Source organism: Panthera leo, chromosome D1 (genome assembly GCF_018350215.1).
Source record: "Panthera leo isolate Ple1 chromosome D1, P.leo_Ple1_pat1.1, whole genome shotgun sequence".
Classification (NCBI taxonomy): domain Eukaryota; kingdom Metazoa; phylum Chordata; class Mammalia; order Carnivora; family Felidae; genus Panthera; species Panthera leo.
This window is the reverse complement of record NC_056688.1, coordinates 101887936-102032114: the sequence shown is the minus strand read 5'-3', so window position 1 is coordinate 102032114 and position 144179 is coordinate 101887936. Positions and strand designations below refer to the sequence as shown.

Genomic DNA, 144179 nt, shown 5'->3' with positions numbered 1-144179 from the left:
TTGTGTTTACAGAGGCATTTAGAAAACCTATGAAGTATGAGCCAAACAGGAGTTGAATGCAGACTCTCTGGGACATGACTATTGGATAGCGGAGTGGATTGCAGATGGCGACATACCGGTCCACTGCCATTGCGGCCAAGATGTAACAGTCAGTCGTTACAAAAGCACCATAGACTAGTAATTGCACCATACACCCTATGAATGAGATGGATTGCTCTGTTTGTACAAAGTTTTGCAGCATTTTGGGAGTGATAGCAGAGGTGTAGCAGAGATCAACAAATGCCAAATGTTGGAGGAAAAAATACATCGGGGTATGAAGGCAAGAATCAATCTTGATGAGTAGGATCATTCCAATATTGCCCACGAGGATGGCCACGTAGATCACTAGAAATACTATGAAGAGAATATGCCAAGACTTGCGTTGACCAGCAAATCCCAGGAGAATGAACTCACTTATTTCAGTGCCATTGTTTTGTTCCATGGCTAGCAAAGATTAAGTATCAGCTGGAAAGGTGTAAAGAAAGAAGAGCAGAGAAAGCTAAGACCTTGTGGTCCTTTAACTAATTTTGGAATTGGCAATGGTATAATATTTGGTTTCACAATGGAGTCAGAGGATATTTTCTATGAGACAATTGACTCACATTTAAAGTCTATAGCTTGACATCTGACTTTAGATAATTTAGATTTATGTTTTGGGAAATTTGCCATGGATCGGTTTCTTTGTTATGAGAGTGAAAACTGACTCTTTAATTATACTAAGAATTTAAGCTTTTGTTAAATATATTTCTTAAATCTATTAATTAGGGGACATATGAAAACATTCTTTTAAAAATTAAGCTTTCTTTTATGCTGTATACATTTTAATTCATAAATCCCATTTTACATAAATTATTATGTATGAAAATCTTGATTTACCCATAAATTTCTATATGATCTTGCTTTAATTTTTTTCTGTATTCTCACCTTACTCTTTCTGTCTCCTTACTAATTCTGCTCCCTCCATTATCATGGACTCATGCCCAAGTAGAGTCTTTTATGGAAGTGTTTATCAAGTTATCTATGGTAAAGGACCATTTTCTTTGTAAAATTTGTTATATGTCATGGATCAATATTGTTGCATATAGCAATAAAAAATTATCAGCATTGTCAAAATTCTGTAATAGTTTTAGATGCTTAATCTCACTTTCAATTCTTATCACATCATTGAGTGGAAACAGAGAGTCCAGGACCTGGGGTGCTGGTCCAGGGACCACACATTGAGTAACATTACTCTATGGTGTCCATCTATCATAATTTGCCTATGTGCTTTCCTAACAATGGGTAGTCGGCCACCTACAACTTGTTTCCACCACAAATAACTCAGTGTTTTTTATTTCCACTGTATGTCCACTACAAATAACTAAATTTTTCTAGGAACAAAAAATGTTGACTCTTAGAGTATGCATGTATTTATTTTGACCAAGTTTTCCAGATCACATTGCATAATGGAGGCACCAGTGTGCATTCCTGCTAATTGTTCATGGGGGTTCCCATATCCTCACTTTTTTGGGAACATTGGTATTTTCTTAATAGTTTTTAGACCAGAAAATACTTGTAAAGTGACATCTCCATTTTAATTTGTTTTATTTTCTAACCAGAAACTAATTTGATCTTTGTATAGTGTATTTTTGTAGAATTTTGGAATCATATTTTTTATCGATATCTCTGTGGGTCAATTTATGGATGGATGCTCTTCCTTTATATAGTTTGAGCACTCTGTTATTGAATTGACAAAAATTTTCTTACATTCTGTTATCTATTATCTTTGTCTATAGTATTCTCCGTAGACCAGAAATCTTTACATTTAAAATAACAATTCCTTATTTTTTCCCCTATTGTTTGTTCTTTTGGGGAAAAAATGGAATAAACTCCATTCCTGCCTTGATTCATTTACCCAGGAAAGTCAAACATAGTAGTAAAACTTACTATCCATTTTATACTTGTTTGCTGCTACATGATGTTTGTTGAATTGTGTTTTATTCCATACATATAATTTGGAAAATTTATTTTGTTTAAAAAAACTTTCTAGGAAAAATGTAGATTAAATGGGTAGTGATAGCAGTTGGAGTGATTGTGTGTGTGTGTGTGTGTGAAATATTTAAATATATTTAAATATTTTAAAACCATTAAATGACTTTACTTGATATTTTAAAGTTTACTCAAACAAACACTTGTCCCCATTGTGTTATAGGAAAGTTCTATCATGCATTTATGGAACAATGAATTCTAATATTACATAAGCTCTTCCTGAAAATCACAATAAAGAACATTTTCCAATTCATGTCAATATTGCATTGGAACCAAAATAAGTAAAATATGAGAAAAGAAAATTAGACCCAACCTCATTTGTGAATTTAGATGCAAACAACTTAAATACACATTCATTTACCAAATCCATTCATGTATTAAACAAACAGTTTCTAGGATATCAAAGAGGCCCTCGTAAATATCTATTCTCTTCCTTTTTGGATTTGAACAAGTTGATAAATAAAAGATAATGTCTGTATGGGGACCATAATATCACCTTTGGACACCTGGGGGGAAATTTTAGGTTTATTTATTTATTTATTTATTTATTTATTTTTGAAAAGATTTTATTTTTAAGTAATCTCTATATCCAACATGGGGCTCATACCCACAACCCCAAGATCAACAGTTGCATATTCCCCCAACTGATCCAGCCAGGCATGCCCCAAATTGTAAGTATATTAGTCAAATTATTTGCTGCCAATGAACACCATAAGTTGATATTTTTCCCACCCAGTCTTAATGGCAGTGATAGGAACATGCCTCTTGCACATGGTGGGAAAGTGCCTCTGGGAGTTCAGGGGAGCGTGGGCTTTAGTAGGTTGACTGATGCTAAGAATTAAGGCAGGGCAAAACATGCCAGATTGTTCTCAGTTTTACTAATCAGACTTGTCATGCCATCTTTTTAGGAACTTAGTGGATAAGATGGGGATAGAGAGTCTGCGATTATACAGACTGAGTTTTCTTGCAGGAAAGAAACATCAGAAGCAGCGAAAAGGTACTTTACCATCAGTAATCAAAACCTATTTGTATTTATCCCAGGAATGAAAGCATTTTTTAACATTGGAAATTTTATTGATATAATTTGCCATATCAATATATTCTTTAAAAAGCCATATGATCTTCTCAATAGATACAGAACAATTGTTTGGTAAAATTCAATAATTTTTCATGATTCAATAGAACAAAAATGAAAACAGAGACTGTTATAACCTGGTAAAAGTTACTTACCACATTGCTGGACTAAACGTAATTACTATTAAATCATGAGACACAGTGCCTATAAAAAATAAGACAAGGATGCTTGTTATGACTGAATCTGTTCAGTATTTTTTCAGAAGCCAGAACGAAATGAAGAAGACATGAAAGGTAAAATGATTATGAGGAAAAACCACAACTGTTATTAGCTTTAGATAATGTAATTGTCTCTATAAAAAATCCTAGAGAATTGGCAGATAAATTTTTAGTGAGCCTAGTAAAGTTATTTAATAATAGTTTAATATAAACAAATCAATTGCATTTCTGTTCACCATAAATCAAAAGTGTTATTAAAAAATTTATTTTATAATAACATCAAAAATAAAGTGTCTAGACATAAATCTGAGAAAGAATGGAGAGGAACTCAATATTATAAACATTACATCCCCCCCATATTAATCTACAAATTCAATGTAATTCTAAGCAAATTTGGAAGAATTTTACATACATCTTGACAAACTTATTCTAAAATTTATGTGGGAGAGAAAATATCTAAAAATAGCAAAGACAATTTTAAAGGAGAAGAGGATGAGAACTTACTCTATCAGAATCAGAACTTCTTAAAAAGTGATAGTAGTAAAGACATTTCGTGTGGAATGGTGTGAGGGTGGACAAATGGATCAATGGAATCCATAAAAAAGAAATAAAAGACAGGCCCATGGGCCTCTGGAAGCTTGATGTATGAAGCCAGGAGCATGTACGTCAGTGAAAAATGGTCCAATACATTGGCGCTATAAATGTTTATACACATGAAAAATAATCTTGTATTCCTACTTTACATTTTATGAAAATAATTTCCAAATGGATTAAAGATTTGAATTGTAAAGCTTTGAGAGTAAAACAAAACAAAATACCCATGACTTAGATATACAGAAAAATACTTAAATAGGACATGAATGCACAAAAAATAAAACATTGAAAATCCAACCATTTTTAAATTAAAAATACCAACATTGTAAAAGAGAAGACGCTAAATACTGACTAGAAATTTACTTAGGTAATTTTTTTTTTGCAACATATATAAATGTCAGGTAATTAGCATCCAGTATATGTAAAGAATTTCTATAAATTATCCCAAGGGAAAACTTTATAAAATATATAATCAGGATATTATAGAAAAGAAACCTAAATGGTCAATAGAAATGTGAAAGTAAACACAACTCACTAGTTATTTGATAATTATATATTAATGCTGCATTGAAAAATAATTTTGTATTCTTCAGTTTAAAATGCAAAGTTTTGGTGAAGATGTGGAATCATATATTTCTGGTAGAAGGTAAATTAGCATAATCATGTTGGGGGCAAATTTGGAAATATTAGTAAAATTAAATATATGCCTTCCTGAATTTCCATTATAGGTACATATTCTAGAGAAATTCTTGACCACATAAGCAAGGATATATATACACATGAATACATGCACGTGTAAGTGTATCCATATAAATATATTTATACACACACAAAAAGCATTGTTGATCACAGAAAAATGTACTATTAAATAAAGTAGTGAAAATTCAGTAAGCTGGAGCCAGAAAATCCATGTGGATAAATTTCTCAAATGGAATGCTGAGCAACAAAAAGCAAGTCGCAGAAGTTAGATGGTGGCTTCATGAATAGTTGTTACATTATCTTAAATATATTTTCATGCACCTTAAATATTATGTAATAACAGAAATCCCTCACAAAGGAAAAGCCATGTCCCCACTATATCAGTAGAAATCTCCTGTACTCATGTCATTAAAGCCAGGCAGAGCTATAGCTCCATAGATGAGATGATCAGTTTTAGCTAAGAAAGTGCATTTAGTGGTGGAGAGTTTAACAAACTGCACCTGTTGTTAATGTTTCCTGGGCAGTCTGGTTTTTTCAAATATCTTGAAGAATAGAGTGGCTTAATTCTGTAGTGATGGAAAAAGAAACAGTGCTCTTCAACATTTAGTGAGGGCTAAGGGTTGAAATAGAGCCCTTTCAAGGAGACTTCTATCCAGTGGGTGAAGGCACTGGTCAGAGGAAGCTAGAATTCTCATGAGTCTACTTGGCTTAGAATCTTGATAGAATACTGACATTTACCATTTCAATGTAATCATCTTGAATTTAAATAAAATGCATGAGATATTGGGGGACGTTTTTTCAAGAACTATGGACAACCAGTAGAAGAGTCAATCCCCCAAGCGTGACTACCCTATACTGAACTCTGGTGCTTCTGAAGCTTCCTTTATATGCAGCACCGTGAGGTGGAAGGGAAAGTGAATAGGCTGACCTGGGTTGGAATTTTGGTCATACCACCTCATAGATTCAAAGGGGGTAACTCCCCTTGACCTCAGGTCTAGTGTCTGTAAAATGGGATCACAGAATTACTTAGAAGGTCATGATGTTTATTGTAACACTGCTTATAAAAGCAAAAATTTGGAAATAGAGTTAAATAAATCAGAAGAGAAACTTATTATGGGATCAACACACTGGCCAAAATGTATGGGATAAATATATGCTCTTATGGAAAGGTGTTCCTGTCTTACTGTCAAATGAGCAAAGAAAGCTGCAGAATAATACATAACGTGTGGACCCTTTAAAAATAACACTTTTATTCACATCCACTCTCTCTTTTTCTCATTTTCTTTATTTATCCACGAAAAAGCTCAAGAAGGAATCACATCAAATGTTTAGTGGTTATCCTTGGGCATGGGAGTGGGGAGAGAGTCTTTAAACTTATAAATTTCATCACCATTTCTTTTTGAAATAGTTTTAATTGTTTTCAAAAGGAAGAGGAAGAGAAAGAGTAAAGGCTGCTTTGTAATGATGTGACAAAGTGAGGTGATTGATGTAAAATTCCCAGCACAGGACCAGGCATTGAATGGCTACTCAGAATTGGTCATAAAAACACATGCAAAACAAAACAAAACAAAACAAAACAAAAAAACCAAACAAAAACACATGCAATAGTATACAAAAAAACGTACTTTTCATTCATTCATTCATTCATTCATTCAATCAGCCTTTCAATCTTTTGTTCATTTGTACCCAGTCCAGTTCAGTTCCCTCCCTCCATTGCTGTTGTATCACCAGGGATGAAAGGCTTCTTCCTGGTTTTGGGTGAAGCATACTGGAACTTTGGTTCTGACCCTTTTGCTCCACCATTTCCAGCACACGCTGGGATGAAAACATGGCTGATTTGAAAAATGGGATTTGCTTTGTTTTACTTACGCCAGAGTTGCCTCCAGATTCTCTTTCTGCAGCAGCGTGGGCTGATTACCACCATCGTCTTTCTGTGCTTCCTTCTAATTGGGGAGTTTGGAGCAGGGGCCTAAGGGAATCAATACTGGTTCCCTCAGGAATCTGAGATTCCAGGAGCTGAGCTGGAATTGGAATAAACAGTGTTGAGTAGTTATTTTCTGATGAATAACATTCAAGCTTTCTACAAAGGATAAATTTAATTCATGTTCCTGTCATTAGGGACTCGTGTGTGTGTGTGTGTGTTGCCTTTTATAAAACAACTCTTCAAAAATATTTTCTTGTGATAAATTATGTTGAACAGTTTTTAATATGTCTGATAATCTGTGTTCAGGTCCAGAAAATTGACCTTGTCACCATAATCAGTAAAAAAACACATGGTTTTCTGAAAAAAAGAAATCAAAGCTAGTCTACATTTAGGAACCTGTGTCCCTAATGTGGCGAATACAGTTACTACTATTTGAACATATTTAAAAAAATTTTTTTATGTATTGAGATTTTTATTTTTTTATTATTTTTAAATATAATTTATTGTCAAATTGGCTAACATACAGTGTGTATAGCATGCTCTTGGTTTTGGAGGTAGATTCCCATGCATGATTCATTGCTTATATAGAAAGACAGATATCATATCTTTTCACTCATGTGGAACTTGATAAATGTAACAGAAGACGATGGGGGAAGGGAAGGGGAAAAATAGTTACAGAGAAGGAGGGATGCAAACCATAAGAGACTCTTAAATATAGAGGACAAACTGAGGGTTGATGGGGGGGTGGGGGAGAGGGGAAACTGAACATATTTTATATTAGCACCTTGATCATTGTTTACTTGAAGAAAAATACTCTTTGTGTCTTCTTTCTTTTGTTTTTCTAAAAAGTATATATTTAAAAAATAAGCCCTGGATAAATATACTCTTTTTTTCCTAATTGCACTTTAGGCCATCAGAATGTTTCAGATAACAGTCTGTGGAATAAGCTATTTTGAGAAGTTTTGGGCTCGAAAGTTGATAGGGTGAAAGCTTTAATCAGTGAGAATAGAAGGCTAGATTCAGTGAGTCTGTAGCTTTTGATTAACAAGCATACCTGAAAAGGAGCGTTACATTCAAAAGGCTGGTGAATCAACATTCAACATTACTTATTGCATGACCAGTGTCTCAGTTAGGAATGTGTCCTACTCCTGGTAGAAAAAACCCAATTTACTTTGGCTCAAAAAAACAGGGACTTATTTTTCTTTTATAACAATAGTTTGGAAGTTTTAACTTGCACTTTGTGATTGACTTAGCCTTTCCCATATGCAGGTTGCCCCACAGTCTAACCTGTCTCCTATAGTGCTAGACATCATATTCCCTTTTCAAAGCAGAAAAAATGATCCAGGAAGGCAGGGTGGCAATATATATATATATATATATATATATTTCATTAGGAAAATGAAAGCTTTCTCCAAATCCAGCAGACTTCCACTCACATCTCACTGGATGGAAATGTATTACATAGATAGCAGAGGTCTCAGTGTCTTGTGTCTCTCTCCTCAGCTACTCCAGTGACTGGTACCTATATAGGTGCTTCTCTGCCTCAAGAATATCTTGACCTTCAAGCAGTGGGGGAGAAGGATTGAATACTTGTCTTGTCCTTCAGAGACTGAGACTGAGTTCCAGTTCCTAGGGTGTATGCCAGCTAAGTTATTCACCCTTTCCTTGCTTCTGTCTTTCTATAGCTCATTCTTCCTGCTCTCTGCTGCTTGGGATCATCCTTTTCAAAAAGCTTAGCAAACACAGTCTGAGGGAACAGTTCCCATAGGACTGATGTCACTTCAGATGCCAAAAATCCAGGGCTCCCTGGAACTCCACCCATTTGTGGTTGGTAACAAATGTGGGGATCTTTCTACAATCACCCTCAGGTTTGATAATTCACTGGAATGACTCACTGAACTCTAGTGATATGGACTGAATATTTGTGCCCCTCCAAATCCTTCTGTTGAAATCGTAACCCAAGGTGCTGGTGTATGGTGGTAAGGGCTTTGGGTCACAGCACTGAAGGTTTTGACTTGCACTTTTGTGATTTTCTTAGCCCTGCACCCACAGCTGAGAGTGCAGCCCTGATGAGTAGGGTTCATGCTTTTATAGAAGAGACCCCAGAAAGTTCTCTAGCTCTTTCTACCACTGAGAACAGAGCAGAGGTTGGCAGTCTGAAGCCTAGAAGGCAGCTCTCACCAGACCCTGACCATGTTGGCACCCTGCTCTCAGACTTCTAACTCTCAGAACTGTGAGAAGTGAGTTTCTGTTGTTTAGAAGATACTCAACCTATGGAAATTTAAATAGAGCCCAAACTGGCGAACACATCAGGAAAACACAATACATACAAATTTTAGTTTTATCATAGTAAAAAGATACACATTGAAAGTGGTTAAAGGAAGTAATACATAAGGCAAGGTTTGTGAGGATCCAAACACAAAATGTCCATGTATTTTGTATATTACACAGGGATGTTTTACCGTTCTGTATGTCAACGTGTGGCCACACATATGGAGTATTGCTGACTTGCGAGGCTCACCCTTAGTATGCTTTAGTATCCAGTTTCTTTGTGGCACTATGTATGACATAATGCTCATGTGGCTGAACTTTCATTCTCAACCTCTCCTGGAGGTTAAGGATAGTATATTTAGTCCCAAGTTGCCCTGGAGTTTGAAAATGATATGGCATGTCTCAAAGCTTCCATCATAAATCACAATGTTAGACTGTCCAGTGGCCAAAAACACTCTTATTAGGAAGGACATGTCAGGGGCCTATAGATCATGCCAGTAGCTGCAGACAAAGATAAGATAGTTCTTTAGGTTAAGGTTCATTCTTCACTCTATGCCACTGGCATACGTTACCTTTACCAAAGGCCTAAGATACACGCCATCGCAACTACAAAAAAAGCTGAGAAGTGCAATATATTTTTTACCTGGCTGCATCACCTTCCACATAAAATAGGAATTCTTTTAGGAAGGAATAAGAGGAGAATGGATGGACAACCAGCTACATTTGGGAGCAGCTAGTGAATACTCATGAGGGATGGTGGGTGGATTCTTTGTCTTTAAGCTTCTATAGGTATTCTCTTCCCCGTGTCATTCTTATTCCAAACTTTTCTGTGTGATGCTATATTTTCTTCCACTTTGGTCTAGACTAATATATTTTTTTATGAATATAATTTATTGTCAAATTGGCTTACATGCAACACCCAGTGCTCATCCCAACACGTGCCCACCTCAATGCCTATCACTCATTTTCTTTCTTCCCCACCCCACCATCCACACTTAGTTTGTTCTCTGTATTTAATAGTCTCTTGTGGCTTTCCTTTCTCCCTCTCTGTTTGTATCTTTTTCCCCCCCTTTCTTTCCCCCATGGTCTTTTGTTCAGTTTCTCAAGATCCACATATGAGTGAAAACATGGTAAGTTAGCCATCTTGCTAATTATCAACTTCAAATTTTGGTCGAAGAACTGAGCCCCTATCATAATGTTTTAGAGGCAATTGCTGGACCCCAAAAGCCCTTATAAACCATGGGGTGCTGATGATTTATGAAACAATAATGTTCACCTGGTAATTTATGAAAGAATTTATGATTATACAACATCTGACTATTAGTACTCTAGATGTCAGTAAGGAAATTTCTCTTTTGGATAATTGCTAACAATCACTATTTATTCCCTGGCGAGAGCCCAGATCAACCATTTCATCCTTCATATAAATTTCAGGGATTTCACTTCTTGTGTATATTTGTCACAGAATTTATTTTTTTTGGGGGTTTCTTTCACCTTGGTATTAAATGAAGAGTAATATGTGACTCTCCATTTTGCACCCTATTTCCAATTTGGCCTCTTAGATTTCTCAACATGTACTAAGTTTTTCTTTGTTTTATCATGTTTCCCCTACATCTTTACTGAGGTAGAATTGACAAAGCTTGTATGTACTTGAGATACACAACTTGATATTTTGACAGGAGTATCCATCATGAAATGATCACCACAAACTGGTTAACAAACCATCACTTTGCATGATTATCATTTTCCTTATTTCTACTCTCTCAACAGATTTCAAATATATGATATGGTATCTTAAAAATAGTCACCATAAAAAAAATAGTCACCATATTTTACATTAGTCTCTGACTTTCCCCTCTAGAGTCTCAGGACATCCTTTGTCTACTTTGCTGATGGCTCTCTAGCAATTGTCCCTAATCCTGGTCTTTGAAGGTTCTTGGACCTTCCCTTTATGGAAGGTGTCATCCTTTATAAAGGTGGAGTCTTTGCTGGGAAGATTCTGGTCATCCCACATTATCTCCATGTTAATTTTTTCTCTTCTCTCAAAATTGAAGCAGGATATCATATTTGAAAAATATATCTTCTCTTGCCCAGTTGTCTTTCTGCTGTTACTTAACATTTTCTGGCCAGATCACTAGTCTGTCTGGTGTTATTTTCATGTGAAACTTGCTTTTTCATGTAGCATGGCCTCTCTAGAGTCATGTGGGGGTTTCCACCACTTAACTTCAATATACCTATTAAAGCTCTCTTGTTAACGGTTTGTCTTTCTGATTCAAAGGGCTCTTGGCCTCCCTTCAACTTCTATTGTTTACTATAGTTTAAAGTTATTTGCCTAGACTAAAATGACTGGTGTGCCTTTCATAAATGAATTATTTAGGTTTTTATATCCTTCTACATTCTAGATTTTCTATTTTTATTGGGGAGGGATATAGGAAATGTTTCCAGAAGTTTCCTTACCTTATACAAGAAAGAAATGGATTCAGAATAAAGAGGATAACTAACGACAAACGTAACATCAAACATGACATCGCATAGAAATTAGTTACTAGAGAATGTAACTAATAAAAGAATATTAAGTAGGAAGTATAGCCAGAGTCAAAAAGTACTTTTCAAAGCAGTGCATTTATTTTACATTCTGGTGTATGCAATAATTAGAACAGAACATACTGTCTCTTTGTAGACAACTTAAGGAAGTCATTTAAGTGAATGGTAATTAATGAACTTCAATTTTAATATTGATTATATGCAAAATTGAGGTTTTCTAGTCTTTAAGAACATATATGAAATCTATTTGAAGCAACTAAATACTTTGTGAAGTCTGTACATAATTTTAATATTTTAAATAATCTCAATAAAATATGGATAGTATGAAACATATTTCTTGAGTTATAATCAGGGGAATATTAGTCTCATGAGATGTTGCTATATTTCTCACATTTTAAGAACTTGTTAAAAGAGGTAACATTGATTTAAGATGTGAACGTGTTTCCAACTTCAGAAACATTCAATAATGGTCAAACATCCTTACTTGATGCTTTGAGGTGCTGAATTTTAATGACTTGGGTCCAACCTAGAAGAACTTTTTCCTCATCACTTTTAGAACCTCTTTCACCTCCTTATTTCTCAAACTATAGATCATGGGGTTCAAAAGAGGAATCACGATGCTATAAAATACAGAGGCCACTTTCATATTCTCCTGGGAATTACTAGCTTGGGGCTGTAAGTACATGTATGACAGGGTTGCATAGAAAACAATGACTGCTGTCAGGTGGGAGGCACATGTGGAGAAGGCTTTTTTCCTCCCTGAAACAGAAGATATCTTCAGGATGGTGGCCATGATATACATGTAGGAAAAGATGACAATCAACACAGTGAATATCAAGTTAAATCCCACAAAGACAACAAGGAGCATGATGTTGATGTCAATGTTGGAGCATGAAAGGGCAAGAATTGGGGGAACATCACAGAAAAAATGATTGATGGTATTGGATTTGCAGAAGTATAGTGAAAATGTAAAACCTGTGTGCACGGAAGCATTTATTGAACCCATGACATATGAACCAGCTACCAGTTGGATGCAGACTCTTTGGGACATGATTATGGGGTAGTGAAGTGGGTTACAGATGGCTACATAACGATCAACTGCCATAGCAGCCAGGAGGTAACAGTCACTGGTTGCAAATGTTGCATAAACCAATAATTGCATTATACAGCCCTCAAAGGATATAGATTTGTTTTTTAATATGAAGTTTTGCAGCATCTTGGGAGTGATAGCGGAGGTATAACAGATATCAACAAAAGCCAAATGTTGTAGGAAAAAGTACATGGGTGTTTGAAGTCTGGAATCTGTCTTGATGAGTAGGATCATTCCAATATTACCCACCATGGAAGTCACATAGATGACCAGAAATACAATGAAGAGGAGGTCTCGAAACTTGTTTTGGGCACCAAACCCCAGAAGAAAAAATTCAGTCACTTCAGTGATATTTTCTTTTGTCATGATTATGGAAGTCTAGAAAGGACCAAGAAGAGGACCAAGAAAAGAAAGAAAATCTTTGTGATTTCTTGAAGGAAAAGGATCTTATATTTCAGTCACCTTTTGTTTTTTTGAATTAGATCCTTATGGAAAACACTCACAAAAGGATTTATTGCTTTCCATATTTCTTCTATTTCCTTGATAAGTAATCACCACATAAAAAATGACATGTGAGTCATGGATTCATTTTCAAACTGAAGGAGATCTCATAGAAGATGATTGACTTCTAATATGTGTGATTCTAAGAAGCATAGGTTAACACATGTTTCCATCATATTAAGCAGGGATCCATATTTGCTGAGAGCAATATTCAAATATGATTTGCAACTTTTCAACATCTGTAGTTTTCCTTAGACATTCATCATTCCAATCCTGGTCAAGCTCCTGAAATTGGTAGCATTAATGAAAGAAATTTTCTGTTCATGGCCCACATATGTTTGAAGACTTCAGAGTGTCTTTCTACAACTCTCTTTAGCATGCAACTCCCATATTTACATGCCATATAGTCCCCTCATTTTATATATACATACATGCATATATATGTGTATAAATAGAAGGAATAGCAACAACATCACCTATGTTGTTTTAATGGCAAAGATTTATTGAACCTAATCATTATGAAGCAACTTGAAAAAGTCCAGATGTTGGGAAATTCTATAATCAACTGGCTTAGACACTTCAAAAATGTCAATTTCATAAAAGACAAACAAAAAACAAAACAGGGAACTATTCCAGATTTAATAAGGCTAGAAAGACATTGCAACTAAATTTAATACATAATCCTTCATTGGTCCCTGAATCTGAAAATACAACATCTACTTAAGATATTGTGGAGACAAGTGGGAAATTAGAATAGTAAGTATATATGTGATAATATAATTTCATCAGTATCAAGTTTCTTTAGTGGGAACAGGTGGTTATCACAGATTTTCTTTGTTTGCAGGAGGTACATGCTGAATATCTCTTATCTGTCCATTTGTCTGTGTAGAGATCCAGCAAAAGGAAAAGAAAAGGTGTTGGTTAATCTAGGTGCAGTGTATCACAGTGCTCACTGCACCATCATTTTAACTTTTATGAAGGTTTTACATTTAAATGAAGAAGTTAATGAAAAGAATGGATAAAATATTTTCATGCAAAAAACACATGGAGGGTTTACCATCAGTAGTTGAGCACTATATATGCTTCTAAAGGCTGTTGTTCAGAAGAGACTAATGTGATCCTTAAAAAAGTCTCAGAAACAAGAAGACATAGTGAACTTAGAAATTAGTAAACAGGTGAGAAAATTGGAAAAAACAGAGGAAGTATAAAATATTAATAATATTTTCCATTGGGAAGTGGTCAAGAAACTGAATATATCAGCTAACACTGAGGTATTAGGTTGGAGTGTTAATTAGACTTAAGGTGCTCTAAAATTTTTGTACTTTTGACTTGAACTTAAAGATATATGTTTTCAAACATTATAAAAGATAAAAGTTGGGTTTTCTTTTAAAATTTGGGGGATTGGCAGGAATTTAAAAATCAACCAATCTAAATAAACATAAGAAAGGAGATAAAAATACTAGAAAAAAATCATGGCAAACAGAAATCACCTGAGAAGGCATAAATAATCTAAATGAATTAGGATAATAAATATAAATGGAATAAATGCATCATTAAAATCCAATGATTGTCAAATTGGATTTTAAAAAGGTAGATCAGGCCATGTGATATAATAGAAAAAGTGTTAAAAAAACAGACAACTAATGATAAAATAAATAATGGTACAAAAAATAATAGAATATTTCCATCACTGAAAATGAATTCACTAGGCCTACATTTCTTTACCCAAATTTTAAAATCATAATGTTGAGGGAAATAGCTTCTTGACTAATTATAATATGACATAATACTGGGGCTTCCATAGTATTGGTGATACTTTATATCCATAGCTATCTGGTGATTACACATATTTGTTGTATATTCTATATGCCTTTTTGTAATTGTTAAATATTTTTAAATGTATTTTATACCCCTTTAATTGACTTTTAAGTACAGGTCCAGACATACTATCTCTAAGCAAGTCAAAATGCTGCCAGTATTTTGTTTTTTTTAAATAAAAGCCACATCTCTTTACAAGACATTGGGAAAACAAGGGTATTATTGTTTTAAGGGTTAAAAGAGGTCAATTCAGTCCAAAGGAAAAATTGAGCATCTCAGTTGTTGAGAGAAATGGTCGGAGACTTAGGGTCTAAAGTGGTGAGTAAGTTACATCTACAGTTGTCAAGTTTAATTTTCATGTTGGTTCTCTGTGACAAAAATGAGAATTAATAGTGTCCAAAAGGAGATACAAACTGCATGCTGTTTGACTTTAGTTTGGCAAATAATCTCATTTTATTAGAGGATATAGAAACCATCCCTAAAATAAGTGGTTTTAAAATTGGTTCTAGAAATGTGTTTGGGATGGTATAAGGTGGAGATCTGTATGGCTAGGGAAGGCAACTCCAAGCAGAGGAAGTATTTGAACAAATGCATGGTGATGTTGCCCCACAAGCTACAGTAGAGACAATAGGAAGTCACATTATATGCAATTAAGGAGAAATTACTCTAATTAGGAGTCATTTCTACATTAAGTTACAGTGGACTTTTTCTGTACCTCTTTCGTAGATATTCTCTCCCCCACTCCAATTTTATTGACACACAAATGACATATAACATTGTGTAAGTTTAAGGTGTGAATGTGTTTATTTGATACACATGTATATTGCAAAATGTTCACGGCCATAAGGTTAGTTAACATATCCTTCACCTAATTATCATGTTGTTGTTACGTTGAGAATATTTAAAATCTACTCTTACAGCAACTTTCACAGTACAGTATTGTTAATTATATATAGTAGCTGTGAGGTACATCAGATCCCAGGAACTTATTCCTTTTATAACTGGAAGTTCATACCCTTTAACATCTCATTTCCCCTACCATCTGGTCCCTGGCAACTACTGTTGTACTCAGAGATATTTTTAAATAAAGTAATGATTTCTTCCATTTCCAAAGTGTTAACTGGTAACCAAGATGGATTAGTTTAGTTATAAAACTTTTACTGAGCACTGAGAGTATTCAAGTGTTTTATGATCTGAATGTTGAAAATGCTCCCAACTCACCCCATCAGTAGATCCTGCTACTCTGTTTCAACTTTCGATTTTATGGGGGAGGATTTTCTGGAGTCTGCAAAGAAGCAGAGATAAAATTCCTGGTGTATTTTTCGATTTCTAGGCTTGGATTTTCCTTCCAGACACTCCAGCAGGTGTGTCCTTAGAAAAACACTTGCTGCAAGGTGGTGTTTTTGCTTTTGCTACAAACGGGGGAGTTATTTTTGAGGGCTGTGGGATTAAGATCTATGTATTCCTATGAGAATCTCAGACACTGGGGACTGAGTTGAGTGTATAGAACTGAACTTCTCAGTTGAGACCATTAACAATTTTCTTTTTTTCAAGTTCCTACCCTTTAGGGAATTTACATCTTGTTTAATTCTATGAGTTTGGGGATCATCTGTTCCAACCTGGGGCTGATCTTGGATCTGGAAAACTGGTTTTGCATTCTGGATCTTTCTCTTACTCTAAACCTCAGTTTCTCCATCTGTCAAATAGGATTAATGATGCCAGATGTGGTTGCCTCCGTAGTTTTGGAAGAGCAAGGAAGGGAATGCTCATGCATATATCTTTTGATCAGCAAAGGGCTTTGCATTGAAGGGGGTTATCAGGATTATCATTGCTAGAAGGCTCCTCCCAATTGGAGTGCCCCTTCCTCTCATTGCTGTGGCTGTCATCATTGTTATTTACCTCAATAGCTCTCCGGGGTCTTATACAGACAGTCAAGATCCTCAACTGAAGCTCTGTCTGCAGCATCAGTGAAGACATTCACATACCCTTTTAACTTGATCATCTCCATGCCTCATTTTATTAGCCCCATGGCATCATTAGAAGAAAAGTTCACAGGTGCTACCCTATAGTTCTAGACCATCTCTTTGGAGAGCTCTTGAGGACTCAAAGAGCTCTTGAGGAGAGCTCTTGAGGAGCTCTTGAGGGTCCAAATCCTGGCCGTATCGATTACTCACTGGGTGAATATGAGCAAGTTACTAAACCTCTTGGGGACTTTGGACTTTAAGTTTCATGGGTTTAAGGACAGTATCATGCATTCAGTTATTTCCATGTTTATTGAAGCTGTCAACAAGTTTGAATCTGTTGTATGATTACCCACCGAGTGGCAGACTGTGTTCTAGTTGTACTTTGATTGACCAAATGCTGACTGTACTAGAAGGATAACCCAGGGAATAAATAAATGAATGGATGCGAATGAAAGAGGCATAATCTCTGATGGAGAAATCTACCCCTTCTACTTTATGGTGGTGACTACTGAAAGCCGAAAACCAACACTGATAGTAGTAACAATGTGTATTTAGTGTTTGCCACTTTGAGGCTTTGGGCTCAGAGGTTTTACATGCATTGTCTTGTTGAATCTGCACACAACCTTATAGCTTAAGAACTGTTATTATCTGCATTTTATAGATAAAGGAACTGCATCTCAGGGATGTGAAGTGAGTCAGCCATGACAAGGGTAATACAATGTGAATATGGAATTCAAATAGGTCAGTGTGAACCCACAATTTTTAAGACCTCAGTCCCCGAGTCTGAGCCAGAACCGAAGTTTCAAAAGAACCCAAATGGCGAAATCCTGTCTTCTTGAGGAAAAACATAAATTCAGTGATTGTATGTGAACTGTTCTATTTCAGTACAATGGATATTATTACACCTACCATATGGCAGGCCCTGCTCCAGGGACTGGGGACACATAGGAAATAGCAGCATATGGATACAACTGTCATGGAGGTTGCACCCCAGTGTGTGGAGAGCAAACACAGAGAAACCCTTTAATAAGCAAGATAATTTCCGACAAGGAGAAATGCTGTAAGGAAAATAAAGTGCTATGAAGTCATGGTGCTTGATAGGAGGGAGAATCTCAGTCAGGAGAGGCCTCCTTCTAGAGATGGCTTAGTGAGAAAGCAGAGCCACCTGTGGGGAAAGATGGTGCACAGTCCCCACAGTGGAAATGGAATGAGCTTGGCCTGTGTATGTGCTCCAAGGACAAGAAAGTGGGCTGGAGGGACTGAAGGGGGACACGTTACACCTGGGGTCAGAGACCTGGGCAGATGCCTTATCACAGAGAGCCCTCAGGAGTTTGAATGTTAGTATGATAAAAAGTTATCCTAGGGTCAGTGGGAGAAGTGACATGGACATATCATTGCATTGGAGAGATTATTCTTGTTGTTGATTGGACTTAGATTATAAAGGGCAAGAATGGAAGTTGGAAGACCATATATGAGGCTCTTATAGTCTTTCATTTGAAAGGTAATAGTGGGTTGAACTAGGGTAGTATAAGGGATAGGGAGACAATGATACTTAATTGCACTGTTTTGAGGAGGTAAAGTTAACAGGAAATTGCTTTTGGTTTGAATGTAGGGAGTGAGAGAAAGGTAGAAATCAAGTTTGACTCCTAGATTGTTGTTCTGATCCATTGTGTGAATGGTGGGGCCATTTAACCGGGATAGAGAAGGGAGAAGGAGTAGGTTTAAAGGAAAATGCAGTTGAAGCAGATAAGGCATTGCCAAAACCCCACAAAAACAACGCTCAGTATAACTGACACATGAAATGGATTTCAAAAGGCTTTGTGAGGGACTTTGTCCCATCTGAAAATGGTGAAAGGCTAACAGGGATCCAGAGGCAGATTCCTTCAGCCCCTTCTTAGAACCTGTCCGTAGCTGAGTCACAGAGTAAATGATCCCCTGGAACAATCCTCAGCAGGTGCATGGTGTGGTTCAGCAGGTTGGTGCAAAAGAAAACAGAGACCAAATAAGCAGAACTCTCCTATAGGCTGACCCCTGAGCTGCTTTAACTACCCAAAGGGAGGCCAGCTGGAGTACATGCAGGTGAGGCCAGCTGAGTCCTTCCTGGCCTCCTGCAGACAGGAGCAGGTACTCCACCCTGAGCCCAAGAGCTTTGAGAGAGAAGTAGCTGGCTTCCAAATCTCTTCCTTTCTGACAGTCTAGTCTGTTATTAAGGCAGCATAAGTAAGACACACTGATCCTTTCCACTTGAAACACCTACTTGTTTATTACCACTCCATCCTGCTATACAAAGGGTGCGAGACTTACCTGGAGGGACACCTGGCTTTGACTCATTTTAGTCACCTTTGTGTCAGCTGATACTATGCTTTGATTCTCAATTCCTAAAACACCTCTTTTTAAAAAATTCTTTTAATGTTTATGTATTTGTGGGAGAGACATAGCACAAGTGGGGGAGTGGCAGAGAGAGAGGGAGACACGGAATCTGAAGCAGGCTCCAGGTTCTGAGCTATCAGCACAGAGCCTGACACAGGGCTTGAACCCATGCACTGCGAGATCGTGACCTGAGCGGATGCCAGAGGCTTAACCAACTGAGCCACCCAGGCATCCCCTAAAACACCTTTTGATAAGGACACTTCCTAGGCGAATAATACCATCATGGCCATCTAAGTAGTTCTACAAACAGGGAAAGGTGAGTTTATAGTGATACCAACTTTATTGAATTGAAACATTTCCAAAATGATTGATGCCTCACGATTTCTATATGACTAAGGGGTTTTGTTACAAAAGGTGGAAGAGCTCAATTTTCAATCATTGAACAGATATTTATTGAGTCTCTGACTTGATTCTCACATAGTTCTCGGCACTGAGGATGTCACAATGAATAAAAGAGAAGTTTGAAACCCTTGGTAACTTCTTACCTGTCAGGAAGTTTACATTCTGGTAGGGGAGAGAGAGGTAGGAAATACTGTTGAAAATTATTAATAAAAATGTTGAGGGCATTTGGGGACCTAGCGGTACATGATGATCCCTCTGGTTATGAAAACTACTGGAATATCAGAGTCATGAAATCTAGCTACCTTTCCATCTCCCTCCTTAGTTTAATTCAGCACAGGAGAAATCCAAGGCACAGAGGCCAAAGCTCAGTAGGCATTGTTGCCGGTAATTTTTTATTCCGGACGACCACACTGACTTCTTAGAGGATTAATTCTTCTTAGAGTATTAATTATTGTTACTGTTAAATTTTTTTTTTTTTTACAAATTGCATGCTGATGGTTTTGTCGATTTCAGATATGAAATTGAGTTATGTTTTTAGAAAGAACTTTATGTTTTACATACATATTGAAATATTTATGGATGAAATGACATGGTACCTAGGAAGTGATTGAAAATAATCAGGTGAGGGAGGGAAATGGAAGAGGTCACAGAAAAGAAGATTGGTTATGAGTTAAGAAGTATGGAGGCAGGGGGCGCTTGGGTGGCTCAGTCTGTTGGGCATCCCACTTTGGCTCAGGTCATGATCTCATGGGTCGGGCTCTGTGCTGACAGGTAAGCCCTCACACCTGCTTCAGATTCTCTGTCTCTCTCTGCCCCACCCATGCTGCTCACTTTCTCTCTCTCTCTCTTTCTCTCTCGAATATAAACAAACATTAAAAACTTTTAAAAATAGAAATAAAAAAAATGAATTACAGAGGCTGAATGTAATCACAGTAGTCCCTTCTGCATTTGAAAAATTTTCAAATAAAAAGTAAATGAATAAAAAGTAGAGCATGAGAATCCCTTGGGTGCAGGTTCCCTGGTTTCTATACCAGCTCCTGGGATTCTTCTCAGGAGCCATCCGCCTGTAGGCTGCTCCTGCAGAAAGGTTGGTGCAGAACCCCCTAAAACAGGGGCCACGCCTCCTCTGGTGGGTTCTTAGCCAAGGACCATGAAAACGAACGAACACCACCTCCTAGAGGTAAAACAGAAAAAGAACATGAGGATGAAGGAGGAATCCCAAAGACGTTTGTCCTGGCAGAGCAGTGGGGATGCCTTCTTTGGGCCAGGGCCTAAGCCGCACTTGGCTACGAAGATAGACTCCTGGGTTCAAGTTCTGCCTCCACTACCCACCAACCATGTGACCTTGGGCAAGTTACTTAACTTCTCTGTGATTCTGTTTCCCCTCCTATCAAACGAAGATAATAGTATCAATTTATTGGTGAGGGTATGTGTAAATGACTGACACAGAGTAAGTGCTAAATAAATGTTAGCTGGTATTATTATTGCCTGAGCCTCCAGGCAAATATAATGTGGGGCAAAGTGCATGTGCGGAGGACGGTGGGGACTCCTTTCCTTCCAGTTCATCCGCAGACACAGAAGGTTCTGGGCCTGGTAGCAGGATTGGCGGGGATGCCATTGTCCAGCAGGAACTCAGCCACGTCCACATAAGCACTCCAAGGGGGAAAAATGTGAACTCAAATGGAAGGTCGTGCATCCTAGATGAGCATCAGGAGGGAAGCCGATTCTGCTGCCCCTGCATCATTTGCCTCCAGCTTTTCCAACTCCTTTTCTCTATTGAGGCACCTCCCACGGGGCTTTCTGGAGCCTGGCAGTCCCTTGCCCCACTGCCCTCCCCCCATACCCCTGTCTGCCTCCTCATAGATACTCCATCTCCCCTCTCCCCACTGCCAGCCTCCCCCCTCTTCTCCCACATCTCTCACCCCAGGCCCATTCTGCAACTTCCCTCACTCAAAGACCCCACCAGCCACTTTCCTCACTGCTCTTGTCCCCTGTCCCCCTTCCCCACATCTCCCCGCTTCCCCATTATCCCCCTTGACTCTTCCCCTTGCATCCTGACAGGCGCAGCTCCTGCATAGGTTCCCAGTGGCACCCCACTACCCACCTCGCCCCGACTATTTCTTTTTTCTTTCTTTTTTTTTAATATATGAAATTTATTGTCAAATTGGTTTCCATAGCTCCGACTATTTCTAACAGCTCTGGGCTGTCTTAATTTTATCTTTCCTTTAAATTGATATTAGTCTTGTCTTCTTTATGAAATTGTCAACTCCTTGGGGGCAGAACAATGGCATGCCCATATTCCATGTGACCGCAGCACCTGGTAACTACAGTACCGGCTGTCCACAGTTATGTGTTGGATTGGATTCAGTTATCTCTGAAGTGGGCATCAGACATCCTTCTCCAAATATTACTCCACTGGATACCGCTGAAGGCTTTGACCTCGGAAATTCCAGCCAGAACCCAACCACACGCCCTCTGCAGGACCACTGTGTGATGTGGTGGGTGGCTTCAAGAGGAAAACAGCAGTCCTTCAAGAAAAGTATTTATCCAGCACCAGCTCTGGGTGCGAGATAGAACAGTGGACAAGTCTGTCAAAAATCTGCTCTCAAGGACCCGGTGTCATTTTCCCATTCTCCTTCCACTTTGTAAATGACAAAGACATACTTAAATGCACTCATTGCTTTGGGAAGCACTCTTCCAGCCTTCTGTATTAAAACTTATTTTCCAGTGAGATGAGATGACCAGTAAATAAGATAATTTCAGATGGTGTAAAGATTATGAAGGAAAGAAAACAGGTTACTGGTTAGGGAATCTAGGCAATGGTGGTGGTGGTGGTGGGGGGGGGGGTGGGGTGGAAAGGCACATGGATTCTCTGCCTAAATTGGAGTGGATAGAAGGTGACCAGAATGATGAATAGGTACCTTTAATGCAAACATCTGGGAGATTCCCGGTAGGTAGGACATCAAGTTCAAAGGTGCTAATGGGAGGAAAAGAAGAAGAAGCAAGGAGAACAGTCAGGAAGCTTAATACAGTGACTCCTGAGAGCTGACCGGTGCCAGTCCTGGTTCTGATCATTTTAACATACGTTGTATTTTTAAAACTACAAATACATTAGTCATTTATGAATAAATCATATAATCTCTAGGAAGGGGCAATCTCATGATCACATGGTTAGTTAGTAGCTGTGTAACTTTTAAGAGAACCCTAGTTTGGGACTCTGGTGACTGTACCCCTCTGGCCAGAAGTCCCCCACTATGGCTTAGGGAAGCCTCACTCCTTCCTCAGATCTACCTGATCATACCCCCAATAAATCATGTGTCAGAACCCTAATTTTTATTTTATTTTTTTTATTTTTTTTTATTTTTTAATATATGAAATTTACTGTCAAATTGGTTTCCATACAACACCCAGTGCTCATCCCAAAAGGTTCCCTCCTCAATACCCATCACCCACCCTGCCCTCCCTCCCACCCCCCATCCTAATTTTTAAATGTAAGTCAATGTTTGTATTTGTCCCCATGAGAAAGGGACCCAAATCGCTCTTGTGCAACTTTTTCCAGTTGCTTGAGCAGAGTTCCAAATTATAGGCTTTAATAATTCCAGGTACTTAGGTATTTTTTGTCCTCATACTGAACAGGAAACACCGGTATGACAGTTGGATTCTGGGCAGTAATTACTAAGAATGTTTGCAATGCTGGCCTTGAGCAGAAAGATCATTTACTGTTTTTGTCACTAGGCAGCAACATTTTGTGGCTTTGGTTGTTCTTGATTGGGAGATTTTGTTGATCACATTGAAATGATCAAGCTCATCACCTGAAGCCTAGAGTTTACATTTTATTTTGGATAAGATATTTCTCTTTTGCAAATAAATTTTTCAGGACATTGGAGAGGGCTTAAAAGGCCTGGAAAATTACTACCCATCCACCCACTCACCCACCTCCATTTGGGGCCAAATGGGGGTGTGTGTGTCCTGGGAGAAGGGGTGGGGCATCAAGGAGAGGGGTTTGGTAGGAGTTAGGTAGAGAGTAGTGGCTGTTTACCAACTGACATGGCAGTGTCCTCAATGTTTTAATAAATGATAAAGGGGCTGTTTCCTATTTCTGTCTGTAGGACTAGCAATGAAATCCAGAAATGCCCCTTGAGGTGGTGTAGACCATAACTTTCCAGCTCATGTGATGGGCATCCTGATTTGTTGAAATGTTGATCCCCTCACCTCTCAGTTCAGATGCATGGAGCCCAGGGTACAGCGTTCCCAGGTGGGTTCTCTTGAGCAATGTGCATCCTATCCACTTACCTTTGTGTTTTAGATGAACATTTTAATTTTGTGTCTGTGCCATTACAGAAAAATCTTTGGGTTTCATGCAAATATAAAATCCTTATGTCTAATTTTTATAAATGTTGACAAACTTGAAACAGCAAAATCTTCCCTTTAGAATACCGTTGAACATGTTCAGGGCCCATTCTTCAGCTTGGATATTTGGTTTCTTGAGATGAGCCAAACTCAACTTTGCAAACAAAACAAAGTTCCATGAAATGAAATGGGCTTCCCCTCTGATGCCTTCTCTGGGTATTGGACTTGTTTTCTAGCTGCTCCCCTAACCTTTCTTCTTTCCCACCCTCTGCCTCTGACATTCCCTTGTATTTCCTGCAAGGACTCAGTGTACATCTTTTATTTATTTATTTATTTATTTATTTATTTATTTATTTATTTATAGGCCCATTTTTCTTCCTCCAACTTAACTGAAAACATCAATAAGGTTCTCTGTCAAATCAAGTCTACCCCTCTGCTCTTTTTCTTGATGATCTCTCTGAGACTATGTCCAAGCTGGTATCTTTTGCCCTTATGCCTCTTCCAAGGTCTAAAAGGGCATTTTTCTACAATTACCTGCTAGCCATTCACACTTAGATTTTCCTCCAATATCATTAACTCAAGATATTTAAAATCAACACTTCACTTTTGCCCCATCTTCTACTTTTCGCCCCTTGGCTAATGTCACCTACAATGCAAACTTTTGCATCTAAAGATGACCTTAATGCTTAATTATGGGCTATGTTTCATGGACCCAGACTTTTACAATGTGTCTCATTTATTCCTTTCCATTTCATTTTTTACACCACCAGCTGAATTCAGGTTCTCAATATCTCCCACTGAGGCTGTTGAATTAGTCACCTTGCTGGTCTCCCCTCCTCTGTGCCACTCATCTTCCAATCTTCCCTTTGTGTGTTTCCAGAAGGGTCCTTCCAGAGCTCAGTTCCAATTAAACTACTCTCCAGCTCAAAGATTCCCTGTGGACCCACATAGTCTACTAAACCAAGCATATATTTTCCAGCCTGACATTTTAGACTTTTTTTCAGTGAGAACTCAATTTAACTTCCCAGGCTTATCTACCATAGCTCTAACTAACTAATTATTCATTAAAATATTTACTGAGCACCCACTCAATGCCAAACAATGGGTGGGTTGGTAATAAAACGATGAGTGACAGCTCCCATGGAGTTTTCAGTGTAGTGGGTGAACAGGAAGGAATAAGTTGTATCAGTGAGGTGCACAGGCATAGGAGCTTATCAAGGGAGACTTTACCTGGTGAGTGAAGTCTGGGAAAATGTCCCAGAGAATACCATACTTGTACAAACAACAGGAAATTATTTTTGGATGTTGTAGAAAAGACAAGGCAAACTAGACTCATGAAGAAATGAAGTGTAAGTGAGAGAAAAAGCTCGGACACTAGTTTGCAGTTCACACACCTCTAACTCTATTCTTTGAATAGAATATTAACTTTGAGTTAATAATTTTGCAGAAAGCTAACTATGTTATATTACCTTATAGCAAATTCCTCTAAAATACCTTTAAAGATGAAACTTCTCCACAATTTACACCAATTCTTTATTGAAGAAGAGAAATATGCTTTTGTGGTTGCATAATCTGAGGCTTATTTTTAAATGCAGGCTTCTGCAGGGACACCTGGGTAGCTCGGTTGACTGAACATCTGACTCTTGATTTCAGCCCAGGTCATGATGTCAGTGTCCTGGGATCGAGCCTCATGTTAGGCTTTGTGCTGGGTGTGGAGCCTGCTTAAGATTCTATCTCTGTCCTTCTGCCTCTCTCCGTGTTTTCTCTCTCTCTTTCAAGAAATTAAATAAAAAAAGTAAAAGTAAGCCCTTGGAAATTCACTTTGAAGCAATACAAAAATCACGCAGATTAATAGACAGATAGGTAGATGGATAAGCATAAAATGAGACATGTTTTCTAAAATACTAATGTTGAATTTAGGTGAAGCTTACTCAGATGTTCACTGTAAGATTCTCTCAACATGCTATCTGCAATTTCCATAAATGCTGCTTGGAAAGAAAAAGTACCTAAATATAGTCTTGCCATCAAGAGGGTTTAAGTTCAGGATGGGGCCAAGATGGCACAGCAGCATGGAAGTTCTCAGCTTCTCTACTCTACTCCCTGAAATGCGGTTAGATCAGCACCAAACCATTTTGCACACCTAGGAAATTGATCTGAGGATTAACACGACAATCTGCATAACTTGAACCACAGAACTCATCAGGTACACAGTGCAGAGAGGTGAAGTGGGGAGAAAGAAGCTGCAGAGGGTAGGAAGCTGTTTTGGGGGAGAGAGGATGGGGCGGGGGATAGTATGTCACATAGGAAGAGTGCAAGAGAAGCACTCCCCCTGAAAGTAGCTGAAGAGAAAGAGTGGAAACACAAGGAACTGAACAAGAAATCTGCTCCCCAAAACCATTGACAGGGATCAAGGAGAAGCTTTCAATACCATTTGGACTCTATAAACAGGAGAGCACAGAGTAGGAAATTCTGGAGATCAATACCTTGCAGTGCTCTGGTGGAGAGGAAGGGGGAATCCCTAGGAGCAGGCAGAGAGGTCTGGGGGGTCCTGGGCCACACGGGAGAAGCAGTTCCCCCACCTGGAAAGCATTTGGTATAGGCCAGATAGCCTCCCCATAGGTACAAGTCCCAGTGGACCCCAGAGAGCAGCCATGTTCACTGGTATTGGAACAGAGCTGCCAAAGTGTGGTGAAACCTGGCCCCAGATCTGTGTTGTGATTTTCCATAATCTCTGAACCTTTGCTGCAGTGTGATTGCAAACTTTTTCTGGGGTAAGCCAGCACCTGGCCATGATCTCTGAACCTCTACCACAGCACAATCACATGAATGTTTGTTGGGGTAAGTGGGCACCTGGTTATTGCTCAGTGAGACCCTCCCTGAGAGAGTTGGAGTGGGTCCAAGCCACAGGGTTCTCAGAAGTGAGGGGTGTGGAAACATAGCCCCATCTGAGATAAAATTTGGGAGGAAGGTACTGCCTGGCAGGCTGATGGCTTGGACACAGACAATGTAGAAGCAGTGAATGGACAGAAGCCTGAGACAAAGGAGGGGTGCTTGATTGGGAGTTGGTGAGAGTGCAGAGTTCCTGTGCCAGAAACCAGGATGCTGTGTGAGCCATTTTCACCTCTCCTGTGCATGTGCAACACACTGATCCACCCCAGTAGGCTAGTCAGTACCACCTAGTGGAGAATGGAGTAATTATACCAAGCCCCACCCAACTGGGCCCTCCAAGCACATGCCTTAGAGGAGGACCACAAATCTCTCCACCTGCTTAGTGTACGGACTATAGAACGCTTCATAGTTTGACTTCTAGGGGAAACTGGATGTAACTTCATTCCATTTTCATTCTGTTTGTTGGTTCATCTATTCATTTTTCTCTATTTCTTTTTCTTTTTTCTTTTTTTACTATTGTTTAAGTTTTTTTTCTCTTTTTCTCTTTTCTTTTTCTTGGATATAGAAAGAAAAAGAATTATTTTTATTTTCCCTTTTTTAAAAAAATAGTTTATAAAAATTCTTTTTACTATGTTTTTTATTCTTTCTGTAATTTTTTAAAAATTCTATTTCAGTTTCTTCATTTCATTTTATTCTATTTTATTGTATACTTTTTTTTAATTTTTAAAACTTTTTCTTGCTGTTTTCTTTTTTCTTTTGTTTCCCTTTTTCCTCTATTCTATCAAGTTTCTTTCAACAACCAAACCAAAATGCACTTAGGATATAGCTTCCTTTATTTTATTTTTTTGTGTAGTTTTTAATTTTTAAGTTTAGTTTTTAATTTTCTTTTGTTAATTCTTTTTCTTCCTCCAAAATGACAAAATGAAGGAATTCACCCCAAAAGATAGAACAGGAAGAAATGACTGCCAGAGGCTTAATCAACACAGATATAAGCAAGATGTTTGGACTAGAATTTAGAACCACAATTATAAGAATACTAGTTGGGGTTGAAAAAAGGTATAGAGTCCCTTTCTGTGGAGATAAAATAAGTAAAATCTAGTCAGGACAAAATTAAAAATGCTATACCTGAGATGCAATCTTGAATGGATGCCACGGTGGCAAGGATGGACAAAGCAGAGTGGGGGATCAATGCTATAGAAGACAAAATAGTGGAGAATAATGAAGCAGAAAAAAAGAGGAAAACTAAGACAAAAGAGCATGATACAAGAATTAGAGAACTCAGTGACTTATTAAAAAGGTAACATCTGAATCATAAGAGTCCCAGGAGATGAAAAGAGAGAAAAAAGGGAAGAAGGTTTATATGAGCAAATCATAGTGGAAAACTTTCCTCATCTGGAGAAAGACACAGACATCAGAATCCAAGAAGTACAAAGAACCCCTATTAGATTCAACCAAAACTAACCATCACCAAGGCATATGATAGTCAAATTCACAAAAAACACAGACAAGGAAAGAATTATGAAAGCATCAAGGGAAAAAAAAATGTCCTTAACCTACAAGGGAAGACAGAACAGGTTTACAGCAGACCTATCCACAGAAACTTGACAGGCCAGAAAGGAGTGGCAGGTTATATTCGGCATGCTGAATCAGAAAAATATGCAGCCAAGAATTCTTTATCCAGCAAGGTTGTCATTCAAAATAGGAGAGATGAAGAGTTTCCCTGACAAACAAAAAGTAAGGGAGTTCATGACCACTAAACCAGCCCTCAAGAAATTTTAAGGGCAGGGGGGACTCTCTGAAGGAAGAAAAGATGAAACAAAACAAAATAGACCAAAAACAACAAAGACTAGAGAGAACAAGAGAACACCATCAGAAACTGCAACTCTACAGGCAACACAATGGCAACTAAACCAGCCCTCAAGAAATTTTAAGGGCAGGGGGGACTCTCTGAAGGAAGAAAAGATGAAACAAAACAAAATAGACCAAAAACAACAAAGACTAGAGAGAACAAGAGAACACCATCAGAAACTGCAACTCTACAGGCAACACAATGGCAATAAATTCATAGTCTTCAGTACTCACTATAAATGTCAATGGACTAAATGCTCCAATAAAAAGACATAGGGTATGAAAATGGATAGGAAAATAAGATACACAAGAGACCCATTTTAGACCTAAAGACACCTTCAGGTTGAAAGTAAGGAGATGGAGAACCATTTATCATGCTAATGGTCGCCAAAAGAAAGTCAGAGTAGCCATACTTATAGTCAGACAAACTAGATTTTAAAATAAGGACTGTAACAAGAGATGAAGAAGGGCATTATATCATAATTAAGGGGTCTAGCCACCAATACCTAACAATTGTAAACATTTATGCCCCCAATTTGAGTGGAAACACCCAAATATATAAATAAGTTAATCACAAACATACAGAAACTAATTGATAATAATACCATAATAGTAGGGGACTTTAACACCCCACTTACAACAGTGGACAGATAATCTAAGCAGAAAATCAATAAGGAAAAATGGTTTTGAATGACACCTGGACCAGACGGACTTAACAGATATATTCAGAACATTTCATCTTAAAGCAGAAGAATTCATATTCTTCTCAAGTGCCCATGGAACATTCTCCAGAATAGATCACATACTGGACATAAATCAGCCTTTGACAGTACAAAAGTTTGAGATCATACTGTGCATATTTTCAGACCACAATGCTATGAAATTCGAAATCAACCACAAGAAAAAATTTGGAAAGACCACAAATTTTTGGAGATTAAAGAACATCCTACTAAATAATGAATGGGTTAACCAAGAAATTAAAGGGGGAATTAAAAAGTATATGGAAGCCAATGAAAATGATAACAGTCTCAAATCTCTGTGATGCAGCAAAGGCAGTCACAAGAGGGAAATATGTAGCAATTCAGGCCTAAAGAAAGAAGAAAGGTCTCAGATACACAACATAAACTTACATCTAAAGAGCTGGAAAAAGAACAGCAAATAAAACCCAAAACCAGCAGAAGACAGGAAAAAATAAATATTGGAGTAGAAATCAATGATATCGAAAACAAACAAATAAACGATAGAGCAGATCAGTGAAACCGGGAGCTGGTTCTTTGAAAGAATTAACAAAATTGATAAGCCACTAGCTAGTTTGATCAAAAAGAAAAAGGAAAGGACCCAAATAAATAAAATCACAGATAGAGAGATCACAACCAACACTGCAGAAATACAAACAATAAAAGAATATTATGAGCAATTATATGCCAATAAATTGGGCAGTCTGGAAGAAATGGACAAATTTCTAGAAACATACAAACTACCAAAACTGAAATAGGAAGAAATAGAAAATTTAAACAGACCCATAACCAGTAAAGAAATCGAATTAGTAATCAAAAATCTCCCAAAACACAAGAGTCCAGGGCCAGATGGCTTTCCAGGGCAATTCTACCAAACATTTATAGAAGAGTTAACACCTATTCTCTTGAAGCTGTTCCAAAAAATAGAAATGGAAAGAAAACTTCCAAACTCATTCTATGAGGCCAGCATTACTTTGATTCCAAAACCAGACAAAGACCCCACTAAAAAGGAGAACTACAGATCAATTTCCATGATGAACATGTATGCAAAAATCCTCAACAAGATATTTGCCAACCAGACCCAACAATATATTAAAAAAACTATTCACCATGATCAAGTGGAATTTAAATCTGGATGCAAGGCTGGTTCAATATCTGCAAATCAATGTGATACACCACATTAATACATGAAAGAATAAGAACATGATCCTCTCAATAGATGCAGAGAAAGCGTTTGACAAAATACAGCATCCTTTTTTTAATAAAAACCTTAAAGAAAGAAAGACCATACCTCAAGATCATAAAAGCCATATATGAAGACCCTCCGGTAATATCATCCTCAATGGGGAAAACCTGAGATCTTTCCCCCTAAGGTCAGGAACACAACAAGGATGTCTACTCTCACCACTGTTATTCAACATAGTGTTTGGAAGTCCAAGCCTCAGCAATCAGACAACACAAAGAAATAAAAGGCATCCAAATCAGCAAGGAGGAAGGCAATCTTTAACTCCTTGCAGACAACATGATACTCTATGTGGAAAACCCAAAGATTCCACCAAAAAAACCAGCTAGAACTGATTCATGGATTCAGCAAAGTCACAGGATACAAAATCAATGCACAGAAATTGGTTGCTTTTCTATACACCAATAACGAAGCAACAGAAAGAGAAATCAAGGAATCAATCCCACTTGCAGTTGCACCAAAACCCATAAAATACCTAGGAATAAATCTAACTAAAGAGGTGAAAAATCTATACACTGAAAACTATAGAAAGCTTATGAAAAAAATGAAATAAGACACAAAAAATGGAAAAATATTCCATGCTCACGGATTGGAAGAAGAAATATTGTTAAAATATCGATACTACCCAAACCAATCTACATATTCATTGCAATCCTTATCAAAATATCACCAGCATTCCTCACAGAGCTTGAAGAAACAGTCCTAAAATTTTTATGGAACCAGAAAAGACCCTGAATAGCCAAAGCAATCCTAAAAAAGAAAACCAGAGCTGGAGGCATCACAATTCCAGACTTCAGGATGTATTACAAAGCTGTAATAATCAAGACAGTATGGTACTGGCACAAAAACAGACAAGTAGGTCAATGGAAGAGAATAGAGAACCCCAAAATAGACCATAAACGTATGGCCCACTCATCTTTGACAAAGCAAGAAAGAATATCCAATGGAATAAAGACAGTCTCTTCAGCAAATGGTGTTTGAAAAACTGGACAGCAACATGCAGACGAATTAACCTAGATGACTTTCTTATACCATACACACAAAAAAACCCCTCAAAATGGATGAAAGACCTAAATGTAAGACAGGAGTCCATCAAAATCATTGAGGAGAAAGCAGAAAAAAAACTCTTTGACCTTGGCTGCAGCAACTTCATCTCCAGAGGCAAGGGAATAAAAGCAAAAATGAACTACTGGGACCTCATTAAAATAAAGAGCTTTTGCACAGCGAAGGAAATAATCAACAAAACCAAAAGGCGACTGATGGAAGGGGAGAAGATATTTTCAAATGACATATCAGATAAAGGGTTAGTATCCAAAAACTATAAAGAACTTATCAAACTCAACACCCCCCCAGAACAAATAATCTAGTGAAGACATGGGCCAAAGACATGAATATACACTTGTCCAAAGAAGACATCCAGAAAACTAATAGACACATGAAAAAAATGTTCAACATCACTCATCATCAGAACCAGATCAAAACCACAATGAGATACCACCTCACACCTGTCAGAATGGCTAACGTTAACAACTCAGGGAACAACAGATGTTGGCAAGGATGCCGAGAAAGTGGAACACTTTTGCGCTGCTCGTGGGAATGCAAACTGGTGCAGCCACTCTGGAAAACAGTATGGAGCTTCCTCAAAAAATTAAAAACAGAGGGGCACCCGCGTGGCTCAGTCGGTTAACTGTCCGGCTTCAGCTCAGGTCATCTCACAGTTCTTGAGTTTGAGCCCTGCGTCAGCTGTGTGCTGACAGATCAGAGAGCCTGGAGCCTACTTTGGATTTTGTGTTTCCCTCTCTTGCTGCCCCTCCCCTGCTTGCACTCTGTCTCTCTCTCTCTCTCAAAAATAAATAAACATTAAACAAAAGAAGACTTTTCCTACTTCAAGGTTATAAATTAATTCTCCTGTAACTGCCTTACAACCCAGCAATTGCACTACTAAGTATTTATCCAAAGGATACAGGTGTGCTGTTTCTAAGGGGCACATGTACCCCAATGATTATAGCAGCACTATCAACAATAGCCGAAGTATGGAAAGAGCCCAAATGTCTATTGACTGATGAATGGATAAAGAAGAGGTGATATACATATACAATGGAATATTACTTGGCAATAAAAAAGAATGAAATCTTGCCATTTGCAACAACATGAATGGAACTAGAGTGTATTATGCTAAGTGAAATTAGAAAAAGACAAATATCATATGAATTCACTCATGTGGAATTTAAGATTCAAAGCAGGTCAACATAAGGGAAGGGAAGCAAGAATAACATAAAAACAGGGTGACAAAACATAAGAGACTCTTAAATACAGAGAACAAACTGAGGCTTGCTGGAGGGGTTTAAGGTGGGGGGGATGGGCTATATGGCAAGGGGGACTAAGGAGGACACTTGTTGGGATGAGCCCTAGGTGTTGTAAGTAGGGGAAGCATCACTGGATTCTTCTCTTGAAATCATTTATTGCACTATATGCTAACTAAATTGGATGTAAATTAAAAAAAAGTTTAAGTTCAATCTTTTATGCTTTCTGTATCTTTGAGGTTGATGATTAGCATGGAAATAGTCAAGAGATTCCTAAATAACATACTGATTAAGCAACAGACAGTATACTTATATTTGGTATGATTTTCAACAGTGAGGATTGTGCTCTCACACGATTAACCATAAATTGGTATAAGTAGAACCTCTGGTTCTCTACTTGCCCTTCAGCCTGAGATCTGGAGATTTCTGCTGGTTCCAGGGGACTTAATACAGCCAGATATGGAAGGTGCCTCAAGGGTGTTACTTGTTGCAACGGGAGAAATCATTTTCTCGCTTGTGACTCATAAGCTTCTCACTTGGTGAAAGGTGCCACTGTCATTATAAAAATGATTGTCTGTCCATCTTGTGTTTCTGTGTGACTGACTCTATGGCCCTCTTGCTTCTGGTGGGTCTGGGATTGGAGGAACCTCATTATAACATAATAGCAATAATAAGCATCAGAATGGGTGTTCTCAGCTTATGAAACTATTCCGTTTGCCTTACTCCTTTATCCCAGTCACGCTATGATATGGACGAGCCAGCTAATACTAGGCACACCTGTTACACAGATTGAGGTAGGAGGGTATAAATGACCTGGCCAATTTCACTGTAGGGTGTTAAGGAGCTGAAATTAGGGTCTGGGTTCTGACTTCTATTCCAGTCACCCTTACTTAATGCCCAACTGACAGTGCGTGCAAGTTCTCACTGCCTCATTTTACCAACAAGAATGGTGCTTTTGAGGAAATAGGGTTTCAGGGAAGACCATATGAAGACAGCCACAGGGAAGACGAATTTTCCTTTGGATGAATTCATGTTAAATCACCACAAAATCTCAAATCCGTTTCTTCATCCTGTTCCTCTACAGTTAATGCAGTATCTGTCATTTCTGAAGGCTTACGTCTCAGCTTGAACACTCCCGAGTGAAATTTTTTATGAGCAGGATACTCCTTTAGGACTGGTGAGTAGAAGTGAGTCAATAGGAATCCTTTCTGAGTTAGTGCTGTTCCTATCATATGCTTCTCCAGCCTTCCCTTCCCCTAGGCACCTGTCCCTGCTGGTGAAAAGATAACTACATTGGGGAGCCTGGGTGGCTCCATTGGTTGAGTGTCTCACTTCGGCTCAGGTCATGATCTTGCATTTCCTGAGTTTGAGCCCCGCATCAGGCTGTGCTGACAGCTCAGAGCCTGGAGCCTGCTTTGGATTCTGTGTCTCCCTCCCTCCCTCTCTCTCTCTGCCCCTCCACCACTTGCACCCTCTCTCTCTCTTTCAAAAATAAATAAACTTAAAAAAATAAATACTGGGTGTATTTATAAAAAAAAGATAACTACCTTAATGCCTATTCCATCAGCTCCTGGCAAGTGATTGAAGTTATTCCAGAAATGCCAACTGCCTGTGTCTATTAATATCACTTAATTTCCTCTTACTTTGAATTCCTTGGCATGGAAATTAATGAGCGTTGACTATGGAGTCAGACATTGCTGGGTCTGAAACTACTCCAGCATTTCCTATCTGTGACATCAGGCAAGTTGTTTGGCCTGCCTAAGCCCCAAGTTTTTCATCTGTAAAGTGATATTAATTATAGGTCTTGCCCCAAGGGGTTATTATGAGGATTAAATAGACTAATGTCTATGAAGGGGGTAGCTCAGTACTTACTGCTTGGTAGATGTTCTTATGTTTTGAAAATAATTTTGATAATTCAGAGTTACAATATAGAAATTATTTTCATATATATGACAAATTTTTCCTTTCTATCAAATTAGAAAGAATTACATTCATATACTTGTTTCCCTCCCCTCCCTCCCTCTCTTCTTCCCTCCCTCCCTTCCACACATCTTTGTTGTCTGCCTCCAACAGATCAGGCAGTTCCTACTCTCATGGATATTGCAGGCTGGGGTAGAAGACAAACAAATTAATGAATCACACAAACGAATGTACAATTTTACCTGTAGTAATTGTTACAGAGTGTATAACAATAGGCCTTGACTTACAATAGGCCTTCAGTGTGGAGGCTGCCCTGAGATCAGCAGGTGAGTGGCAGGTAACCAGGAGAGAAGAAGTGAGGGCAGGGAGGGTGACAGAGGGGTTCAGACACTGGGCTTAGGGGCAAAGACCCTGTAGCAGAGCAAGTATCATGACTGGAAGAAGCCACTGGGGCTGAAGCAGAGGGAACAAGGGCCAGACTGGTACAAGGTAGGGGAGGGTATATGGGGAGGGGCCAATGCAGGCAAAGTCTGTTGGCCATCTGAGGGTTGGCTCTTTATTCCAAGAGCCATGAAAACCCATTGAACAGTTTCAGGTAAGGCTGTAATTCAATTCTCAGGAGTCATTTAGTTTAAAGACGCAGAAGTCTGGCCCGGCTTCATTCAAGCGGCTATAGAGCAGAGAGGACAGAAATGAAATACCCTGAGGACTGACCATCTAGATTCTCCCTCAGTGCTCAGTGTTGTGGGAAGCTGTGAACGTGACAGGCCTTGGTTCTCCTTCTCCAGGAGGCTTGTTGAACAGGTAATAAAATGTAGTCACATTCCTCACCAAGTGCAAATACCTGTCAGCACAGGGTGAGGAAGATAAATTAGTTGAGATAGTTCATGAAAATGACTACTATGCTGACTTGGGACGCCTTAAGCAGGTTAAAGTTTACCCACCATAAATTTTTATTCTTACCTAGCAACTTGCTTGAACTAATTTCACATGTTTTCCCTACAAAATGTGTCAAAATCTCCCAGATGTGTTCAGTCCCACAGTAACCAACTCCATTCAGGCAACTGCCAAGTGGTCCGGTCTCAACACAGAGAGGGATGCCTTTGAGTTACTGAGTCTGTCCAGGGAGAAGTCAACTTGCTATTTCTAGTGACCAGGAGGAGAAACAGGACTTGAGCACCTCTGGGGGTTGAACCAGATGAGGCAGAGAAAACAACCACTGTCCCCCACACCCACTTGCAGCCCTGATTTCCGGCAGGAGAAATCACTTATAGATCCACCAGTAGGTGGAATATGGGTTATGGCCATATCCATTAGGGCTTATATTATAAAGAATCATAAAACCAATAAAGCCTTTCTTCCTTTCTATCCTCTGCTTAACTTCCCTGTTCAATATTATTACCATTTCAATGCTCCTCCTCCCCACCCCCCCCCCCCCCCCCCCCAACCAGTTCTTGCTTTCCTGGCTTTGACATACATGGTTAACTCCCCTGGACCTGTGAGTCACTTCACATACTGTCCTTCATTGCCCCATCTTGTACCTCTCTGGCGCCTGCTCCCTCTGCTTCAGCACCAGTGGCTTCTTTCAAGTCATAACACTCACTTCTGCCACAGGATCTGTGCTCCTGAACCTGGGGATTTAATTAAGAACAAAGAAAAAGAGTATTTTGCAGGGTTTGGAGTGAGGGAATGAAATGCTTCCTGGTAGCATTTCAGACAACAGATAAATCCCTAATGCTGACGTGCCTGGAGCTGCAGATGGAAGTTTATAGTGTTTGCTTTCCCTCCTCACAGCTAGGGTGAGCTCCAACATGACCCCATGAACAGATGAGCAAAAGCACCAAAGCCAGACATCAGTATGGTCTTGAGAGTGTCCACTCATCCTTCTAGCACTGAAACTCTCTTATCTTAAGAAATGCGTAACTTGGTGCTAAGCTTGGGAAATGCCTTGACACAGCCTGGGGCCTACATTACAGAAAACAAATCTCTTTCCTTCGTCAGAGTTACTCAATAGCAAGGCACAGTATTTCCGCTCTTGTGGGTAGGAATTAGGCAAACCAGTCTTATACTCAGGACCAGTTTACGCTTTAGCAGAAGGCCAGTAATGCTAAAATACGGAAGCTTAACTCCTGTGTCAGTGGGCATTGGGCCTGGATGTAGGGAGCTCCTTAAGAGATTTTATAAGTTGGAAGAAAAATACATACACACCATAATTACACATATGCCATTACAATAAGAAGAATCCAAAGTGACGCTTGAAGCATTTAAGGAGACTTTAATGTTAATTATGTTTAATTTTTAGAGAAAAAAGAGGCTCACACATTTAAGTAAGGAATAAGCAAAAATTTGTATGGTCAACAGAAATTTCTTAAATACACCATTCTCTTCTAAGGGCAACCGTGCTGTTTTCCCAAGTGTCCATCAGAGGTCTCTCTTTTGTCCCACTTCTTCTTATACCCAGTTTCTCAGTAAGCCTTTTGCCTGGTTCCCTTGCATATGCCCCAGTGATGGAGATGATCTGATTAGGTCTATTAGTAGGACTAAGTTCAAGATTCTATAGAAGAAATAAAGAAAATTGGCTCCCATTTCCCTTTTGGTACCCTAACCATCTTGTGTTTCCATTGCTTTGCAATTGCAGAGAAAACCTTCAGGGAGGGGGTTATCATGTGCCCTTGGGATTCACACTCCTGGCACCGCAGGTATGCCCATGGCACCAGTGGGTAAGCAGGAAAGAGCTCTTGCACATTGATTAACCCCCTTCAGAGACACAGCTACATGTGTGTCAAGGTTGATGCTCTGCTTCATGTTTCATAGTAAGCATCCATCCAGAGGGCTGCAGATTTCTTCAAGGCCCTGTGGGAGAGGTAAACAAAATCATCAGTAGGTGAGACTTTAATGTAAGAGGAGCTGCTCCATGGAACATGTGCACTTTTGCTTGGTTCAAGGCAATGTTTTCATTTTCAGCTATATCTGAAAGACGTCTTTTCTGTTGTCCAGTGGAGGGAGTCAAAGATACTGCATTGATTTTTAGCAGATGAATTCACCTTTTCTTTAGGGGGGAGGTTGAGTTTTTCTTTCATTTTATTCTCTTTTGTGTCCCAAACCATTAACTATCCTCTTCTCTAGCATAAAAAAAAAAAAAAAAAACTTCTCTGAGTCACTCTATAAGATAATGCATATACCTCTCTAGCAACTCATCCTGTTTTCTACCCACCATCATGCTTTATAATGTGAAAGATGTTTTTCTAGGCTCTGGGGATACAGCAGTGAGTAGGAGAGACATGAGACCGACCTACATGGAGTTCCTGGTTTGGTTTGGGAGACATATATATCTAGATATACATATACACATGTGTATATGTATATCTAGATATATATGTCTCTGTATATGTATATATATATATTTTATTATAATTTATTGTCAAATTTGTTATCATACAATCTGTAAAATGTGCTCTTGGTTTTTGGGGTAGTTTCCTGTGGTTCATTGCTTACATTTAACACCCAGGGTTCATCCCAACAAGTGCCCTCCTCAATGCCCATCACCCATTTTCCCCTCTGGGGAGACATTTATTAAATAATTTATTACCCACAATGTTATTTAATCATGATTGTGATAAAGGTAAAGTGAAGAGAAGCAGGTGCTGCAAGAGCAGGTGACAGATTGAGTCCTGGGGTCAAGGGAAGACCAAGATGAGGAAAAGGCATTTATGAATCTTGGGGAGGGGATGGAAATTGACAAGGTGATGTGAGGGGAGGGGACAGACTGGAGAACATTCTAGGCAAAAGCCAAGGGGCAAAGGACAAAAAATGGCAAGGGGCAGGAAGTTCTGTAGCAACTGAAGAGAGGTTAGGTCTCTGGAGGACAGAAAAGGAAGATGGGAGCGGTGGAGAGTCTGAAGCTGGAGAAACACCCAGGGGCAGATCAGGCCAGATCTGATCTTGTTGGCATCATTCAAGACACTGGTGTTTTTTTTCCTAATTCTAAAAGAAAGAGAAACTTATTAAACCCAGATCATGGGCTGTTGATGTTCTCTAGGGGGCTGTGAATGCACCACGATGAGCACAGATTTTCAGTTCCTGCAGGCTTCTCTGCTCTTGGTCGGTTCCCCTACCCCCCAACCCACACACTTATGTCCCTGGACCCTGTAGGCATCTAAGTTTGCAACTCTGGGCCAGATGATTTGAAAGTCCCTCCCCGCACATAAATTCTAAACCATGTCAAGGTTCTGTGGGGGATTCAGAGACAACACACAGTCCTGGTTTTAAGAAGCTTGAGATTTAGTAGGGTAGTGAGACATTTTCACTAAGAAGTATCTCAAAGGCAGTAGGTAAATGGTAAGAATTATTTATTATCATTGCATTGTTGATGTTTCCTGAAGGGTCTCATGTCCATGCTGGACATACAGATGCCCCTTAACAAAGAGTTGTTGGGTAAATGATTCACAAACCAGTGAATAGTCTGGGGACTAGCAGTGAGAGGGAAATGAGAGCTGTGAGCTGAGAGACTCTGTAATTACCTGACAATATCTCCAAATGCTTCCAACATGGGCTTATTCACATACTGTAATCCATGCTTCGCACACAGTGACCTCACCAGGGGTGCCACCTTGTGATAATTATGGCGTGGCATTGTGGGAAACAGACTAGGGAAACAGAAACAGGAGATATAAAACTTAGATCAAAAGAAGAAGTTTTTGTTCCCCTATTACTAGATAAAACTCTATTAGCAATGTAGACATTGTACAATACTTCTCTAGGAAGCTCAAGTACTCTTGCCAAAGCATTCTAATCTTATCTCTTAACCCTCTGCATGCCCTGTGGGTGGCTAATGTTTGGGAAGACCAAAGAGACTTACCTCTATAAAATATATTTATTCTGAGACAGGTGAAATGAAAGTATGGGGTTTTCTACCATTTTGAATTACCTGGAGAGCTGGAGATAACTTCCCCAACCCCAGTTCTGTCTCTGTCTCTTTCTGTATATACATATATCTCCTGCACAATGAATAGGTGAATATTAGTAAGTTTTCATCAAGGCATATGGGGAAAAGTTCTAGGAGAAAAGTAAGAAGAGAGATGGGTTTTATCCAAGGCTTTCGCTAATTAGCCAGATGAACTTCTTGGGTTTTAACCTTCTCTTTGATGAAATATGAATAATAATCTTTCTTGTTTTGCTGAGATTTTAAAGGACTAATGAGAGAAAGGATAAGAAAATCCCATGAGTAGGTATAAGATCTTTTTCCTTCTCTGCCTATCATAGATTTGGCTTAGATGAAATGAATGTGGAAAGTCTCTTCCTTGAATATTCTGGAGAGATTGACTTTCAAAGTATTATCATTTCCTCTTTCTTTGGTGCCTATCTAACTGCCTATTGGTAAAGTATTTCCAGATATCACTTGGAAATTGCAGTAGGAACTGGATTTCATTGTTGATTATTTTAAACCTCAGCTCCAAAGATGTAGATACAGATTAATATTCAAATTAAATCTTAATTAAGTTTCAACACAACTCGGATACACAAATGTCATGATTTTTCTTGGGTTTTGCCAACAAACCACATGTAAAAAAACAATCACGAGTTCCTAAGTCCTTAGGAATCCAGAAACTGAGTCTTTGGTATTTTTTCAAGATCTTCCTCCATTTACTCACAATTGTTACACCTCCTTTCTTTCTTCCTTTCCTTACCATTGATGCTAATAGAATTGAGAGAATTCTGATTCATTTTTTCCATCAGAAGTCCCGAGTCTAAGGCTTGCTCTGGACTGTATGGGGGGGGGGGTGGGGACTGTTAAAATTACAGCCTTTGCGTTTTATCATGAACTGTTTCCATCACTTACTGGTGCTCGATCTGAAAGTTCAGGTGCCCAGTGAACCAGTCATTGAAAATGGACTGTTCAACATTACAGGTGGTCAAGACCTGCAAAGAAAAAGGTTACATTAGATGTAAGTAAGCCCAAGTGTCAAAGGAGATGTTTATTTATTCCCCAGGTGCCCGGGGGGTTCAGTCGTTAAGCATCTGGCTTTGGCTCAGGTCATGCTCTCACAGTTCATGAGTTGGAATCCCACATTGTGTGAGCTTGAGCCCCACTTCGGGTGAGCATGAGTTCCGCTTGAGTGGCCCCCGTTTCTCTCTCTCTTTCTCTCCCCCTCTCTCTCCTTCTCTTTCTCTCTCTCTGTCTCTCTCCCTCTGCCCCTCCTGGGATTCTGTCTCTTTCTGCCCCTCCCTCACTTGTGACCTCTCTCTCTTTCAAAAAAAATATGTATATTCCCTTAATAAGCTAATTGTTCAACAAGTTCCTATTTTGTGTAAGAAACTAAAAGGGATATAAAAGATACACAGTGCCAGGTCTCAAGGAAATTATAATTTAAAAAGGTGCTAAGATATTTTGCTAAGAAGTTTATACAAAGCAACAAATATAAAGAAGTATGTAGGATTTGAAGGGGCTAAGTCACCATCAGCCCTTGGGTACAGAAGGCTAAAGTGTCATAAATGAGGACTCTGGCAGATGGGAAGTGGGATTATAGGATTTTGGTAGAGATTGTTGGGGTTAGAATACCATTTCCATAGAGTACATATGAAGGACTTCTAAATGGGAAGTGAGGCATTCAATTGTTCCAGCCACAGATTCTGAGCATACAAGTACATTTCAGTTTAAGCAGTTTCCTTTACAATCTAATGTATTTTATTTTATGAACTTAAAACCGTTATCCTGAGAAGGAGTTCATGGGCTTCTCAAGACTTTCAAAATTAAGAACCCTTATGAATATCATTTTGTTCAGTGCCTTTTTTTTTATTATGAAATTTATTGTCAAATTGGTTTCCATACAACATCCAGTGCTCATCCCAACAGGTGCCCTCCTCAATACCCATCACCCCCCCTCCCCTCCCTCCCATCCCTCATCAACCCTCAGTTTGTTCTCAGTTTTTAGGAGTCTCTTATGTTTTGGCTCCCTCCCTCTCTAACCATTTTTTTTTCTTCCTCTCCCCCATGGTCTTCTGTTAAGTTTCTCAGGATCCACATAGGAGTGGAAACATATGGAATCTGTCCTTCTCTGTATGACTTATTTCACTTAGCATAACACTCTCCAGTTCCACCCACGTTGCTGCAAAAGGCCATATTTCATTCTTTCTCATTGCCACGTAGTATTCCATTGTGTATATAAACCACAATTTCTTTATCCATTTGTCAGTTGATGGACATTTATGCTCTTTCCACAATTTGGCTCTTGTTGAGAGGGCTGCTGTAAACATTGGGGTACAAGTGCCCCTATGCATCAGTACTCCTGTATCCCTTGGGTAAATTCCTAGCAGTGCTACTGCTGGGTCACAGGATAGACCTTAATTTTTTGAGGAACCTCCACACTGTTTTCCAGAGCGGCTGCACCAGTTTGCCTTCCCACCAACAGTGCTGGAGGGTTCCTGTTTCTCCACATCCTCTCCAGCATCTATAGTCTCCTGTTTTGTTCATTTTAGCCACTCTGACTGGTGTGAGGTGATATCTGAGTGTGGTTTTGATTTGTATTTCCCTGATGAGGCATGACATTGAGCGTCTTTTCATATGCCTGTTGGCCATCCAGATGTCTCTTTTCTCACTGGGTCTCTGTCTGGTTTAGGAATCAAAGTAATGCTGACTTCATAGAATGAGTCTGGAAGTTTTCCTTCCCTTTCTATTTTTTGGAATAGCTTGAGAAGGATAGGTATTATCTCTGCTTTAAATGTCTGGTAGAATTCCCCAGGGAAGCCATCTGGTCCTGGACTCTTATTTGTTGGGAGATTTTTGATAACCGATTCAATTTCTTCGCTGGTTATGGGTCTGCTCAAGCTTTCTATTTCTTCCTGTTTGAGTTTGGAAGTGTGTGGGTGTTTAGGAATTTGTCTATTTCTTCCAGGTTGTCCAGTTTGTTGGCATATAATTTTTCATAGTATTCCCTGATAGTTGCTTGTATTTCTGAGAGATCGGTTGTAATAATTCCATTTTCATTCATGATTTTATCTATTTGGGTCATCTACCTTTTCTTTTTGAGAAGCCTGGCTAGAGGTTTGTCAATTTTGTTTATTTTTTCAAAAAACCAACTCTTGGTCTCGTTGATCTGCTCTACAGTTTTTTTAGATTCTATATTGTTTATTTCTGCTCTGATCTTTATTATTTCTCTTCTTCTTCTGGATTTGGGGTGTCTTTGCTGTTCTGCTTCTGTTTCCTTTAGGTGTGCTGTTAGATTTTGTATTTGGGATTTTTATCGTTCCTTGAGATAGGCCTGGATTGCAATGTATTTTCCTCTCAGGACTGCCTTTGCTGCATCCCAAAGCATTTGGATTGTTGTATTTTCATTTTTGCTTGTTTCCATATATTTTTAAATTTCTTCTTTAATTGCCTGGTTGACCCATTCATTCTTTAGTAGGGTGTTCTTTAACCTCCATGCTTTTGGAGGTTTTCCAGACTTTTTCCTGTGGTTGATTTCAAGCTTCATCGCATTGTGGTCTGAAAGTATGCATGGTATGATCTCAATTCTTGTATACTTATGAAGGGCTGTTTTGTGACCCAGTATGTGATCTATCTTTGAGAAGGTTCCATGTGCACTCGAGAAGAAAGTATATTCTGTTGCTTTGGGATGCAGAGTTCTAAATATATCTATCAAGTCTGTCTGATCCAGTGCATCATTCAAGGTCCTTGTTTCTTTACTGATCCTGTGTCTAGATGATCTATCCAATGTTGTAAGTGGAGTGTTAAAGACCCTGCAATTACCACATTCTTATCAATAAGGTTGCTTATGTTTGTGAATAATTGTTTTATATATTTGGGGGCTCCCATATTCGGCGCATAGACATTTATAATTGTTAGCTCTTCCTGATGGATAGACCCTGTAATTATTATATAATGCCCTTCTTCATCTCCTGTTACAGCCTTTAATTTAAAGTCTAGTTTGTCTGATATAAGTATGGCTACTCCAGCTTTCTTTTGACTTCCAGTAGCATGATAAATAGTTCTCCATCCCCTCACTTTCAATCTGAAGGTGTCCTTAGGTCTAAACTGAGTCTCTTGTAGACAGCAAATAGATGGGTCTTGTTTTTTTATCCACTCTGATACCCTATGTCTTTTGGTTGGAGCATTTAGTCCATTTACATTCAGTGTTATTATTGAAAGATATGGGTTTAGAGTCATTGTGATGTCTGTAGGTTTCATGCTTGCAATGATGTCTCTGGTACTTTGTCTCACAGGATCCCCCTTAAGATCTCTTGTAGTGCTGGTTTAGTGGTGATGAATTCCTTCAGTTTTTGTTTGTTTGGGAAAACCTTTATCTCTCCTTCTGTTCTAAATGACAGACTTGCTGGATAAAGGATTCTCAGCTGCATATTTTTTTTTTGTTCATCACATTGAAGATTTCCTGCCATTCCTTTCTGGCCTGCCAAGTCTCAGTGGACAGATCCATCACGAGTCTTATAGGTCTCCCTTTATATGTTAGAGCCTGTTTATCCCTAGCTGCTTTCAGAATTCTCTCTTTATCCTTGTATTTTGCCAGTTTCACTATGATATGTTGTGCAGAAGATCAATTCAAGTTATGTCTGCAGGAAGTTCTCTGTGCCTCTTGGATTTCAATGCCTTTTTCCTTCCTCAGATCAGGGAAGTTCTCAGCTATGATTTCTTCCAGTACACCTTCAGCACCTTTCCCTCTCTCTTCCTCCTCTGGAATCCCAATTATACGTACATTATTTCGTTTAATTACGTCACTTAGTTCTCTAAGTCTCCCCTCATACTCTTGGATTTTTTTATTTCTCTTTTTCTCAGCTTCTTCTTTTTCCATGATTTTATCTTCTAATTCACCTATTCTCTCCTCTGCCTCTTCAATCTGATCTGTGTTCGCCACCATTTTATTTTGCAGCTCATTTATTGCATTTTTTAGCTCCTCCTGACTGTTTCTTAGTCCCTTGATCTCTGTAGTAATAGATTCTCTGCTGTCCTCTATACTTTTTTCAGGCCCAGCGATTAATTTTATGACTATTATTTTAAATTCATTTTCTGTTATATTGCTGAAATTGTTTTTGATCAGTTTGTTAGCTGTCGCTACTTCCTGGAGTTTCTTTTGAGGAGAATTCTTCCGTTTCATAATTTTGAATAGTCCCTGGAGTGGCAGGGAACTGCAGAGCTCTTCCTCTGTTCTGTCTGGAGTAACTTGTGTTGGTGGGCAGGGCTGCAGTCAGACCTGATGTTTGCCCCCAGCCCACCGCTGGGGCCACAGTCAGACTGGTGTGTACCTTATCTTCCCCTCTCCCAGGGTCAGGACTCGCTATGGAGTGGTGTGGCCTCTGTCTGGGCTACTTGCACACTGTCAGGCTTGTGGTACTGCTTTGATGGGATCTGGTGTATTAGCTGGGATGGATCTGCAAGGTGCACAGGGGCGGGAGGGGAAGACTCAGCTCGCTTTGCCTTTGGTGGTCCTCTGTGGGAGGGGCCCTGTGGCACCAGGAGGGAGGCAGACCTGTTGGAGGCATGGATCTGTAGAAGCACAGCGTTGGGTGTTTGCGTGGTGCAAGCAAGTTCCATGAGGGGAACTGGTTCCCTTTGGGATTTTGGCTGGGGGATGGGTGAGGGAGACGGCACTTCCCAGTGCCTTTGTTCCCCACCAAGCTGAGCTCTGTCCTCCAGGGCTCAACAACTCTCCCTCCCGCTTTCCATTCTCCGAGCAGAGCTGTTAACTTATAACATTCCAGATGTTAAATCCCACTGGCTGTCCGAACACACTCCGTCCAGCCCCCCTGCTTTTGCAAGCCATACTCGGGGGCTCTGCTTAGCTGGTAGGCTGCCCCTCCACCCTGGCTCCCTCCCGCCAGTCCGCGTAGCGCTCACCATCTCTCCGCCCTTCTTACCCTCTTCCGTGGGCCTCTTGTCTATGCTTGACTCTGGAGAGTCCGTTCTGCTAGTCTTCTGGTGGTTATTGGGGTAAATTAAGCAGATGTGGGTGGAATCTAAGTGATCAGCAGGACGCGGTGAGCCCAGAATCCTCCTACGCCACCATCTTCCTCAGCAATCTATTCAATGTCTTTTTAATGTTTAATTCCAGTTGGGGTTGTTGCCATTTTGAATGTTATTTTCGTGGTTGTTTTATGTCAATGTTTCTCAAAGTGTATTTTGGAGCACCTTACGGTTCTCTAAGATCCTTTCAGGGGATCTGCAAGTCAAAACTATTTCTAAGACAGCATTTGCGTTTTTAATTTCCAATCTCTCAGGCTTGTACACTGGATTTTTTTCCAGAGGCTTCTAAACATGGGATGGCATCATCAGCCTGATGTTTAACATGTATTGGTTTTATTCTTGTTATTTTAGAGTTAATTAATAAATAGGTGTTTTAAAATTCTCAGTTTTAATTTCAAATATAGTAAATATAAATGGATATAACTTACATAGACAAAAGCTCTTTGAGGTTCTCAATAACTCTTAAAAGCATAAGGTGGTTTGTGACCAAAAAGTTTGAGAACCAATACCCTATGCCCTAAGGGAAGGTCCACTGAATTTGGGAATGAGTTTGGAAAAAGTGTATAATGACTGGATTTTCCAGTTAATCATGGCATGGCCACTGGAAGGCTTAGGAAGCAGGGGTATTCTGTACTGATCATAACTCTGCTAATCCTTAATAGCATGTTCATAGAGCATACAATATCTTCTCTCTGGGGCTTTCTAGCTATACAATGAAATGGGGTGAATTTCAGGGTCCTTCTAGGTGTAAACTTAAATGTAATTCTAGGAGCTCAGATTCACTTGAAAGGTTGTGTTCTGTAGGGGACAGGTCAGCAAACATTTCTTATAATGTGATTTTCTCTGATAGTTACTCAGTTTTACTTTTGTAGCATGAAAGCAATCATAGATAATATGTAAATATAAAAGCATGACTGTTTCCAATAATATTTAATTTACAAGAACAAGCAGTGGGCTGGATTTGGCTCTTGGACTATAATTTACTGATTCTTAAATATAAAAAATATTTATTTATTAATTTTGGGAGGGGGGAAGAGAGAGAGAAAGAGAGAGCGAGCGAGCAGGGGAGGGGCATAGAGAGAGGGAGAGAGAGAGTCTTAAGTCCAATGGGGGCTTGATCTCATGAACCATGAGATCATGAACTGAGTCGAAACCAAGAATCATGTGTTCAACTGACTGAGCCACCCAGGAGCCCCTTTACTGACCCTTTAGAGCAAAGCCTCTAAAATCAGACTGCCTAGGTTTAAAACCTGATTTATACCACTTATTAACTGTGATGTCATACAAGTTACTCAACTTCTTCATGCCTTAATTTTATCATCTGTAAAGTGGTAATAATCATAGCACCTGTGTTATGTAGTTATATGCAAAGCAGGGGACAGTGCCTGCCTGCTAGCAAGCATTATGTAAGTATAAATTATTATTATCTGAGGTAGCCAGACTCTAAATCAGTATAGTCTGCAGGATCTTCCCCCAGAAACTCCACCATTACCTGAGCGCTGAGCCAGTCCCGGTTCTCCTCTTTGCTCATTCTCATTGGTATGTGGCTCATCTGGGTAACATATGTTACCCAGGGACTTTCAAGAAACCTTTCAGAGAATAAAAGGAGAAAGTGATGACTTCTTGGGGTGTTTCAGTTCCCAACACTGGGCTGGCACAACTGCTGGAAGATCTGGTTGAGCAACTGAGGAAATGGAAGGGAATCAAAGATTCCGATAAAATGGTGGTCATTTGTTTTCCTCTTTGGAGGCCCTTTATATGTAGAGATGACACAGTAGACTTTTGGTCACATAACCAATCTTGCAGCCTTTTGGAAGCAGTGACCCCCAAGTTTGTTGCAGCATTTGTGCAAGGATCAAAATATACCTAGAGCATATGCAAAGTGATAGACAGCCTCAGCTTTGCCATCAGATAGAACTTGGCTCAAGTTCTGGTGTGGCACTGCCATTGGCCCTTACTTGCTCTATAACTTTGATAAATGATTTAATCTCTCTGAGATTAATGAAGATGATGCTACCTACATTACAGGGAGGTGCAAGGATTAAGTAATAAATAATGTAAGGTAAATAAAGTCAGATAATGCAGGTAAATCCTTTATAAAAGTGCATGATGCATAGTAGCTGTCAATATCCTTGCTATTATGTAGGGTTTAGAATCATAATGTGAAAGAATGGGAGAGGAATAAATTGGAAGTTGAAGACAGCTATTTAGTTGAGGGCATTTTGGTTTGGGGAATATCTGTAGCCATAAAATAACATTAAAACTTCTTGTCTTTCCATTATTTTTGGCAAGGATTATGGTATCCAGTCAGATTATAATCTAAAGAACTTGGGGATCAGATGGAATTCTGCAACTTGGAATTAAGCATATGGGAATAAAAGGACAAGACTGGGCAAGTTCTTTTTTCCAAAGAACTCTTCTTATTGAACTATTTCAACTTTAAAAAAAAAGTATTTTTGTGAAATGTCTCAGTTACAGAAAAGGCATGGTATCCCAACCTTCTGCTAATCAAAAATATCTCAGATAAGGGAGGTAAGAGGATCATCTAGGTTACAGGAATGAAAGAAATATTCTTGTTTCTTACTTGACCAAATATATGAGTAATATGGTTCCAAAGATTCCATAGAAAGGGCCAAATGTGATGAAATGGCGGATGTAAAAGCTGCTGACCCAGACAATGTCCTGCGGAGAAAAGTGATTGACAGTTAAATGCTCTGGACACAATGTCATTTCCCCTTCACTGGTCTAGGGCCCTTTCATGAATTGGCTAAATATTATGCCTTATTATTCAAGGAAGCTACATCTGGAAGGGGCCAAGCATTTTCATGCCCCCTTTTCTACCAGATCTAGCTTCAGATGATAAATCAAATTACTCACCTCCCAATATCTTTGGAGGCACATCACTTTCATGGATTCCAGATTGAAATATACAGGCATGAGGAGGGGGAGCCCAACTGAAAAAGAACACAAAAAAGAAGGACAGTAAGTGAGTAGAATGTGATCCCAATGCAAATAAGCAGGAGTCTATCTTCTTAACATGCTACTCCTGGAATGTTGCCCCTGAGAAGGGATGCAAAGTGGAAATCCACAACCACATCCTGGATTCCACGGGGCTCTTTGGGTCTCTGAGGTTGAGCCAGGTTTTGGTTCAAGCTCTCAGGACACTAAGGAAGTGGAAGCTTTGAAGATTTGTGTCATTCTTATGGAGGCAACCCAGAAGAGCTTCTGCTGTGAATTTTCAAGCTTTCTCAAGGTCCATGGAATCTGTCAGTCCATCACAATCCTTAGGATTGGGCCCTGTCACAATATGTCAGGGTGGCAGAAACACAGGAGCTGTACTCACTTACTGACCAGATGGTTATTTACCTGCTTCTTCTCCAGGACTAGGGAGGTTGCCTAGAGCACAAAGGAGTGTGTTGGAGTCCTTCTGAGTTTTGACAACTCTGTCCTTGACCAGACTTTAGTTGCATCCTCTTTCTCTGCTATGTCCAACGTTGGCCTCCAGACTCTCAAACTCTACATATTCTTAGCACAAATGATTTTGTTTATCCCTCACACTAAGATGCTTGAACAAACGTGAACATAGTTTCTAACAGCTTAAGGCCATGCCTCTGGAATAACCCCGGCCTCCTTGCAGATTTGCCTGAGAAAGTTCAACATTGCCAAATGAATTAACTGTTTGTTCAAGCCAAAACTGACTAGAGACCTCAGATCTCCCTTTTTTTAAACTATTTCTGTTAGAAAACTTACAATTGTAAAATTCTTTCTCTGTCTTTGAGACGGATCTTCGGCAACCCAGAAATGTCTTTCTCAAGGATCTGGGAGTCATTCCTTTCATTTTTTTTTCATGCTTATTTATTTTTGAGAGAAAGAGGGACAGAGTGGGAGCGAGGGAAGGGCAGAGAGAGAGGGAGACACAGAATCCAAAGCAGGCTCCAGGCTTCAAGTTGTCAGCACAGAGCCCGATGTGATAACAAACTCACAAACTCACAAACTGTGAGATCATGACCTGACCAAAGTTGGCCGTTTAACCGACTGAGCCACCTGGGCACCCCTGGGAGTCATTCCTTTGAATGAAATAATCCAGGATGGGGCCTCAGTCTCTCCGTGTGGGGGGTGGGAACCTAACTTTCATAAGCACCAGGCAGCAGACACAGATGGCTTAATCACACTGACCAACTCTCCCTCCCACCAAGGTCTCTTGGAAATTTCTTTAACACACCCAGTGTTTAAAAGGTCTCCCACCTTTTGGTTCAGCAGAATTGAGCTGAGTTTATACTGAAACCTTTTCCCTTACTATGGAAACCTGAATATAATCTGTCTTGTCACTTTTAAAAAAATTTCCAGTTCTGTTTCTCTTTGACAGTTTGAGCATGATTTACTTGTACCTGAGATGCTAAGTTGGCATTTGAAGGAAAAAGACATAATGAAACAGCTTCAAAAGGCAGAGAGTTTTGTGAAGTGGGCTTCGTGTAGTGAATCCACAGCATTCGTTCATTCCTCATTAGCTAAGAGCATATTGCAGCACTACAGACAGGGTAGAAAGTCAGAAAAGCAATTCCAACAGCTTTTATTATGTGAACACACTGCTGGTTAGCCTGGAGATCAGCTACCTTTCAAAATGGGGCACTGATGTCTTCATTCCTCTTTTTGGTCATGCAGAAAAAGAGAGTGTGACTTTCATAGAATGAGGTTGCAGAATTCCAGCAGTGGAAAGGACAGCAGTGGGAATTCACCCCCTTACCTCAAAAATAAGCCCACAGGCCATCCTGGTCAAGCATGTTACAAATGACTACTGGTGCCCAACATTTGAGCAAATCAGATAAACTGCAACCCCATAACTGTTGGCATTTGGGGCTAATTTCTTTTTTGTAAATATATTTATTTATTTATTTAATTAAGTTAATTAATTAATTTACTTTGTGTAATGGAATGTAATTTTTACTTTGTGAATGGAGTGTAATTTTTAAAATATAATTTATTGTCAAGATGGTTTCCATACAACACCCAGTGCTCTTCCCAACAAGTGCCCTCCTCAGTGCCAATCACCCATTTCCCCTCTCCCCCACCCCCCATCAACCCTCAGTTTGCTCCCTGTGTCTTATGGTTTGCCTCCTTCACTCTCTGTTTGTAACTAATTTTTCCCCTTCCCCTCTCCCATGGTCTTCTGTTGTTTCTCAGGATCTACATAAGAGTGAAAACATACGGTATCTGTCTTTCTCTGTATGGCTTATTTCACTTAGCATCACACTCTCCAGTTCCATCCACGTTGCTACAAAGGGCCATATTTCATTCTTTCTCATTGCCACGTAGTACTCCACTGTGTATATAAACCACCATTTCTTTATCCATTCATCAGTTGATGGACATTTGGGCTCTTTCCGTAATTTGGCTATTGTTGAGAGTGCAGGGCCAGATAATTTCTTGTTGTTAGGGGCTGTCTTGTGCATTGTAGGGTGTTTAACAGAACCACTGGCTCCCTGGATGCCAGTATCATCTTTCCCTTCCACTGTGTTGTCCCAACAGGGCAGTATTGTTTCTGGTTGAGAGCTACTGATCTATAGGAAATGTTTGGGAACTTCTGATTTTGTCTTATGTCTCAAACTGTAAGCATATGTTTTAGGTGGGCATATTTTGGAGTTCCATGAAAACTTTTTTTTGAGCTGTCATGAATTTGATTTTTGTTAAGAGGAAAGCATTTTTGCTTATGATATTTTTTAAATCTTTTTTTAAAATTTATTTATTTACTTTTGAGAGAGAGAGAGTGAGAGAGAGAGAGAGAGAGACAGAGAGAGCACAATCAGGGGAGGGGCAGAGAGAGAGGGAGACACAGAAGCAGGCTCCAGGCTCAGAGCTGTCAGCACAGAGCCGGATGTGGGGCTCAAACTCACAAACTGTGACATCATGACCTGAGCTGAAGTCGGATGCTTAACTGACTAAGCCACCCATTGATAGATTGCTATTTATCAATATCAGAATTATGTAGCTACCCTATTTTCTTTCAGCTTGAACCCACATTCAGATCTATTTATATATATTCGTACATACATATGATTTTCACTACATTGGGTGCAACTATCATAAAAGATTTCCAGTGACTTGTGTTTATAAAGTGGGAGTTTAAACATTTGCAGGTTTACTGAAATTCAGAAGTTGACTAGAAATACCACTGTACTCTTCAGGTAGAAACTGAACAGTGTTCTAGGTCTTAACAGTTATGCTCTTCTTGAAAGCTTTTTGGTATAAATGACAGCCTTTTTGAAATTAAAAACCCTTTATCTTACAAAATACACTTTGATTGATGGAAGGTTTCCTTTGTGTTTTAAAACATCTTTACACATGAAAAGATGCTCAACGTCACTCCTCATCAGGGAAATACAAATCAAAACCACACTCAGATATCACCTCACCCCAGTCAGAGTAGCTAAAATGAACAAATCAGGAGACTATAGATGCTGGAGAGGATGTGGAGAAACGGGAACCCTCTTGCACTGTTGGTGGGATTGCAAACTGGTGCAACTGCTCTGGAAAACAGTGTGGAGATTCCTCAAAAAATTAAAAATAGATCTACCCTATGACAGAGCAATAGCACCGCTAGGAAGTTACCCAAGGAATACAGGAGTGCTGATGCATAGGGGCACTTGTACCCCAATGTTTATAGCATTTTCAACAATAGCCAGATTAGGGAAAGAGCCTAAGTGTCCATCAACTGACAAATAGATAAAGAGATTGTGGTTTGTATATACAATGGAATACTACATGGGAATGAGAAGGAATGAAATCTGGCCTTTTGTAGCAACGTGGATGAAACTGGAGAGTGTTATGCTAAGTGAAATAAGTCATACAGAGAAAGACAGATACTGTATGTTTTCACTCTTACGTGGATCCTGAGAAACTTAACAGAAGAAGACCATGGGGAGGGGAAGGGGAAAAAAATAGAGAGGGAGGGAGCCAAACCATAAGAGACTCTTAAAAACTGAGAATAAACTGAGGGTTGATGGGGGGTGGGAGAGAGGGGAAAGTGGGTGATGAGCATTGAGGAGGGCACTGGTTGGGATGAGCACTGGGTGTTGTATGGAAACGAATTGGACAATAAATTTCATATTAAAAAAAACTAAACAAAAACCATCTTTACTGTTGATTGTTCAAATATTGGCTTTCTGTAAAAAAATTATCATGTTAAATTTAGACTGTACTACGGTATCAATAAATTTTTCTGCTTGGTCAGTTTTAATTACCTAAAAAACCAAAATATGTACATACATACATACATACATACATATATGTCTCTGTCCACTAAAATATCTTCTGCAACTTTATGTGGGCCATTGGAGCAACCATCTTTCTCTCACACAGTAGCTCTCAGGTGCCTTTCATTCCTAAGTATCTACATCTTATGGCTTCATAATGTCAATGCTTTGGCATTCTTTTCCTATTTCTCTTTCATCCCTATCCAAATACCACTATTCTTTTATTCTGGACAGGTGTTTATTTTTTCTATGATAGTCTCAGATGCAAGGCTCCTTGATTGACTTCCATCCCTCCTGAAGCATCTCGTGAGATGCACATTAAAATTAAACTGCCTATTTGCTTTCCAATTTTTCCTTTTCAGATGTTTGTCCCCAGGAAGTCTGAAATATGACATGACGCTCTTCCAAGTCACAATAAGACATGGGCTGGTCTCTCTGTGAGAGCATTGCTGTTGTGCCGTCTGGCTTGACAACAGCTTGCTTCAGGGACATGGGATGATAAGAAAAGTGGCTCCAACGAGACTCACCCATGTAGAAATACAGGTGCTGCTTTTCATAGTCGATGTACTTGATTTTCATCTTGCCAAACTGAAAGGAGAGAGCATAAAACTAACATAAGAGACAATACTTGTGGTCATTAATGCTCAAGAACGTTGCTGTGTGTGTGTGTGTGTGTGTGTGTGTGTGTGTGTGTGTGTGTGTTTAAAATCTCTACGGAAAGAGCCATATGGTCAGAATTTGTTGGCTGTCACATTTGAGGCACTAGAAGAACCAGAACTGGAATAAGAGGAAATATTGCAGCATCATTTTGCTTTAATTAAATGTGGGTAATTCTTACATTTGACTACGGGGATTGTGATTTTTTAAAAAAATTCCCATGGAAGCCATTTTGAAAATTTTTTGTCCTTCTATGGAGTGGAGTGGTGACCAAAAGGGAATATTTCTGATGAGTTTTTCTAGCTTCTCTTAACTATGGTGTTTAGAATTCTGCTTGAAGCTCAGTCTCCATATCCATTCATTCTTTCAACAGATATTTATCAAATGGTAATATGATAAAAGATATAGACATGGTCCTTCTTATCTGTCCCATCTTTCCTCCTTTGTGTTCTCATTATGGATCTCACACTGTGATGAACTATTTCTAAGGTGTAATGATATTACATAAAATCTTAATGCTGGGAATTTGATTAATTTTCTAGGAATCTCCTTAGTTAATTTAGTCTGTGCTCAGTGCATAAGGACAGCAAATACTCTGAGGGGAGGCATAGAGGTAATGGTTATATCTCCTAGTAAACATACAATAAATGTTTAGTTGAATGAATGAAAGTGAAGATTTATGTCTGCTCTATATTTTTACTGTATGTTCACTTGGACACAGCACTATGGGCATTGTTTGATTTCTGCTCTCCTCCATTTTGTTGATACCTCCCTTCCTGCATATAGACTTCTTTTCATATTTGGATACTAGGGTTGATCTTTCCTTCTTTTAGTGTCAGAGATAAAAAGAAATAGCATGTTGATGATGTAATAAGAGCTATTTGCAATTCCTCTCAAACCTTCAGATTTTTAAGTAGTGGGAAACATGGGGAAAAGAGCAGGTGGAAATTCCTGGGAGCTGGCACACCTAGATGGAGGACTGCTTTTGAATCTCACTCCAAAGGAGGGCTGTAAGTCTTCTAGAACATGATCACAGGACCTAGAAAGTAGAATGTTTGAACAAAATGGTAGAAAAATTGGCAGTAAAGTGAGATGGAAGGAAAAGTTCAGGGCTCACCAGAACTATTTTTTTAAAAAATGTAAACAACTGAATTTTAGAGTTTAAATAATTTCAAGCAATGTCTCAGACAGTAGCTCTGAAACTCTATTACACGGAACCCTAAGGTCTAGGGACATGTCCCAAGAGCAGCTATAAAACTTAGGAGGTGACCTCCATCATTTGTGAAGAGGCAGCATGTATACTGAACATAACCTTAGGGAGGTACTTCTGGGGAGGGGCAGCCTGCTTCATAAAATTCAGTTAAGACAAATCCTTCTTGCTCTGTGGGGATAGAGAAATCAAAGTATCACACTTTTGTTGATGAGCGTAGGAGTCACAAACATCAGAGAAGTCCAACTTATTTGTGGAGCCATTGTCAAAAGCAACTGATTTGTGATCACAGCCAGAGATTTTTTTTAAGTCTAGTCAAGAGATTTGTTTCCTAATTCAACTGGAGAAGAAGGTACAGTCTTCTGAAGCTGGGAAAACTTATTTTTAAAAAGTTACACAATTTTTGGTTTATGTAGCCCAAAGTGCAGGCAGCAACTGACAGAACTACATTCTCAATAAAACCCCTTAGTTGTTTTAGGAAATAGCAGCCTCTTTCTAAGCACCTGACTCTCAGGATCTACCATTTCTCTAGAGGGGGGAGACCTTTCTGTAGTTACCCTTGTACCTCCTTCTTTGAAGTAAGACTTTCTCCTAAAACATTTGGTAATAGTCCTTTACATGATGATTTTAAGTTGAGGTTAAAAAAATCAACTGACAAATTCCGGAGTTGATTTTTTCTCTCCTTTCTCTATTGTTTAACAAGTCCAAATGAGAGGTGAGATGTCTAAGTATCATACAAAGCACTTGGGCTGTGGCTCATGTATAAATGAACCAAATGAACACAAACTAAAAAACACTAGTACAGCCTCTTCTCACTGAGCTAGAATTAGTTGAGATAACTAGTTATTCAGATACTTGTGATTTAGTGCTTATTGAATATACTGACATGTTTTTCTCTGAGAGAATGAATGTCTCCATATCCTCGTTAAATTTTAGAGAGTCATTGCCAGCTTCAGTCATCTGGTTTCACTACTTAACAGCAACTTATGTTGCCTCTGTTGTAGTGGTGACCACTGGGCAGGGATCTGTTTGAGCAGGATTGCTCAAGCAGGGTGATACAAGTTACCATATTTCTTTCCATAGGAGGTTGGTGGCGTGTCATTTAAGACCATAGAATCACATGCTCCACATTTCCTTCTATTTGTACAGCCTCAAATTCAGTTATTTCCTGTGTATATCGTGGACTCAAAGAAGGAGACATGCTCTGAGAAGGTGCTTGAAGTAGGAACCCCCAGCTCTATCTTTCTGGGACAAGACCATAGACATTTCCAGGAATCACTTTTGGGAACATTTCTTAAGTGCTCAGGAGTTCTAAACATACCTTGACAGGTTGCAATTCTCCAAGCAGGAAAAGTGCACCCATATCAATATCTGGGTCTTTGGGGTGGATGTTTGTTTTTACATGATGTTGGAAGTGTCGGTGATTCCACCAGGATGTTGACAGGCCCTGAGGAGAAGAGAGGGTTCATTAGCTGCAAGATTTCTCTCCTGGGATGTCCTTCACTCTCAGAGTTTTCTGCATGCATCTCCAAAGTCAAAGTAAGATATCTGAGCTTCTGGAACTTGTTCCCTGACTGCTGGGTCACAGAATGGCCCATTGGACAGAGCCTTTCAAAGCCTACAATCAAATAATCATGGGATTCAGGAAAATTCATAAAATTCACAAAAACCTGTTCAGATGAAATGTTTTTCCATCCTTTTTTTGGGGGGGGGAATCCTCATTTTAAAAATTCTGAAGATAAGTAGGACAGAGAAAATCCTTATTTTACAAATAAAGAAAACTCATCTCTAAAACTTCAATTAGCTCTTGGGGTAAAATGGTCCTAGGAATCCTGCTTTCATGAATATTTAAATGAATCATGGATCTGAAATTATCTTATAGGGGGCTTGGCTCACATTACTGCATGTTCAGGCTTCCATGATCTCATATAAAGATAAATGAGAATAAAAATAATTCAATTGGCTCTGAGCTCAAATCATCTCTGATTAGGTTGTTTGTGATTTTCTCTGTCTCAATGACAGTGTGAAAGTTTTAATACAGGAAGGATTTGGAAGCACATCAATATGGTTTCATATCCTGGATGTATAAATACTGCTTTGTGGTTTGGGTAAATTTCACCCTCTTTGAGCCTGTATTCCATCTGCAGTAAATATGATATAATGACATTTACTTCCATGGGTTGTTTGGGGGAGACAAGAGATGATGTATGTAAAATGTTGGCATATTGAGAAATTCAATTTCCTCTCCTTTCCCCTATTGCATAAATTATTACATAAGAATAAAGAGTATTTGTTTTTTATTGCATATTTGACATCTCTCAATAACTGGCCTAAACATGTTTTACATTTTCACAGTCCAATATGATAGCTACGAGCTACACGCTGGTTATTGAGCACTTGAAGTGTAACTAGTCAAATTAAGATGAGCAGTATGTGTGTAATATTGGATCTTGAGACTCGGGATGAAAAAAGGAGAGTAAAATATCATATTAAAATTTTTTATATTGAGGGCACCTTTTGGGATGAGCACTGGGTGTTGTATGGAAACCAATTTGACAGTAAATTTCATATATTAAAAAAATAAATAAATAAAAAAAATTTTTATATTGATTACATGTAGAAATGATAATAATTTTGAACATATATATATATATATATATATATATATATATGGTGGGAAAGTTATCTTTTGAAATGTTGTTAGATAATTTAAAATGATTTATGTCATTTTAATGTGGCTTGCATTATATTTCTGTTGGACTATGCCGATCTGGACACTACATCCATGGTTGAGGGGGATGGGCATGTTTGGAAATCTGCAAGTGTTAGCACTGCCTTCCATAGTCCTTGTTGTAGAGTCCTCTCTTAGCAAACCCCTGGTGACCCCATCTCTCAGGAGCAATAGTCTCTTTTCACCTCTAACACTCCTTACCATCCTTGTAGTGGAATCTCTCTTCCTCCATCCCACATCTATCTGCTAAATCTCACGCGTGAAAGGAAAATCACTTTCCAAACATTTCCTTTGCATGTCTCATGATGTGTCAAACTGAACTTGTACTCATCAATTTTTACTCCCCCTATGGGGTCCTCATTGCACTCTGCTCTTCTTGCATCTGACTGCATACCACCCACTCACTTTTACAGTTATGCACTTGCTCTTTTCATTATTTATTTTAAAGTACATCCCATGCATCGGACGCTGAAACAAGCATTTGGAATATGGAGTTAGACATGATAAAATGGGGTTCCCATACTTATGAAACATACAACCTATGGGAGCAATAGACAAACAAGGACACTGCAATAAGCAGTGATTCACTTTGTTAATTAAATCCTTTGAGAGCCAACATTTTAACTGTACTCTTGCAGTCAATGACTATCTGTGGAAACTGGTAATAGGAGAGACAAATTTTGATTCATGATAGGTCAGGGAGAAGATCTTGACAACTCAAGGTCCTGGAATTTAGAACAGTGATGGGAGTAATTGTGATCTAAAGCAGCTGGCTCTACCCTTACCCCTCGGTCTGGAAGCCACAATTACTGGAGGCAAGGGATAGAATGATCCAGCTGGAAGTGAAGATTATCAGCTACATGCGAATAGGCTGCCCCTGCACCCAATTCCATACAGAAACCACCCTAGGTCATTCCTCATTCCCAAGTTAGGTCCTTTCTTGGTGCATTCTAAGAAATCCAAACTTTGGCCTGAAGTCATTTTTTTTTTTTTTTTTTTTTTGGCTTGAATTCAAAGCCCTGCTACTGGGTATGCGTGGTCTTGGGCAATTTCCTCATCTGTGGAATGGATGAGAAAAATATTAAAGGAAATAACATGCTTCACACCCCTCCCCCAAAATTATTTTAGGATGTAGTCCTGGAAAGAGGATAGGCCAGGTTTTTAAGGCAGGTCTTAATATCAAATACTCTGTCTCTTTGTCCCTAGTATAATCCTTGATTCTTGATTCTTATAGTTTTCAAACTGTGCATGCTGCATCTTGGGAGGGGGCATTGAAAAATATGCTACAGGGAGCCCATTTTGATTTGAACATTGCACAAGAGTCCAAAATATGTGCAGAAATTTCACGGTATACTTTCAGAAGCACTCTTTTATTGCACAAACATTGCAAAGATCAGGCATACACAATTACTAGCACAGCTAGTGAGTGAAAATTCCAAAAAAAAAAAAAAACTCCGCCCAAAACCCCTCAGGGCAAGGGTAAAATGATAGTAAGTCAAGTTTTGAAATTTAAAATTGTGATGTATGTAGAAGGTGACGTTGTTGCTGTTTATATTACAATTTTCTTTGCTGCCTCCCTCCTGTCCACCTTTCCTTCCTACAGGTAGTTTGAAGCCTACACTCATTTTGCTCACAAATCACTGGTTTTATCTGCAAAAAGGTAGAGTATGCTCAATTTGCTTTTAGAGCATTTCCTATTTATTTACTCCATTCATGAGTCATCAAGGTTATATTCATTTCAACTAGTGCAAAATTGTTTCTGGCAACATAATTTATATAGAGAGAGCTGTGTACAAATTTGGACAAGTGGGAAAGCAGTGATTTTTTTTAAAAGGACCAGCAAGGGTGGAGCTTGAAATATTACTTATACTGGCATCAAGTCAACTGTCAATTACCTCCAAGACACATGAGTCTTTCTTTTCCTCTGACTTCCTCAAAAGGAATTACCTTAATTCTCACCAGGACATAAGACACTGTTTTTGCTTTTATTCTGTGGTAAACATTTCTGACTGGATACAGAAACACTTTGTCAATCAAGCATGAGTAGAAAGAGGGCAGGACTGTGTACCTATAGAAATTTTCGAGTTAAATGAAACTTATCACATAAAATGACAATTTTAATCATTCTAACCATTTTGAGGAACAGACTTAATTCTAATATGAATCCAGATCCAACTCTGTGTTACTTAATCTACTTAAGCTTAGTTTGCCCAACTGGAAAGAGGGTTGATAAGACTTATTTTAAGTATCTTTCAGTTCAATATAAAACCACTGTGTTAAGGCAAAACAAGTAGGCTCTGAGTCAGTGCTTAGGAGTTTTTCCTAAAATGAGCTGCCTTGAATGCAAGATTTGGCTTAATGGAAGGCTCAGAGGCATTTTCCCCCATCTGGGCCAGAGTACATAGTCACTAAATCCTAGAATGTCATAGAAAAACAGACATCCTGTTTAACTCCTAATATTAAAGATGAGAACACTGAGAGTCAGAGATAGAATATGACTCAGTCAAGATCACACAGGAAGCCTTGTCAAGTCAGAGCTAAAACCCACTCTTGGCAGTCCTGTACTGTTACCTTGGTTCATCCATCCATCTATCCATCCATCCACTCAACAAATGCTATTGAAGACCTACTATGTGCCAGGTACTCTGCTAGGTGTTGCACTGCAGTGGCTCATAGAACAAAGCACCTGCCCTCCTGGAGTTTGGGCAAGGGGAGGCAAGACCAACTGCCATCATCACCACTGCATTTTCCACCAGTCTGGGATTTACAGTCCTTGACTCTTGAACAGTGCCATCTGACCTTTCTTGTCCACTCTTTCTCTTTTTCTTCACTTTTATCTCTTCTGCATCCTTCCCTTTATTTCATCATAGCCTTATCCTTCCAAGACTAATCAGGCTTGCTGAATTCCTGTTGCTTCCCAGCAGTAAATGTTTAGACTTCTTCTAAGAACATTCCCATTCATGATTTTACAGAGCACCTCTTCATTTATAAAGGCACAATCCTCCTGTGTGGTGGTTTTTTAATGGGATGCCAAGGATTGGCTAAAGAGTTTTTTAAGGTAAGAAAAACTGTTGGAACTTCCTAAATAAAAATAAACCTTTCCTTATAAACAATTAAAATCTTAATTTTAGCATATATATTACAATGTCATATTACATATTAGTATGTATGTAATATCTACATTGTTAGCATATTTGCGAATCTATTTGTGCACAAACATTTTTTACTAATATGACTGCACAAACAAACGTGGTAACCATTGTCTTAGGAGCATGAGAATCCCATCATGCTCCATGAACATCCTGTACCTTGCAATGACTCATCATAAGTTTTTGCATCAGGTGGTTCCATTTGGACTTCGTAAATATGGAAAGGTGTCCCAAGTCATGTTGCAGATATGAACTCTGACACTAGAAGAGATGAAATTGTTGTTAAAGAAGTTGAGAAGTCAAGAGAAAATTAATAAATGAGCTCACTCATAGATTCAAAGCCCATAGGAGAAGAATGGTGGGGGATCTTATCTGGCTCCAAGCCAAGTTCACTTTCTACGTCTTACACATTGTGTTCTTTCCCACTAGTGTGCCTTTGTGCATGGGGTTCTGTCAGTATAGAACATTTTCCTTGTCACTGTCAAAATCTTCCAGCGAAGAGTAGAAAGGGTATGGCCTTTGGAGTCAGGAAGATTTGGATTCTAAATCATTCTTGCCAAGAATGATCTTGGCAAATTACTCAGTAGCTCCAAACCTCAGCTCTTCACCTGCTAAGTAGGGATAATAACATTTTACTCATGGACTGTTGGGCAACTTAAATACCTACAAAGTGCTTGGCTTATGCTAAGTACCAAACAAATGTTTCCTTTCCAGTTTCCAAAAGAATTGCTTTTCAAGGAATAAAGCAAGTTGACTTTCCAAAAAAAAAAAAATTAACATACATCCTGGAATTAACATTGACATTAATTTTCCATAAAACCTTCTGCACTTATTCCAATGAGAATTAAATGCCTCTTTCTGCTTCAACAGCACGTTTGTTCCTGTCCTTGGCATTAATGTCATTCTGTCATGTTGTATGTTTACAAGTTTGAACGTGAATCTCTCCCACTGAAAGACTCTTTACCCAAGAGCAGGAACCAGGTGCATTTTCCTTCATGTCTGCAATGCAGTGTTGCACTCACAGAAAGCCATGTTTAGAGATTCACACATCATTCAACAAAGATTGATCAGATGTTCTGCTATGTCCCAGTAGTTGATTGGCATTTATGGTGGAATCCACACATTCTTTTTTTTAAGTGTTATTTAATTTATAGTTAGCTAACATGCAATGTAATATTAGCTCCAGGTGTACAATATAGTGATTCAACATCTCCATACAACCCCTGGTGCTCATCATGACAAGTGTACTCCTTGTGCACTCACGTATTTCACCCATCCCCCTGCCCCCTCCCCTCTGGTAGCCATCAGTTCATTCTTTATAGTTAAGAGTTTGTTTCTTGGTTTGACTCTCTCTCTCTGTTTGTTGATTGAAAGATGGATAAAAGATAAAGGTGAGTGTTACATGGCTGGGAAATGACTTCCGTTACTGAACTGGTATGGGTACAATTGGGCAAAGACTAGCATCTGTCATAAATTAAATACTTCCTATGTGTCAGTCACTGTGCTAGGTGTTTTCACGTTAACTTGGTTAGTAGATAACATTTCCATAAAAATTATCCTTATTTTACAGACAAGAGATTGGGGTCTGGCAAGGTGTGGCAACTTGCTGGTGTCAGACACTGATGAGCAGCTTGCTAGGAGGTGTCAGACGGCAGCTGGTGCAGGTCTAAAGGGAGAAGGAAACAATTCTGAATCGTCCCCTAAAGCCACTGCTTGGTTTTAGGGTATGTGCTTACCTGGGAAATTGTGAGAAGGCAGGAGATGAATATTGTCACAGCCCAGCCACTGCCAAAATGCCACACTATTAGCCAAGCCAGAGTTTCTAAAATCAAGACCTGGACGAAGTGAAGGAAGAAGAACGCTGGGTTGGCCTTGAACATGTTCATGGCCTCTAATGTTCTCCGCAATTCTCGGAAATCTTCCACCAACTGGGACTGAGAAATAAATGTTCAAGGAAGGAATTAGTTCCCTCAGGGAACACAAATGAGCACAATAATCCATTATATTACCTTATTAGTACCTTAATTTTATGAATACAAATTTAATTATATTAATAAATTTAATTGGGCAAAATTAAAAACATAAAACTATGAACAAACAAAACTTTTTTGAAAAGTTATGATAACATTTTTTTCCCCTGGAGAATAGAAAGAGGAGTAGTAGTTTGTAAACTGTCCTCAAACTATTTTGGAGCTCAGAATTTGTGGGGTTTTTTTTGGCAGGGGGGCTGTGAAGATGGTTATTGTGTCTAACTATTGCCTTTCAAACCATCAGTATTGCTTCAGGTATTGATTGATTGATCTCCAATAATGCTTTGGAGAACTGTGTTGTCTATATGGATCTGTGTTACTGTAGTTAGTGGTACAGTTTACACAGAATTTTCTACATCATCAGCAGTTCAGTATGTGCAAAGGACCCTTTCATTAAAATGATGAACACAGAAAAATGCAGGAGCATTGAGGAGGGCACTTGTTGGGATGAGCACTGGGTGTTGTATGGAAGCCAACTTGACAATAAATTATGTTTAAAAAAATAAAATAAAAATGGACAGAAAAATGCTGTTCACTTGGATTAGCTCAAAGGATGAATTTCTTGTGAGCTGATTGATGGACCCCTATAAACAGGGCAGGATCTCTGGTGGCATTAGTGTGTGTGTGCTGATATGTGTTGTGGGGGGTGGGGGTTTCCTGGTTCTGTGTTTATGTAACATGCATATGTGCATGTGGGTGCATGAGCAAGGCTAGTATTGGTTTATAAGCTTGCCAGTCAGACTGTAGAGTCAGTGCAAGGGCTGGAAAGAAATATCTCTTTGCTTAATGACTAATGAATGGGTTTGAAACCAGGACAGGTGACATAATGACCAGAGCATAAGAAAGAGAGCAGGATTGTTCAGATACATGAAAGGAGAGAATTTATATACATATGAACATAATTCTAGAAGCAAATTCTATGAACATAATTCTAGAAGCAAAAAAAAAATCACTGATTCAACTTTTAAAAGATCTGTTTCCTGGGTTCATCTCTCAAGCCTCCATCAACTTTGGAATTTTGGTGACCATGGATAACTTTAAGAGGCATCTCTAGAGTGCTTGCCAACCTGGTAATATTTTCCAACTCATCTAGTGTACAGAGTAAGGGGTCAGCAAGCCCAGATGAGCACTGGTCTGAAATCATCAGCAAGTAGGTGATAGAGGCAGGAATTCAACTTATGCTTTCTGACACAAGTGTTGTGCTCATATTAATTGTCTATAGACATATATCTGAGTATATATGTATTATTTTGCACACATACATAGTATCTACATAGATGCACTAAAGAAAAATTTTGGCAGACCTTTACCCCCCAGAAACCAATACTCTTTTAGATAATGAATGGTTGTCTTATAGTTATCAACCATTAGTGGATTTTCTTTTCCTTCAAGAAAATTTTAGCAGAAACAATTAAGCTTTGCATCGATTTCTTTTGTTTACCCTAGAGTCTCCTGCCCTAAATGATGGGGACATATCTGGAGGTTTGTCAATTGCTGGTGCCACGAGTGAGTTCATGATGATAGTATCTAAAATTTATTGAGCATTTACTACATTCCAGACACTGTTCTAAGCACTTGAAGCGCTTTTAACTCTTTCCATAATTCCCCAATATCTTCTAGGAAGTTGGTGCAACTGTCGTCGCTCTTTTACAGAGAGAGAAATTGAGCCATGGAGAGGTTTGGGAAGTGGCCTGAACCCATACAACCTGTGGCAGAGTTGGGCTGTGAATCTAAGCTGTGCAGCCTCAGAGCCCTCGCCGCCAAATACAGGGCTGGGTTTCCTGACACACAGCTGTGTGGGATGCATGTGGGCCTGAGGGGTGAGCCTAAGTGTTTGTCTGAGGTCTACACAAAATGAGTTATGCGTCTTCAGAATCTGCCTGTTCCTCAGTGAGTTTGTTTCCTCATTTCCTGAAGCAGAAGTATAATGCTAATTCTATTCTCCTCACAGTGATATATGGGTCAATATTGGGTACAAATTATTTCAGAAGAATTAAACAGAATGTAAGCAGCTTTAACAAAACAGATTGCAAAAAAAAAAAAAATGAAATGCTCGATATTAGTCAAAATCCTTTTAAGCCTTATGTAAAATCATCCTAGTGAATGTCTAATCTTATAAAGACCCTGTCCTTTGGAAGATGGTATTTCAGGTGGCCAAAGTAGTAGAGAAAGAAAGAGTGGCACCCTTCCTTGGGGTCAGAAAGAAGTGACTTGGAATCCTGGTTCCTTGATACACCAACTATGGGGCTTTCAGAACGTAACTTATTTTCCCTGGACTATAATTTCACCAAATGTAAAAAGGGCTGCTGTTAGGATATATTCACAACTTTCATTTGGTAGCTATTTATGGAGTCCCTACTACATGTCTGATCCTGTGCAGGTGGGTTCTTGAGGACACAGAGATAAGCAAAATATACATACATATCTACTGCTTTCATCAAACTTACTTTAGCAGTGAATATAGGCACAGACATCAAGCAATTGTAAGCAGTCACTGGACAAAAGTTGTATCTGGTAGTTGCCTGACATAAAGGAGGTACTTAGAGACACAGAACTTCTGGGGTACTGTAGGACTAAACAATTCATTCCTTTCTTACACAGAGGTTTAAGAGTTCTGAATGTCTAAGGAGGATGACATTGTTTTGTAATATGTAGAAACTACTCATTTATGCTATTACAGGATCACCTAGGCATAATGGTCAGTTTCTCACAAAAAAGGATCAATTCTTGGATATGTCAGGAATCGCTAAACTGGCCTTTGTCCCCATCCCTCCATATGTTCAAGGGTCCTGAGACCCCACTCACACTTTTGTTTCTCTCCTGGCTGGGCTCTTCTGGGGCAAGCTCTCCAATGAGCAGTGGCTTAAGGTACAATTTTACAATGTCAAGGTCCAGGTGCATGGCTCTGAAGACATCCTGTAAATCACAGAGAATTGATAGAGGCTTACACACATGCTTATCTACAGAATAGTCCCCTTCCTTACCTCATCCTGTGCCCATCTTGGGAATCAGCAGACTCTATTACAGAGGATTTCTTCTAACCCCAGGTTGATGCTTCAAGTTGAACAATCAAAATTACCCTTGGAGATACTCTATGAAAGCTTCATGCTGGAGATCCACCTACCTGAGGCACTGCTTCATTAGGCAAGCCCAACACAGCCAGGATATTCCTGAGCTTTGGAAGAGATCACTGTTTACTTTACTGAGCACCAGAAGAATTAGTTTGCTTGAGTTAGCGAGCCATGATGAATCTTCAAAGCCCAACATCAGGGTGGTAAAAGTTGCTCACATAGAAGCACACAGCAACCATGACTAGCTGTGAAAAGCACATCTCCCATCAAATATCCCTCTTGGTTCCTGGCCAAAGCCAAGAGGAATGAAACATTTGAATTAAGTTTTTTTAAAAAAAAACTGGTTAAAGTTGACATCGATAGTGTAGGACTAATGCACAGGAGAGAAAGGGAGCACAGCCCTTGAGTTCTGAGCTGTCTAAAGTACACGCTCTTCACAAGTTTTTCACTGGAGGGGTCTCATAATTCTTTCTAAAAAGTGCTAGGCCAATCTCTGCAAGGGTTGTGACAGCCAGGCACATAGAGGTGACCAACTGCTTTTCCCCATCTCAGGTCCATGTTAAGTAGGACCTCAAACAGGCTATGACAAACAGTGGTGGTCCCTATATCCTGCTTGTATTTGAAAGTTAGAGATATTCTCTTCCTTCCCAAAGAATAAAACAGATTTTGGGGAAGGAGAATTCTCCAAGAGGTAGATATTAGACTTTCTGCTATTGCAGGTTTGAGAACAGGAGTGATCAAAAATGAGTAAATATAACTAAGATCATATAACTTGAATACGCGGAAGCCACACACATGACTCTAAAGTGCTGTTGTTCCATAGTACTGACTAAGACAGTGGACCCTGGAGTGGTCTTTCTGTACCTAAATTCTGGTTTCTACTTACTAGCTGTGTAATTGTGGACAAGTTTCTTGAACTTGTCTGTGCTTCTGTTTTCTCTAACATAAGGGTGATGGTAATAGCCAACCAATTCATAAAGTGATTGTAGGGATTAAGCAAATCAACATATTAGCCATCTTTCTTGTATATATACTTCAAGTGCTAATAACTTACTACCTACATTCTCTTCAATATAACAACTCAGAGATTTTCTTCCTATACTCCAAAGCCTAATGTGGTATGAACTCTAAATTGTTTTAGTGAATATAATGAACCTTCCATCTTCAAAGTGTAAAGCAACCTTGGATACATCTAAGAACTACATAGAAGCCTACTTTATAAGAAGGTGTTTATATAATGAATAACATTAATTGAAAGGGTTCAGTATCAACTCTTTAGACTTACTTCTCCTAAGGGTCTCTAGAGTCAATGATGGAAAAAGGATTTTGCATTTGCTAGAACCAGTCCAGTCTCTACTGCTCATTCTGTTTCTGCATACTTCCTCTGACCCACCCTGGGAAATTCTGCACTATATAATTTCAAAAGTTTTTCTTAACTATCACATTCTGTGGGTCTAAAACTTAGTTTCCCAAACCAGGAAGAGAGCCTTTCTGTGGTTAAGAAAGGAATTAAAGTATTTCAGAATGATCCATAGTGGCAAATCATATTCTACTTGTTTAAAAGCAGATTAGGACGGAAAACATTCTCATGGATCAAGTTAAGAGTGTAGAAGAAAGGTAAGCCATTGAAATTTTGTTTTACTCTGAGCAGTCATACAGAGTCCTGGAACAGTATGCTGATGATAATGTTCTTCTGGGTTCATCGTTTTTTCTGATTCCCAGCAAGATTTGCAGGCAATGCTGTAATCACATAGCCTAAAGACCAACAGAATTTTCCAGCACAGTAGGCATTGCCCTGCTATGTGGGCCTCTTTTCATTGTACTGATGAGCAGCATAACAAAGGAGTTTGGGTAGTCTTAGATATTTGATGTAAAAGCATTTCCTAATAGAGTCTGGATATTGTGGAAGTCGTGAAATCCTTTTTTTTTTTTTTTGAAAGACTTGTAAAAACAGGCTATGTTATCAACACTCTTGGGCAAGTATATTCCTGCTGAAGGAAGGAGAGTGGGTAAACTGAAAGGAAGAGGGGATAGTTCTAACATCTGTTGTGTATATCCTGTGTACAAGAGACTCTATGGGCCAATTCATAACCATCACCTTGGATCTATGAGATTCCATTGCTTCTTCTGTAAAGATAAAGATACCAAGTCTCAGAGGAGAGAACGTCTTGTCCAAAATGCCACAATAATTAGGTAGATAGTAAGCTAGGATTTGAACTAAAGGCTGTGTGATTTTACAGCCATGAAGCTATAAAGGTTTATTCCAGTCATAACATGTATAATTACTTTTCTGAAAGGCCTCTTAAGAGAGAAGTGATTTCAGATTGGGATGATGCTAAAATCAGCAAGTATCTGCTGGGCGGATAGTAATATCTTCCCACATTAGGTTTTAATCCCCTCACATTGCCTCTGGCTCCAACCTACCTCTCCAGGCTCACCTTTCACCATTATCTTTCATGAACCATCTTGTTTACCAGACCTGACCTCTCTCCATTCAATAAATATTCCATGCCTGTCTATTTTTCTGAAACTTTGAACATACTGTTTCCTTTGTCTTGACTGACTTCCTCCATTTTCTTTCTATAAAAATTCCTTTTCATCCTTCAAGATTCAGATTACAAATTGTCTCTCCTAACTCAGTAAAGTTATTTATGATTTCTCTGGGCTCCTCTAGCTTCTATAACTTTTCAAATTTTATTTTAATGAAGCTGTGTACTTGCCCCTTCTCAGGTGGTCTTTTTGTGTTTCTTTTTAAAATTTAGTATAATTGACATATAACATTACCTTGGCTTCAGGTGTACAACAGAATGATTTGATATTCGTATGCATTGCAAAATAATCACCACAATGAGTCTGGTTAACATCTGTCACCTTACATAATCCCCAATTTTTTTTTCACTTGTGATAACTTTTAACATTTAATCTCTCAGCAATTTTCAAATATGCAATACAGTATTACTAACTATAGTCATCGTGCTGTACATTATATCCCCGTGATTTTTTTTAGTATAACTGGAAGCTTGCACTTTTGAGCTTCTTCACAGGAGAAACCTCCTGCCTCTGGTAGCCACCAATCTATTTTCTGTATCTATGAGCTTGGTTTTTTGTTTTCTTTTTTAGGTTCCACATATAAATAATATCATATGGCATTTGTCTTTCTCTGTCTAACATATTTCACTTAGCATAATGCTTTATGGGTCCATCCATGTTGGGGCCAATGGCAAGACTTCATTCTTTTTTATGTGTTTGTGTGTGTGTATTTATGTGTGTGTGTGTGTGTGTGTGTGCACGTGCGTGCATAGGTATCACATTTTCTTTATCCATTCATCTGTAGCTTTGTATCATGTACTGAAATCCAGGTTTGTTCTTTCTCAAGATTGCTAATTGTTGCTTTGGCTGTTTGGGGTCTTTTATGGTTCTGTACACATTTTAGGATTGTTTATTCTATTTCTATGAAAAATACCATTGGAATTCTTTTTTTTTTAATGTTTATTTATTTTTGAGACAGAGAGAGACAGAGCATGAATGGGGGAGGGTGAGAGAGAGAGGGAGACACAGAATCCGAAGCAGACTCCAGGCTCCAAGCTGTCAGCACAGAGCCCGACGCGGGGCTCGAACTCACGGACCGCGAGATCATGACCTGAGCCGAAGTCGGATGCTCAACCGACTGAGCCACCCAGGTGCCCCTACCATTGGAATTCTGACAAGGATTGCATTGAACCTGTAGATTGTTTAGGGTAGTATGGACATTTTAACAATATTAATTCTTCCAATCCATAAGCATAGAATATCTTTCCATTTATTTATATCCTCCTCAGTTTCTCTCATTTATGTCTTATATTTTCTAGTATGTGGGTCTTTAACCTTCTTGGATAAATTTGTTCCTAGGTATTTAAGAGTTTTTGAAGACTAAGGCCATGTGTTATTGATTAAATTATGCCTACTGTCTCACTCTGCCTGGAATATGGCACATTATCAGTGAATGCCTGATGAATACAGGAAAGGAAGAATGAAGAGATGAGTATAGGATTTCTCTAACAAGGAAAAAGCTGGAAGCATTCAAATGTGTTGAGTTCAGAGGACATAGGTCTTAACAACCAGCCTCTCTTCCCTACCCAGCACCTCCCATTTCATCTGGCAGTCTTTTGATTGATTACCTTCTCAACCATAATCCTGCTCCTCAATCTATTCATAAATTTGTACCAACACTCATCCAAAACTGATTATTTCCAGAACAATATCAACACAGGAAAGATGTGACTATTTTGCTTTTACAAATAGCTTAGAAATCCTGCTAACTTTCTGCTGTTATTGAATGGGAGATGGGGAGATGTGCTTTATTGTAGAACTATGATCCCTAGAGGAAGAGAAAAATATGGAAAGTCCTTCTGACTTTCCCTGCCTTTACAAAAGCCTGCCTTTACAACTTAAGTACTGTTGAGAGGTTATGCCCTTCACAAAGGCACCCAACCAGGAGGGTGTGTATGGTCTAAAATCCAGCAATCATTCCATTTGGAAAATCTTGTGCTACAACCACCCAAGGAGTGTGCCTTTCCTGTTCACATTAAGGCACAGTGCAGTAGGAGTAAGCTGGTTTATATTGGGCAAATTACTTTATTTCTCAAACCTCGGTTTTTTTCTAAATATGGATAATAATGGCACCCACTCTGCCCAGTGGGTTTATTAATTCTTCCATTAATTTATTCAGTCACTGTTAAAACTTATTGAGGATCTAGCCTAGTGGCTAAGAGCTTAGACTTTGGAAATCAGACCAAATAAATAAATCAATAAATGATTGCATTTTTATATTATATTTAGTTCATCTGGGGTGGGTTGAAATTTCCCAAATTCAGGAAATAAAACACCAATGGCGAATGTTTATACACACCCACACCCACCCACACACCCACACCCACACACACACACACACACACACACACACACACACACACAGAGTTACAAAACATGATAACTAGATCATGGATTTTGATTTACTCACCTCACAAAAGCTCACCAGAGTAGTCAACACCCAACCACATATGCATTACCACATCTTTGAGTAATTTCTCTTATGCTTACCCGTCTCTGGTCTCATGTGCTCCAAGGCAAAGGCTAGAACAAGTCCCCTCATATTTTGGGTAGTACATGAATTATGAATAGGTCAGTTTGTAAGGAAAATGCCGTCTTTGCCCTTTATCTGGGAGAAAGCCTTTTCGGAATGGAGAATGTTCACTTAAAGTCACCCAGATTCCCCTTCACCCACAGGAATAAGCAAAGGGTTATTTTTCCACTGCAACTCATTTCATTGTTTGAGAACTTTCATTATTTGAAAGCTCTTCCCTATACCGAGATTTTTTTCTGTGATACTTTCTGCTGAGCTCCAGCCCCAGTTCTCTCTCTCTCTCTGCTCTCCTTCCCAAACCTGCTCATCCTCCTGGCTTCCCTATTCTGTCATGGATATAGTCACCTAGTTCACTATGTCACATATGCACAAGGCAGACAGACTGTTTCTCAACAATTGCTCAACCAGTCACTCATCACATTTTATAAATTATGTCTCTTAGACATCCTTTGCAGCCACCCCCTCTTTTCCATTCCTGTGGTCAATGCCTTGTTCAGATCTTCAACATATTCCCTGGGCTTCCTCCAATTTTGGCTACTCTTCTTCAGTGCAGCTTTCACTTGGCTGCCAGATTGGCCTTTCTGAAAGAAAGCATGTCCTTATGATCCATCTCCCCCTATTAGCACCTCAGTACCCCTCTCTCTGTCTACTTCTCCACCTATTTTCTACTTGAATCATTGTTCCAGTGAGAACCAGATAATTTAAGAAATGTTGACAACCTAGAGAAGATACAACTATTATTACTTATTATTACTTTCCTTCATTAATACTTAGAAATCCTGGTTGGTTTTGTTGTGCTGATTGGGGGTGAGGAGGGATGCTGACCAGAGAAGTGTCATTATGTGTAGTGGAAAAAGAGGAAGAAGGGGAAGACATGGCTCAGACTTCAACTCCCTTCCTCTCCTTCCCCTTTCTCTTTCTCTACCCCTCCTCTCCCTTTGTCCTCTCCTCCTCGTGCTATGAGAGTCATTGACACTAACTGAGCACTTACTACATGCCAATATTGTCCTAAAAAGAAAGCGGCTAAGCTGAGATGCCCATTTTGCCTGGGTGTTTACTCCTGACGTGAATCCTATTTTCACTCCACCTCTGTGCACATCCTCTCTTCTTCTGCCCTAGCCTCACCTCCATTGGCTCCATGCCATCCTTTTGGAATTGCACACAACTCTCCTGTCTTCCACATGGTAGTCCTCCAAATAGCTAGATGGACTTTTCTATATTTCCTCTAAGTTTTTTTCATCATTTCCCTCTCGTATTGTCCTTTGATCCTCACGAGAAAGAACTCAAGTTTCTCAGTGTCCTACTTAGAGTGTGGTGTCCGGAGATAAGAAGTGGGTTGACCAGCACACAAGATACTTAACTTGCTATCTTTGTCCTGGACATGCTGCTCATGTACATGCATCACAAGATTGCATTTATTCCTTTCATGGTCCTGGAACATACTGTTGCCTTACATGAAACTTGTGGCCAAATATTATTTCATTTGCATGTCTTGTCCTCAAATGCTTTGTCATCCTCATTTAATAATTGCAAAACAGCCCATCATATGTTATCATATTGATAACTATATCATCAATTCTTCTTGGATTTACAGTTTGTTTCTGGCTTTTCCCCAGCAAACTCTCATCAGATTAGAAGACTGGGCCTAGTCTGTGATAATTAGCACTGTGCCATTAGTTTTAAATCGTATAATTTGAAAAAAATCAGACAACTCAGATGGGAAATAACAGGAGTAGATATACTGATTTTGTTTTATGGAATCTTTTCTTTGGAGAAAACTAGAACCCATCTCAGAAGAACTAAGCAATAATAAAACAAAAGCATTGCCATTTTTTCAGTATCTAATCTGTGCCAAACACCATAAGTACTACTGACTTTCACAAGGCTAAGATGAAAGTGTTGTTATTCCCACTTTCTAGATAAAAGACCCGGGGCTCCAAGAGCTTCAGCAACCTCCTCAAGACATTCTTAGTAAGTAGTTGAGCTCAGATACAAGCCAGGCCTTTTTCATTCCCAACCCTGTACTCTTAATCATTATGCTCGGCCTTTAACAAGGGTTTTAGAATGGATGACTAAATGAATGAGTAAATTAATGATCTTGTGGGAAGGACTATCATTATTACCCTTTTATCAGGAGGGTGGAAGCTTGGAGGAGAGTTTCCATGTAAATAAAAGAATGGTTCTCTCGTCTGGGCCAGTGCAGCCATGCGTTGAGGGTCAGCTCACAGAGATAATACTTTCTTTGGTCCACAGTTGCCTTTCAGGGCACAACCTGCAAACACCTCTTAGGTTGTAGAGTAAGTCTCTGATTGTAGGTCCTTTATGTCCTGGCCTCGTTCACTAGAGAGAATGATGCTTCTCCACCATGGGCTCCTCTGTTCCCAATCAGATGACACCAAATATAATCAAGATTTCTAAGCTGGTGGTAAACAGGAAATAATAATCACACCTCTGAGGCTATGGATGCCAGTGAGATAAATCATAATAGTTAGAATTTAATGAAACTTTATTAAGTGTTTGGCATTGTGCTAAACACTTTACAAGCATTAGTCCCATTTACCATAAACCAGTTAGATTGGTAAGGTCATTTCCATTTTACAAATGATGAAGCAGAGGCTGCGAGCATTTCAACAACTTTCCCACGTTCATGTATCCAGTTGCCAAGCTTAGGCTCCCTGAATTCTGAGTAGCTATGGGGTATTACGTTTGTCAGAACTCCTCTGGAGCCTCCCATTCTTCTTGAACCATCTTCCTTTGCAAGAATCTTTTCTGCAAACATTTTTGGATTTACTGACATAAAGTCTAGGGTACATGGCTGGCCACACTCAGGATTTTCATTCTTAAGATATGAATTCCAAGGTGGCATGGGTATTTTATCCTAAAGTCCTGATGGTTTTATTTTATTAATTAATTCCACCTTGTTGGATGTGGAATCATGTTTTTTTTCCCTAACTTCTTAGAGATAAACATCATCAGAAAATTAAAGATTCATCAGCTCAGCTGTCTCAAGCTGAGTGAGTTTATCAGTTATTTCCAAGGTAGTTGAAGGCCTGCATCTTTGCCAACACATCATCTGAGCTGATCCTGTGACTTGGGTTAGAAAAGCACTATCCATAATTGTAGGTTTGTGTTATTGTTATTAACATTTTGATGCCTATCATGTGAATTGCTGTCTTCCTTTTACACACCCCATTTATAAGAGTCTGAGAAATTTCTAGATGGGCACAGACGTGATTTTTCCCAAATTTTACTCATGCATTTGTAACTTTCTTCTTAAAAGACAGTGACAGATGGTAGCCACACTTGTGGTGAGCATAGCCTAGTGTATAGAGTTGTTGAATCACTATATTGTACACTTGAACTAATGAAATGTTGTGTGTCAACTATACTAAACCAGGAAGGAAACAGTGACTCCAATTCAAAACACAACACCAAGAGAAAACAAGATCCAAAATACACAAACAGTATCCACTGTCAGCATCTGAGCCCATCCCAAAATGAGCTAGTCCTTGAGGCTTATTTGGTTTCAGGTTCTTGCTGGATAGGAATCCTGAAAAATTGGTTTGGGAGGAGATGAGCAATTGTGGAGTTTGAGCACGTACTCAAATGCTTTGGGAAAGAGAGCCAAGTCCCAGCCACCCACCCGTTGGAAGGGAGAAGGCAGAGCTTTGAGTTCCTTACCGTGGCATCTTCCCCAGCATAGTGGTTGAGGACTCGGCTCCCCCCTGGATGCTTGTTGGCCCAGCCAGTAACATCGTAGACCTTGCGATTGATCACGAGCCACTGATCAGCCTTCTGATTGTGTTTCTGGATCTCTTGCCAGCTGTACATGTTTAGACTTTTTCTGGGCACGCCACACTTTCCATTTGCCTCCTGCTTTACAGAGATCTCACCTCTCCCATTTGCTACTGGTTTCCCATTCGCTTGATACTTCTCACCCAGGTATGGCTGACCCTCTCCTACAAGGTCCCCATTACCTGCATGCTTGTCTTCAAGCTTTGTCGTCATTGTACCCCTCTGATTTCCGGGTTGGCTCCTGAAATTTCTAATATTTGCCTCTGATTAGACCATAAAATGACACTTTTCCTTCCTTCTTCTTCTACTGCAGTGTGATGCCTGCACAGAAAACTTTTTAACCTAGTTATCTCTTCACCATCCTGACAGTGAGCTCATCCCCAGCCCCACACTTCTCTGTCTGTCCTGATTTTCTCTGCCCTGCTAGAGGCTTGGTCACCTTCCTTCTCTCTGCGGGCTGATGTCTTAGCAGCATCCTCTTTCATCATTAAATGTCCCCTGGTAAAGAGCTTGGACCAATCACAGTTGGTCTGAAAGTTGTGGCCCGCCCCAGGGCCGCTGGGCAAGACTCAAGTCACAGGGCTGTCCTACACTGCCACTCCATGGAGTTGGGTTCCCCAGCTCTCTGGCGTGCCTGTGGATAGAGACATTTAGGTTTGTTAATTCCACGTGTGAACAAAAGCTATCAAAATCTCCAGGATGACACGAATGCTTGGGGGACTTGGGGGATATTCTGTATGACAGCTGTTATTTCTCCCTAGGGTTTTCATTTTTTTAAGCAATATTTTTTGAAAGCAAGGTTTAAATGTATCAAAACCAGCAATGAGTGGGAAACTAGTTTTTCTCTTTATTCTTTGAAAGCCATCTAAATCTGTCACACATCTAAAGGTGATAGCAACAGATGTTTGCCAGATTGCATGATGATTTACGAAGCCGTTGTCACATCTGATTTAATCTGATAAAGCCGTTGCTTTATCTGATTTAATCCTCACATCAGTCTTTTGAGGGAGGTACTATTAGTAGTACCTGGTAGAAAACCAGTCTCGTTTTCCAGGTGAGGAAACATGGGCTGAAGGCCTCAGGTAATATGTCAGAATCACTTTGGTAACAAGTGAATTGGTGCATGGATCCAGACTTCCTGATTCCAGATATCTGACCTTTCCCCCTTGCATTCTCCAAACCTAGGGTCTAGACATATATAACAATAACTTGACTCAGTGGTTTAGAAATGAGTCAGAGGAGAGATTTTGGGGTAGTGTAGTGGATGTTGTGGGGAGGGTGTTAGTTTTTAAAAAAAGCAGCAGCATGAAATAATAGAACATGTCCATTTTCATACTTGGAAATCAGTCCTAAGTAAATCATCAGTAATTCAGCCCCAGATTTATATACTAAGGGTTTTGTTCTTGTACTTTTTATAATGGTTAAAATCAGAGATGGCCTAAATGACCAGTAATAAGGAAGAAGGCTGATAAACTATGTACATATTGATATTATATACATATTAAAAGTTAGTTTTTATAGAATTTTTAATTGCATGGACTCATGTTTACAATATAAAAAGTGAAAAAAATAGCAAAATTCTATTTACTGAATAGTATGTGATTGGAAATAAAAATGTCAAAGTGTTGGCATTAGCTTAGATTATAGTGATATTGAAACACTTTTTCATTTTTATTTTTAATACTTTTTCCGAGATTTTCTACAAATAAATACATGTTACTTTATAGTTCAGAGAAAGCAGTTTTTTGTTTAAAAAAATAGGGACCCGATAAAAAAATAAAGAACATGAAGTTTGGAACTAGATGAACCTGTGGTCATATTTCTGTCTATCATGTATTAGCTATAGAGCGTCATGCAAATCACCTTACTTCTCTGGGCTTTAGTTTTCCCATCTATATAATGAAAGAAGCACTATTCTCAGGATTTCATTAAGTTAACATAAACACTGTGATATTTACAGAAACCCTCAGTAGTTTCCATGATTTCTGTGTGGAAGTTTCATAAACCTGACATATAGACATTTCATATTTGTAGGTTATACACATACATTCAGGTTACCTGCAGAATTTCAATAAAATTGAAGTTTGAAGACAATATTCTGATTGTAAATTTGTCTAGGGCAGGTATGGGGCTTGTCGGGGGGTTGGCTGGCCCTTTATGTAAGCTTGAGATAATGTCCTTTTGCTGTATTACACAATGCAAATACACTGGTGGGAAGTGTGTGTGTGTGTGTGTGTGTGTGTGTGTGTGTGTGTTTGTGTTTGTGTGTGTGTGTGTGTGTTGGGGGAGATAACCAAAGAATTTCACATCCTCCCATTGCTGTTGGCATTGAAAACACTCAGTGCACAGCAGGGCCTCTGTAATCATTCATTTCCTGTCTGTACTTGCTTGGATATCAAGTCGACTATAAAGATAGCTACTCATTCCTTTAAAGCTTTTGTGCTTGTTTGTTTTGGAGTGTGGGAGACTTTATAATACTAGAAACAAGAAACTGGATCCAGAAATATCTAAGCTGAGTATTGTTACACAAGATTCTTACTGTCTCTGTGCATCAGGTTTTTTATTCTACAAAATGGGGTGAACAAATGTGTACTTATGAATTTGTAAAGAGGATTAAATTATATTATATATTGGAAGAAGCTAGTTTAGTGCCTAATACCTGGAAATGTTTAATAGATGAAGCTGCTGTTATTATTTTTATTGTACATGTTTTATTCTTGCTTTGGAATGTAGTTACCTGTGTCTGGCCCTCACTTCATTTTATTTGTTTTTTAAAAAATGTTTTCATTAAAAAGAACATCATTACTAAGGCCCAGGAGAAGAGACTGGGGGTGTTTGAGACTGGGGAAAGTGAGTCGTTCTTGATTCTTCCCCTTTCACCTCCAAAACAAAGGGTCTGACATCTGGGACTTTCTAGGCTAGGAGTTCTGTTCTACCTTCTTTCAGGAGGGACTGGTTCCCAGTGGACTCCATTTTTGTTTTACTCAATTCTGTGGAAGAAAGCGGGGGGAGGAGGAGAGCAGCAAAGAGAGAGCAGGAAATGAGACAAAAAATAAAGGGAGTAGATAAGAAAGAAGGAAGTGGTACGGAGTTGAGAAAGAAAGTACATCTGACATCAGTGACCAAGTCCCAGCTTGGTCCCCAACTACTGCAAGTCTTGCTCATTCACTGGGACTGTTTCCTCATCTATAACATGAGATGTTGAAACTGATGGACTCTGGCAACACTTCAAGTTTTTCAGTGTATGGAAAGGGAGAGAAACTGTCCTTACTTCATTTCACAGGGAGGTGTAACAATTGCTTTCTGAGCAGTTTGTGCGTAAACAGCTCTAGGACTATTGCTGGCCAACTGGCATGCACATGTCCTCCCCAGAGGGATCTCTTGTGGGTCAGGGGACAGGTTAGAATGATTTCTTATGCTGGCCTCGTCACAGATGGAGAGCACACGAGCCTTTGCTAGTTGGGACCAGAATCTCTTTGAATAAAGTAATTGGCATGGCTTTGCTCCTGCTTTATGTGCAAGGTGTTTGTAAGGCTCAGAAAGTATTGGTAATGGAGGTTTTTCCCAACAAAAGCCCTCAGCACACAGTTCTCAGCACACACTCCTTTTCAGAATGGATGCAAGTCTGTCAGAATATGGGTGTATGTGACTGTGTCCAAATCTTCCCCAAAGTTGGAGGGGCTTTTCCCAGACTCATAGAGAGCAGATGGATTGCTCCTCAGTAACTATCTTCCTCATCATATTCTAAGTCTTCCTTGTGGAAAAAGAGGTAAACACCTCATATAGGTGGGAATGTTCAAGATTATTTTGATTACAAGAAGATAATCCTTTAAGGACATGATTCAACATTTGAGATGTCAATCCCACAATGAATTTTTTTGAAATACTAGCATCTTTTACCAGGGGAGGTTCAGTCATTCGTGTATTTACAGATCTATCCATCCAGCCTGTGGAGCTTCTGTGGGCTGGCATTGTGTCTCCCGACCTTTCTGGCATCTTTAAAAACAATGTGAGTCTTTCCTTAATTTTATTTTTTAATGTTTATTTATATTTTTGAGAGAGAGAGAAGAGAGAGCACAAGCAGAGAAAGGGCAGAGAGGGGCCGACACTGAATCAGAAGCATGCTTCAGGCTCCCAGCTGTCAGCACAGAGCTGGACGCGGGTCTTGAACCTATGAACTGTGAGATCATGACCTGAGTGAAGTCAGATGCTTAACCAACTGAGCCACCCGGGCACCCCAAGATAATATGAGTCTTTTTTGATATCATTACTCCATAGGAGGTCAGAATAGGGGTTACTGTGACTTGAATGTCAGCATTCAGTTACTTGGGAGACTCAAGGTGGCATCCTGGGTCAGGCAGGTTAGACCAATGCAGGCCCTTCAGAATCCAGGGCCCCCACCTCTCAGCCTGGAACTTGTCAGAAGCTGGTACAAGTTCTTTTGAGGTCTTTCTTGCCTTTACACAATTCATTGAAGATTTGCAGAGAATTTAATTACTTTCTGGTTGCCATGGTAGACAACCTGGAGATAAGGAGATGATGCTTCCTTTTCTTTGCCCGGAGAGGTGCTAAAATCAAAACAAGGGAAGGGAATGCACCTCCCCTACCCTCAACCCTTGAGCATTTAGTTTCTTTGTAGTGTTAGACTTCCCCCAGGATTCAAAATCCAGGACTATTGTTTCTAGTGCTGTGAACATGGACGAATGCCTTAATTTTCCCAAGACTCTGTTTCCCCATTTGTAAAATAGGTCTTATGGTAATAACACTGAAAACCTCATAGATTTTCTTTTGTGAAGATTAGTTGTGCTAATTCATATAAAGTGCTTAAAACAATGCTTGGCATGTATGAAATTCTCTATAAATGTTAGCCACTGGTGTTATTCTCTTTGTCTGAGTCAGCACATTATTCAGCCATAGCAAGTATTTGATGAACACTTGTGAGTGACAGATAGGGCTCCTTTACAGAAATATTCTTTTCTTAGAGGAAGTGGGAAGATAGGTAAATAGGCAAGAACAAGAGACAAGGATGTATCAGTTCAGCAACTGAAGTAGTGAAAGGAAATACCAACGTATAAATTACAGACTGAAGAAACAGGTTGAATGTTCTTCCTCAAACTCTCAGCAGCTTGGTTGTCTGAACCACCTTTTAGCACATGGAATCTCTTCTCCAGGCTACTGGCCTCTGTTTAAGTCAATCAGAGAACATTCTCCAGCTCTGCAATGTCATAAATTAACACAAAAGGGCTATCTTATGCACAATCCTATAGTAATGTCCTCAAAAGTAAAGCATTGTCTTTTTAGGAAAAAGATGAAAATCATCTATTTTTAAAGTTTATTTTACTTATTTTAAAAGACAGAGAGAGAGAGTGCACATGGGGGGGGGGGGGACAGAGAGTGAGGGAGAGAGAGAGAAAATCCCAAGCAGGCTCTGCACTGTCAGCAGCACAGCCTGAAGCAGGGCTCGAAGTTAGGCACTGTGAGATCATGACCTGAGCCAAAATCTGGAGTTGGATGCTTAACTGACTGAGCCAACTGGGTGCCCCCAGTGTGAAACTATTCTTATTTTTTTTTTTAATTTTTTTTAACGTTTATTTATTTTTGAGACAGAGAGAGACAGAGCATGAACGGGGGAGGGTCAGAGAGAGGGAGACACAGAGCCCAAAACAGGCTCCAGGCTCCAAGCTGTCAGCACAGAGCCCGACACGGGGCTCGAAATCACAGACCGTGAGATCATGACCTGAGCCGAAGTCGGCCGCTCAACCGACTGAGCCACCCAGGCGCTCCTGAAACTATTCTTATTAACCGCAGAATCACACAGCATGTAGGACTGAGTACAGGGGAGTCAATTCTTCTGCAGACTTGCTATGATTAGTTGCTATCTACCTACCTATCTGTTTATAAAGTGCTTTGAGCTCCTGGAGGACTGACATTATATAAGTGCATGTGAGTGTAGCTGCTCTTATCACCTGCGATCTGCTTTCCAGAAGGGTTCATTTGGCTTGGGGCACACCCTGGCTGTGTGTGAATGGAGCGACTGCATGAAACACACACCCATTTTCCCAAGACAACTGTTCTCAAGTTCTTTATCATTTCAACAGTTTGTTTGAAAGTCATCCCAATTAGCTACTGGTGCTTTGGCTTTGACGAGTCTCATTGTCTGAAAGCCAACATTCAGGAAGGACTGCCTCAGTCACAGACACTCCCAGCACCCAGCTGGTCCCTGTCAGCTGGTGTTTGGCTGGCCCTGCTCCTGCCAGGGACCCAATTCTACAGAGGCAGCGTGGCCTCCTCTTCTCACAGACTCTCACGTGGTCTCAACTGCTGCTTGCTCTCACAGGGAGAAAGGAGAAAGGAGACGGGTTCTTGAGAAAGAAAACATGAACACCCAAGAATCCATGTTCTACCGGCCAAGGAAGAGAACGGGGAGGCCAGGGGAGAGAGCTGGGGATTAAATTCTAAGGTCTGGGGGATGGGGAAGGGCTTTTGCCTGTTCGGTTCATCACCCTGTGTATAGAGTCCAGCCTAGTATTAGGTCCTCATGAAACATTTGTTCAGCACATAGATAAACGCATGAATGAATGATCAGGAGAAGGAACTGAGTTTCAGGATTGCCAGGGGCCTTTAGCTGGCCTCCCAGGTACATTGTGGAGAGAACACATGACAAAAAAGAGACATTTGTGAAGCATTTGCACGTATGCATCAGATTTACTTACCTCACTTTACCTACTTCTTAGCAGAGTAGAATGTGACAATGCTCCTGGCTCTATTCCTCAGGCAGGAGAAATCAGATTTCGAGAGGTTGGATATATTAAATACTGTGCCAGGGATTACGAGACTCAAAAGTGGTGATGAGGATGGAGACGGTTTGCATCTACTCTCTAATATTAAAGAGTAAATGCGTGCCCTGGCGGTCGTGCTTCAAGTGGCTTCACCTCACTGGTCACCACACTTTTATTAACACCTCCCGGCAGCTTTGCTTCCCACGCAGTACTATCCACTGCAGTCTCATCTCAGTGTTGGAAGATTCTGTGAGTTTACCATGTGGTTTCATGAGACCCTGGGCCATGGTCCCCAGGTTTGGTGAACCTCCTGTAATGTCATTTGGCCTCCAGGAGGCAGTTGCCACCATTGTAGGTACTTACACAGTCTTCCTAAGTACTCCCCACCCCGTGCATGCGTAGGATCAAGTTTGTGGGCATATGTTATTGTAACGCGCTGATTTATTAAAACAAATGCCGTCCCACATCTGTTGTCTTGACGTTTCTTCTCTCCTTTTCCTTTTCTCCTTCATCTCGGCCTATACCCTTCTTTTTCTCCTTCTCTGTTTTCTCCATTCTTTCCCCCCGGTCCTTTCTGCAGACCTTTCAGAGATTAATAAAGTATTTCTCTTTAGGTGAAGAAAAAACTAGCATTGTGCTTCACAAGATCTTGATGCTGCTTCCCCCAAGTCCATGTGTATGAGTGTGTGTGTGTGTGTGTGTGTGTGTGTGTGTGTGTGTGTGTTTGCACACGTTTGAGTGTGACTCACAGTGAAGAAGGAAGATTTGAGCTGCCAGAGCAAGTTCCTCTGCAGGCAAAATCTAGACTGGTCTTCCTGCGTGGACACAGGAATCCACTATGGTGATTTCTATGATATGTGATTATGGAGGCTCTGGAGGTGTTCTGAAAATATATATTGAAAGAAATTTATTGGTCATTTTTGAGTTCAAGCATTTTTTTCCCCTTATTTTCAGCACCACTATTATGTAAGCCTTGAACATAGCATTAGGAACTTAGTAGTAGAGATACATACTATGCATCATATCAAAATAATTTACCTTTTATAGGAATTAAGGTGGAAAAATTTAACATTGTGACAAAATGGAACATGAAAGCTGTCTGTGAAAGAGTTAATTAAATTTCAAAAATGACATGAATGATCAGGGTGGGATTTAATCCATCAGTGACAATTGCATCTTTGGTTTTAAAGAGAGATAAAATATTTTTATTTTCAGAGATGAAATTTGAAGTCCATAGTTCACAGTCATTCAAGAACAAACTCACTTGGTTCAGTTCCTCCCTTAAATTAAAAAAAAAATTCAGATTTTTTAACAATCTGAAGCCTACATAGAATTTGCAAGAATAGTGAAAAAATACTTATCTACCTATCATCAAGATCCCCCAACTGTCAAAATTTTATTACACTTGCTTTATCACTTTCATGCATGTATAAGGACATTATCTGTCTATCTATCTATCTATCTCTCTGTCATCTATTACCTATCATCATCATCATCTATCAGTCATCTATCTATCATCTTTATATGAATAAGTACTCATTTTTTTTTTAAAAAATAACTGTAATTAATTTTGTAAATTTTACCAATTATAGCTAAAGAAAGCTGATGTCTTGTGCTTTTGATATATTTCCATCAACATTTTTTAAATTTAAATTTTAGTTAACCAACACAGTGCAACATTGGTCTCATGAGAGAATTCAGTGGTTCATCATTTACATACAACACCCAGGGCTCATCATTACAAGTCCCCTCCTTAATACCCCTCACCCATCTAGCCCATCTCCCACCCTCTTCCCTCCATCAGCCCTTAGTTTGTTCTCCATCATTAGAGTCTCTTGTGGCTTGTTTCCCTGTCTCCTTTCCTCCCCCTTTCATATGTTCATGTGTTTTGTTTCTTAAATTCCACATATGAGTGAAATCATGTGGTACTTGATTTTCTCTGACTTATTTCACGTAGATTAATACATTCTAGCTCCATTCACATTATTGCAAATGGCAAGATCTCATTCTTTTTGATGGCTGAGTAATATTCCATTGTATATATAGATCACATCTTCTTTATCCATTCATCAGTTGATGGACATTTGGGTTCTCTCCATAGTTTGGCTATTGTTGATAATGCTGCTATATACATTGGGATGCATGTACCCCTTCAAATCTGTATTTTTGTATCCTTTGGGTAAATATCTAATAGTGTAATTGCTGGATAATGGAATAGTTCTATTTGAAATTTTTTTAAAACGTTTATTTATTTTTGAAGACAGAGACAGAGCACAAGTGGGAGAGACACAGAGAGAGGAGGAGACAAAGAATCTGAAGCAGGCTCCAGGCTCTAAGCAAGCTTTCAGCATAGAGTCCAACACAGGGCTTGAACCCACAAACTGGGAGATCATGACCTGAGCTGAAGTTGGACGCTTAACTGACTGAGCCACCCAGGCATCCCAGGTAGTTCTATTTTTAGTGTTTTGAGGAACTTCCATACTGTTCTCAAGAGTGGCTGCACCAGTTTGCATTCTTACCAACAATGCAAGAGGGTTCCCCTTTTTCCACATCCTCACCAACACCTCTTGTTTCTTGTGTTGTTAATTTTAGCTATTCTGACAGGTGTGAGGTGGTAGCTTATCATGGTTTTGATTCGTATTTCCCTGATGATGAGTGGTGTTGAGCATCTTTTTATGTGTCTGTTAGCCATCTGGATGTCTTCATTGGAAAAGTATCTATTTGTGTCTTTTGCCCCTTTCTTAACTGCATTATTTTTTTTGGGGGGGGTGTCAAGTTTGACAAGTTCTTTATAGATTTTGGGTACTAGCCATGTATCTGATATGTCATTTGCAAATATCTTTTCCCATTCCATAGGCTGCCTTTTAATTTTGCTGATTGTTTCCTTCACTGGGCAGAAGCTTTTTATCTCTAATGAAGCCCAATAGTTTATGTTTGCTTTTTTTCCCTTGCCTTTGGCAATGTGTCTAGTAAGAAGTTGCTTTGGCCGAGGTCACAGAGGTTGTTGCCTATGTTTTTCTCTAGGATTTTGACAGTTTCCTGTCTCACATTTAAGTCTTTCACCAATTTTGAATTTATTTTTGTGTATGAAAGTGGTCCAGGTTCATTCTTCTGCATGTTGCTGTCCAGTTTTCCCAAAACCATTTGTTGAAGAGACTTTTTCCATTGGATATTCTTTCCTGCTTTGTCAAAGATGAGTTGACCATAGGGTTGTGGGTCCATTTCTGGGTTTTCTATTCTGCCCCATTGATTTATGTGTCTGTTTTTGGGCCAGTGCCATCCTGTCTTGGTGACTACAGCTTTGGAATATAGCTTGAAATCCAGAATCATGATGTCTCCAGTTTTGTTTTTCTTTTTCAGAATTGCTTTGGCTGTTCAGGTTCTTTTGTTCTATACAAATTTTAGGATTCTATACAATTCAGTTCTATACAAATTTTAGGATTGTTTGTTATAGCTCTGTGAAGAATGCTAGTGGTATTTTGATAGGGATTGCATTAAATGTGTAGACTGCATTAAATGTGTAGATCATTTTAAGACTGTTTATTCTTTCAATCCATAAGCATGGAATGCTTTTCCATTTCTTTGTGTCCTCTTAAACCTGTTTCTTCAACTTCTATAGTTTTCCAGGTACACATCCTTTACCCCTGTAGTTAGGTTTATTCCTAGGTATCTTAATGTGTTTGGTACAATTGCAAATGGGATAAATTCCTTATTTCTTTTTCTCCTGCTTCATCATTGTTGTATTGAAATGCAACAGATTTCTGCACGTTCATTTTATATCTTGTGACTTTGCTGAATTCATGTATTAGTTCTAGCAATTTTTTGGTGGAGTCTTTGGGTTTTCTATATAGAGTATCATGTCATTTGCAAATAGTGAAAGTTCGACTTGTTCCTTGCCAATTTGGGTGAATTTCATTTCTTTTTGTTTTCTGATTGCTGAGGCTAAGACTTCCAGTACTATATTAAATAGTAATGGTGAGAGTGGGAATTCTTGTCTTTTTCCTGAATTTAGGGGAAATGTTCTCAGTTTTTCCCCATTGAGGATGATATTAACTTTGGGTTTTTTGTATTTGGCCTTTATGATGTTGAGGCATGTTCCATCTATCCTTAATTTGTTGAGGGTTTTTTTTTTTTTATCAAGAATGGATGCTGTATTTTGTCAAATGCCTTTTCTGCATCTATTGACAGGATCATACAGTTCTTATCCTTTCTTTTATTAATGTGGTGCATATGTTTATTGACTTGTGAATATTGAACCAGACTTGCAGCCCAGGAATAAATCCTACTTGGTCATAGTGAATAATTATTTTAATGTACTATTGAATTCAATTTGCTAATATCTTGTTGAGAATTTTTGCATCTATGTTCTTCAGGAATATCAGCCTATAATTTTCCTTTTTAGTGGGTTCTTTATCTAGTTTTGGCATCAAGGTAATGCTGGCTTCATAGATGAGCTTGTAAGTTTTCCTTCCATTTCTATTTTTTGGAACAGTTTGAGAAGAATAGGTATTAACTCTTCTTTAAATGTATGGTAGAATTCCCCTGGGAAGCCATCTTGCCCAGGACTCTTGTTTGTTGAGAGATTCTTTTTTTTTTTTTCAGAGAGAGAGAGAGAGAGAGAGAGAGAGAGACAGCAGGGGAGAAGGGCAGAGAGACAGAAAGAGAGAATCTTAAGCAGGCTCCATGCTCTGCCTGACACAGGTCTCCATCCCATGACCCTGGGATAATAACCTGAGCTGAAATCAAGAGTTGGATTGTCAACTGACTGAGCCACCCAGGCAGACCTGTTGGAAGATTTTTGATTACTGATTCAATTTCTTTGTGATAATGGATGTTTTCAAATTTTCCATTTCTTCCTTATTCAGTTTCATTAGTTTCTGAGTTTCTAGGAATTTGTCTATTTCTTCCAGACTGCGCAGTTTGTTGGCATATAATTTTTCATAATATTGTCTTATAATTGTATTTCTGTTGTGTTAGTTATGATTTTTCCTATTTCATTCATGATTTTTATCTATTTGGGTCATTTCTCTTTTCTTTTTGGTAAGTCTGGCTAGGGGTTTATCAATTTTGTTAATACTTTCAAAGAACCAGCTCTTAGTTTTGTTGATCTTTTCTACTAGTTTTTTTTTGTTGTTGTTGTTTCTATATCATTTTTCTCCATTCTAATCTTTATTATTTCCCTTCTTCTGCTGGTGCTAGACTTTATTTGTTCTTTCTTTTCTAGCTACTTTAGGTGAAAGCTTAGGTTGTGTATTTGGAACCTTTCTTGCTTCTTGAGATAGGTCTGAATTGCAATGTACTTTCCTCCTAGGACAGCCTTTGCTGCATCCTAAAGGTTTTGGACCATCATGTTTTCATTTTCATTTGTTTCCATGTATTTTTTAATTTCTTCATTAATTTCCTGGTTAACCCATTTATTCTTTAGTAGGAAGTTTTTTAACCTCCATATATTTGAGGGCCTTTCAATTTTTTTCTTGTGATTTACTTCAAATTTCATAGCGTTGTGATTTGAAAATATGCATGATATGATCTTGATCTTTTTGTACCTGTGAGGACTTATTCATGACCCAGTATGTGATCTATTCTGGAGAATGTTTCATGTGCACTCTAAAAGAATGGGTATTCTGCTGCCTTAGGATGAAATGTTCTATCAGTCAAGTCCATCTAGTCCAGTGTGTCATTCAAAGCCATTGTTTCCTTGTTGATTTTCTGCTTAGATGATTTGTCCATTGTTGTAAGTGGTGTGTTAAATTCCTTACTATTATTGTATTATTATCAGTGGGTTTGTTTTTGTTTGTTATTAAATGATTATATATTTGGCTGCTTCCAAGTTGGGGCATAAATATTTATAATTAGTAGATCTGGATGGATAGTCCCCTTAATTATGATATAGTGCCCTTCTCCATCTCTTGTTACAGTCTTTCTTTTAATATGTATTTTGTCTGATATATATATGGCTACTCTGGGCTTCTTTTGGTTTCCATTAGCATGATAGATGGTTCTCCATCCCCTCACTTTCAATTTGCAGGTGACTTTAGGTCTAAAATGAGCCTCTTGTAGGCAGTGTGTGTATATACATGTAGTATATGTATATATATATACATATATATATCCATTCTGATATCCCATGTCTTTTTATTGGAGCATTTAGTTCATTTACATTCAGAGTGATTATTGAAAGATAAGAATTTAGTGCCATTGTGTTACCTGTAGAGTTAGTGTTTCTGATGATGTTCTCCAGTCCTTTCTTGTCTTTGTTGCTTTGGTAGTTTTTTTTTTTTTTTTCTTCTTCCACTCAAAGGGTCTCCTTTAAAATTTCTTGCAGGGCTGGTTTAGTGGTCATGAACTCCTTTAGTTTTTGTTTGTCTGAGAAACTCTCTCTTCTATTCTGAATGACAGTCTTGCTGGATAAAGAATTCTTGGCTATATATTTTTCCCATTTAGCATACTAAATATTTCTTGCCACTCCCTTCTGGCCTGCCAAGTTTCTGTGAACAGATGTGATGTGCTGCAAACCTGATCTGTTTTCCCTTGTAGATTAACAACTTTTTTCCTCTCGCTGCTTTCAGGATTCTTTCCATGTCTGTGTATTTTGTGAATTTGATTATGATATGCCTTGGTGATGAACAGCTTTTTAAAATTTTTTTTAAGTTTATTTATTTTGAGAGAGAGAGAAACAGAGAGAGAGAGAGAGAGAGAGAGAGAGAGAGAGAATGAGTGAGGAAGGGGCAGAGAGAGAGGGAGAGAGAATTCCATGTAGGCTCTGTGCTGACACAGCAAAGAGCTTCACTTGGGACTTGAACCCACAAACTGTGAGATCATGACCTGAGCCAAAATTGAGAGTTAGATGCCAAACCGACTGAGCCACCTAGATGTCAAGATGATTGGCTTTTGTTGAATTTAATAGGAGTTCTCTGTGCTTCTTGGATTTTGATGTCTGTGTCCTTCCCCAGATTAGGGAAGTTTTCAGCTATAATTTGTTCAAATAAACCTTCTGCCCCATTTCCTCTCTCTCTGTCTTCTGGGACTCCTATGATATGAATGTTGTTACATTTTAATTGGTCTCAGAGTTTCCTAAGTCTGCCTTTGTGGTCCATGACTTGCCCTTCCCTCTTCTTTTCAGCTTCATTATTTTCTGTAATTTTATCTTCTATATCACTGATTTGCTCCTCTGCTTTGTGCAGCCTTGTTTTTATGGTCTCCATTTGGGATTGCATCTCAGTCATAGAATTTTTATATTCAGACTGACTCGATTATAGTTTTTTATCTCTGCAATAAGAGATTCTCTAGTGTCTTCTATGCTTTTTTCAAGGCAGCTAGTATTGTTATAATTGCTATTTTAAATCCTAATTCAGATATCTGACTTATATCTGCATTAATTAAATCTCTAGCTGTTATTTCTTCCTATTCTTTCTTTTTGGGTAAAATATTCCATTTTTCCATTTTGGAGAGAAAGAAAAATAAATGCAAAATAATGCAAATTAAAAATTAAAAGATCAAAGAAAAAATAAAAAAATAAGATAAAATACATAAAGGAAGCTAGATACTGGATGTGTTTTGGTCTGCTTGTCACAAGAAGCTTAACAGAAAAAAAAGGTAGAAAGAAAGAAAAAAAAGGAAAAAAAATTAAAAATTAAAAAAAATATATAAAATAAGAAATAATAAAAATATAAAAATTTAAACAAATAAAAATTTGCTTTCTGTATCAAACAAAACAAACAAAAAGAAGCACAAAAACAAAAGCAAAAAAACCAAAAAGAAACTAACCAACCAACCAACCAACCAACCAACAAAAAACCCCCAAAAGACACTAGATCTTTTTTACCCTAGAGCTGAAGCTTTGTAGCACTCTATGATCCTTTGACTTGGTGTGGACAAGGGGTTTGTACTGGTCTATTGGGGAAAGGCCTGCTGCTCTGTTTCTCAGGTGAAATTGCCCATGTGGGGATGTGCCTGCAGGGCACAGGGCGCGGGGCTTGGTGTAGCAGTTCCCTTCTTCACTTGGTGGCTCTGTTTAGTTCATTATGGTGGATCAAGCTGGTGGGTGGGATAATGGCTTCACCCCATTCTCTCTTCTTGGAGCAGGAAACGTGCACCACTCTTCTTCAGTAAGCCCTCGCAGATGCGCAGTTACCCTGCCTGTGTCCCTGGTTTCCATCTGATCCCCACCTTCATCTTGTCTGTGTTGGAGCTGTTTGCCTCCCAAACAGGCTAGCACTCCTGTATTTTACCTCAGGGGCAGCTTTGTTTCAAAACCCCACACTTCAGAGACACCCAAGGTGTGGACGGCACTTATCCTCTGGGAGAAGATCTCCCTGTATTGTGACTGGTGCAGCTTGTTGCAGAATACAGCCATGCGATAGCACAGTGGATTAGAGTTTATATGGTAAATCACAACACAAGGCCAGCACTGGGAATTGCTGCCCTCAGTCGATGTCTCTGTTCCTGTATTGGAGAGGGGACAGCTGGATGGTGCCTGCAAGGTCCTTTGACTGTGGAGAGGTGGTATCACCTCTCTCAAATGTACTTCCAGCTGTGACTGGTGCTAGCTTGTCCCAGAAAACAGCTGTGTGATCATGTAGTGTATCAGAGTTTATGGTAAATTGCAACACACATCCAGTGTCAGGGTTTGTAGACCTCTGCCAGTGTCTTTGTTCCCTATACTCATAAGTGGGACAGCTCAAAGGGACTTCCAGGGTCCTTTGCCTGTGGAGAGGCTGTATCACCTCTACCAAATGCACTCTAAGCAGGGGAACTGCTTCTCCCCATGTGACCCTGGGGATCCTCAGACTTCCTGCTGCTGGGGCTCAGCTCTTGTCTCCCACTGGTGCACAGCTCACCTTCCCAGGCATGATCACGGTCATGTCACAGACCTCTGAACTTTGGAATCTGTGTTCCCTTGTTTATAGGAAACTGGTGGTATTGTAACCCTCTCCTTTTTCCACATGGAAGGTTTTGGGGAATGGTTTTCTTGTGTAGCCCTCTGTGTGTGTTTTCACTCTTTTTTTTTCTGCACCTTCTCTCTCTTCCTTTTCTCTCTCACTAATTCCACCATGGTCAGGGCTCCATTCCCTGGGAAGTGCCCGTGACTTTTTTCTCCCATGAACTCTACACAGACCCCTTATACTGGGTCATTTTTTCTAGTATGTACAGCTTTGTTCTCTAAGACTTCCATTTAATTTCTTGGGTGTTCAGAGTGATTTGATATTTATCTAGCTGTGTTTGAGGGAGGAGGCAAGCTTAGGGTCACCCTACTTCTCTGTCATTTTACGTCCAGCCCCCACCCATCAACTTCTGATGGTAATATTTACTTCCTGGCACACAATGTCCCAATCTCACTTTTCCTGCCCCGGCCTTGGAAGCAGATACTTGGTTCATGTTAATGAGACATTGTGTTCAGAAACCATGATCTTGCAGTGATCAGGAAGTCTCCAAGAATTTGACTGTGTCTATTTATCTAGAGGATTTCTCATGGTCCCAATGTGTCCCAAGATCACAGTATGGTGAACAAGAAATAAAGTTTCTTTTGGCCAGTAAATGACCTAAATACATGGTCAGTTCAGAAAAATAGGGCCAATTTACACAATGGAATCCTTCTCCCTCCTTTATTACAGTCCCTCTCTTTTTTTTTTTTTTTTAACATTTTTATATGTAGTAAAGAAGGAGAAAAATAAAATGTCAGAGTTGGGATTTCATCTTGCTTCATAAGAGAAAGCTGATCATCAAAAAAGGCATGTGACTCCTAAGTTATACTGCAAGCGAGTGATAAATGGGGATTCTGGCCACCTTTGTTAGGAGGTTGTTGTGATGAGTAAGAAAATGCATTTAGCTCATTGCATGGCACAGTGGAAGAATCAATAAATATTGACCAGTGAAAATGGTTTTTGTGTAGCAGAAGTAATGAGTGTGCTGCTATGCTTGAAAAAGGGGCATCTTCTATCATTTCATTTTCCTCAGTACCAAGTAAACCCTGAGGCTCTTGTACCACAAGGGGCAAGGGGAACACTAACAATGCTTAATTTGAGGCATTCTTACTAATGTTTGGGATCTTGAACTAGATTCAATGTGAGTTCAAAAAATAATGTTCAAAAAGTTCAAAAATAAAGTTCAATGAGTTCAAAAAATAAAATATGAGTTCAAAAAATATATTCAGTTAGGCTGGTGGCAAAAGGTGAAATTTTATGGGAAATTAGAATAAAAAGATGTGGGGACAGCAGAAGGATCCAGAAGATGGGGGATCAAGACAGAATAGGGATGTGTCAGAAGAGTTATTGCCTACAATTCAAGAGACCCAAGTAAAGAACTTGAATTCAATCATAAGCTATTATATATCCTGCTTTTAGTTATTTAACGTGTTTTTCCCTAACATTTCCTCTTTGTAAAGTATTTTTTGAAAAGCACAACTTCAAATGGCTAAGTGACTTTCCACATTATGGAGGTACCACCCTTTACTTAGCAATATCCCTAACATTGGTTAGGTAATTATCAATTTTTTCCCACTATTAATAACATAATAACAAAATCCCTTTAAGTAAGTATTTATCTGCATTATGTCTATAGGGAAAATGCCTTGAACAGAAAATACAGGGTCAAAGGGTGGACTATTTTTATAGTTCTTGACAACTTCTATCAAACTGACTTTGAGAATTTATGCTTATCAGTTTCATTAAAAGTGTAATAGTTACAAAGGCAAAGGAATATATGAGAACTTTTGTAAGAGCTTGGATTCACAATGCCATAAATCTGCTGCTAGGTTACTTTCCAGAATTTTCCATCTTACCGGAAGACTAACTGGCTGATGACTATACCCTTTCCCAGAGTTTGGGGTGGTGTGGAGCTTCTAGTAGGTGCTCATGGGATGCCTGTGGATTTATTTCTGTTGACACTGCACACATTGCTTGAACCAGAGCAGATATTAAAGAAAGAAAGAAGGCTTGTCTTTTTGCTGTGTAGGAAGATATCTCCTGAGCAACACGACTCAAGATATACATAATAATTTTATTTTTATTTATTTATTTGTTTGTTTGTTTATTTATTTATTTAAATGTTTATTTATTTTGAGAAAGAGAAAGGGAGAGCAAGCACACAAGTGGGGGAGGGCCGAGAGAGAGGGAGACAGAGGATCCCAAGCAGGCTCCATGCTGCCAGTGCAGAGCCCTACAGGGGCTCAAACTCACAAACTGTGAGGTCATGACCTGAGGCAAAATCAAGAGTCAGACACTTAACAGACTGAGCTACCCAGGCACCTCAATACATAATAATTTTAGGTAACTATGTAAGAAAATGTGAATGCCTCTTAAGTGTCTATGGGGGACACCTTTACTTTCCACTTTCTGAGTTATTTTACCTTTTGAAAATTTTACCACTAGCAAGTGTTACTTTTTTACCAGAAGCAATGACGACAAAAAGCTAGAAGAGCATGATGTTCTAGCCTATCTGTAGTCTTCAGGCACTGCTTCCATTCCTAAGCACCCACTTACTTCCAAGTAAGCTGGCTACCACCCCACCATCCACAGAAACGTCTCCTAGAGTTACCACAGCTACTTAACTGCTCAACCCAAGAGTTCTTGCTCAGTATTCACCTCCTTGGATTTCATGCAGCATCTGACCCTGTTATGCAGCTCACTCTACTTACCTGGCTTTTGGATGCAGGAAGCCTTGCCTTTTCCAATCGCTCATTAGCATCTTCTCCCATTGGGTAAGCACTTCCTGATGTTCTGCCTCCTTTATGTGTACCTTTTCTCTTTGTGCAATAGTACTGACTCTCCTGACTGCACCACAAGGGTGTCTTAAGGTCTCTACCTCTACTTCTTATCTTTTACTGTGGCTCCAAATCGTATTTGGAAATTTGGTGAAGGCTATGAAACACTCTTTGGAAAGATATTGTAAACACACAAAACAAAATACACAGTATTACCGAAAGCTCAACTATTTAAATCTATGACCAAGGGTATGAGGATCTGTCTTCTGTGTTCAGTAGAACTTTCTACCTCTTTGGAGGTCTACATCTGTGCCCTCCAATACCTGTGGGTGTTGAGGACTTGAAATGTGGTTAGTGCTGAAATGAGGTTACTGAGACAGAATTTTTAATTTCATTTAATTAATTAAAATTTAATTATAAGTAGCCTCATGTGACTAGGGGCTAGTGCATTAGATAAGTACTGATCTAAATATTTATTTCCCCATACCTGCTAGAAAACTCTGAGCAAAGTACCTTCAATCTGCCTCAAAAATAATTGAACCCTATTTTAAAGCATCCCCTTATCCTGACATCTCTTTTAATATTAATGCATTATCAGTCACCAGGAATCAAAACTTCTATCATCTTTTATTCTACCCTATCATATGCCATGAACAGTGAACGTTTATTAAGTTTTCACTAGGTCTCGGGCATTGCTTTAAGTGATTTACATACATTATCAAATTGCATAAGAAGTGAAATGTAGAAATTGTTGTTTGCTAAAATTTGCAGTAGGTTGGAAAGATAAAGTAATTTTAATAATATATCCATATCATGAATTGGCAGCTCCATTTGCTTCCAAGTTCACTAAAAGCATTTTCATTTAAGGTCGAGGAGACTCACTGAAAGTCAGGTTCTTTGTACGTGGCTGGAATTTATTTATCTCACATGGTGATCAGAAGCTTTAAGTGGTAGTTAACCTATGTGCTGAGACACAAACCCTGGGAATAGAAATGGCCTTTCAGAGAAAATAATATTTGCTGACATGATGTTTGATTGAGGACTCTCTACGTGTTGAGACACAAAGATAAAGGTTGTATTTTCTTTAATAACTGCCACCTCCTCTGCTCTTTGGACCCCCTTTCCAGGTGGGCAGGGAGATCCATTAATACAACTGCAGTCAGATGCCTTAGCTGTGCAATCATTTTAGTTATTAAAAGTCTCATTATGGTTGTAAAGATATAGCACTTTCCATTTTAAAACTTCAGTCTCATGAATGAATCTCATGCGCATTGCTGAGGGGAATGTAAAATGGCACAGATCCAAATGCAAAACAATTTGGTAGTTTCTTATAAAGGTAAATACACACTTATCATCTGAATGATACAGCAATTGTGCTCCTGAGTATTAAAACTTATGTTCACACAAAAAACTTAACACAAATTTTATGGCAGCTTTATTTAGCAGAGGTCCAAACTGGTAACAACCTAGATGTCCTTCAATAAGTAAAGGGTTAAACAAACCATGGTATATCCATGCAAAGGAAAACTCTTCATCAGTAAGAAGGAAAAAATGATACATGCAATAATTTGGATGGCATTCAAGGACATTACGCTAAGTGAAAAGAAGGGCTATATACTGTATGATTTCATTTTCATGACGTTATTGAAGTGACAAAATTATAGTGATGGAGAACCAACCAGTGGCTATCAGATTAGTGCTGAGAGGAAGAGGTGACTGTCAAGGGGTAACACGAGGGAATTTTGTTGCAATGGAACAATTGTCTATCTTGATTATGGTGATGCTTCCTGAGTCTGCACATGTGATACCATTTTACAAAATTGTATACCAAAAAAGAAAAAAAAGAAACAAAAAGTTCATGTAAATACTGGTGAAATCCAATTAATGTCTGTCCCTGAGTTAACAGTATTGTACCATTGTTGATTTTCTGGTTCTGACTATGGACTGTGGTTACATAACATTATCAATGGGAGAGGCAAGGTGGAAGGTACATGGTAACTCTATGGTATAATTTTTGCAACTCTTGGGAATCTTAAACTATTTTAAAATAAAAAGTCTTTAAAAATCAACCCCATATTCACATTAAAGATTTTCCTATACTTCCCAAAAACCTTTCATGAGCTGGCCCAGTAACTCTATCCCCTCTGGTGTTGGAGAGGGAAGAATAGAATTTCCTGTAATCCCTGTTCTCTTATATCACACTTTCTCAACCTCAGCACTATTGACCTCTTGGGCCAGATAATTCTCTATTGCTGGGTTGGGGTATAGAGGTGGGCCTTTCCTGAGCATTGTAGGATGTTTAGTAGCATTCCTGGCCTCTACCCACTTGATGTCTGTAGGAAGCCGCCCCTACCCCTCTGCCACGTCATGACATACTAACTGTCTCTCCAGATAGTGCCAGTTTTTCACGGTGGGGACAGAATCACCCAAAGCAAAGAATCACTGCCTTATGTGATCATTCCCACAATGACAAGGACGGTGGTTGGATGAAACACCCATAGGCCTCGTGAAGGAAAGAAGACCTAACTCCAAACAACTTCCAGTTAAGTCCTAGCTGACAACAAAATGTTGTCCCTGTACTGTGGTGACCCTGCAGGAAGTATGCAGTTGCCAATTTTGTCTCTATGCCTGACTGTTTCTCGGGCCTATGGGATTCCTCTTCTCCACTGAAGGGGCTGTAATTGCCCCCTTTTGCCAGGTCATGCCACCACATTAGGCTACATAAAAATACAATATTTGTAAATACAGTGACTATGGAGGAAAATAATAAATGGTTCAGGCACATCCTCCACAAAAAGCTTTCTCTACCTTTATAGCCCTTGGAGATCTTCATCCTCAACCCCTCTGGTATCTGTAGTCTGCTTCATTCATTTGGCATAAAGCCAGGGTGACTTGATTGTTAATCACCTCATGGACTATGTCTAGCATATCAACTAGAACAAAGACCATAGGTCGAAAGACCTAAAGAGAATGACCTAAGTGATCTGAGGGAGGCTAGAATTCAACCTCCTCACAAACAGGTAATTGGTACTTTCCAGTGTCAGACATGGAATAAGTTATAGACCCAGGCTGTCTCCAGGGTCTCTAACCCAGGAACAGTGACCTTCTAATAAAAGTACTTTCCAAAGACAAAGGTATTTGATCAGTCATACAGCATGATAGCTGAGTATTAATTATGGAGCTAAGAGAGATCTAAGTTCCAATGTCAGTTTCACAATTAAATAGGCTACGTGACCTTGACAAAAGTTTGCTCCCTCTTTGAACCTCATCTGTGAAATGAAGACTGATAGAATCTAATTCATAAATACATTGGTGAGGATTAATTAAAATAATGTACTTAAATTGTTTGGCACAGCACTTGCCCCCTGCAAACATTGTCATCCTCATCCTCATCACAGCAAGTGTTTCAGAGTTTAGAAAACTCTTTCACATCCATTTAATCTTCCCAACCCACAGTGGCTTTTGGACGTAGGTGTTGGTACCATTGTAGAGATGAGGAAACAGGTTTAGAAATGCACCTGGCTAATCCACACATCCTGTTGACATGAAAACACAAGCATAGGCCTCTGACACCAAGACTCGGCTTCTCCATCAATGTACCGGACCAGCCGGTTAAGACTTTTGTCCTTGATGGCTATCTTTGGACTTTTCATGTATACAGCAGGTGCTCAATATTTGCTGGGCCAATCATTGTATTGTTCATTGTGTGTTCATCTACCTCTCCCTAACACACTTAGCTAAAAAATCTTAGAGGGTGAGTCTTCATTTCAGATAAAGGACCACAGACACATGGTTTGGAGATGTACCCATAGCCTGTTTTCCATAAATACTTATTGATGCACATGATGTTACAGAATGCAAGGGGGATATGAAGTGAGTTCTGGTATCTAGACAGCCAATACATCCATGCAGAGATCAGAAAGAGACCCAAAGGAGACTGTAGGTCAGACAGGAGGAGTGGGGGCAGGGAAAGATCACCAGACCACAGCTCATTAAATGCCCTTTGTCATTTTGATTCTTGGCAATCAAACTGAAATCATCAAACATTGGAGCAAAGAGAATACAAAAGGGAGAAGGTGGAGCTATCTTCCATAATTCAAAATGCCTCAAGGAAAACATACTTTTACCCTCAGATTCATAAAAAAGGAATTTTGCTTTTTGCTGGTACAGCGTAAGTAATGACAACTCCTATTTAATAAAATTTGGACATGAGGTCGAAGTTTATTTAACTTTTTTTTTGTTATTCTTGAAATGAAACAACCTTCTTCTGAGGCTTGAGCCACAGATGTAAAAGAAGCTTGTGTCGGGGGGTGGGGGGGAGCTGAAAATGAAGGTTTGTGTGCCTGGTGTCTTTGATGGGGAGTGGAGTGGTAGCATGTAGAGAATCAAACATCTAACAAATGCAAGGTCATGCCAGTTCCATGATGGGATATGTGTTTTGTTTAAAGCATAACTGGTCACCATTGGGAGGTTTTAAGCAGCTGAGCAACACGATCTGATTTGAGTTTTTCGAAGATCATTCATCTGGATACTACGTAGAAAGAAGGGAGAAGTTGGGGCACCTGGGTGGCTTAGTCAGTTAAGAGTCTGACTTTTGGTTTCTGCTCAGGTCATGATCTCATGATTTGTGGGTTTGAGTCCCACTGGGCTTTGTGCTGATGGTAGAGAACATGCTTGGGATTCTCTCTCTATTCCTCTGCCCCTCCCCTGCTTGCTCTCTCTCTGTCTCAAAATAAATAAACTTAAAAAATAAAATAAAATAGAAATGGGGAGAATAAATGCAAGTGGAAAGATCAGTTAGGATGGCCTGGTGGCCCTTGTCTAGGTAAGAGGTGATGGTAGATTGGATAAGAACAGTGACTGTGGAAATAGATTGGACAACTGCATTTATTCTTCAAGATTCTTCCCTGATATATTGCTTTTCTGACCAGAAAACAACTATTAAAAGTTGAACTTTCAAAACTCGGCTCCTTGGTCTAAGTATCTATTTCACTGCTCTCTCACATTGTCTAATGATTAATCCTATCAGAACATGTATTAGATTGCATTATATACAATTATTATTTTTTTGGATGTCAAACCAGTCAAACATCATTAGTTTCAATGGTTCCATGTAACAAATAAACTAGTATCAATTGAACATGCACTTGTTGAGGGTCTATTTTATGCCACTCTTGTGCTCATTCCTACTACGTTGTTTGTGTCTATCTTTAATTGCCTGACTTTGTTATCACACAGGGACCCCCTACTAAGCGGCAGAGAACATGACTTTCATCTCTGCATTTTCAACCCCCCCTCCCATCCCCCCCCAGTGACTGGCAGATTTTAGCAGAAACAGCAGAAGAAGAAAGCCTGAAAAGGTTGAGGTCCTTGGACAACCCTGGAGAAAAATGTAAATAGAATTAGCAAACAGTGTGGTTCTGGGATGGATTTTCTGGTTCAAAATGTTACTATTCTCACTGTTGGTAATTGATTAAAAAGATAGATAAAGGAGAGGAAGGAATAGAAAGAATTCTGTAATTCCTACCAAAACCTAAAGGAGCATTGATTTCATTGCTTGAAGCAAAGGCCTTAAGAACATGCAGGAAATAATTCTAACATAGAAATTTAGCTGTTGGTGTGGGGTGGTATGGTGGTTTTCAAGGTTGGCTCACACTTTGGAACATTCTTCTGGAAGCACGTGGCTGGATTCTGGTTTTCAGTCTTCATGGTAGGGATTGGGCTGGAAGAGAGGTATATCCAGTAAAGAGTCTTTTACCAAACAAAGTGGAATTGGCATCTCATGATCAAAGTATGCAACTATGCAAAACAAATGGTTTTGTGGGAAGTGAGGTTACACTGGATTTCCCTTGCTAATTCTATGAGATCCGCCATGACCTTCTCAGCAAACTATTGCATGTGATCTTTGAACTTATTCCTTTATGCCCTAGGCCAAGTCCAAGTCTAAGTCTTGATCATTGTGATACAATGGTAAACAAAATGGGCTCTCCTTTTCCAGGTAAAATAAACACACTGAGGAGTCACACATTTGCTTGAAATAATAATGGTAGTTGCACTGATGGTGAAAATGGTAATAAAACATTTATTACTCATCCAAGTTGTGCCAGCATTATTCTGAACCCTTCACATGCAAAAGAAAAGTTGATCCTCACAATAATCCTATGAGGTCAGTACGGGAAGTTCTAGAAACTTGCCCAAGTTAACACAGCTCTTAAGTGGTAGGGCTAGGAAATCACTTATGCAGTGATGAATTTAGCCACAGTGACGACTGCACCTCCTTTCTGCTACACAGATCTTCACTCTGTTTTTGTCAAATGCTTTGTTTAGGAGCCTCCTCACACTACCTGACCTGGAATGTTCTTCTGTATCAGTTAGGACCCCTTAAAGGAAATCTGTGAAGATTTCGAACTGTCTCATGTTTCCTTGGTACTTGGTACATGCCTCTACCACACTAAATTATCATTATGTGTCTATATGTTTGCCTCCTTCATGAAACTGTGAGTTCCAAGAGGAACAGCACTGGGCTTCTTTCTTATCCTCAGGATCAGGACCAAGTTGATGCCAAATAATGTTTTGTAAGTGAATATGAAAGGATAACTACAATGACTGACTTATCTGAATAGAGCCAAAATTCAGACAGTAAAGAGAAGAAAACTTCAAGCAACTCAAATGAATGGTACAGTGCTAATGCATTGAACTTCATGAATTGCCTTCAGAGAAATGTGGCTGAAATATATCAAATCATCTGTCTATCATCTCTGTCTAATGGAATTGCCCCAACCTTTGTATGATGATACAGTTGACCTCTGAACAGCATGCATAAAAAATCTGCGTATAACTTTGGACTCTCTCAACATTTAACTAGGCATTCTTGGAGGATCCACAAGAAAGGGTGAATGTGTGACTTCTGCTCACCACTGGTTTACCATCTGCTACCCTTTTGTATTTTCTGTGCTCCTACATTAGACTATATGTGGACTCACAAAGGGGACACTGTGCATGCTGGCGCGTGCCACCCTGCCTACCCGGGGACTCCTGTTAATTCTTCAAAACTCGGGTTAAGCAGCACTTTTAGTTTTTCCTGATCCACCTTGCTAGAGCTGGATCCCCTCTGTGCTCTCCCCATCCCTCCAGCACAGTGTGATTGTAGCTCTTGTTGCGTCTTGACTGAACTGTTGTCTATTTCTGCCATGAGTTCATGAGTTATTTGAGGGACAAGCCATTTTCCTCCTGCATTTTTCAGACCTGACACTGCCTAGTGCTCAGTACCACACTGTTTTTGTTGTTTCTTTCCTCCACAAGTCCGTGAATCATTTGAGGGATAGCCATTTTCATTCCTGCATTTTTCAAACCTGGCACCGCCTAGTCCTCAGTACTTGATGACAGAGTGAATGAGTGGCTCGATGGATAACAAAGACTCAGAAATGTTCACATTCTCCTCTGTCATATATTCTCTGTGATGGACGGGGCAAGTCTCAGTTAACGCCTGGCTCCCTTCCCATCTTGGCAGTGCCAGGCCTTGGGACTCATTTCAGTGCTGTCCCTGCTTGTTCTCTCCCACTCTCATTAGAAGTGTCCTTAGGTCTTTCATTCCAGGTGTGTTCATTTTGTTTGGTTTTGTTTTTTTGTTTTTGTTTTTGATGTGCTTTTCACAGTCTTGTGTCATCTGCATCATCTTTAGATCTGATGAAAATTGGGAAGCCTGCAAAAAAGGAAGAAAGGCGATTTCTGAAGGCCTAACAAACCCTTCAGATGACAAGATAAAGACCCAAACTTTGGGTTTCTAACAAGTGTTTGCTGCTGCAAATGGCTGTTTCATGCCTGTGGGGAATGATTTCAGTAATAAATACTCAGCTCTGCAGGTGATTTTCTGATTCTTGTAGTTTTGTTACTTTTTATGGCAGAAGTATTAGGTTCCAAAGTGTTAATTACCATTTCTCAGGCAGTCTGCACAGCTGACCCTTAGCCTGGTTTTGCAGGAAAGATTCAGAATAGTTAGGAACCTGCTCAAAGTCACAGAGCTGGAGAGTGAGTTGACCAGGCTGTGGACATGACTCCAACTGGCTTCATCTAAGGCTCTTAATATTTTGTCACAGTGTCAGCTGTCTATAACTAACTTTATTGGATGTCAGTTTATTGTCAAGCTGCATCCTAGTGACCCTCCATCTTTACCCCTCTGTTTGGGAAGAGCCTTTGAATATTTCATAGAGGACTTTCTCTTCAAATTCTGACCTATTGCCTGTGGGCTGATCCCAAACTGGGGGAATGGAATACTGACGATCTCCCACTCCTGTCCTTTCATCAAATCAGGTGCCAAACACTCACTGTGTCCCTGGAATTGTGAATTGTGTGAGGCCCTTTAGGAGATACCAAGATATATAGATTAGCTCTTCCCTTACAATATATAAGGGGAACAAAATAGTTCACAAATAGCAATAACACAAGACAGCATCTTAGAACTACCATTAAAGTGGTATAACACCCAGTGTGGGTAGTGAAAGTTGGAAGAATTCTTATTTGCTTGCCATAAACAAAGAGACCTTCATAACGGAGATCTCATTGAATTAGACCATGAAACACAGAGAAGCTGTCCAATGGCAGTGCTCAGGGGGAACACGTGGGCAGAGGTGAAGAGCAAAGATCTATGTTTGCAAAAATAAAGAGCACAGTGTGGGAATGAAAAACACTCAAACTTTCTGGGTCACAGCATGAATAAAAGCAGGAGTTGGAGACAAAATGGGAATTATTGCAAAAGCTTTGGATCACAAAAAGCTTTGAATGCTGAATTTAGAGGACTGGATCCACATATTCTTGGAGATTCTGGGATTTCTATAATTTTATTTATGGGAGAGATTGTGCATGAAGGAGCATGTTTTTATAAGAGCTTTACTTGAAAGATGATGAATTGGGCAAGACTGGATGGCAGTCTAGAATGGTGAAAGACTAGAGACAGAGAGAATAATTGATAGTTTGTGCAATGGTTTAAGCTGAGATGTAATGAGGATTTGAAAAAGGTTAATGGTGGTGGGAGTGGAAGGGGAAGGAAGCTGACATCTCCTAGCCTTTTCATCACAACCACATGCACCATACCTTGACTCTTGTCGACATATCAAGAAATAATATTCCTAGTAGCAGCTCCAGTTGGTAGAATTCACAGCCGTAGAAGAGTCAATTTTCTCTTTCTCAACTTCCACTGTGACAGATGGAGCATTTATTACCTTGAACAGGTTGTACAGATCTCTGCTTTGTCTCATTAGCTGGGTAGAAAATAAAAATTGGTGAAAATACAGCTATAGTGCATTTAAAAGAACATCAAAATTCTTAAAGAAAACTTACTGAAGATTACAGATGGATGAGGTATGGCCTACTGGGAAGAGCTCTAGCATGGGAGCCAGGAGATTGGAGTTCTTGCAATGGTCTGCCCCATCTAATTGTGGCTTTAGGACAGCCACTTACTCTTTTTGAGCTTCAGTGTCCTTCAGATCAAAGGATAAGGTTGGGGTTCTGTATGTTTACAACTTTTCCCAGTGATAGAAGCCTTGTTTCAAGTAAGTCCTTGTGAGGAATCCAGGGCATAAAATAGATACATGAAACATGCCGTGGTAAGTAAGGCTGGAGTGAGAAGCTTGAATCTTGCTTGGCCTCTCCATAAACTTCCCTGCCCCCAATTTCTGGGGCTCTATCAGGCATTGTCAGAATTCTAGTGGGCATTGCAGATTATTAGATGGTTTCACATGTTTCTTTAAGCTCGTCATAATGATGCATGAGTTTCCAGGCAGAAGTTCCACATTGAGTTACTTATCACTTTCATGCTCCCAAGTTTGCTAGAAAGATGAAGCTACATCCTATACATGGTGGCTTTCTCTCAATGCCTTAGACATCTCAAATCTCTTCTTGCTTTGAGCCTTTGCACTGGTTGAACCAGTGCAATCTCTTCCAAAGATATTGTTTCTCCATATTTTCACATGACTTGTTTCTTTCTCATCATTTAAATCTCTAAATAAATAGGTTCCCAAGGAGTTCTTCCTTTAGAGGCCAATTTTCCAGGAATCCCTTCACTTTGGATCACTCCTTTCCCAGGCCTGTGGAACCCCAGGAATGTGTCACACAATTGTATGTTTTTGCAAAAGTTCCAAAAGTAAGATATTTTAATTTCAATTAATTATGACCACCCTGTCCTCCTTCTCTCGCTTTTCCCTCTGTCACAGTTTTCCTTGTGGGTGGCTTTTGAAGCATTGTGCCTCACTTTCTTCATCCACAAAACAAGAATAATAACAGTGTCTACCTCCCAGTGCTGTTGAGGATTAAGTACATTTATACATGCAAAGTGCTTAGAATTGTGAGCGACCGGTATGCAATAAATGCTTGTTATTTTATTGTTATCACCATACCGAGAAATAGACACAACAGTAGACATCCCCCTGGGTTCAAGTTCTGGCCAAGCCACAGAAGTCTGTGAGTAACTTACTAATGCAGTAGCCACACACCCCTCATCTGCAGTTTCACTTTCTATACTTTCAGTTACCTATGGTCAATAGAGTCAAGAATCAGACGATTCTCTTTCTGATGTATTGTCAGAGGGTCAGTAGTAGCCTAACACCACGTCACAACGCCTATGTCATTCACCTGTCTTCATCTCATCAGGTAAGCATTTTGCCATCTCACATTATCACGAGAAGAGGGTGTGTACAGTACAATAAGATATTTTGAGAGTGAGAAAGAGACCACGTTCGCATAACTTCCATTACAGTATATTGCTATAATTGTTATACTTTATTATTAACATTGTTAAACTCTTACTGTGCCTAATTTATGGGTTCAGCTTTATTATAAGTATTTAGGTATGGAAAAAACTGAGTATATATAGAATTTGGTACTGTCTTGTTTTCAGGCATCCCCTGGAGGTCTTGGGATGTACCCCCATGGGTAAATGGAGACAAAGCACACATGGCCCAAATTCCTTCTCCTATACTTGATGTAACTTAGGCCAAGGGAAATGAAGTGGCTTGTCCAAATCTCATAACTAGGAAGGGCCCAAGGTAGGACTCAGACCCGGGTTTCCTGAGAGAAAGTGAATTGACTCACAAGCACACCATCATGAGCTTATATTTTACATAGAAGAAGACTGCCTTCTTTTGACAAAACAGTTGTTCAGTCCCTTCCTTCATGACTTATTTTGTGGAGTCCAGTCATGTGGGCTCTAGCCCTCAGAACAGGCTGGAAACAAACAGGGTATCACAAAATAGCCTGCCAAGAACCCTGCAAAAACTTCAGACACTTGGACCTCCAACCTCATTTTGACTAGTCAGATCCATATTTTGGAGTTTGAGTAGATTTCTCTTAGAGGCTACTGCCCAATTTTAGGGCACAGCCAGACAGATTCAGTAGATCTGAGTTTATACCCCAGCTCCTAGAAGTTAGATTCATACCTCACTACCATATACAAGGATAAACTCTACCTGATGCAATAATATAAAAAACAAAGCCAAAATAGTGTTTGTAGAATGCAGGGGCGAAGTCTTTATAATCCTGAGTTGGTAAACTACTTTTTAACTATGACACAAACACCCACATACCATAAAAGAAATACTGATAAACTTGATCACCTTAAAGAACAAAACATAAGAAAAAATTAAGTCTTCCTTATGGCAAGAAAAAGAACCATCATAAGTAAAATGAAAAAACAAGTGATAAATTGAGGAAAAAAAATTGCAGCTCCCGTCTCAGACAAAAGCTTAATTTCTTAAAATCAGGACAGCTTCTATGAATTGAGACCAACAGGGATCACATTTCTCACTTTCCAGATGGGCAAAAATCCAAAAGTTTACAAGACACTGTTTGAATGAGCTTTGAGAACATTCTGTGAGGTACTGGTAGGAGTAGAAATCTATTACTCCAGTGGACGTGAAATGGCAACTTTTGGCAATACTCCGACCAGGTGATCTCCCTTAAGCAAAATGAAATATATTAATTGCATCAGCGAAGAGCTAGGAACAACCTAGATTTTCATCAAAAGAAGACATTACATAAATGGTTCTTCTGTCTACGGGGGAGCAGTTTATGGAAAAATGAGAAACTCTCTAGGTAGCCATGGAACAGTCGCCAGGATATATTTTTAAGTGAAATAGAAAAGCCGTATGTTTTATGTAGTATATATCGTTTGGGGATAATGAAGGAGGATGGGAATATGAAAATGTATTTGCTTGTATTTGCATTAACACCTGAGTGATACAAAACCCAAACTAAACCCCTTTTGGTTAGCGCTGGGCATGGGGAAGAGGGATGGGATGGTATCACAGGGAAGAAGGGGAAGCAAGACCACCAAATGAATGTGGCTTCATATTGCTTCAATGAAACGTAAATAATTTGCCTCCCCCAAAAGGAAGAGTAAAGTTAAATGAATTCCCAGAAGTGGAACATCGTTGTAAAGAACTTTGGGCAAGTTGTTTAAACTCAGATTTCTCAGCTATAAGATGGGGAAAACCAGCATTTACTTAACACCCTTTTTTCAGTTGTTCCCACAAATCAAGCTTCTTCTTGATTCAGGACACACACTTGTGTGCCTTCTGTGTGGACTGTGCTGTCACTAGGGGTTTGGAGAGCCCTGTTCTTGATCATTCCACACTCTGCTCTGTTGTCAGTCTCCTCCTCACAAAAGCCTTCTCCCTGTTCCACTCATTAGCATCTGGACTATTTCTCTATTTTGTTTTCTCATAACTTCCTATCCTTAGCTAAACATCTCTCTTTTCCTCTCTTTTTTTACTTGTTTATTTAACATTTTGGTATTGAATTCCCAAAACCCAGAGCCATGTCTCACGTCTAAGATATTTTCCAAATATTCCAAATGTTTGTACCCAATGCAAGATGCACAGAAGAGACCGGGTCCATTTTAGCCATTTCTGTCATGGGCTACATATCAGGGATCAGGCCATGCTGGACATTACTGCCACACCTCTGCAGCCAAATATTAGCTTGTGAGAATATATGTCTTTGTTTAACCTTCACAGCAAGAGTTAACTATATGAATAGCATATGGAGTAAGAATTAAATAAAATTAAAAGACTTTCTAAAAGCAAGGCCACTCTCCTGCTCCCTGGATCGACCCCTCACATTTAATTAGACTTTTGGTGTTCACCCAGCCCCATTATAATCTCACTCTGATTTTATTCCATAACAGACAGAAACCAAAGCGCTGTGCCCTCTCGAGGATGTAGGCTCAGTGAAAGCAGCCCTGCAGCTGCTTGTACCTTGGTGTCAGATAATTGCTCGTAATTAGTTTGCATATCTTATCAGAGAGAGGGAGCTTAATTATCTCCCTCTGCAAAATCTCTGCAGAGAAAGCTCAGTGTCTGTTTTTCTTTTTTCCTTTTTCCTCCTTAAGAAAAGTACTATCTTTGAACTTGATTTCACCTTGGGGATTGAGGCAGGAGAGGGAAAAAAAACCCAGTTATACAAATATCATCTTATTTGTGTGTGTATGTGTGTGTGCAAATTGATTTTTTTACCGCCCCCCCTCCGGCTTTCTGGTTTTGTAGAGAAGTATTTAGAGTGGCAGAAGGGAGTTATACCCTTAAATACAATATGTGTGCAGTGGTGTAAGTTAAATTCTTTCTATTTCATATATTTTTTCCTTTGGACTTTCCTCCCCCCATGCCCACGTATGGTGGGTCCTATGGGAGGTTTATCTTGTGCGTAATTTACAATGTGTGTAATAATGATAAAATTAATGCTAATTAAATATCATGAAAATAAGTTAATATAAAATGATAAAATACAATAAGTATATTATGTGTGAAAAACGCTTCTAAAGTGGAGTAAGCATCACTAGGAGCATCATTCAGAATAGGGTGGGGAGGATATTGAGGAAGCAGGACGGATCCACTTCCCCTGCTTCCATTTTGAAAAACCACGGGCTTGTGAATTTTGTGATTTGCAGCTTGTCAGCTGCACCTCGACCACCTCCAGGAACACATCCTTCCAATTTGGACTGAAACAGAGATAATACAGCATCTGTTCACTAAATGGCCAATCGTGTCTTAGAGAGTCATTTTAACCCTGTCAGCACCAATCTTAGTTCCTTCAAACCAACTTATGTAACCTCGTGGTTTCTGCTTTTCTAAGCCTGCCCTCACCGCTTGCAATTCAGAGCACACTTTCAATTTCTGGCCTCTCTGCATCTCCCAGATTGCAAGCCCCAAACTCCAAATAAACACTTTTGGTTGTTTTACAGATTCTTCTTGGTCAACATATGTTAATATAACATTATGTATACATCTATCTGTGTGTGTGGTTGTGTGTGTGCATACTTTTAACAAAATGAAGAGGTGAATTAGTTTCCTGCCACTTGGCCCTGTGTTACCAGCTTCTCTGACTAATTCCAGGTCTGGCAATAGCAAAATTTCAGGTGTTCATTATTTGGTTGGTTACTTCAATTTCCCACTACACGGATACAGACTTATGCAAGGCAATCTTTAAAGATCTTCCTTTGTGCTTGAGAGTTTAACAGAGCTGTCCAAGGTGGGAGTTTAGAGAGGCAGAGTCATTTCAGTCCCTCTGCACTTGTGTGTGAGTGTCTGTGTCATATTTCTTGCCTACCTGGTGTGTGAGCAAACAGCATTTTGTGCAGGTGCTGGATCGGGGATCAGGGAATTGTACACAATCAAGTAACTCATTTCAGGATAAGAGACTGGAGCCAAACCTCAGTCTAAACTTTACTCCCTTCTCAGCGTGAAGTGAACAGATTTCTGAAAAGCCAGAGTAAGACTCAGAGGGTAAGCCTGATGAACCTAAGGAATGACTGCATTAGATTATAAAAAACTCGAGGCAGGGATTCTGTCTTGTTCAGATTTGCACCCTGTAACAGTATAAGTGGGCAACCAACTGATGGTACTTTTAGTATCCATAATAACAATGTCCTAAGTTTACAGAGCACTTTGAAATGCACCAATCTCACTCATATTTATTTACTTTTTTATTTAATACAAATTCCAGTAGTTCAAACTTGGGTATATTATGCTTATTTTACAGATAAGGAAACAGATTCAGGGAAGTTAAGGTGCTGCCCAAGTCACGGTGCAGGTAGCAATTAATGGCTCTGAAGGCTGGAACAGCTCTTTTATCTCTAAATGGACTCTTCTTATGTCTTAACTGCCTTTATTTATTCTAATACTTGAAAGAAAAATGAATGATTAAATGCACGATGCCGTGGGTAGTGTGCAATGCCTCAGGATTGGAGAGGCTAGCCTGGCAGAGAGGACCCAGACAGACGATCCATTAGGATCCCTTTGAGGAATCCACACTATGGTGTTGGATTACAAGTGGTAAATTCAGCAGGAGGAAATCCATTTATATTGCACTCAGATGTAATGCAATACAGATCAATCTGTTAAATGCTAATTAACCAATCTCTTAAGGTGCTGTCTTTCAGTTGTCTCATTTCTCTGCTTCTCCAGGTTAGCCTCTTGAAGTATGGGGAAGGGGCCCCAGGAGACTGTATTGTGAATGACATGGGAGGAGTCTCTTGGGATCACCTGTGGGAACTTGTCTTATCTTCTGGCATCCTAGTCTCTGTGGTAACTTTCCTTCCAACCTGGTTGTTTTCTCATCATCTGGAGGCTGCTGGCTTCTTCAGCTAGTGATTGCTGGGTCTCTTTCTTACATGGGAACGATGCTGTGGACTTGTTTGTCTTCAAGTCTTCACTCTGGTCTTGCTGGTGAAGATGTCATGGGTTATAAGAAGAGGTGAAAGAGGGTCTGTGAAGGTTCTGGGGTACATACTGATTGAGTCTGTAGGTACTAGGATACCTAGATGGGGTCTGTATCCTTAAGTGTTCAGAGCAAACTATCTCCAGCTGCTCTTGCTGTTGAGCCTATGAGAGCACCCTCTAACCCCCATCCTATCATATCACATCTCTCTCCATGTTAACTGCCTCGGCTGTACAGAGTTGAACGGAGGAGAAGTGATGAAAACTCAGGTTCATCATGAGATCTTGGGTAGTAACCAGTTCTTGTAGAAAGATTTGATTAGTATCCCAAGGAAGGCTCCAGGGCCAGTGGACTCAAACTTTCACAAAAAGGATTGTAAAACACCAGTAGCCATCACCCAACTTCTGAGCATGTGCCTATATAGATGAGGTGGTCTCTATATAGGTGAAATAGCTAGCTGCGAGGGCCTTTGGATCCTGGATAGTGGCTGGATATTGGCTGGGGAGGAACATCTAGTTTTGACCCAGAGTTATGAACCTCAGAGGCTCTTGACTTACCCCAGGAAAACTTATTGCAAATTCACGGTTGGGGTGAAATGAGAACTTAGAATGAGTTCTCATAGCACCTTCTAAAATACAAATGAGTGTTTATTATCTACAATATGCCATACACTATTCTAGGCACTAGGAAAAAACCAAGGGAGTGGGAGTAGGGGTGTTAAGAGGAGAAAAAAATATCCATCTTCACGGAGTTTATATTAAAAAATGGGTGTCAGATAATAAGTAAAATAATGAAGCAAAATATATAGTACCTTAACTGGTGATGATTGTTGCAGACAAAGCAATGAAGGAGAAGAGAGGGAGTGTGGGGGTGCAGTTGAAGTCGATCTGGTCAGGAAACATTTCACGAATGAATGAAATTGGAACCAAAAATGGAAGGAGTTGAAGAAGTGAGTCACGTGGATATCTGGAAGTAGAGACTTCCAGGTGGAAGGTAGGACTGTATCTGGTACGTGTTGGAGGAACAGGAAGGAGACCAGTGGGGCTGGAAAGTCATCAGTCAGGAGAAAAGAAATTGCAAATAAGGTAAGAGAAACAAAGGACCGCGATCATGGAACGGGTTTTTGGTTTTATTCCAGGTGAGATGAGAGTCACTGAGGTCTTGAGCAGAGGAGTTACCTGTTTTGACTTCTTTTCTTAAAGGATCATGTCATTGCTGTTCTGAGATTTGACTTCATTCCTGAGAGGGAAAGGTGGAAGCAGAAAAACCAGTTAGGAGAATGTACCAATAATTCCAGTGAGGGAGCTTATTAATGACTTGGACCAGAGTGGTAGCAAAGGAGGGAGTGGGCCAATAGCATTGATGAGTGGATTGGATGTGGGGCAGAAGACGAGGAGGAAAATGAGGATAACTTCAAAATTTTTGTCTTGAGTAACTAGAAAAATGGAAATGTGATTAAGATGTGGAAGGCTGTGGTTGTATCAGAGGAATATCAGGAGTTTGTTTTTGAATGTATGAATTTTGAGATGTCTCTGAAAAATCTAAGACTATTTGCTGAGTAGGTGTTTGAAGTCTGTGTTTTGGGGGAGGTCTTAACTGGACGTATAAATTCAGGAGTTATTGATATACGACAGTGGAACCAGATGAGTCCATCAAAGGAGTAAGTGGAGACAGAAGCAAAAAACTTAATAACATAACAGAGCAGAACAAATCCATCAACAAAACCTGCATAATTTCCCCAAAGCATATGAGTTAGTCTTTACCCACTTGAAACCCAGAAGCTCACTTCCCCTTTGGTATCTTGGTGTCCCAAAGCATTTTTTATGTCATATAGATAGATTTTGTCTGTGTTGAACATTTATCCTGGTCCATAAACTTCTCCACAATGAGCCTCTTCCACTTTTCAGGTTAGGACAAAAATAAACTAAAAAATAATGGATAGGTAGAGAAGTCAATTGATACCATTTCTTCTATTAAATGTACATTAAACAAGTAAAAATGGTTCTTAAAATTTTCCCACCAATCTTTACTCAATGGAAGACATGGGCGGGTTCACAGTAGTCTCACCATTTATAATTAAAGGATGTGTACTTGCAAGTTCCTGACTTTTCTACCTGAAGTACTTTTCTACCCAGAGGCATTTGTCCCCTGAGTTTATCCTTGTGTGACAAGTAAACCACCTTTTCAGCTTTCACAAATTTTGACTCTCATTTCATGAGTAATTTTTTTGCTGAGACAGTTCTGTTAAGTTTTCCTGCTTTTGTGTAGAGGGTACGTGAAGATCTAAGCCATTGCTAAATTTAATATTCCACCCTTAAACTGAAGCATCCCTGTTACTTGAAAACCATTACTTTCTCAGCATCTCCATTCCCATCTCCAAAACTAGGATCAGGCTTTCTTGATAGAGCCATTTTTAAAAATCACATCCACCTCTCTCCCAAAAGGGGGTTTATCCATTTAGGTGAGTTACCATGTTCACAATGAGGATAAAATGACAAAACTTCATAAATATGGGCGTATGTCTAGGCTTCCTCACTAGCTAAGTGATCCTGCTTATGTAGACAGAGTGGGACAAAATTTATGATATAAGAAAATAAAAGGTAGTTGCATATTGTAAGGCGGGCACACTGCCTGAGGATCTCAATCCCCTGTCAAAGGCCATAAACTTATGATAGGTCTTTATCCTCACAAACTCCCAAAATGACATTGGGTCCTTTATTTTTAGAAATGTCCATTTTCCCCCTGCTAATGTAGAGATGGTTTTCATGTTAGTCATTTCGGGTCTGTACTGGTACCAGAAGTCTGCCTCGCTGTTAGAACATTTCTTTTTGTTTTAACAAAATTTTGTTTTAACACATTTTTCGTGTGTTAATAGGCATCCATTAATCTTTTGTGAACATCTCACTTATCTTCTTTTTTCCTTTTTAAAAATATTCTTTAGCTCTTCAAAGGAAAGAACTGTGCTTTTAACATTTACATAAAGCCTAGCAAATTCATATTTAGAGTGAATATTCTTCCCCTGTCCTGTTCTGTCATTTTCTAGCACTTACAGGTTCCAGGAGCCATTTAGTTTTTACTTTAGAATTTTCCTTCCCATTTCTTCCATCCTAGCTCTGATCTCTCCTCTCCTTCTATAGTCTCCTGTCCAAGTATTGCCTTCTGTGTGATGAACTGCTCACTTAATATCTAGATTCCCTGGTCCCAGCTCCTTGGAAAGGGGAGTTAGTCCTCCGCTCTGACTTCTTTTCTTGCAAGTGTCTGTTCAAACCACTTCCGACTCTTCTTTCCTCTTTGTTAGTTAGAAAAAAGGGGCACAACACTAAGCAGGCTGTGGTTAAATTCTGTGGGTGGATTGAGAAACTGAGGAGAGAATGTTGTAAATCTAAATGTGATGATGCTCTCACTATGATCAATCTCTGTGCATTCCTGTGGAGTGGTGTCCAATATCTAGCTTGCTCCTCTAGCTTTTTCCTGAAATGTAAATTCATCCTTGATGATTCTGGAATTGCTGCTGAGTGGAGCCTGACCAAAGGCATCTCAGTCCCTCCTGCATAAACCTTGAGGCTGGGGAATAGTCTTGCTCAGGAGCAAATTCATTAGAATTAGAATTTAGTCTTTCTGTCCAAGACCAGGCTCTTTACTATGAGTAAGAAAGGGAATAAGGAGGAAAGCAACCACTAGATATCCATGTTTTACCCTTCAGTACTTAGATTTAGAGCATGCCCATTGGGACTCACAGTTAGTCAGAGGGTGGGTGTAAATCACTAGGTGATCTGACCATCCCTTTATGGCTGCCTGTGTTGCACTGGGAGGCAGCCAGAGACATGAGTCTCTAGCCCACACCCAGGCTTCTTTGGGGTGGGGATGACATTTGCTCATCTCCACCTTCTAGGGCCCTCCTTGAATTCCATTCCTCAGTTCTACATCCTATTTCTCATGAGATTTTCTTCCCTGTGTTGCTAAGTCAAGTTACAATTCAATTAACAGTTGGCTCTTTTTTTAAATTGTTTTTAATGTTTATTTATTTTTGACAGAGAGAGAGAGAGAGAGAGACAGAGCATGAGCGGGGTAGGGGCAGAGAGAGAGACACACACAGAATCTGAAGCAGGCTCCAGGCTCTGAGCTGTCAGCACAGAGCCTGACGCGGGGCTCAAACTCACAAACTGTGAGATCATGACCTGAGCCAAAGTCAGACGCTCAACCGACTGAGCCACCCAGGCACCCCAACAATTGGCTCTTAAAAACATGGTGCCTGTAGCTAACACTGCTATACAATGTACAGAACAGTTGTTAGGAGAGTAAATCCTAGGAGTTCTCATCACAAGGAGAAAAGTTTTTTTCTTCACTCTATCTTCCTTCTTTTTCTCTTTATTTCTTCTAAGTGAGAAGGTGGATGTTAGCTGAACTTATTGTGCTAATCCTTTTACGATACGTACAAGTGAAACCATTATGCTGTACGCCTTAAACTTTACAGCAATGTATGTCATTTATTTCTCAATAAAACTGGAAAAAAACCCAGTTTGCTCTTGGCATTGGGATAATTCCCAGAATTATTTAATGTCTTGATTATACATTACTTAATAAAAAACTCAGCTGCTTACGAGTTTCGAAGCATTATTCTATTTGTGGTTGGACAATGGCATGCTGTAGTGGTTTTTCAAGTCAGGACTTTAATTGCTAACCCTTAATTTGGATCCTGCTTTCCACCTTAATAAACACAGTTTATAGAAAAGTACGTCAGTCTTTCAGGGAAGCATCAATTTTAGTGGATTTGAATCCATCAACAGCCCTTAGGAGAGGGCCTCACAAACGAAACTTCACAGACAGAGACATCTCTGGACTCGTGAATGTTTGCACTGTCTGCTTTATGTTCTAACCTTGACTCAAAGTCCTTTCCACTTCAATCACTGGCAAGTTAACCATGTGACAGTGGAAAGCAATTTATACCAGTGGCTCCAAAGTTTATGTGTAGCCAACCTCGCATCAGCAGCCAAGGTCCAGAATATCCAGCCTTAACTTGATTAGCTTTTGTCATAGACGATCAAATGGTTTTATGTGTGGCAGGGAGAAAGCAGTGATTCGCTCTCTTGTGCTTGAGAGCAGCATAGTTTCTGAGGTTCGGAGAGAGGACCCACTTCCTCCAGCAATAGAGCCGGGAGTGGTCAGCCATGAGTTGGATGTACTAGTTGGAGGTACTTAGTGGAAACTAAGTCTGGCCACGAGAGGAAGAGCAGGTGTCAGTCTCAATTGCAGCCAGTTGCCCTTCAGGCAACAAGGGCTGAAAGGAAATATTTGAATTGGGAGAATGAAGGGTTGAGGGGTAGGAATACAGCCAAAAGATGCTTTTCTGACCATTGTGTTCGCACTTTACCCTAAATTGTCCTCTTCTGGTTTGAGGAAATGTAGATTATATGTGTAGATACATATAGCAGATGATCTGTTGAATCATATGCTTATTTCCAGGGATGATCGGAGCCAAGGTGCAGATTCTTGGCCAAATCAGAATGAAAGCAACTAACTACTGATAAACATTCCTGTTCTAGGGTATAAGAGAGACATGGTGGACAATTTGTACTGGTTTATTAGCTTTGCTTATAAAAAACAGATAGATGGTTTGCACTTGGCTTCTGTTATGCTCTCTTGGTTTCTTCTATTTCTCTTGGTCATGCAGCCTAATTTTTGGCTATGTAAGCAGAGGGGTAGAAACCCACTCAATGGAGAAGACTGTGGCTCTCCTGAGCCCAAGGTATCCTGCATGTATCTTAGTAGTTCATGATTCAGATACAAAAGTGCATCCTATGTGATTGAGGAAGCACCCTGCCATCTGTGTCTGGAAGTCTGGATCTCTTTGATGTTTGCCTGTGCTTCCTTTTTCCTGCTATACTGGTGTCTCATGAGTTATTCCAATTATCAAACCCTGTGTAATTGATGCTTTATGTTAGTTTTGTGTTCACTCTGGAATATGACGTAGTAAAAAGTCTATATACATTTTCAGCTCATGTCTAGAGCAAATGTTAGGTTTAGCTGGACAAGGTCACATGAGCAATTGATAAAGTCAGCCTTTGAGTAACCTACAGACTTGATTTTCTCCTCTCTTCTTCCCTTCACACTGTTTTTCCTCCATCCCCCTTTGACCCTGAATGCACTCATATTTTTCTCTAACATTCCCCATCAAAATATTCTGTGGATTGCTCTAGGAAACCTTCCTAATTCTCCCTTACCTGATTCCCCTTAAATAAAATTAGATCTCAGTCCTCTGTGGCAGCGAGAGTATGTTTTCACAGAACTGCTGTGACATGTCACATCCTATCAGGCCACTTTTCTCCTGATAGACTGTAAAATCTGTGAAGACAGCAATCCTGTCTATTAATTTCCATGAAATCCACCAGCTCTTGGCACAGTCTCTTATAGGAGCAGGTAATCATTAAATAAATGATCAAAGATATCAATGAATTAACAAATAACTTTTTAAAAAGAAAGGAGTTCTTTCACTTTGAAGAGTTACTGAGGGTTGACTGGTGACGTATCTCCCAGGTGCACTTGCATTCCAAATGTCACAGGTGGATAAGACCTTAAGCTAAACTAATGTTATTTTAATCACAGCTTGTCAGACATTGCCAGAATGTAGGTGAGTCAAATGATCAGGTGTTTGCAAATGTTCTTAAATGGGGCACCAGGGATTTTCAAGAAACTTGAAATGATATCATGTAGATTACTGTGGCCATGGATCCACTTTGGAACATGGAAAGGTCAATGAATACTCACTTGTTTGAGTTGGGGTCAGTTTTACCCCCATTAAACCTCAATATTATTTTTACTGAGGTCATTTCTAGCATGGCATCAGTGTCTCCTATGGTGAGCCTGGAACTCTCACCAAATAGTCATGTTGCATGTGCAAGACCTTCATTTCCTTATTTGTAACATAAGAAGTCTCTAAAGTGATCTCTAAAGTGCCCTTCAGCTAAATATTTTATATAAGCATGAATAAATAAACCACCCAAATATACTTGACTAGGAAGGGCAGTGCTTTGTGTGAAATTAGTGAGATCAATCACCTTTTACTTTTTTGGCTAATGGAAGGGAGGGGCTGAGGCAGGGAGGATTCATAAGTCACCTTTAAATTGGAAAATAGATGTGTGATTATAACAGATTTTCAGTTGTCAATTTATTTCACCTAAAACAATATTACATCAAATTTGCTCCTTTTTGGGATAGATTTCTCCAATGGACCTTAGTATTTTTTTCTGATATCATTCAATTAATTATCCGAATGCACATATGGCTGAGGAAGAGGCTACATGGCACTGTGTGAGCCATCATTAAGTCTATGAAATAGCGAGGCGACCACTTATTTCCATCACTGCAGAGAACAAAAACAGGAGCATATATGTATGTAAGCTGAATATTCACTGAAGAAGATTTGTTGATGTTTGAAAGTTAAGTCTATGGACTTATAGTGTCATAGAGTAAGCTAAGAGGTTGCCCATAGACTTTGGAAACTTCTTCTAGTCCAGGATCTAGTTAGGTTTTCAAGTACAGAATTTTGGTCTCAAGGGCAATGGGTTGATGAGTTCTGATTTGAACTAAAGGGTATCGCAAGAGAGTAATACAAAAAGCCCCGCAAAGCTCGTGTTGAATGACAGGTAAAAGGAGGGTATCACTTTATGATTTTATCATTAGGTATTTAGTTTCCATAGATAGTGAAACTCACATGGGCCTCATTCATTCAGGCTCCCCAGAGAGTATCTACATATGTTTGTGTGAGGTGTCACTTACTAGTTTGAAGCTTGCTTGGTGGATATGGAAATGAATAATGAATTTGTGACTAAAATTTGAATATTTAGTGGCAGCTGGCTAAGCTGCCATAAGAATGATACTCTAGAGTTCCTTACCCCATGTAATACATTTGAATAGGAACTTCAATTTTAGCCTCTGTTTTTAGAGTTCCCTCTCTTCCTTCCTCCCTTCCTTCCTTCCTTCCTCCCTTCCTTCCTCCCTCCTTTCTTTCTTTCTTTCTTTCTTTCTTTCTTTCTTTCTTTCTTTCTTTCTTTCTTTCTTTCTTTCTTCTTCTCTTGTGATTGTATTACTAGCAAACTCCCCTCCTAATGGATGTACTTTATCATTAGATAAGGAGGTAATTGAATCTTATTTCTGACCAGTCTCAGGACAGATCTTTCAACAGTGGCTTTGTATATTTTTGTTCCCAATTATTTTTCTCAATTACATTTCTCACTTATAGTTGTGCTCTCAATGGTTAACCTCAATTTCCTTTTATTTCAAATATCTTATTTTTTAGAGGGGAGGGGCTATGAAGGTAGCAGTGAGGCGTCTTAATGTTATCTCCATGAACTGCTTGTACAACATAAGGTTATGTTTTCTACTTGGTAATCACTAGAAAGATTTAATGAGTAAACCTTATATGCTGTGGTGCTTTTTAAGTTCTTAAAAAGCCTGTTTTTGCCTCAACAAATAAATTCATTAACAATAAGGATTTCAGGAACACTGTGTGGGAAATTCTGTTCTGATTTGGTGGTAGAGTTCATAATTAGGGATATCTGAAGCTTTCACAGGCAAAAGAGGCACTGTGGTGTGGGGAACATATTAATAGTTGAGTTTAGATTTTCTGCTGTGATTTTGCATCAGGAGAGAAAAAGCATTTGAAGAGACTGTCAATCAATACAACCAACCTCTTTGTACATGAATATACTGCCACCTGTTGGTATTTTCTTGTCTTTGGCCAGGTTTAGAAGGTTGCTCCTGTGGATTCTTAAGAATGGTTGAATCTAGACTCATTCTAGTTATGACTTCTTGTTTTGAAATCCTAGAAGGCTTTTTAATATGTGTGTGTTTTTTTTTCCACTGGGGTGGCATTCAGGAAACTTGGATTCTAGTGCCAAATTCCCAGCTGCTTTGGGTGGTGGTTTTCTCATTTGCAAAACAGCCAAAATATTGATTATGATAGCCAAATATTTATTGAGCTTACAAATGACATTTATTAAATAATTTAGATGTATTGAATTACTGAGGGCAAACAATTCTATCCACTTACAAATGAGGACACTGGAAAAGAGACAGCAAGCAAGCAAGCTATTTGGCAAATGACAGAGAAGGGGTTTGATCTTAGGAAGTTCTGATTTAAGGGCACATATCCCTGAACATGATGCTAAATATTTTTAAAAATATTTCTTCTGGCTCTGGTTTTTCTTCATTTTGTTTCCTAAATAAATAAATTATAATAATAGCTAGCGATTATTGACAAATTTCTATTTGACAGGCAATATTCTAAGATTTTTACAAGTTCTCTCATTAGATCGTTATTATTCTATGAAACAGATACTGTTATTATTCCCATTTTATACACCAGAACACTAAGTCTTACATTCATTGATTCCTGAATTCCTTAATTGTTTACAGTAGCCCACTTTTAGTTTTTCTTCCTGGTTCAGTGGACATTACTGTGCCATCAAGCTTTTAAAGATAGCACCTGAGAATACATATCTTAGTGAGTTCTTCTTCTTCTTCTTCTTTTTTTTTTGTACAAATAATTGCACTAGGAGGCATAGGGAGGGGAAATATAGAACTTATTCCAGTATAGACCCAGTCCTGAAGGGGACTTCTATCTAGAACAGAACGGTGCCTTGTAATATGGTTTATTATGTGTCCTTGTGATGTCTGCAGTGAGAAGGGTCTAGCTAGAACATCAAAGAGTTCAGTGCCTGGGAGATGATAGAAATATGGGAACAGGGGAAACTTTCATGGCAAAGACGACAGTAAACTCACCCTCTAAGCACTGGCACTCTGAGTAACTATGAGCCCAGCTTTGTGCAGCTGGGACATAAGCCCATCGAGCCTTTTGTAAGCCACCTGAGCCACATCTGTTGCACCCAAGCATCTATTTCTATTCCTAACTATATAGACAATTTCTACTTTCTACACGCCAGTATGAGGGATGCTGCTAATTGCTGCTAATACATCCTGAGGTATATATAAACCTTTATATATCTATCTATCTCTATCTCTATCTCTATCTCTATCTCTATCTCTATCTCTATCTCTATCTCTATCTCTATATCATCTATATATGGAAGCAACCTAAGTGTCTAACAATAGATGAATGGATAAAGAAAGTATGGTACACACACACACACATGCACACACACACACACACACACACACACACGGGAATATTACTCAGCCATAAAAAAAGAATGAAATCTTGCCATTTACGACAACATGGATGGATCTTAATGGCGTTATGCTAAGTGAAGTAAGTCAGACAGAGAAAGGTAAATACCATATAATTTCATTTATATGTGGAATATAAAAAATGAAACAAAACAAATAAACAAAACAAAACAAAAACAGACTTGCAGATGCAGGAAACAAACTGTTGATTACCAGAGAGAAGAGAGATGAGGGGGGTGGGTAAGATACGTAAGGTAATTAAGAGGTGCAAACTTCTAGTAATAAAATAAGTAAGTCATGGGTATGTAATGTACAACATAGGGAATATAGTCAATACTATTGTAATAACTTTGTGTGATGACAGATTGTGACTAGATTTCTTGTGAGAATTATTGTGTAATGTATAAAAGTACAGAATCAATATGATGTGCACCTAAAACTAATAGGATACTGTATGTCAGTTATTCAATTAAAACAAACAAAAAACCCAAAATACAACAACTTACAAGCAGATTTAAAATGCTTAAAATCACACAGACACACAGATGCATGTATAGACCAAATCTTCATTTTATGCTAAATGTCAAGGAAAAGATGTTCACCTGTCTCTGGTTGTGAAGAGAGATGTAAGACATATCCTAGCAAAGAAAAAGAACAGAGATATTTTGTTTCTTCATAACCCTAATATTTTTGCTTCTTAAGCCAGGTTGGTTTCCCAGTTTGTGTTTCTTAGAAACAGAACCTAAAACAGGGATTTGAGTTTGAGTAATTTATCTGGGGTGAAGGAAACATCAGTGAGGAACTGAGGAACTGAGTGGGGGTGAAGGAAACACCAACGAGTGAGGAACTGAGACAGAAAAAGGAGGTTGTCCAATAAAAGGCTACTACTGTGGACACCTGGAGCTTGCAATAGTTGAGGAGACTCTGAAAGCATGTTCAGAACACAGACGTCAGAGGTGATCTACCTGAGTGACCAGGGAGGGACTGGGGTACTTCTATACCAGTTCCTATCAGTCACAGGCTGAAGGCAGCTTTTGGGGGTTGTTAATTCCCCCAGTACTTTGGGCCTTCCAGGCAGGTAGCAGTGAATGCTCTCAGGCAAAGAAATGCAACGTCCATCAGTCTTCAATTTGAAGTGGTAGGAAACATAAACTCACCAAGTGGGTCTTTGTGTTTAAGATAGGGGCTACTTCTTTCGTCTTTTGGATTCCACTATCAATGTTGGTATTCTAGCTCTCAGGGACATTGCATACCATATAATGACCATTGGTTCAAAGTATACAGAGAATTGTGAAAAGGTGTCCTAACCATGCCAGGTATCATCTCCAAAATGTTTTCTGAACACTACTCATGAGACCATTACAACATTCAGTCAGCCAGTAGCTTCTGGATGATGTGACATATGGGAGGTCATGTTGGCTTCATGGTCACATGATTTTTCTCCCCAGTCACCGTAAGTGTGTCCCTTAGCCTGAAATGCTGTTAGACAGAAACCCATGATGTTAAAGTAAACATTCTGTGACCTGTAAGTTACTAATAGCCAACACATTATAGTCCAGAGAGCAAATCTGCATTTGAAACTTGTGTTAATCCCAGTAAGATCAAAACATTAATTGCTTATTACAATATGGAAGGTGTCTGATATAATCAACTTAGTACCATGTGGCTGGTTAGGTTCCTCAAGGGATGGGGCCACATCAGTGGCCCAGGATCAGTTTCTCAGTGACAAGATAAACATTTAGCAGTAGCAGCCCCAGCATTGCAGTAACGGCAAGGTTATCCCATCAGCCATGGTGAGGGAGAGCTCAAGCTGTTGGGTTTTTGCATAGCCTTCTTCCCTGTACCATGGCTGCTCTGTTCATGGGTCCATCGTGCTGGCACTGAAATGACTGAGGACACAGGCTGGCTGACATCCTGTCTACCTGGTCAGTGATGTCTGCAGCAGGTGATATTGTGGCATTGATATAATACACAAAGATCTGCATCTATTGAACACACACCCATAACTCCATCCATGTCCTTCTTTCCCAGAGCTCTTTGTCTGTGTTCTTCCAATCTTCATCTTCTGGGTTCCTGAACAACAGGCCATTTGCAACATCTCAGAAGTCTGAGTGTACTTTTAACTCAGACCATGTCCACTTGTAGTAGAAACTATAGTGCTTTCACCTCTCTAATTATTGATGTTGGTAATTTGTTTCTTTTCTTTTTTCCTGATCAGTATGGTAAGTTTATTGATTGTACTGATCTCCTCAAAGGACCTGGTTTTGATTCCACTGCTTTAAAGAAAGTGTTTCTTTGTTTTTGCTTTTTACTTGATTCCCACTCCAATATTTATTGTTTCTTTTCTTCTGTATCTTAGTTTACTGTGGCTACTGTAACACATTGCCACGAAGCGGGTCCAAATCAAGATGGCGGCAGGGCCACCCTTTCTCTACAGGCTCTAGGGGAGAATTCATTTCTTGCTTCTCCCAGTTTTGTCAGAATTCCTTGGCTCAGGGAACACACCGCTCCATGCTACCTCTGTCTGCATATTGCCTTCTTGTCTCTCTCTTTTTCCCTTTCTCTCTGATCTCCTCTACATCTCTTTCTCTTATAAGAATACTTTATTGCATTTAGGTCCCACCTAGATACCCAGGATAACCTCTTTATCTCAGGTCTTCAATTTAATTATACCAGAGAAAATGTTTAACCAAATCAAGAAACATTTACAGCTTCCAGGGATCAGGACTTGTAAGCTTTGGGAGGGGGCATGATTCTAGTTACCACATTTTGCTTACTTGTTTTTTTTTTTTGTTTTTTTTTTTCAATTCTTTTTCTAGCTTCTCTCAGGTAGAATCTGAAGTCACTGATTGAAGACTTTTCATCTTGTTCTTTGTTGGTGGTGAGTGCTAGACATCTCCTGTAAGTGCAACTTTATATTATCTTATTAATTTTGATATGCTGTTTTCATTCTGTTAAAAATAATTGCTACAGTTATTTTTAAAAATTTAACTCAGAGGTTATTTTTACTCATAGATTATTTTATTTATTTTTCAAATATGTGGGAATTTTCCAAAGATCTTAGTTTGTTTTCTAATTTAATTACATTCAGGTCAGAGAATATACTTTCTGTGATGAATCTGAGACTTTTTGTGGCAATGGATCTTGGTAAATTTTCTAAGTACATTTAATAATAACATTTAATTTTCTAAGTGTTCTGCTATTGCTGGCCAGAGTCTTCTACAAGTGCTAATTTTTGTGTTCATGGTGTTGTCTAAGTCTTCTATACCCTTACTGATATTTTTCTACTTATTTTGTCAATTACTGACATAACAGTGTTGAAATCCCAACTTTCATTGTGAACTCATTCGTATTTCCTTAGTTATATTGGTATTCACTTTAGGTATTTTGAAGCTATGTTATCAAGTGCATAAATGTATACAGTTGCTATATCTTCTCGATAAATTGACCCCTTATCATTATGAACTTACCTTCTTTATCTTGGTAATTTTCTTTGCTCTAACATATATTTGGTCTGATATAATACAGCCACACCATCTAACTTTGTTAGTACCATGCTACCTTTGTTAGTATTAGCAATGCTTATCTTTCTCCAGCCTTTCAATATTAAACTATTTGTGTCTTCCTATTTAAAGTAGGTTTCTCATAGGTGGCATATTGTTGATCTTGCTTTGTGCACAATATCAAGTTTACACTTTATTTATTACACTTTATTTGGAGCTATTTACATGTAGGGTGATTATTGATATGCTTGGGTTAAAACCTACCATCTTGCTTTTTGTTTTCTTTCTGTCTCATTTGCTTTTTATACATTTTTGCTTCCTTTTCTCATTTCTTTGAATCAGTCTTTGGTTGAAAACTACTCCTAGGGAGTGCTAATTTTTAGGGGTCACTTCTGGCTTGCTGGGTAGTAGAAAAGTAGTAGAGAGAGACATCTTCAGGCAAAGAAATGCAGGTGATGGCAGTGAAAGTTGGCTGGTAAGAGTGGGACACAACAGAATCAGCCACGCTCTGCAGTGTAACAGAGAGAAACAGTGCACACACTACACTTTCTGAGGTGCCTGAAGCTTAGTGAAGATATGTCTTTAAAGCCTCTTTCTTGCTGACGGTAGTGGAGAGGACATCTCATAATGCGGTAGGAGTGCCCAGTGAGTAAGTGGCTAAGGCTCATTTTAAATGACTGTTTCTAGGTCAGGGGAAACTACAAATATGACTCAACAGCTGGGAATATGAGGGTAAGGTATTATATTTTCATTTATTGAGACAGCAGTACCTTATAAATCTACCTCTTTGCTACATCCCAAAGATTAAATGGTGGACACAAAAGGGATTATGCAGCAGTGAATTGAAGAAGGTAGGTGGGACATCAATAATCCGAAGCCACTTCAAGTTAGACCACAGTTACCCACACCTGTATTATTCCTGATGAAATACATATACATTTTCTAGAGAAGTAAATTTTTTTGCTTTATGGCTAGTGGCTTACATGTTACTTTTTAAAAAAACCTTAGGTAGAATTTGAAATTATAATAAAGGTATAGAGGTAAGAGGTATAGAGGTATAGAGGTAAAAACATGGATAAAATAGTAGATTTGAATGTAATTCCTTAGTCATATGATGCATGCTATATATACTTTTTATATTCTTTTTTAGATTAATAAAAATATGAATGTTTTTTCATCTGATTAAATATTCCTTCCAACATAATTTCTAAGGTTTGTTATTTTCCAATTATAAATATGACTGTGAGTAGTGCAAAATTTACATTGCATAATGAAAATACAAATCAATGTAAATTTCACTTTCATTTCAAACAGATTCCTATGAAGAGATTTCTTATCAACAGATTTTTCTCTGCATACAAAAGCATGCATATTTGAACATATGTAGGCACTTTTACAAATAATATAAAGGAAAGCTTACCTTATACACATCTCTACTCCTCACATTTAATTTATTGAATGAATCTGACATATAACATTTTATAAATTTAAGATGGACAATGTGTTAATTTAATACATTTTTATATTGTAATATGACTGCCGTGTGGTGCTATTTATCACATTACATAATTATAGCAGGACATTGTTATCTATATTCATTATACTGAGCATGGGTAAAATAGTAGTCTATCCACGTTGTTGCAAATGGCAGGATATTCTTCTTTCTCATGGCTGAATAATATTCCATTGATGAGCATTTAGGTGTTTCCATATATAACTTGGTTATTGTAAATAATGCTGCAATAAACACGGGAGTACAGATATCTTCTCAAAGTCCTGTTTTCATTTCCTTTAGGTGTATACCCAGCAATGCAATTCTAGATTGTACAGTAGATCTATTTTTAATTCGGGAGGAGCCTCCATACTGTTTTTCTTGGTGGTTGGACCAAATTACATTCCCACCAACAATGTATAAGGGTTCCCTTTTCTCTAATCCTCACCAGCACCTGTTGCCTCTTTTCGTCTTGATGATATAGCCATTCTAACAAGTATGAGGTGGTATCTGCTTATGGTTTTGATTTTTATTTTCCTGACAATTAGTGATGCTGAGCATCTTTCCACTTGTCTTGTGGTCTTCTTGGAAAAATGTCTATTTAGTTCTTATGCCCATTTAAAATTCTATTTATTTATTTATTTATTTATTTATTTATTTATTTATATTAAGTTTTAATTCCAGTGTAGTTTACATCACAGTGTTATATTAGTTTCAGGTATACAATATAGGGATTCAACAATTCCATATAGTATTCAGCGCTCATCAAGATAAGTGTACTCTTAATCCCCTTCACCTATTTCACTCATCCCCCACCCACTCTGGTGGGTAAATATAATATATCAAAATCAGCCTATGGAAGGAAAATAAAAAATATAAATATAAGAAAAGTCCCATATTAACTAATTAACTAATATTAACATCTTTAATACTGATATAGTTTTAAAGCAATAATTCAAAAAACTTCAGTGTATACAATTCTAAACATTAACTTCAGAAATTATGAAAATGAATTATACCACTTTCTCTGGTAAATATTCTGTATAACTAAGAGTCTGTTTTTTTGATTTGTCTCTCTTTTTATTTTGTTCATTTTTTTGTGTCTTAAATTACACATATAAGTTAAATCACATGGTATTTGTCTTTCTTAGACTTATTCGCTTAGCATTATACTCTCTAGATGCAGTCATGTTGTTGCAAATGGCAAGATTTAATTCTTTTTGTAGCCAAGTAATATTCCATTGCACATATATATACCACATCTTTATCCATTCATCTGTCAATGGACACTTGGGCTGCATCCATAGTTTAGTTAACAATATTCTTCTGATCCATGAAAATGGAATGTCTTTTTATTTGTATTTTCTTTGACTTCTTTCGGCAGTCTTGTATTTTTTCATTGCCATATCTTTCACCTCCTTGGTTGATTTTATTCATAAGTATTTGATTGTTTTTGATGCTATTGTGAATGGGACATTTTTATTTCTTTTTCACATGTTTCTCATTAGCGTAAAGGAATTCAACTGATTCCTGTATGTTGCTTTAGTATCCTTTGACTTTACTGAGTTGTTGATTAGCTCTTAATTTTTTAATGGGCTCTTTGGGATTTTCTACATATAAAGGGATTTAATCAACAAACCCAGAGACAATTCAGTTCTTCCTTTCCAATTTGGATGTCTTGTATTTCTGTCTTGTCTAATTGGTATAACTAGGCCTTCCAGTACTATGTTGAATAAAGGTGGTGTAAGTGAGCATTGTTGTCTTGTTCCTGATCTTAGAGGAAAACTTTCCATATTTCTTCATGGAGTATAATATTAGCTGTGAGTTTGTTATATATGGTCTTCATTATGTTGCTGTATGTTCCTTCTGTAACAAATATGTTAAGAGATTTCATTTGGAAAGGATGTTGTATTTTGTGAAATGTTGTGTGTGTGTGTGTGTGTGTGTGTGTGTGTGTGTAGTTTATGAGATGATCATGTGATTTAGCTCCTTGATTTTTTAAGTTGAATATTTTATAAGTATGTGTCATTTCAAAACACATAGCTCTAACTTATTTAAAAAATTATGTAGGTAACCTTTGAAATATTGATAAAGAGTTATTTCCAATCTTTTGCTATTTTAACTAATGCAACAATAAAGAGGTTTCATGTTAGCTGTGCCATTCCATTCTTAAGACTTTCTTCTTTTAATATTTCTTTAAAAATATTTTACTTTATAGTATGACTTTTCATGTTTTGAGGCATCTGTAACATATTTACATTTATTCTAATAATTTTAAAGTGGTATAATTCATTTTCATAATTTCTGAAGTTAATGTTTAGAATTGTATACACTGAAGTTTTTTGAATTATTGCTTTAAAACTATATCAGTATTAAAGATGTTAATATTAGTTAATTAGTTAATATGGGACTTTTCTTATATTTATATTTTTTATTTTCCTTCCATAGGCTGATTTGATATATTATATTATTATCTTTAATACTCCTAGTGGCAAATTCCCTATATCGCAGAATATACCTACATATAAAATACTGTGATTATCACATTTAATCAGTATTTAATAACTCTCTATACTGAGGTGAAGAGTTTGGTGGGCAAGAGAACCTGTAAAACTATGTTTTCTTTCATTTCAATTTTGTGTTAATTATATTACTATATTATTATTAATCATATTAATGTCATTATTGATTATATTATTATTGTCATATCACCATTTCCTATAAGTCCAACAGCTGTCCAATATTGGGTCCATTTATAAGACTATTTACTGTAATGAATGTAGGGTGGAATGAAATTATGGAACATTTTTAGAATAATCAGATTGTTTTCCACTTCAGTTAAGAAAAAAAGTCCAGCCACTTTACTAGAATTTTATTCCTTAAGACATATTGTGCACTTTTACTCCATAAATACAGATTATCTTATGTTTTAGTAATTTTTTTACATATGATATCTATCTTCTTCAGAGATATCAAATATTTGTATGTTAGATCTTCCTTTATTCCTTAGTAATCATGTTTTGCATAAATATTTTGAATTTGTAGCTTATTCTTATTTTTTAAGTTTTTACTTATTTTGAGAGAGAGAGAGAGAGAGAGAGAGAGAGAGAGAGAATGAGTGGGGGAGGGGCAGAGAGAGAAAGGGAGAGAGAGAATCCCAAGTAGTCTTTGTGCTGTCAGCACAGGACCTGATGCAGGGCTTGAACTCATGAACCATGAGATCATGACCTGAGCCTAAATCAAGAGTTGGACACTTAATGGACTGAGCCACCTGGCACCTCAGTTATACCTTATTTTTAAATTTTATCTTTTTAACCTTCTCAAACATCTTCATGATTCCTTTATGTAGTGTCTATATTACTTTTTTGGTACCACCACGAAGGAAGTTGAGTGTTCCATTCTTGTAGAAAATGATAATTTCCTTTGAAGCAGGTAAAGGAGCTACATGAAGGATGTCCTTAAAGAAGTGAATACATAGCATTTTGGATAGTATGAAGTTTTTGAAATCTGGTGGAGGAACATCAGGATGAGTTTGAATGTCAGGAAAATAACCTTCCTAGCACAGGCTCTCTAAAGAGAGCAGACTTTGGCGTTTTGCTCACATTCTCAGGAGACTAAACAGGTGGCTTGTATGACTTTTTTTAAAACTGAATTTCCTGTTTATTTTTGTATAATACAGAGATACTGCAATGTGCATGAGGATTTCTAAGATCACAGAATGTAGGTATGAAAGGGGCATAAAGATCATCCTCCTTGTCTTGTAAAAGACTCAAAACGACTTATATTCAAATAAATAAGAAAGAAAGAAAAGAAAGAAAGAAAGAAAGAAAGAAAGAAAGAAAGAAAGAAAGAAAGAAAGAGAGGGAGGAAGGAAGGAAGGAAAGAAGGAAGAAAGAAAGAAAGAAGAAAAGAAAGAAAAAAGAAAAGAGTGGTTGTACCAAAACTAGAAGCAACCTCTCTATACTAGCCCCTAACCCTCATACCTATATTAGTATATTTAGACAGGCATAAATGAAGACATTTATACCATAGCTGATGCTCCTAACATAAGCCTAGAATTGTCTATGTAACTACTGAAAACTTACTGGTATAGCATAGAGCAAATAATCATGACAACGATAAAATAATCACCTGAATACAGTCACTATTTATATATCAAGCTTCACATATAATTATTGTGTAATTATTAATTGAAGTGATAATAAATGTTATTTAAAACCAGATCTTTTTCATATAAATTATCCTACATAGTGATTGTCACCTTCGAAAACGTTTGATATTTTCTTCCTGAACTAATGAGACAAAAAGTAATATTTTCTTCATGGTGCTCCCTGTATAAAGTATTCCGTATTTGGCATTTTTTATTTCTTATTACTATAATTAATATTTCTTACCAGACTTCAGGGTATCTTAAAAGTAGTTTATATAATGTATAGGAATCACATAAAATAATAATATCTTATTTGGGTTCAACAGATGTCTAATTTTCTATACACTTGTCATCACATTTCCACTTTGCTGTCCAGCATTTACCAGATTACTTGTTATCAAAGCCAAGACATCAGTTCAGAGTACCACAAACGATATTAAAAAGGGAAATAATAAAGCAAGAGAAAATGTTTGTGCACATATGCTAAACAATGAGGTAATATCCCTAATAAATTGGACAACAGTCTAAAATTCAAAGAAAAAAGAAACTAGATAAATGGGCAAATAAATGAACAGGCAACTCACAGAAATGGGGATCCATATGTCAGAAAAGTATGTCAAAAAGTTTCACTATCACCATTGGTGAAGTAAAGGAAATGAAATTAAAATGTCATTGCAGTGCCTGACAATGTAGATGAAATATTGTTAATTTTCAATGATGGTGAAGTTCCTATTTGGCTGTGTACACTCTTATTTTCTGCTGATAGTACAAATAGTCCATTTCCTCAAAGAAACTGGTAATTTTTATATATATATATATATATATATATATATATATATATATATATATATACACAATATATATATTTATATATATTATATATATTTATATATATATTAATATATATTATATATATTTATATATTATATATATATTTATATATATTTATATATATGTATAAAGTTATATGGCAACTTATAAATCCTTCTTTAGAAATCTGGTCTGGAGAAATATAAATGCAAAAGAATAAGATTACGTATATTTCAGCATTATGCATGGAAAATTAAAATAAAAGAAATGGTCTATATGTCTATCATTATAAGAAAAGTAAATTTTCATGTGTATGTGTGTGTGAAATGCACAGCAAATTAAAAGACCAGATTAGGTAATAATGGACTAACCTGGAGAGAACTATCATATGTAGTCACTGTTAGTTGGAAAAAAATCAAGCTGAAGATCAAAGTGTAGCTATACTCATTAAGAGCAAGGACCAAAGATATATAATAAAATGTGCATGTGCATGCAGGTGTTGTAAATGAGCATAGGGAGAACTCTAAAGGATGCACAGCAATCTGTTGACATTGATTACTTCAATAGGAGTTGCATTGGAGATAGGAAAGGGGAGGTTTTATTCATACACATATGCATTGCAGCTTAATCATCCCTTGGGTCCTACTTGGGATCCACTAGGATGTACCATTTTCATCTTATGATAGGTTGCTGCTTTTCCCATTTTACTTTATTTATTGGAGTATCTGATGGGACGCAAGGCCTTAGGGAAATCTTGGATACATGCTCACATGGTGGCTCTGGGCAAGACTTCGCTCTTTATTACGGCCCACAAACATACCAGGAGCTCTTTCTCAAAAGCCATAGCATTCTTTTTGCCAATGGTATAGAATGGCTCCTGAATCTCAGGACCAGCAGCATTCCCACTGAGGTTTGTAATAAGCTCCATGTTGCTTTTTTCCCATGACCATCACTTTCCTTATAGATCCTGTTGTATCACGTGGCCCAAGGGGCAGGGCTGCTTGCACTATACCTGGACCTGCTGCAGAGCCTCTCCTGTTCTGCATCCCACTTAATGCCTACAGCCTTCTGTGCCATTTGGTATCCTTGTTGGAGATCTATTCCTAGCTGTGGAATAGGCTGCCTCCAAGACCCAAAGAGGCCTACTGGGACCCTCTGGTTCTTTCTTCATAAATTTTACTTTGAATGGAGTATTCTAGCATACCCCTAACCACTGGACCTGTAAAACTCACCCAACATTTCAAGTTCCTGAATCCTAATAGGTGTTTGTGTGTTTGTGTTGTGTCTCCCACCCTCCAGAGCATAGGTGTGTTGTTTTTTGTTTTTGTTTTTGTTTTAATATGAAATTTATTGTCAAATTGGCTTCCATACAACACCCAGTGTTCATCCCAACAGGTGCCCTCCTCAATGCCCATCACCCACTTTCCCCTCCCTCCCACCCCCCATCAACCCAAGTTTATTCTCAGTCTTTAAGAGTCTCTTATGGTTTGCCTCCCTCCATCTCTAACTTTTTTTTCCACCTTCCCCTCCCCCATGGGTTTCTGTTAAGTTTCTCAGGATCCACATAAGAGTGAAAACATATGGTATCTGTCTTTCTCTGTATGGCTTATTTCACTTAGCATCACACTCTCCAGTTCCACCCACGTTGCTACAAAGGGCCATATTTCATTCTTTCTCATTGCCACGTAGTACTCCATTGTGTATATAAACCACAATTTCTTTATTCATTCATCAGTTGATGGACATTTAGGCTCTTTCCATAATTTGGCTATTGTTGAGAGTGCTGCTATAAACATTGGGGTACAAGTGCCCCTATGCATCAGTACTCCTGTATCCCTTGGGTAAATTCCTAGCAGTGCTACTTCTGGGTCATAGGGTAGGTCTATTTTTAATTCTTTGAGGAACCTCCACACTGTTTTCCAGAGTGGCTGCACCAGTTTGCATTGCCACCAACAGTGCAAGAGGGTTCCCGTTTCTCCACATCCTCGCCAGCATCTATAGTCTCCCGATTTGTTCATTTTGGCCACTCTGACTGGCGTGAGGTGATATCTGAGTGTGGTTTTGATTTGTATTTCCCTGATGAGGAGCGACGTTGAGCATCTTTTCATGTGCCTGTTGGCCATCCGGATGTCTTCTTTAGAGAAGTGTCTATTCATGTTTTCTGACCATTTCTTCACTGGGTTATTTGTTTTTCGGGTGTGGAGTTTGGTGAGCTCTTTATAGATTTTGGATACTAGCCCTTTTTCCGATATGTCATTTGCAAATATCTTTTCCCATTCCGTTGGTTGCCTTTTAGTTTTGTTGGTTGTTTCCTTTGCTGTGCAGAAGATTTTTATCTCCATAAGGTCCCAGTAATTCACTTTTGCTTTTAATTCCCTTGCCTTTGGGGATGTGTCGAGTAAGAGATTGCTACGGCTGAGGTCAGAGAGGTCTTTTCCCGCTTTCTCCTCTAGGGTTTTGATGGTTTCCTGTCTCACATTCAGGTCCTTTATCCATTTTGAGTTTATTTTTGTGAATGGTGTGAGAAAGTGGTCTAGTTTCAACCTTCTGCATGTTGCTGTCCAGTTCTCCCAGCACCATTTGTTAAAGAGACTGTCTTTTTTCCATTGGGTGTTCTTTCCTGCTTTGTCAAAGATTAGTTGGCCATACGTTTGTGGGTCTAGTTGTGGGGTTTCTATTCTATTCCATTGGTCAATGTGTCTGTTTTGTGCCAATACCATGCTGTCTTGATGATGACAGCTTTGTAGTAGAGGCTAAAGTCTGGGATTGTGATGCCTCCTGCTTTGGTCTTCTTCTTCAAAATTACTTTGGCTATTCGGGGCCTTTTGTGGTTCCATATGAATTTTAGGATTGCTTGTTCTAGTTTCGAGAAGAATGCTGGTGCAATTTTGATTGGGATTGCATTGAATGTGTAGATAGCTTTGGGTAGTATTGACATTTTGACAATATTTATTCTTCCAATCCATGAGCAGGGAATGTGTTTCCATTTCTTTATATCTTTTTCAATTACCTTCATAAGCTTTCTATAGTTTTCAGCATACAGATCTGTTACATCTTTGGTTAGGTTTATTCCTAGGTATTTTATGCTTCTTGGTGCAATTGTGAATGGGATCAGTTTCTTTATTTGTCTTTCTGTTGCTTCATTATTAGTGTATAAGAATGCAACTGACTTCTGTACATTGATTTTGTATCCTGCAACTTTGCTGAATTCATGTATCAGTTCTAGCAGACTTCTGGTGGAGTCTATTGGATTTTCCATGTATAATATCATGTCATCTGCAAAAAGTGAAAGCCTGACTTCATCTTTGCCAATTTTGATGCCTTTGATTCCCTTTTTTTGTCTGATTGCTGATGCTAGAACTTCCAACACTATGTTAAACAACAGTGGTGAGAGTGGGCATCCCTGTCGTGTTCCTGATCTCAGGGAAAAAGCTCTCAGTTTTTCCCCATTGAGGATGATGTTAGCTGTGGGCTTTTCATAAATGGCTTTTATGATGTTTAAGTATGTTCCTTCTATCCCGACTTTCTCAAGCGTTTTTATTAAGAAATGTTGCTGAATTTTGTCAAAGGCCTTTTCTGCATCGATTGACAGGATCATATGGTTTTTATCTTTTCTTTTATTAATGTGATGTATGACGTTGATTGATTTGTGAATGTTGAACCAGCCCTGCATCCCAGGAATGAATCCCACTTGATCATGGTGAATAATTCTTTTTATATGCTGTTGAATTCGATTTGCTAGTATCTTATTGAGAATTTTTGCATCCATATTCATCAGGGATATTGGCCTGTAGTTCTCTATTTTTACTGGGTCTCTGTCTGGTTTAGGAATCAAAGTAATACTGGCTTCATAGAATGAGTCTGGAAGTTTTCCTTCCCTTTCTATTTCTTGGAATAGCTTGAGAAGGATAGGTATTATCTCTGCTTTAAAGTTCTGGTAGAACTCCCCTGGGAAGCCATCTGGTCCTGGACTCTTATTTGTTGGGAGATTTTTGATAACCAATTCAATTCTTTCGCTGGTTATGGGTCTGTTCAAGCTTTCTATTTCCTCCTGATTGAGTTTTGGAAGAGTGTGGGTATTAGGCATTTGTCCATTTCTTCCAGGCTGTCCAATTTGTTGGCATATAATTTTTCATAGTATTCCCTGATAATTGTTTGTATCTCTGAGGGATTGGTTGTAATCATTCCATTTTCACTCATGATTTTATCTATTTGGGTCATCTCCCTTTTCTTTTTGAGAAGCCTGGCTAGAGGTTTGTCAATTTTGTTTATTTTTTCAAAAAACCAACTCTTGGTTTCATTGATCTGCTCTACAGTTTTTTTAGATTCTATATTGTTTATTTCTGCTCTGATCTTTATTATTTCTCTTCTTCTGCTGGGTTTAGGCTGCCATTGCTCTTCTGCTTCTATTTCCTTTAGGTGTGCTGTTAGATTTTGTATTTGGGATTTTTCTTGTTTCTGGAGATAGGCCTGGAGAGCAATGTATTTTCCCCTCAGGACGGCCTTCGCTGCATCCCAAAGCATTTGGATTGTTGTATTTTCATTTTCGTTTGTTTCCATATATTTTTAAATTTCTTCTCTAATTGCCTGGTTGACCCACTCATTCTTTAGTAGGGTGTTCTTTAACCTCCATGCTTTTGGAGGTTTTCCAGACTTTTTCCTGTGGTTGATTTCAAGCTTCATAGCATTGTGGTCTGAGAGTATGCATGGTATAATTTCAATTCTTGTATACTTATGAAGGGCTGTTTTGTGACCCAGTATGTGATCTATCTTGGAGAATGTTCCATGTGCACTCGAGAAGAAAGTATATTCTGTTGCTTTGGGATGCAGAGTTCTAAATATATCTGTCAAGTCCATCTGGTCCAATGTATCATTCAGGGCCCTTGTTTCTTTATTTACCATGTGTCTAGATGATCTATCCATTTCTGTAAGTGGAGTGTTAAAGACCCTGCAATTACCACATTCTTATCAATAAGGTTGCTTATGTTTATGAGTAATTGTTTTATATATTTGGGGGCTCCGGTATTCGGCGCATAGACATTTATAATTGTTAGCTTTTCCTGATGGATAGACCCTGTGATTATTATATAATTCCCTTCTTCATCTCTTGTTACAGCCTTTAAGCTAAAGTCTAGTTTGTCTGATATAAGTATGGCTACTCCAGCTTTCTTTTGGCTTCCAGTAGCATGATAAATAGTTCTCCATCCCCTCACTCTCAATCTAAAGGTGTCCTCAGGTCTAAAATGAGTCTCTTGTAGACAGCAAATAGATGGGTCTTGTTTTTTTATCCATTCTGACACCCTATGTCTTTTGGTTGGCGCATTTAATTCATTTACATTCAGTGTTATTATAGAAAGATACGGGTTTAGAGTCATTGTGATGTCTGTATGTTTTATGCTTGTAGCGATGTCTCTGGTACTTTGTCTCACAGGATCCCCCTTAGGATCTCTTGTAGGGCTGGTTTAGTGGTGACGAATTCCTTCAGTTTTTGTTTGTTTGGGAAAACCTTTATCTCTCCTTCTATTCTAAATGACAGACTTGCTGGATAAAGGATTCTCGCCTGCATATTTTTTTTCTGTTCAGCACATTGAAGATCTCCTGCCAATCCTTTCTGGCCTGCCAAGTTTCAAAAGAGAGATCAGTCAGGAGTCTTATAGGTCTCCCTTTATATGTTAAGGCACGTTTATCCCTTGCTGCTTTCAGAATTTTCTCTTTATCCTTGTATTTTGCCAGTTTCACTATGATATGTTGTGCAGAAGATCAATTCAAGTTACGTCTGAAGGGAGTTCTCTGTGCCTCTTGGATTTCAATGCCTTTTTCCTTCCCCAGTTCAGGGAATTTCTCAGCTATTATTTCTTCAAGTACCCCTTCAGCATGTTTCCCTCTCTCTTCCTCCTCTGGGATACCAATTATGCGTATATTATTTCTTTTTAGTGTATCACTTAGTTCTCTAATTTTCCCCTCATCCTCCTGGATTTTTTTATCTCTCTTTTTCTCAGCTTCCTCTTTTTCCATAATTTTATCTTCTAGTTCACCTATTCTCTCCTCTGCCTCTTCAAGCCGAGCCGTGGTCATTTCCATTTTATTTTGCATTTCGTTTAAAGCGTTTTTCAGCTCCTCCTGACTGTTCCTTAGTCCCTTGATCTCTGTAGCAATAGATTCTCTGCTGTCCTCTATACTGTTTTCAAGCCCAGCGATTAATTTTATGACTATTATTCTAAATTCACTTTCTGTTATATTATTTAAATCCTTTTTGATCAGTTCATTAGCTGTTGTTATTTCCTGGAGATTTTTTTGAGGGGAATTCTTCAGTTTTGTCATTTTGGATAGTCCCTGGAGTGGTGCGGACCTGCAGGGCACTTCCCCTGTGCTGTGGTGTATAACTTGCGTTGGTGGGCGGGGCCTCGGTCAGACCTGCTGTCTGCCCCCAGCCCACCTCTGGGGCCACAGTCAGACTGGTGTGTTCCTTCTCTTCCCCTCTCCTAGGGGCGGGATTCACTGTGGGGTGGCGTGTCCCGTCTGGGCTACTTGCACACTGCCAGGCTTGTGGTGCTGGGGATCTGGCGTATCAGCTGGGGTGGGTAGGCAAGGTGCACGGGGGCTGGAGGGGCAGGCTTAGCTCGCTTCTCCTTAGGTGGTCCACTTCAGGAGGGGCCCTGTGGCAGCGGGAGGGAGTCAGATCCGCTGCCGGAGGTTTGGCTCCGCAGAAGCACAGAGTTGGGTGTTTGTGCAGAGCGAGCAAGTTCCCTGGCAGGAACTGGTTCCCTTTGGGATTTTGGCTGGGGGATGGGCGGGGGAGATGGCGCTGATGAGCGCCTTTGTTCCCCGCCAAGCTGAGCTCTGCCGTCAGGGGGCTCAGCAGCTCTCCCTCCCTTTGTCCTCCAGCCTTCCCGCTTTCCGAGCAGAGCTGTTAACTTATGACCTCCCAGACGCTAAGTCGCGCTTGCTGTCGGAACACAGTCCGTCCGGCCCCTCTGCTTTTGGCAGCCAGACTCGGGGGCTCTGCTTGGCCGGCGAGCCGCCCCTCCGCCCCGGCTCCCTCCCGCCAGTCCGTGGAGCGTGCACCGCCTCGCCGCCCTTCCTACCCTCTTCCGTGGGCCTCTCGTCTGCGCTTGGCTCTGGAGACTCCGTTCTGCTAATCCTCTGGCGGTTTTCTGGGTTCTTTAGGCAGGTGTAGGTGGAATCTAAGTGATCAGCAGGACGCGCGGTGAGCCCAGCGTCCTCCTACGCCGCCATCTTCCCTCCCTCCCCATCTAGGATTTCTTAAAATCAATTTCATTCTTCAACGTTTTAAAGTTTATTAATTTTTTGAGAGAGATAGAGAGAGAGCATGAGCAGTGGAGGGTTAGAGAAAGAGAGAGGAAGACAGAAGATCTCAAGTGGGCTCCATGCGGTCAGTGCAGGGCCGGATGCGGGGCTTAAACCCAGGAACCATGAGATCATGACCTGAGCTAAAATCGAGTTGGACACTTAACCGACAGAGCTTCCTGGGCGCCCCCTTAAACGTTTATATAGGGGCCTTCAGTGTGTTCAGTCACATATGCCATCCAGATGGTCTCAACAACGCATTACTCCCTTGAGGCTGCCTCCTTGAAAACAGCTCCCGCTGTGGGACAAGTGGACAGAGTGTATATTCCAAGGACGGTGGGTGGGGGCCTCAGAGCCTCTGATTGCCCAGGTCCAGCTAGATGGTCAATGGGTAGCTACATCCTCTTGACGACCACCTCTAGTCAGCCAGTTAGCTAGCCATTATATTAAGTAGTTATATCTTTTTCTTTTTAGAGTTTACATCCTTCAGAGGGAAAATTTTTCTCAATGTCAAAGTGAAGCATTTTCCTGTAAGAGAATTTGCTTTATCATCTTTTACATATCATATCATTTCCTTCTCTTGAAGTTTCATAAAGTGTCATTTTCTTTATCTTTTCTTGTTGTTATTGTCCATTTCCTTACCGGTTTTGGTTGGTTTCAAGTAGAAGAATGGGGCAAAATGGCTTTATACTACTTGATTAAAAAAATTAAGTTCATTTATTTATTTTGAGTGAGAGAGAGAGAGGGAGAGAGACAGAGCTGAGGAGGGACAGCGAAAGAGGGAGAATCTCAAACAGGCTCCACAGTTAGCACAGAGCCTGATTCAGGGCATGAACCCACAAACCCTGAGGTCATGAACTGAGCTGGAATCAAGAATCAGATGCTTAACTAACTGAACCACGCACGTGCCCCTATTCTACCTTCTTTAAGCAAAGTGTATGATAATTTAAATCCTACATTCAAATTATTACGGATTGTGAAATATTTTTGCTTTAATTTACACGTTGCTCAAAAATGCTTACAGAATATGTCTTCTCTGCAACTCTCTGACATCAGGACTTCATAGGATATAGACCATTGTAAGACCATGTCCTTGACTCTAAAAGTCAGATGACAGTGGAGACGAGCTACTGGGGAAATGCTATAGCAGTTTCAGAGGTGGGAGATCATAACCCTTTTAGGGGATCATAGAAGGTTTTTGAGAGAAAGTGGTGACTGAGGTCATCCAACCTATGTGTTTTAGTTTCTCAATGCTGTCCTGACAAATTACCACAAGTTCAGCGGCTAAAACAACACAATGTTGTATACACAATGTATTGATTTAATGCTCTGCAGGCTAAGGAGTCCTACATGGGTCTCACCAGACTACAATCAGGTGTTGGCAGGATTGCATTGCTTCCTGGAATCTCTAGAGGAAAATGTTCCCGCTTTCTCCAGCTATTAAACCTTGCCCACATTTCTTAGCTGATGGCCCCTTCCTTCATCTTCAAAACCCGCAAAGTTGCATATCTGCCCATGTTCCGTACTTACATCTCCTGAGAAGGGCTCACAGATAATCTCCTCATTCCAAGGTCCTTAAGTTAATAACATGGGTAAAGTCACTTTTTACCACGCAAGGTGACATGATCACCGGTCCCTGGGGTTAAGAGGTGGACATCACTGGAGACCATTATTCTGCCTATGCCACTATTCCCTCAATGTGATATTTTCTTCTCTCCTTCATGAAGCTTTATTCCAGTCAAGTTGAATGTTCCTGCCTCCCTGCCTCTGTTCATCTCCTTAGTTCTACCTGAAATGTCTTTCCTCTCAATTTCAGGTCATCTCAAACTTGTCCACCTTTCCAAACCAATCTGCCCATGAAATATTTCCCAACCATTTTCGTGCACAATGACATCTCCTTCTTTGAAAAGTCTGTGCTTTGATTTACCTTGAACTCAGCCAGGGGTACTATGAACTTAAAGAAATGAGTATCCCGCATATTGATTAACAGCAAGTTTTGAAATACACTAGCAAGACTTCAGAATGAACCTGATCTGTGGGAACATAAACTCATTGTCCCAGTACCCCAGAGAGAGTGGTCTTTGGTTTAGTCCAGCTCTTCAGGTCACTAAATAACTGAGGTTTTGATCCTGATTTTAAGCCGGATCTTCTTCTCTGATACTTCAACGTCCAGGTAAATTCTCGGGTCACCGAATGTAGAAATGCAAAGGTCATAGAAATTGTCCCCCTTATGGGGGAGGCGGAGTCTTATTCTTGTTTGCGTGCTGAGCAATGGAAGGATGGAAGCACGTTCCCCTCACGAAACGCCCTCCCCTGGTGGGTCCACAAATGTCCACAACCACTGCCTGCCATTGCACGTAGATTTTGAACTGCTAGGCATGAAACGAAAGCAGTGTTTTTCCAACCACTTCAGCTCTCAGTGAAGAAGGGAGCTTTCTCTGAAATGCTGCGGCATATGTCGTCTTGGATTTATCAAACACTGCTTTGAAAAGTGGGCTTTCTTTTTATGCCCAGGCACTATTTCCCGCGATTGATTTTAGTGCTGCCATTAATAAGCAATTGCCCTGTGGAAAATGCATTCCACAGATAATTCTCAAGTAATGATAAACTCAGGGGGCACAAACATTATATTAACTATTGTTTTGTCACTGTAGCATTTCAGGGTTCACATCTTAATCACTCTATCTTCAAAGTGTGAATATTTTTTTTAATGTAGGAAATTATTTTACCTCGTAACAAACATATGAATCTGGACTCTTTCTTACGGATAATCCCACACCTTGTGTTTCTTACTGTCATTTTAAACAGCTTGATGTGTTTTTACTCAGTTGATGAGTCAGAAAAATACTTAAAAATTTTGTAACAATAAAAATGGTAAGCATTTCACACATTGTGTTAATAAAATAGAGATCACCTGTCAGAATTTATGCATTAAATAGGTTTATAAACATTACAGGGAATTAGGGGAAATAATTTTATTTCAATGAACAAAATACATTCGTATATTCATGGAAATGTATGGTAACATTGCCGCTAATTATCGAGTCAGTTGAGACTAGAGTGGATACTTAGTTTTCTTTTGATTTCCATGGAAAGTTCCTATACAATATTTGATAGATTAATTAATCTCAAAGGAAGGGCATCTCAGTGCCTCCCAAACCATTATATTTCTGTTTTGAATTATATGATATGATTATATGAATTACATGATCTGGAAATTTCTTCGCTTCATTTAACCCCAAACATGAATCCTCTGTTCCTATTTCTTTCTGCCATTTCTGTATTCATGATGGTTAAAGAGTAAATGTATCCAATCTCTCATTTGCAGGCCTGTCCTTTATAAATATAAAAATGACTATTATGAGTTTCCATAGAACTACCCCTTGTAAAGAATGCTACTGACATTTGTTGACATTTCTCTTTGTAAGCCTTTTATAAGGGGAAGAGATTAACATACACAGATATGAATGTTGTCTTCATTTCATCTGAATGGCACTATCCTCTGCATCAAAACAGGAACTGAAAGGGCTTTATTTCTGTTCTGTTTAGCCGGTCCCAAATGTCTATTATCAGGGTCTGAATTTTTCATCATTTCTTACAATCTCACTGGTTACGGTATTCCTAGGTAGGCATTGTTATTCTATCATGTGATAAAGATGAAATACAGATACTGTTCTCGTTTCAAATACAATTTTAGAACCTATGGGAAATTTAGATTTGATAACTTAGACTGCTCTTTGGATGGCAGAGGGTGCCGAATCCAAAAAGATCAAGTATAAATCGGGCAAGTTTGCACGGTGTCCCAACGGACAGGAACTATTCCTCAGGAATACCGTTGCCAGTCCGGTGCTGTTTTCCTAACTGCCTCCTTTACAGATTAAAAAACACTTGTAATACATTGAAGAAGCTATGATGAATATGGGGCGCCTGGGTGGCTCAGTCAGCTGAGCGACTGACTTCAGCTCAGGTCACGATCTTATGGTTTGTGGTTTCAAGCGCGTGTCAGGCTCTGTGCGGAAGCAGGAGCCTGCTTCAGGTTGTCTGTTCCCCATCTATCTCTCCTCCTCCCCTTTTTGTGTTCTGTCTCTCTCTCTCAAAATAAATAAAGATTAAAAAATTTTTAAAAGAAGGAATTTTGTGTATGCTAATTAACATTGTAAAAATAAAATGTACTTTTAAATTTCTTACACAGGTTACAACTGACCAGTCAATCACTATGTATGTTTGTTAGCCCCTCGTCCTTTTAGGTATTGTTCCTCTTCCATTGCCCCCAAGATGCCGTGTGATATCTTTGCAGAGAAAAAAGTCAGCTCTCTCAGGGTGGTACCACACAGATGTGGTTCTCTGGTTTCTTTGTGGTATCTGAATGTTTCTTCCTGACGTCCATGGCACATGACTGGTATTTGGCCATCGGTAAGCCCTTGTTGCATGCCCTCATTATGTCCCAGAGGGTCTCTGTGCAGCTGGTTGTAGGGCCTTATGGCATGGCTCTTCTAAGGAGCATGACCTATATGACATTGACTTTTTGCTTACCCTTGTGTGGTCCAAATATCATCAATCATTTTTTCTGTGATATTTCCCTTCTGCTTTCTCTTACACGTGCAGACACTTCCGTGACACAACTTACATTTTTCTTTTTGGCTGGATCTACAGGAATCCTCAGTGGCCTGATCATGATGGTCTCCCATGTTTGCATCCTGGTGGCGATCTGGAAGATCCAGACTGCTCATGGGAGGCAGAACGCTTTGTCCACCTGCTCCTCTCACCTGGCAGTTGTCTCCATCCTGTATGGGACTCTTTTCTTTATCTCTGTTCGACCTGGCTCAAGTCCCTCCCTGGATATCAATAAAGTGATTTCTCTGTTATATACTGTGGTGATGCCCAGGTTGAACCCCCTCGTCTACAGCTTGGGGAATAAGGAGGTAAGATATACATTTGGGACGAAGTTTGAAAGGAAAACTTCTCCAGCAGTTTTGGTAATTAGAACTCTGTTGTGTTGTACCTTAGACGTTGGTTTATAACATGTAAAAGAACACTGGGCTGAGAACTAGAAGTTCCCTTTATTCCTGAGTACTTACCAGGTTGCTTATAGACTACGTATATTTTTTTCATCAGTCTTCTCCATTCCCCTTCCATAAAGTGAAGGGGAATACAAAATAATTTACAGATATATTAAAGGTACAAATGTACTATATGCCAACAGAAAGTACAGAGGAGCATTTATATAGTCTCATATGTGGGAGGACATTTATTCCAGATTAGAAGAGCAAATGTTGTAAGAGAAAGGTCAACAGTGTTCATTAATAAAGGTTCATACACTTTGTTCTGTTGAACAATGGAAAGTGAGAGGGCTTTTGCAAAATAGGTGACTTACAATAAGGTAATGTCCCGATGAGAAAGTCCTGAACCCAAAGGTACATGTGTGTGACACACAGTAGAGACATGGACCAATAAATGGCTGGATGAGCAATGGGTACAGCAGGAAATGGGAATGGCCAAAAATATAAATATACTAAAAATTGCTGAACTTCACAATGGCTGGGAAAAATGAAATCACAATGACAAGACAGTGTTTCTTTTTCATTTGTCACGTTAGCAGACATCACAACGATTTGTGCAATGCTGGTAAGGTTGCCCATGAATGTTGACCACGACATTACACTTAGCGACAGTGGCTAAGTATAGAACAGCTACATTTTCAGAAAGTAATTTGATGATTTCTGTTAAAATTCACATACTCGTTGACCTGGCTCTCTTACATTTGGAAATCTGTGCTGTCACAATATCTACACCAGACATAAATGCTGCAACATCATTTGTGGGGGGGGGGTGGGGAGGGGAAGGAAACAACCTCAATTTGTATCATCAGGAGAAACATACATTCTCTGCTTGAAGTGTTGGGTGGCTAATTATTAAAAAAAGTAAATTAAATATTAATGTTTTGGTTCGGAGGAAACGTCCTGATACAATCATTGATAGATAAGAAAAAAAATCAAGTCAGTGTTCTTAATCTGTAGAACCGATCACAGTTTGTGTGGGTTTGCAACTTCCTGGGGAGCTTCCGCTGAAATCCGCAACTGGTCCCCATCACCAAAGGCAGGGAGAGACCAAAAAGAGAAGCAGGCCACTCCGGAATGCTAGGGAGCAGGTTGACCAGACAAGAGAACTTACTTGCGAGGTTGTCCTGGGCGCAGCAGTAAGACCATAGCCCTTCTGCCTCCTGCCCAATCTTGAAAGATTAGATAGAGGCAGTCACACATGCCGTCCAGAGTGTCCAAGAACACATCACTGTCTCAAGGCTGTGTCCTTGGGGCAGCTTTTGGGAGCCGAGAAGGCAGGCAGAATGCACGTTCCAAGGACAGGGTCTGGGAGAGGAGCCTCCAGTTGCCAGGGTCCAGATCACAGATCAACCAGAGGTCAGATCTTCTCGTTGACCAACCCCCCAACATGTAAACAAAGGTGAACAAGGTGGGGGTAAAACCTACCTCATGTGTAAAAGACATTGGTGTGTGCCTATGGACATGATCATAGAGAGAATTGTGCAAAGTCACTGGCCACGCTGTTAACGTTGGTTACTTTAGTAACATGACATTGAAAGGAGCCACAGAGAGTGGGGGTGCTTCATGCTTGTCTGAGTGGTCAGACTTGTTTTGCAACAAATATGCTCAATTTCATAACTAAAATTTACTCTTGAAAAGCTGCCATCTGTGTCAAAACTGAATGAATGAATAAGTGAATGAATGAAAATAGCCATAAGTAAAAAGATTTAGGCAGATGGACTCAATGACTTCTGGTGAAGCTATTTCTCCATCCTAACACTCTCTGGTTTAATGAAACACTGTTACCTACTGGTGACTGAAATCTTTGTCAAATCTAAGTAAAAGCGAGAGATTCTTAGCAACTCTCTGCTCCCATCTCACTTTTTCCCTCTGAGGACCTGTGTCTCCCCTCATCCCTCCCCCTTCACCCCAGAATCTGTCATTTTTATACAAGGTGGTATGTTTTCTCCTTATTAAACACTTTGAAATGATAAAAAAAATGCTGAATTCAAAATGACACAATGCAAATGATGCAATTTGAAAAGTAAACTACTAAGTGAATTAATTATTAATATTCAGGTAAATTTTATAGTTTTTGTAGCACAGCATTTCATACAAAGAATGTATGCTTCTGCTAGTGATACCCCTTCAGCTGGTTTCCTTTTATTCTCCCTACAAACGATGTTGCCACATGTGTATCTGAGATTTATATTTCTGTAGCACAGATTTCCAAATGTAAGAGAGCTAGGTCCCAGATTATGAATGAGTAACTTTGTCAGTTGTTGGGGGCGCCGGGGTGGCTGGGTCGGTTGAGCGTCCGACTTCGGCTCAGGTCATGATCTCACAGCTCGTGAGATGGAGCCCCGCGTCAGGCTCTGTGCTGACAGCTCGGAGCCTGGAGCCTGCTTCAGATTCTGTGCCTCCCTCTCTCTGCCCCAACCCACTCACATTCTGTCTCTGTCCCTCTCAAAAATAAATAAACATCATTAAAAAAAATATAATTTGTTAGTTGCCAGTTTTGTGACATTTCCCAGCACCATTTTACTAAGACTTGATAAAACTTGGGCTTAGGTGAGCCAAAGGGAAATGTATTTTCATCGAGAAAGATCAACACTTTCTTCCCGGTCACACTTTGCCTTAAAATGACTCTATCCTGCGTCTTCATTATATGACAGGCGTCAGATCTGTCACCT

The 144179-nt window shown here is 39.1% G+C and overlaps 3 protein-coding genes and 1 pseudogene across 3 annotated transcripts in view; 1 reads left to right on the top strand and 3 right to left on the bottom strand.

Annotated features, from left to right (window-relative positions):
- LOC122201074 (putative olfactory receptor 5AK3) overlaps positions 1-481 on the bottom strand; it is a 942-nt gene extending 461 nt beyond the window's left edge. The window contains exon 1 of the mRNA XM_042906976.1: positions 1-481. This exon is cut by the window's left edge and continues 461 nt beyond it. Within this exon, the coding sequence (XP_042762910.1) occupies positions 1-481 (481 nt within the window).
- An 11437-nt stretch (positions 482-11918) lies between these two features.
- LOC122201077 (putative olfactory receptor 5AK3) lies at positions 11919-12848 on the bottom strand. The gene has a single exon (XM_042906978.1). It carries the CDS (start codon positions 12846-12848, stop codon positions 11919-11921), a length of 930 nt encoding a protein of 309 aa, XP_042762912.1.
- Positions 12849-37609: 24761 nt separating this feature from the next.
- Positions 37610-75256, bottom strand: LOC122200349 (fatty acid desaturase 2-like protein FADS2B). Its single transcript, XM_042905899.1, has 12 exons — positions 74701-75256; positions 65632-65742; positions 62533-62730; positions 60956-61057; positions 56238-56363; positions 53577-53637; positions 48677-48753; positions 48384-48481; positions 47292-47388; positions 40667-40746; positions 39348-39473; positions 37610-37680 (listed from the first exon to the last, which is right to left on the bottom strand). The coding sequence occupies exons 1-12, from the start codon at positions 75025-75027 to the stop codon at positions 37629-37631; spliced, it is 1455 nt and encodes a 484-aa protein (XP_042761833.1). The 5' UTR covers positions 75028-75256; the 3' UTR covers positions 37610-37628.
- Positions 75257-136690: 61434 nt separating this feature from the next.
- Positions 136691-142655, top strand: LOC122201334 (annotated as a pseudogene).
- Positions 142656-144179: the final 1524 nt, after the last annotated feature.

Bases quoted from the DNA above. Each gene is read 5' to 3' on its own strand.
- LOC122201077 (XM_042906978.1), bottom strand. From the start codon at position 12,848: ATGACAAAAGAAAATATCACTGAAGTGACTGAATTTTTTCTTCTGGGG.
- LOC122200349 (XM_042905899.1), bottom strand. From the start codon at position 75,027: ATGACGACAAAGCTTGAAGACAAGCATGCAGGTAATGGGGACCTTGTA. The intron at 47,389-48,383 runs GTAAGAAACAAG...ATTCTCTGAAAG, and splicing joins TTACTCATATATTTGGTCAA to GTTTCTTGAAAGTCCCTGGG. The intron at 40,747-47,291 runs GTAATGGTGGAG...TTTTCTTTGCAG, and splicing joins GGGACTGGCTCAGCGCTCAG to GTCTTGACCACCTGTAATGT.